Source organism: Onychomys torridus, chromosome 1 (assembly GCF_903995425.1).
Source record: "Onychomys torridus chromosome 1, mOncTor1.1, whole genome shotgun sequence".
NCBI lineage: Eukaryota > Metazoa > Chordata > Mammalia > Rodentia > Cricetidae > Onychomys > Onychomys torridus.
This window is the reverse complement of record NC_050443.1, coordinates 110026617-110169925: the sequence shown is the minus strand read 5'-3', so window position 1 is coordinate 110169925 and position 143309 is coordinate 110026617. Positions and strand designations below refer to the sequence as shown.

The following is a 143309-nucleotide window of genomic DNA, read 5'->3' as shown; positions in this document are numbered from 1 at the left end:
AAGTATGGACATGGAAGGGACAAGAGGTTGCCCCTGTGGCAGGGGCATCATTTGATAGATAGAAATGATGCTGGTGAAATACAATGTGGGTAAAGAGGATAGCAAACATAAGGGGAGCCCTCAGATAGTGAGGCAGTGATGGACAAAAAAATCCTAGGGGTTTCACAAAGGCACAGGGGAGCTGTAGTCGGGTCAGGTAAACCAGTGGGCTGAAAAGACTGGAGAGCATGTGAACTTGTGTTGGAGGTGGTTTCAGATTGGAGATGAGAGTTGGCTCCTGAGGTTAATTAAAGATTAAAGATCAGAGATAAGAAGGATAATGAATTACGTGCCAGGCCATCCATGTGGGTTGCCCACATGAATGTCGATTGTTTGAAGTGGTGTGGTATTTGCTCTGCTGAGGATATCATGGTAGATGACATCAAGATACAGAGGGTACAAGGATTACACTGAAAAAAAAAAAAACCAGGAAGTCAGGAAGTTTAGGGTTCCACAGTCCTTTCTAAGGAGTGCCTCATTACCCTAGGACCTCCCAGCAGCCTTTCCTCCCAAAGGCTTTCCCACAGCAATCCTGCACCTCCAGATTATAATAGGGTGGAGGTAGATGGTAGTAGATACAGCTGCCTTGAGTGACAGAGGGAATATGACCAACATGACAGGTGAGCAGAGCTCCTACTAAGATGGCCATGGGTGGGTCATGGGGTGGTGGTGGACAGGGCTGGTGACATCAATCTCAACTGTCCCTGAAGTACAAGAAAGAAACCAAGCTGTAGGCAATGCTGAGGAGCATGGTCTGAGAAAGACCAGAGCCTTCTCATTTCCCCAGCATTGGTCCTCTCCTGGTCCGCAGCATTGCCTGAAATTCTTCCACCAGACAGAGGTGGAAAATGCAGCCGTTCACACTCAGTCATCTAGCTGCTTTACAAAGGGGAGCAGGTATCAGACTGCTGACAGACAGGCTCCTTTCTTAGTCAGAAGATAAAATATTAAATAGCTGTCTATCCTCCCCCAAGTTAATGCATAGATTAAATACAATTCCAATCAAAAGATGTTTTAAAATCAATATGCTTTGAAGTCTCATGTGAAAAAAGGTCTTGGCAAGATTTTCAAAGAATGTTCTCAGAATGAAGAGCTACAGGGTGAGGAATGGGGAGAGAGGATGGTGGGGGATGAAATAAACCCCAAAGCATATTGTTAAAACAAAACTGTTGAAAGCTGAGCACTAGCTCCTCACAGGGAAGGGCAGAAAGGGATAGTCCAGAGCAGGCCTTCAATGCCAGCATATAATTGTGTCCACTTTCCAAATAGTATGAAGGAAGATGTGTTTAAACACTGTGTTGGATGATAGGATAACCATTCAAAATAAAAGATTAGGTTAGGAGGCTAGAGAGGTGCTTCAGTAGTTAAGAATGTCTACTGATCTTTTGGGGGACCTGGGTTTGGTTCCTGACTCCCACATCATGTGACTCATAACCCCTGTAACTCCAGTTCCAGGGTATCCAACACCATCTTCTGGCCTCTGTGAGCATCTGCACTCACATGGTGCGCACAAACTAACACAGACACACACATACACATAAGTAAAAATAAATAAACCTTTAGAAAAGATTAAGTTGTGTCTGCACAACACCACATGCCCAATAAACTCCAGATGGATTAAAGCACGAAATAGGAAAAAGTTAATTTTAGATAAACTAGTGGTGGAAACCAGAATAATCCATCAGATCTGTGTGGGAATTATTCAACTCACAAGTGATGGGAGCAGCAGCAGGAGTGGCTGGGTTGAGTGTGGGAAGTCTTCAGACTTCTAAATAATGACAGCAACACCAGGAGAATTTGATAGAGGGCGTACTGGGGGGATGTTCACACTGCAACAGAAGGTAACAGGATTTTTAAAGTACAATGGAAATAATGGGCAGTTATGATAGCTGAAGAGTTTCAATGTTCTTAAGCACTAAAGCTGCAATGATAGCCAGGTAAAGATATGGCAAAAGCCATCATGAGAGAACAAACTGTTAGTTGATAAAGCAATGAAGCCTGGGCTATCATTATTCTGTGCTGTCAAAGAGCCGATTACTTCCTCCCGTTGTCCCACTTGACCTTGAAGCCCTGAGGTTAGAGTAGGAAGGATGCACTCACCAAAGCCAGTGGCATCATCACCAGGGATGATGTGTGAAGCAAGAACCACAAAGACTCACCCAGTCTAACTGATTCCTTCCTTCTCCACCTGAAACTGTGTGCTCAGGAGACTCAGCAAATGGAGGCAAAATTCGCATCTGCAAAAATGTTCATTAACATTAGAATACTGTGTGTTTGATAATAGGATAGAATACAGAGAAAAAGACACGACCTAAAGGTTCAAAGAGAGAAGAAAATACGTCAATTATAGAGTAGCTCCTCTACACAGTGGACTATATTCAGTCTATAAACTACTCAGAGAAGATTAATGTTAGTTATTGTGTTAGGGCTAAGGTTTCAGTAACTTGGAGAGGGGAATCTGTGTATATGGGTTCTACATGTATACATATACATGTGTATGAGGGGTACTCACCCCTGTGTGCCTATGTGGAGGCCAGAGGTCAGTCTTGGGTGTTTTCTTCAATCATGCCCCTCCCCCACTTTTTTTTTTTTTTTTTTTTTTGAGACAGGGTTTCTCTGTGTAACAGCCCCGGCTATCCTGGAACTGATTTTGTAGACCAGGCTGGCCTCGAACTCACAGAGAACCACCTGCCTCTGCCTCTTGAACACTGGGATTAAAGGCATGCGCTACCACCACTTGGCTACCCCACCTTATTTTTGAGGCAGAGTCTCTCACTAAATTGGGAGCTTACCATTTCCATAGACTGACTGGCCAGTGAGCTGCAGGGATCCATATCTGCCTCTGCTCCCCATGCTGGGATACACACTGCCGTGCCAAACTTTTATGTAGGTGCTGGGGATCCGAACTCAGGTCCTCATACTTAGGCAGAAGCTGTTTTACCCACTGATCTCCCCAGCCTAGGAAAAATCTTTGTTTTTCCTGATTGTCGGTAAGCTCAGTCTCCCCATCCTCCACTTTCTCCCTCTCCCTCCTCCCCTCTCTCTCTTCTCCCTTTCTTTTTCAATCTCTCCCTCCTCATTCTGTCCTTCCATCCCAACAATACGACCCATACACAGAGCCTTTAGACTCAGGGGTCTCTGGATTTCCCACAATACCCCCCATTCAGCAAGACTAGAGGTGGGCAGGAGCTTGGGGGGACTGGAAGGAGTGGGGATCTCCTTTCATTTTCCAAACATACTCCTCCATTAGGTAGGAATCCAAAGAATGAAACATTAGACGTACAGCCTACTATTTAGGAAACTTGCACATACTAGCTGCAGCTACACTGCCAATGAACCCAAGCACTATTTTGGGTATATCTGGAAAAAAAAAATTCCCCTCCTGGTGAAAATGTATCACATTTTCAGCAAAACCACAAATCTCGACACTCTGGGCATCTGCATCCTGGTCTAACAGGAGAGCTTGTGTTCCCAGGATCTTTCTATCCATTCATCCCTTCTAGGGGCTGCCACAGAGGGGGTGGAGTTTCCATGTGTAACCACAGCCATGGGGTCCCTGCTCCCTGTGTTATGCTTCCCCCTTGTCGATGACCACTGCCAGGGGGTGTGTTCCCAGGCCACAGTCAGGCCCTTGGGAGAGCTGACTTCTGCTCAGCCCCGGTCTCTGGAGTCCAGCCTGGCTGCTGCAGGGCTCAAATCTTTATTTCATGCTTTTCTTGACTCTTTTCGGAGGATGGCGGTTTGGTGGGAGGAATAGTTTCCTGGGTAGTGGTGGGTTGTTGTCTCCTAGTCAAAAGGTGGTTCCTCTCGAGCATCCTCTTCTTCCAGTGTTTCAGAACTGTGGCTGGGGCTACTTGGGGGCAGCCAGGTGGGGGTTGGGGGGTTTGGGGGAGAGGCAGACTGTCTTTAAGTGGACCTTGTTCTATTCTGGTCTACCTGGGTCACCATGTCAACGTAGCTGTCAGTCAGTTTCTTTTGTTTTGATGCTTTTCCCTCCGGGGCTCTAAAGTCTTTCCTCCTTGTCAGACCCCCTCTAGGGGCCTTGCTCCTCAGAGTCCGTCACAGGGGCCCGCAGAAGTCTCAGTCTGCACTTGTTGACACCTTTCAGTTCTTGCTTTCTGAATTCTGGGCCCCCAAGTAGTTCAGTGGAGGTCACCCAGAGATTGCTTTGGTGTTCCAGAGTATTCTGTGAAAGATGAGGGTCTGCTCTTTTCAGGGAACACAGGGACACTAGGGCAAAGTGGCCTTTTGTCTCCTACCAGCCTGACTGGTATCCCATTGGTAAGCCAGTCGGGAAAACATATGTAGTTCTCACTGGGAAACCATGCAGCGACGGGGCGGACGATCTGAACAAATCAGAAATCATCCAGCTGGAAGCCAGCTCACTCCAGTCTTAGCAAAGACAGATTTCACAAAGCTTTTACAAGCTGGGTTTGTTTCCCACACACAGCACGATGAGTCAGGAGAGGAATGGTGTTTGACTGTGTGTTCAGGGGGTTGATGGTATGGCTATCACAGGCCTGGGGTTCGGGAGGGGGGGTAAGGGGGACCCGGTGGTGCAGTGTGTCATTCCTGCAGCTCCCTGCCCTGCAGCATGTGTTACTGTTGCATTTCTGACAGTGCAGACCAGGCTGATAAATTCATCTCAGATCCTGAGGATGCCCTAGCATGTCTCTTCCGGAGAAATGAACTTTAATTTATTTAAATTTAATGGAAAAGCATATGGAGGGGAACGGAAAGCTAATTTAAAATGGTGCTCAAAGCAATCAATATGTTAACGGATTCCTTCAACTTTCTATGCTTGGCTGCAGGAAAAAAGAAACCACACCAAAAAAAAAAAAAAAAAAAAAAAAAATCCTTTAAAATGTAAGCTGATTCCTCCACCCCCTTCCCTCTTCTTATGTTATGAAAATGCTGTTTCTGATGTTTGGAGCTGGCTCCCAGAGAGTTTAAATCAACCAGTCTTGTAAACATTAAAATATGTTCTGGAAACTATAGATCATCTTATGACATCAGAAACAGGACTGGAGGTGACTTTGGTCAAAAGGTCTGTTTTGGCATGCTATAGCAGGCAAAGCATCTCATGTTGGAGGAAAGTAGTGTGTCCCTTGTACACTGGAGTTTCCTCATCCCCAAAGTGGGTATCACTGCCCCCTTCATCCTCTTGTGAGAAGCCAAGGGGCATGGGGCAGAGCTTGCTGTACAAATTGTAAAGTTGTATAATCGCTCACCCAGAATGTAAGCTGGGGACGCCTGGCTTCCAAGTAACCACTGTTTCTTTGAGAGTCAAGGGCATAGTCTTCTTGCTGCATCCCTTGGAGGAGATATCCTGGCGAGCATGGTCCTCAAGGACTTATTGGATTCAGCTAAGCGGATCTGAAGAGACCAAGGTTGATACACCCTTGTCCCCAGCTGTCTGTGCATAAGCCGCAATGTTGGACATTCTGCCATTTCTCTGATCTCTTTTGACTGTGGTCTCCTCTTTCTCCATCTTGTGAGGCTGTGTGGTAGGCCTTGCAGTCAAGGACTTGACATCTCCTGGCAGGCTTCCTGGCTGCTGGAATTCCAGGTCACTCCTGTCCGGAGTCTTCTGCAATGTCTTCTCTGGGTGGCTGGAGGGAAGGAGTCAGGCAGAGTGAGGCCATGGGAGAGGAGCTACCATTACTCCTAAAGTCTAGGCCCAGAGCAACTGTGTCTTGAGTAAGCTCAAAACTCCAGCATTTGGGACTAAACTGGCCTTGGTTTCTAGGGCTGGGGACAGGCTGGGGACAGGCTGGGAGTTATTTAACTCCTTTGATCCTTTGTGGAAGTAGAAGCTGAATGGGGAGAAAAAAATCAGGCATGTTCACAAGTCTTTCTGTGTAAATTACCACTTGGTTCTCAAATTGGGGTGCCAAAAGTAGTCTTTTTGTTTGTATTGGTTTTGCTTTTTTTGAGACTGGTTTTTTAATCTAGCCCAGGTTGGCTTCAAACTCCCTATGTGGCTAAAGATGACCTTGAACTTCTGATTTTCCTGTCTTCATGAATGCTGGGATTACAGATGTGTGCTACCACATCCTAGTGTCTTACTGAGTGTTCTGTTGCTGTGAAGGGACACCATGACCAAGGCAACTCTTATAAGAGGAAGCATTTAATTGGGGTCTTGCTCACAGTTTCAAAGGTTTAGTCCACTATCATAGCAGAAAGGATGGCAGCATGCAGATAGGTGCTAGAGCAGTAGCTGAGAGATACATCCTGATCCATAGGCAGAGAGAGAGAGAGAGACTCTGGGCTTGGCTTAGGCTTTTGAAACCTCAAAGCCCACTCCCAGTGACACACCTCCTCCAACAAGGCCATGCTTCCTAATCCTTTCAAACAGTGCCACCCCTGGTGACTAAGCATTCAAATATATGGGCCTGTGGAGACCATTCTCATTCAAACTATCCCAGGTGCATTGAGGATAGTGCCCAGAACACTGTGCATGATAGACAAAGGTACATCTCTTGCCCACAAAGCAGCCTTTTAAAAAGGAAGTCTGCCAAGTAAACGAGCAAACGGCACCCTCTCCGCATCTGAAATTTGGAAAGCAGCTAGTTGACACCATTAGAATCCCAATCTTCAGTCTGTCTCAGTATTGACCTTCAAGGACTGGATTAAGATTCTGGGGAATCTCCCTGCTCTATGCCAGGTGCATGGGGACCTCATTTGCTTATATATTAAAAAGGGAGAGAGAGACTTCTGGAGCATTTTAGACTCTCATATGTAATCAAAATCTGCCTAATTGTATTTTCTCCTAAAAAAAAAAAAAGGAAAAAACAAAAAAGGAAGGACAAACATTCGTTGTCTATTGAGTTACTTCTCAGGCTTGTGTAATGGGGGGTTTCATTTCCATAATGTGTGCCTGACAGGGCTTTCTGGTCTGAGAGGGGAAAATTAGACACACTGTCAGTAGCATTGAAGTCCAGGATGGGTGTCTGAAAAGAATCTATAAGTCACCCTTGCTAATCTCAGTGTGGAGAGTGTCCAGTGGGATCAGAAATCCGGAAGGGGAAATGATAGTGGAGTCCCAAGAGATATGGAGAGGATCCTAGGAGGTGCTGCCTCTGGAGACCAATCTTCCCCAGGGTGCAGCCTCACACAGGTAGTCTACATCAAGGTACAGCTGGAGAGAAACCCCAGCCCTGGCTACCTGCAGATGCACAGAACTCTACCATTTCTGTAAAACCCCTGAAGCCAAGAAGGTCTGAGCAAGAGGGAGCAAGGAACACAGAAATGTGGAATGGGGCTGGATGCCCATGGCTGAGGCTCCCTGTGGATTGATGTGTGCTGGGATCGGGGAGAGAAGAAGGTATGGAGTTTCATGTCTTTCATGCTGGCGACCAGGTGGCTCTGGAGCCACTCAACCTTTGCCAGTTCCACTGCAAGTTTCACAGTGTACATGACTCATCTCTCCCTCTCCAGCCTCACCCCTCCTCACCCGCAGGACAGAGATGGCAATCATACCCCATTGGATTATTCTCAGCACCGCTGGATCTGTGTCTTGCCTCTGTTGCACACTGAGCAATGCTTGCTTTTTCTTCCTGCCTTTAGTGTTGTTTTAACTACATATTTTGCTGGCTCTGTGAGAAGATCTAGCTGAAGAGATTATCAGGAAGAGATTTCCAACCTTGTCCCTGTGGACTGCGCAGGTGGTTCTGTCTCATCAGAACCCAGACAGCCTGGGCTGCTGCAGTGCAGGGTATGTGCACAGCATTTTCTTCGATGCTTTCCCCTGCAGATGTGCCCTGGGGGCCAAGGGTGGCCTTCACAGAGGCTCCCCTTCTCTTGTGGGGAGGGCAACACCCAGGCAAGCCCTCCCTCATGGCTTGCATATAAAACAGCGCAGGGCACCACTGAGACATATAATGTGGGAGCTATAAATGGGAGCCCAGCTCTATTTTTAGAAACGGCATTCACAACTGCAATGTCGTGAAAGGTCTATAATTTTTCTTGGGCTGAGAAGAAAATGCAGCTCCATCAGTATTTGAGAATGTGTCTCAAGTGTTAGTTTGAGGTGACATGACTGCCTAGGCCCTCCCTTCTGTGGCCCAGGCCCCTGGGTGGGAGAATGGGACACTGTCTCTGGAGGGTTAGCCTGGGTGGTCTGTGTGTTGGCTTTGCATTAGCAATTCTGGGTCAGGAGTACTGGGTCTGTGGCTGTAGATGTGGCTGTGGCTAGGGAGTCAGGAGTAGGCCCCACCCCTTGGGCTGGTAGGGAAAGTTTAATGAACCCCAAGTACTAAGGGGAGTCTTGTCATCTGGGGTGGGGTGGGGGACTCAGTAAATTGCAGCCCTGAACACTGACAACAGGATCTGAACCAGTCATCACTCTGTCCCCAAATGTCCTGGTTGTCACTGCTCTTCATCTGGGCACCCATCTGCAACTGGCCCCGGACAGAGCATGCCTAGCCACACACAGGCAGCAGGAATGGACACTTCTGTCCATCAAGAATGGAGAACCAAGCTGGCCAAGGCAGGACACTGAGTTAACAGGTCAGCATTTGGGCCTGGAAGAGAACCTACCTGAGAGCCTATTGGTGAAATTATTAAGGCCACTGCACGTAGTTAAAAGGGAGGTTTATTTTGTGGGGTAGCTTACAAATGAAGGGGTAGGTTGCAGGGTCTGGCAAAGGTATAGTGCAGTCCGGCGGTGTTCTCTGGAGAACTCTGCTCCGTCTACCTCCAGCGTCCAGGGTCCCGGAACCAAGAGAGAGAGCCCTCCTCTCGATCCTCTGTCTTCCCGCTTCCTCCTCCGCCCCGCCTTGTGGGCGTGACCATTACCGAAGCCTCAATGGGGGTTGGAACTTCCAGGCCAATGCTGGAATGGCTATCCACTACAAGAGCCCAAGAGAAGAAGGGTGGGGCAGTCAGGCTGGCTTTTAACTGTATAGATCTAGCTGCTTCCTCCCATATACGTTTCCTTTGCCGTAAAATGGGTCACTCTCACTTCTGATGGAACAGGTGTGGGTGGCCTCCTGGGAGGAAGACCGGGTGTGTTTTTCACATTCTGTGACCATACAAGACAAGAAGCAATTGAAGAGAGGGAGTTTACTTTGGCTTACCATTCAAGATTGTTCCATCATTATGGGGACCATGTGACAGCGATCAAGGAAGGCATCACCAGGAGCAGGAGGTGGCTGGTCACGTTGCATCTGCAGTTGGGAAGCCCAGAGAGGCTAATGCTTAGGGTCACTTGGCTTCCTCCTCTTTATGCAGTTTAGGACCTAAGGCCATGGAGAGGTGCTGGCCTCCTTTAGGGTGGGTTTCCTCCCTCAATTAACCAATCAAGCATTAATCAATTAATTAACCTCACAAGCATGCCCAGAGGCTAACCTAATCTAAATAACCCTTCACAGGTATGCTCTGAGGCTGGCCTCCTAGGTAATTCCAGAGCCTATCAGACTGACAGTCAACACTAGCCATCAGGCAGGGTTAGAACATCATTCCGAATCCACCCATTGGGCATCTGTGATTGAGTTTCTCATAGCTCATATCCAGGGATGGCATTAAGTCCTAGCTTTGGCTTTCTTCTTCCCAAACAGAAATAAAACTGTCACCAAACATTTCCTGCTGTCAGGACTGTAGACTGCCTGGTTAGATATTTGAGGTTTAACCCATATTACAAAATACCACCAGAAATGAGGCCTGTTCCATTGGAGAAGGTTGTGAGAGAACTACCCCACTCAGATAGGCCCAAGTCTGAGAAGAGACCAGGACAGAGGTGACAGGGATGGAGTCCGAGGCCAGGCCTGGCACAGCATCTTAGCTTCTAGGGTTTGTGTCCACATAGGACAGTGCTGGAGACACTGGGAAGCTCAGGGGCTGTATACTGCAGGGTCCAGGTAGCTGTCCTTGCCCTCCCCACTGACCTGTCCCCACCTGACCCTGGAGGTGGGAGATAGTAACTGCTTCTTCGAACAGAAGAGTTAAAGGGAGATGGAGGAGGTAAAAACCAGACACTGGTTACATCCCACTGACTGGGGACCCAGACGGAGTGTATGCATTCCACATGCCCTTTGGGTCTGTGGCTCATCTGGATAGGACCTGGACTGGCTAGGGATGGCTTTGGGGACATTTCTGCCTACAGTAGTAGCCTCTGATTTGACAGAAGTCCCCTGCTGTCTCTCTGGGAGAAGGTGCCTGGCCTGTGTAGGGGTGTGTGATTTTGTGTATGTTAAGTGTGTGTATGTTTGTGCATGTGGATATGTATGTGGGTACATGTGAGCATGTACATGAGAATGACGTGTATGCCGGTACGTACACATGTGCAGTTGTGTAAGTGTGTGTGAACACTTCACACACACACTCTCCTCCTTTTTATCAGTTCCCAAAAGTGAGTCACCTGCTAAACTGATCTGCCTGAGTGGTTCCCTGCCCTTTCTGTCTTCCTATTTCTTGTAGTACGGTGGTTCTCAACCTTCCTAACACTGCGACCCTTTAATATAGTTCCTCATGCTGTGGTGACCCCCAACCATAGAATTATTTTTGTTGCTACTTCATAAGAGTAATTTTGCTACTGTTATGAATCATAATGTAAATATTTGATATGCAACCCCTAAGGGATTGCGACCCATAGTTGAGAATTACTATTGTAGTTGGACATCTCACCCCTGGTTGTTACATACTCAGGGCTGGCAAGCTGCTCTGCTCACACCCAGCCTCTCTTCTGTGTCGGAACACCCAGAGAGCCTGTGTGCAGCTGGTGAGTGTCTCCCAACTCTCTCAGAGCCTTCTCTGAAATGATCTTTCCTCTGTACCCACAATGCTTAGCACTCCCTGAGCAGGGACCTGCGTCCTCTGACTCACACTGGAGGGGAGTTGGCAATGAGAAGACACTTTGGCGTTGAGTCCTGATGCTGCCACCTCTCTGCTGGGTGACTGTGAACAGATTACTCTCTGTCCTTGATTGGCAATGGGGGTGACTGTGAGCAGATTGCTCTCCGTCCTTGGCTGGCAATGGGGGTGACTGTGAACAGGTTACTCTCCGTCCTTGGCTGGCAATAGGGAGAGCAATTCTGCTCTGATAGGCTGTTTAGAGAATCCCCATGGTACCAAAGCAGTAGAAGTTGGCCTTTGGGGCTGGAGAGATGGCTCAGCAGTTAAGAGCACTGGCTGCTCTTCCAGAGGCCCTGAGGTCAATTCCCAGCACCCACATGGTTGTTCACAGCCATCTACAGTGGGATCGGACGCCCTCTTCTGGCATAAAGTCATACATGCAGATAGAGTGTTCATATACATAAAATAAATAAATCTTTAAAAAGAAAAAAAAAAAAGGAAGTTGTCTCCCTGCTTCTTCTAGCCACAGGGCTGAGCTCATTTCTGTGAGCATGAACGCATGTGTAGATCTTAACCACTTTGAGCTAACTGAGGTCACAGTCAGGGGCTCTTCTGTGGTGGCTGCAGGTTTGGGAGAGTGGTTGGCATCAGGGATGAACTGGACTTAAATGTGGCTCCACTTTGGACCAAATGGTGACTTAAATGTTCCTCTCTGGGGGTAATGATGTTGACCTAAGGTGACCAGGCATGGGTGGTCCTCACTAGAGTTGAGCATAGAATAGGATCCTGACGTTCCATTTCTGCCCTCACCACCTGCCCTTCTGTTACACCCTCCCCACTTCCTATGGTTTGGCTGATAAGTCTGCAAGGGGTGGACCCTTGTACTCTCAGTGAAGAAGGGTGAGAATGGCAAGTGGGTAACAGTACCACAGTGTGGGGGTCACTGCGATGCTTCTAGGTGCCCTTTATGGCCTGTCAGCTTTCCTCAGCTATGTCAACAGAACCTCTAACTGATGTGAGTAGTTGAGGAGTATGCTGGGAAAACACAGTCCACATCACAAGGAAAACCTCAGTGGATGGGATAGTGGGAGCTAGACTCCCCAGCTCCATGAAGAAAACTTCCCAGTGAGCTGGCTTGGGCTACTTTACACCCCACTCTAACATGGAGGATTCTTTCCCCAAATGAAAGTCTATAGAGGAGAAAAAAAAAAGGCTTCTGGGCAGACAAATGTCACAGTGGCCCGGGACTCTCTTGACCAGTAGGTAAAAAGCTAGTTTAAGCCTGTTCCTCAAAGATGGCTACTGCTTCTCAAAATGGCTACCATGCCATCTCCTCCTCAGCCATTGGCCACAGGTGGAAAGCCCAGGACCTTTGTTCTTTCAGGAAACACAAGGCTGAAGGTTGGCATTCTTTACAGCAGCTTTTGATGCTCATAAGATTGACTATAAGAGGGTCGGAGGCAAGTTTCAGTCTTGAGTCCTCAAAGATAGGTGACACGTTTCAATATGGCTACCACATCATGCCCTCAGGCATTCGCTACCGGTGGAAGCTCCTGGGACACTGAGATGAGTGCAGGGGGAGCTCTGAAGAGCTGCCACCCTGAGAGGGTCTGCTGTGACTGGGAGGCCTCCTCAGGGGCATAGCTCAGGCTTCCAGGGCAGAACTAGGAAGCCCGCTCCCCCTCACTTCCTCACACCTCTTCCTGCTTTGGCCATCCTGTGGCACCCCACAGATGCTCAGGCAGGCTTGTTTATTGACATCTGTATTTATCTCAGATTGCCCAGCCCCAGTCATTGGTGCCAGTGGCCTATTAAGGGTGACAAGTCCATAGCCATTTTCCAACCCATCTGAGCCTCTGTCCCAACTGTGAGATTTGCCAATATTCACTTTGCAGATTTATGATGAGGGCTGAATGAGATGTGTGATCATGACTCCACTATCCCTGGCCTCCTTGCTTTGAGGTCTGTCTGCACATTGGCCTGTGGAACACCCAAGAACTCCAGTCAGACTCCATGGTGTTGAGGGGATGCTTGCAAGGTTTTTCAGGGGGGAAGCCAGGAGGGGGCCCCACTTCCCATTTGGGAGGCCAGGTAGAAGTCAGGGCTCATCACCCTTGAGTTAGAGATGTCTGTTCAAGTTCATTTAGCTCCCCAAGAAAAAGCCTCCACCCTCAGATCCCTCCTCCTCGATATCTGCTAGCTCCCTGAGTAGGCTGGTCTACTTGCCATCTCCCTTTCCCAGCTGCTGCTCATTGAGTGCACCCATCTTGCGTTCTCTTAGTCTCTCTCCCTGGCATTTCTGGTTGCCCCTCACCATCCACTGTAGTCATCCTCAGCTGTGGCTGGCTCCACGGGAGAGCAGGAGCCCCTCCCTGAGGCTCTCCCAGGCCTCCCTATCCCTCAGCGCACTTCTGGCTCCCGTGCTTTCCTCTCAGCGCATCGCAGGCCTGACCCTGTGTTTGGTGAGATCAGGGACAGTGTCCTCCTGGTGCCATTGTGTCCCCCAGTCCCTGCTGTGTGTTGTTTCTTCACGAAAGGCTCACACCAATGGAAGAAGGAACATGATTAGGGCAAATAAAGTTTGGCTTCCAATCCAAGAGGAGTCCCTACACATTCACCTTCTGGATACTGCTGCCTCTGGCTTTGAACACAACTTTAAAAATAATGAACACTGCTGGGCGGTGAGCTCGAGGCCAGCCTGGTCTCCAAAGCGAGTTCCAGGAAAGGCACAAAGCTACACAGAGAAACCCTGTCTCGAAAAACCAAAAAGACAAACAAACAAACAAACAAAACGAACACTGTAGTTTGGGTTCATGCTTCATCATAGAATGTGGTTTGTTGAGTTTCTGGAACCCCTGTTGGGTCTAGTTTTCATGAAAAGTGTAACTTCTCAATTAGGTTGAGACTGGAGATTTCCAGGTCAAAGTCTGGGCTCTGGTGGCACCAAAAGAGTAGGCTCAGCCACTCATATCCAAAATGCCACTTACAGAGAAAAAATAGAGTGAAAAGAAGAGAAAAGAGATTTGTTCAACATGGCCACATTGGGAACAACAACAACTACAGAGGTACAGAGCGCCCCCCACAAGTCCATCTTGAGTGCTGCTGGTTCTCAGCCTTCCTAATGCTTCAATCCTTTAACACAGTCCCTCACACTGTGATGACCCCCTCAACCATAACCTTATTTTGTTGCTACTTCATAACTGTAATTTTACTACTGTTATGAATCGTGATGTGAATATCTGATATGGAAGCTATCTGGACCCCTTCTGGGACCAATGATCTGAATGGCAAGAGGTTCCGTTGATGTAGAAGGCAAGAAGTCTGCATAGCCAAGCAGTTCTGGACCAGCTGTTCTCATCCATCACTGACCCATCATTGTCTCAAGAGCTCCAGCCTCTCCATCAAAGTGGTCCAAAGCATTGTCAGAACTGTTTGACATGTGTTTCTGGAAACCAAGTTTCTACTCTGGCTTTCCCCTAGGGCCCCAGATTCTGGGTAAATTTTAATTCTTTAAAAAAATTTTTTTTTAAAAAAATTATGTGTATGTATGTGTCTTTGGGTGTGTGTGCATGTGAGTACCAGAGGCATGTTAGATTCCTGAAGCTGGACTACAGGAAGTTGTGAGGTGCCTGAAGCAAATGCTGGAAGCTGAATTCTAGTCCTTTGAAAAGGAGCTCACATCATATTCCTATCCACTGAGCCATCTCTCCAGCCCCCACATTTGAATTCTGTGAGGTCTATGTCTGATAGCCAAAGGGAGGGCACAAGTGTCTCTCTTCCTATCTCCTCTCCTACCAGCATGGTTACAAGATCAATTATTTGTTCATGCAGAAACAAAAATCCATACTAGCAATTTGGTTAAATTAAGTCTCCACATGCTGTTCCCTTTCCTCGGCCCAGCCTCCAGCCTGAATCTCAAGCTTGAAGGTCCTGCAGAGTCTGCAGGCGCCTGGCCCGGGAACAGGTGGTAGCGAGGCCTGGCCTAGGACAATGTGTTGCCTTTTTCAGATGATTCCATGGCTCTGGGGAAAACTCTCTGAGCACATTCTCTCTCTCTGCCAGCCCTTCAGCAGGTTAGTGTAGCTTAGTAATTAGCAATCACAATATGAGCTGGGCTAATTATTCCCAAAAGTCAAAAGAAAAACACAGATGTTTTTTAAAGCCATACTATAGAGGTTTTGCTTTTTCGATTGTAATAATTTAGCATGCAAAATGAGTTAGATGCCGTCTTTCCCTGAGACTTAATTTTCAAGGTAGAGTGAGGAAAATCTGACTGATTTTGTGAAGAACAGTCTTGGATAGGGAGGGTGGGTAAACACACAGGGTAATTTTCGAAGCCCAGAAAAAAGTGAAGGAGGCTGGATTGAATAAGTCAATGTTCTCTGCTCCTGGGACTTGAGTCAAATCTTTCTCCTAATTGAAAACTTGTGGGAGGTTCCTTGGTGCTGAAATGCAAAATGACAGGTCTGCACTGATGCTTGCGAGGCTGCCATGTCTGCACGGAGATCCCAGATCCCAGCAGAACGGATCTGGGCAGTTGAGTGGATCCAGATGATACCTGTGACCACCTCGTCGATTCTTCACTCATATTCTGCTAGAATCACAGGAAGATATTTACCAGGAAGGTCCTGAGGGGATGTACCAGTCAGAGGTCTATAGAGGGATGGAACCGGTAGATTGAATATATATTCAATATATTGAATATGTTAATGTATAGATCGAATATACATTAAGAGGATTTATCAGATTGGCTTACCGAATATGGTCTGAGTGTCCAGCCATGGCTGTCTTCACACCAGAGATGCTGAAAATGGCAGTAGGGCTGCTTCAGCCGTCCCAGTCTTGTTCTGGAGGCCTGGAGGCCTCCTGAAGGACCGCTGGTCTTCAGTCTGTGTTGGGAGCCTGCAGAAGCTGGCTTCTGGTCCCAGAAAGAATGGCAATAGCAACAACAGCAGGGTGGATGACCTTGACAGAAGGACACAAACAAAGCAGATGAACTTGCCAGCACAACAGGAAGGCAATCAGGCAAGAAACAAAGCTGCTCTCCGACCTCCTTTTACCAGGCTGCCACTGGAAACTTCCTGTCCACATTTAGGGCTAGGTTTCCTGCTTCCCATAGTCTGATTGAGAAGAATCTCTCACAGGTGTGCCCAGCAGCTTGTCCCTGAGTTTGTTTCCAAATCCTGTTAAGATGACAGCCATCATAAGCAGTTGAGGGTAATTTCCCCTCTGCCCTCTGCTGGTGCATGGGAATAAACTGATAATTCCACTGTTCATAGAACAGACAATGGGCCATCGATGACACTCTATGGGACCAAAGCAGAAGATAATGGTGTGAGACCATCTGCCCAGGACGCTGTCTTCAGCTCCTCCCCCTGCTCCCCAAGTTTAGTCTCCTAAAGTGAAAGGCCTGAGGGCCCCTGTGATCCTCTCTCCTGGTGGACCCAGGCAGGCAACCAAGAGAATTTCACTTCAGTGTCTCAATGCACCAGACTGGAGGCAGAAAAAGTCAGAGCCACCTGGATCCTGAGAAAGTCTTAAGACCCCTCGATGGACAAGCACACCTTAGTCCTGGAAGTGAGGCATGGGGTTGGTCTGTGGAAAGTGGGAGGGGCTTAGCTGGGTAGAGCTTATGTTCACATTGGTTGATGGCCATTCTGCTCTGGTCCTCCCCACAGGTTCTACCCTTTCAGGGTCCTCAAGATCTCTGTCTCTCTTCCTCCCTCAAGCCAGAAGCCCATGTAGATAGAGTATGTAGACTGCCTTCCTCAATCATTCTCCACTTTATTTCTTGACACAGGTTCTCTCAATAAACCTGGATCTGATCAAATCATTAGCCTGGCTGGCTAGTGGGTTCCAGGGAGCCTCTTGTCTCCATCTCCTCACCAAAGGGATTACAAGCATGTGTTCTGACATCACTACTTCCGGCTTTTAACATGGCTGATGAAGATTTGAACTCGGGTCCTTATGCTCGCTTGGCAAAAATCTTTACCCACTAACCCATCACCCTGTCCCTCTGGAATGTTTTGTTTCTGTGAAGACTTGGGTGGAGGATGTGGGTTTGAACTGCAGGTCTTTATGGACTCATTTGTTTTTGTATGTGGCCTTTGTCCCCTTTCCTGGGGTTTCCTCAAGGGTAAAATGGACATGGCTTGGATCAGTCTTTCCTAAGCATGTTCTGCAGAATTCTTTCTAAAAGATCTGGTAGATGCTGTACAAACCCCAAAGCATCCTGAAAGATGATACTTCTCAGGGGCAGTGGGTCTCACCTGGGCTGACCTCCTCTGCTACCCTTTTACCCCCACAATGGGGACCTGATAATGCCTGGAGACAGTTTTTGGTTCTCACAGGGAGGAAAGGAGCTACTGTCATCAATTGGGTGGAGCCCAGCAATGCTGCCAGCATCCTACAGTGCCCACCACAGTCCCCTACCCCAAGCCCTATCTAACTGCAGTCACTAGCACCAAGGCTGAGGAACCAGCCCAAGATCCTAGGCAGATTAGCATAGTAAATGTTGTGAACCACCACGCCTGAGCAGAGGAGAGGGCTTCATAGGCAGGAAAGGGCTGGAAAAAGCAGAACTAGGTAACAATGGGTCAGTTGTTTTGAAGCTACTTTCTTGACAGGGTGACAGCAGAGGGGACTTTTAGCAGCTAAGAGTGGCCTGTCAGTGGGTTGCTAGCATCTCTCTCCTGCTTCCTCAGAGGTCCAATAGTCATCTTAGCTTTGGTGTAGTATGGAGATCTCAGCATGAGTGACTCCATTTTGGTCTGGTCTGAGAGTTCAGTGCAGGCATTGAGCAGAAACCAATGGCTTCTCACAATTTCCTTGAACAGAAATGAGTTTGAAGACTTTCTTCCAATCTTTGTGACCACTTATCTGTCTCTTATGGGTTGTCTTATGTACAACCTCTACCCATAATCCCCCACTTGTTCACTCAGAAGTTCTCATTGTGTATTAAGGGTAGTGACTGTGATAGGTTTCCTGCCCACCTATCACTGTGACAACACACCTGACATGAAGAAGCCACAGGAAGAGCTATCTATCTATCTATCTATCTATCTATCTATCTATCTATCTATCTATCTATAATCTATTCATCATCTATCTATCTATCAATCATCTATCTATCATCTATTTATCATCTATCTATCTATCTATCTATCTATCTATCTATCTATCTATCTCTCACAGGTTCATGGATTCAGAGCTTCCGGTCTGTGGTCCTTGGCTTCATTGACTTAGGCCCTGTGATGCGGCAGACCATCATGATGGAAGAAGTACATGGTACAAGCTGCTCACCTCATGGCAGACAGAAAGCAGAGAGATGAGAGAGAGTGAGAGAGAGAGAGAAAGACAGACAGACAGAGACAGAGAGATAGAGAGACAGAGAGAGACAGAGAGAGACAGAGAGAGACAGAGAGAGAGAGAGACAGAGAGAGACAGAGAGAGGGAGACAGAGACATCCTGGAGACACTTGCAGCCCTCCCTCTGGCTACTGAACTGTTGAGACACTGGCCTTCAAGAAATTAGAATTTCCCCAGAAATCTGACTCTGGGGAAAGAAAAAGGCAGAAGCTGATTACCAGCTTGAGGAGGAACTTGTTTCCAGGAAGAGATTTCACACAAGCAATGATGCATCAGTGATATGTGGGACCACATCTTGGCCAGCGCTGCTTACTTCTGTACCCCTTGTCTTCTGTTTAAACCTAAACCTCACATCAGGACCCAAAAGATAGGCTTGAGGGTCACTGGACCTCTTCATCTGTTCTTTTTCCTAATGTGGTCACAGTGACTCCTGCTGTTTGGTTTTGCTCTTTTGGGGTTCCACCACCCAGCTCCCAAATAAACCACACACTGAGGCTTATTCTTAATTATCATTGACCAGCCTCAGCTGAGCTGGTTTCTTTTCAGCTTTTCTTTTCTTTTTTTTTTTTTTAGCTGAGGATCGAACCCAGGACCTTGCACTTGCTAGGTAAGTGCTCTACCACTGAGCTAAATCTCCAACCCTGCTGAGCTAAATCTCCAACCCCTCTTTCCAGCTTTTCTTAACTTTAAATTATCCCATCTACCTTTTGCCTCTGGGCTTTTTCCATTTCTTACTTCTGTAATCTTACTTTCACTCTTATTTGGTGGCTGGCTGGGTGGCTTCGTGGCTTCGTGGCTGTGTGGCTTCGTGGCTGTGTGGCTGTGTGGCTGTGTGGCTGTGTGGCTGTGTGGCTGTGTGGCTGTGTGGCTGTGTGGTTGGCTGGCTGTGTGGCTGTGTGGTTGGCTGGCTGTGTGGCTGTGTGGCTGTGTGGCTGTGTGGCTGTGTGGCTGTGTGGCTGTGTGGTTGGCTGGCTGTGTGGCTGTGTGGCTGTGTGGCTGTGTGGCTGTGTGGCTGTGTGGCTGTGTGGTTGGCTGGCTGTGTGGCTGTGTGGTTGGCTGGCTGTGTGGCTGTGTGGCTGTGTGGCTGTGTGGTTGGCTGGCTGTGTGGCTGGGTGGCTTCGTGGCTGTGTGGCTGTGTGGCTGTGTGGCTGTGTGGCTGTGTGGTTGGCTGGCTGTGTGGCTGTGTGGCTGTGTGGCTGTGTGGTTGGCTGGCTGTGTGGCTGTGTGGCTGTGTGGCTGTGTGGCTGTGTGGTTGGCTGGCTGGCATCTTCCTCTCTTTCTCTCTCTTGCTCTTCTTTCTTCTTGCGCCTCTCAGGTTTCTCCTTCTATTTATCCTCTCTGCCTTCTAGCCCCGCCTGTCTTTTCTCCTGCCTCGATACTGGCTGTTCAGCTCTTTATTAGACCACTAGGTGTTTTAGACAGGCACAGTAACACAGCTTCACAGAGTTAAACAAATGTAACATAAACAAAAGTAACAGCTTAAAATAATATTCCACAACAGACTCCATCTCCTTTCTTTCTTTCTTTCTTTCTTTCTTTCTTTCTTTCTTTCTTTCTTTCTTTCTTTCTTTCTTTCTGAGACAGGGTTGCTCTGTGTAACCTGGCTGTCCTGGAACTCACGTTGTAGCCCTGGCTGGCCTGCAAACACACAGAGATCTCCCTGCCTATGACTCCCAAGTGCTGGGATTAAAGGCATGCGCCACCATGCCTGGCTCTGCTTCTCATTATTATTCCTCTTTAAATGAAGACAGGTGGACCAGCCTGGCTTGTGGGGCTATCAGAGCCCAGACTTGACTCTAAAATCTTTGGTAAAAATCTTCATAAAAAGCTGACTGAGAAGTTTACTTTTTGTAGAAACTAGACCCAATCAGGATCCCAGAAACCTGACAAACCACATTCTGTGATGAAGCAAGAACCCAAACCACAGCGTTTGTTATTTTCAAACTTGCGTTCAAAGCCAGAGGCAGCAGTAGGTGAATATGTAGTGTTTCCTCTTGGTCCAGATTTGAAATTTCTTTGCCAAAAGCACAGGACAAATCAAGAACATCCATTCTTTCGTTGGTGTGAGCCTTTTGTGAAGCAGCGGGGCTAGAGGGGCATCCCTGGCTCTCTCTGTTCCTCTTCCCAAGGCAGCCACTGTTCCTTGTTGCTTTAATGGCTTGTCAAGGAGGAATGGTTCAGCCTCGCTTGTTGGCACTGCCAGGACCCAGGCTGTGACTCTAACAACTCTTGGTAATAGGACCAAGGACTAGATATAACCTTCAGAGCCATGTCCCTTGGCGACTGACATCCTCTGACTAGGCCCCCAAACAGCTCCACTAGCTGGCTGAGTGATTGACACCTGAGCCTGGTGGGGCATTTGGATTCAAGCGACTACTACCCTTTGTGCTGCTGGAGACCCACCAACTTCTTCCAGTTTCCCGCCTTGGCATTGGCCCTGGGTTTTGAGATCTCCACCTCCCAAGTGGAGACAGTTTCCTAGGAAGCAAGCATTGGCCGACTGAGCCTTTGGTTTGAGGCCCTGTCTCCCATGATCTCCACCCTTGCTTGGTCCAACTGAAGCTCAGCTGTGTCTGACAGTCCAGTGGGGAAGGAGTTCAAGAGGTCAGGCATATCCTGTTCCTCATTTCACAAACCACAGTGCTAATTGCCCAATTTAGAGTGATTTGGCGGTGTCTCTTGGCAGCAGGCTGCAAACTATCTCACTGGTACGACTGGCAGCTGAAGATGTTTTCACTTGCTAAGTAGTATGCACAGGGAGTCTCGTGGTGGCCTCTTGGGTCTGAAAAGCTGGTTCTGGAGTCGGCAGACCAGGTTCCACCTCTGATGGACTGGGTCCTGTGTGGCCTTGACTTGTCATTTTGCCTCTGAGCCCTCTATGTGTGACAGATGTGTCCCCTGCTTGCCCTTGGGTATACTAGGGAACAGTGAAAAGACTCCCCACTGACCTGGCCCAAGTTACAAGATCTTTATTCCTTCACGTTAACTGTGGGCTGGGAAGACACAATTTCCTCTTCTTATCTATAAAATAGAATTATTTTCACAGTGCTGAATGGAATGTGTCCACCATGTCCCCTGGGCTGTTTGGGTTCTTTGAATAGAACTGTGGGTCATGCACTTCACAGGCATTCCTGCTGGCAAATTCCAGGAAAAGACCCTTCAGGACTCCAATCAACAACACCCTCCCTACAGGAAATGGAAATCTGACATGCATGAGGCTAAATAAGCCCAAATCACAGGTTAGCATGGGATGCAGTGATGGCTGCTGGTTGCCAAACGTGCTCTGGGCAACAGGGCCTGTGTGATATTCATAGATATTCATGTGTTGCCTGTTCCCCTTTCACACCTACTCATGCTATCTCACACACCCCCAAAGACACCAAAGACTCCTACACACACAAAATCCATACACAGACACATACCTGTTGAGAAGCACACGTTCCTACTTTTAAAGATTTATTTTTCTTCCATGTGTATGAGCATTTGTTTGCACGTATGCATGTGATCCATGTGGCTGCAGTGCCCATGGAAGCCAGAAGAGGGAGTTGTAACACCTCAGACTGGAGTTACAGATGGTTGCAAGCTACTCTGTAGGTTCTGGGAACTCAACCAGTGTCCACATATGTGTGTGTTCATGTGTGTGCATGCACATGTGTGGAGGCCAGAGGACACTCTTGGATATCGTCTCATAAACTGTCCACTTCCTTTGAAGTAGACCCTCTCATTGGCCTGGAGCTTACTGATTAGACTAGACAAGCAAGCCAGTAAGATCCACCTATCTCTGCCTCCCCAGTGCTGAGATTACAGGAGCACGTGGCCATACTTGATATTTCTCTGTGAGTTCAGCGGTCCGCACGCAGGCAGGCCTCACACTTGCAAGGAAGGCAAGTATTTTACAGATAGAATCATTCCACTAGTTTCATATAGTCTTATACAGTCTCAGACACAAAGGCATGTACATACAGACACAAGAGCCTATCTGTTGTCTCCTGAGCATGATTAGAACTGGGCTAGCTCCCGGCCATCACCCCCAAGGAAAAACAAACACAGAAGGAGACCCACTGGGAAGAGGGGTGAGGGTGAGATCCCTGTACCACTCAGGAAGCCATGAGGTTACTAAGTTTAGAGCTAGAAGAGAAAACTGGGGTGCTCTAAAACATGCTGCAAATGACCCATGTGCTTTCCTGTGGAGGCCCAGAGACCCTACAAATGAGGACTATGAGTGTGTGTGTGTGTGTGTGTGTGTGTGTGTCTTAGTCCGAAAAGAACAATCCATTTGTAAACACCCATGCTGGGTCAGGCTCTGGATGAAGCTTGAAGGGGAAAGCTGTCGTCACTTCATCCTGAAGCATGCCTTCTTCAGAGAGGGATGTTGGGAAGGATGTGTGAGCCAGGCTCTCAGAGATAGGTGGGCTTTGTGGAGACCAAGAACTGAGGAGGCTGTCTGAACCAGCAGGGCACTGAGCACTCCAGCAGCTGTGCACATGGGGCTGAGTTGGGGTGGACAGGAAGGGTTCCCTACAAGATCCTGCCCGACCAGAATGACATTGAGGCTCCACACCTGGAAGTTCCTTTGTTCTCCCTCCCCCTCCTCCTCCTCCTCTTCCTCCTCTTCAGTGGCTTCTTATAAGCCTTTCTCCAGTATAAAGAGATTAAAGAACCCTCTAGCACACCCCCCTTTACCATTGTTTCACCAAGATAAAAGGAGGGGTCATACTTCTGCAAAAGGTCCCTTCTAGTTGGGAGGGCAACTCTGCAGAGTATGAGGGAGAGGCACCAAAGAGCACTACAACTGTTTTTGCTGTGTTCCCTTAAGCGCGTTACTTGTCCCCTCTGGGCGACTTCTAGACTTGAGATGGTTAAAGTCACGGCTACTCCAGTCCTAAAGCCTCTGAGAAACCCTGTACTGACTGTGCCCACAAGGGGTGAGTGGGCAGGCACACCCTGCAACAGCTGCCAGGCCGAGATCAAAAGTCTAGGCAGGAATGTTTTTGCACTGATGCTATTTATTCCTTTCTGGGTTTCAGAACAAAACCCCAGAAGCAAAAAACCACTTACTTCACAACCCCCAGAGGTTTCTCTACAAGGATGGTATGTGCTAACCAAAGACAGCTGCATCTGAACTGAGATTTTTCTTTACACCCTGCTCGGTGTAAACCTCCACACTGGACACACCATTTGTCTGCTGCAAAACTCAGACTATCACTTTAAATAGATTGCCTCAGGGACTGAGACTTCAACAGAAGGCAGATCTCCCCACAGCCGAGAGCAAATGAAATGCAAAAGTCATCTGAAACTTAGATTTTACAAATCGCAAGGAGCAGGCGATGTTCAGTGAAACAATAGTGTTACTAATGGCTTTAATCCTCACAATCCTTGACAATCCAATGCCTGCCAATCAAGGATGGACATGGAATGCTTTCTCATTTCTTCCCAGACATAGTCCCAGCCCAGACACACAAGCCCAGCCAGCTTGATGGGTGGACAGAGGACTCTGGGTTCACAAGAGCCTGCTGTTTGGTTTAGTGTTCTATTGTCTTGAGAGTTTTCCTAATTATCAACCAAGGGACTTTGCTCCAACATGCACTTGCAGTTCAAAGTCAACAGAAGATCTCAGAACACTTAAGACAATATTATACTTTAGTTTTCTGTTGTGATAAGCACCATAACCAAAGGACTCAGGGAGCAAAGGATTTATTTCATCTTACACTTCTGGGTCACAGTTTATCATTAAAGAAAATCAAGATAGGAACTCCAGACAGGAACCTGGAGGCAGGAACTGAAGCAGAGGCCATAAAGAAGTCATGTGTACTGGCTTTCTCAGCTTGCTTTCTTGTATAAGTCAAGACCTCGTGCCCATGGGTGTCACCACCCACAGTGGGCTGAGTCTTCCTACATCAATTAGCAGTTAAGAAAATGCCCCTGTGCCAGGCATTGGTGGTGCACACCTTTAATCCCAGCACTCGGGAGGCAGAGCCAGGCAGATCTCTGTGAGTTCGAGGCCAGCCTGGTCTACAAAGCTAGTTCCAGGAAAGGTGCAAAGCTACACAGAGAAACCCTGTCTTAAAAAACCATATATATATATATATATGGGCAATTTAAAAAATTCTATTATTATTGTTGTTGTTCAGCTCTTTCAAGACAGGGTTTCTCTGTGTAGTCCTGGCTGTCCTGGACCTTGCTCTGTAGAGTGGGCTGGCCTCAATGCAGAGATCTGCTTGCCTCTGCCTTCCAAGTGCTGGGATTAAAGGCATATGTCACCACTGCCGGGCTGATATGGGCAATTCTTAACTGGAGGCTCCCTGTTCCCAGGTGATTCTAGGTTTGTGTTGGCAGCTGAAACTAAACAGGACAGAGAAAAACGTAAGAGAATTCCACATTCACAGACGCATTTCTGTCTATCAAGATATGGAAAAATTTTGGTCTATGAAAGAGTACATCAACAACCCCATAGTTAATCAATATTAATAAATTTTAAAAGAATGCATGGATGCTTCTAGAAATATATTATTTAGTGAATCTTGAATAAACTCGCAATGAACAGGAGAGGGCTAATATGGTACTAACTGTTCTTAGCACTGACACTTTAGAAATCATCAATAAAAGATAAGGGTATGTTTGTAAGATGCTATGGGATGAATGTCTGTGCTCTCCATTAGCAACTCTGCTGGCCAGGGTGTCTTAGTCACTGTTCTATTTCTGTGAAGAGACACCATGACTACAGCAACTCACATAAAGGAAAACATTGAATTGGGGCTGGCTTACAATTTTAGAGGTTTAGTCCATTATCTTCATGGTGCTGGAGAAGGAGCGGAGAGTATTACAGCTTGATCTGCAGGCAGCAGAAGCAACTGTGTCGCTGTGCATAGCTTGAACATAGGAAGGAGACCTCACATAGGAGACCCACCTCCACAGTGGCATCGAAGAGCAAGGCCACACCCACTCCAACAAGGCCACACCTTCTGGTAGTGCCACTCCCTAGGGGGCCATTTTCTTTCAAACCACTGCATTAAATCTGTGTATGTGTATGTGTGTGTGTATATATGACATTTTATTGAAGTTCTTACAGGCTGTAGTCCCACTAATCCAACAATGGCTACCTGTGAACGGAAAGTCCAAAAATCTAGTAGTTGCTCAGTCCCACAAGGCTGAGAGTCTCAGCTGGTCTTCTGTATATGCTGGAGTTCCGAAGTAGTAGGCTCCAAAGCCAGGGAAGGATTGGATGTGTTGACAAGGCGAAGGCAAGCAGGCTAAGAATGAACGCTTCTTTCTTTCATTGTCCTTATATAGGCTTCCAGCAGGAGGTGTGGCCCAGATTAAAGGCATGTGTCTTCTTGCCTCAAGATCTGAATCAAAAGCCTATGTTTTCCTGCCTCAAGATCCGGATCAAAGTCGTATTGTCTTCCTGCCTCAAGAGCTAGAACACAGGTGTGCCCTCCATTTCTGGATTATAGTTCATTCCAGATATAGTAAAGTTGACAACCAAAAATAGCCTTATGCAGGGTGACAGTATTAGTGGCTGGGGCCTCACAAACAGGATCACTGCCCTCATGAGAGGCCATCAAGAGCCTCTTCATACTCCTATGTGATGACACAGACAAGAAGCTATCACCTGAGTGGGAAAGCAGGCCCTTGGGAGACATTGAATTTGCTGGCACATGGATTTGGAACACTTTAGCCTTTGGAACTGTAAGAAATAAAGTCCTGGTATTCATAAGCTCCCTAGTTAATGAGAATTTTTTTTTTTTAAATATCCATCTGAATGGACAAAGACAGAAGTTTTTTTTTTTTTTTTCAAGATTTATTTATTATGTATATAGCATGTATCCCTGCAGGCCAGAAGAGGGCGCCAGATCTCATTACAGATGGTTGTGAGCCACCATGTAGGTGCTGGGAATTGAACTCAGGACCTCTGGAAGAGCAGTCAGTGCTCTTAACCTCTGAGCCATCTCTCCAGCCCCCAGAAGTTTTTAAAAAATGTCTTTAAGTAACGTATAAATTAGAGTAAATCACTATAAAAATTTTTTAAAAACCCAACAAAACTAAAAGTAGAGAATAGAGAAGAATGTAGGAAAGAAAAGCTCATGAGGTGCAGCAAAAACAATACTTAGAGGAAAATTCATAGTCTTAGTCATAAACTAAGGAGTCAGCTCAGGTACCTAGGAAAATGATAAGCATCATATTGAAATGATAAATAGAAAATAAAATAATCAATTGTTCCATTTGAGAAACATGTGAACAGGATTCTGGGTTTTAACATGTTTGTTTGGTTTAATTTGGAACAGGATCTCACTATGTAGTGGTGTCTGGCCTCAAACTCTTAGTAATCCTCCTGCTCTGGCTTCCCAAGTGCTTGGGTCATTGAGCATGAGGCAATGTGCATGGCTTAAATTTTTTATTTGAATAAATAATCTTTATTAAGTGCTGTCACTAGTATGCTCATCTATAGCCACTGTAGTCCCTTGAAGCCTACATCTTGTGTTCATTTCAAATGTTCCTACAGTCTGGTCCCTAGAGACAGTTACTAAATATTGTCAGGTTGAATGAGTGAGAGGATTTCTAGGGCCTTCTTCCTATGTGCCTTTGGTCTGCTAGTTAATCATCCACCTGGGCCCCACTTGGCTTGGTTGCCAAGTGTGTAGAGCGATGCCTTCGTCATGTGGCAGGTGACAGCCTCACATGCAGGTGTGGTTCCTAGGCCTCGGGTGGAAGACATGGCGTCCCAAATCAAGCTCAGACACTGCAATGAGACCTGACTCTCTCTGATCCTCAGCAGCTGCCTTTGCCTCACCTTCCCCCACCCTCTGAAAGGCAGCACAAGACACAACTCAAGGGAAAAGTAGGAAATCTGGGCAAAAGGGCAAGCCTGAGGAGATGAGCAGGTGACAGTGCCAGGAGCAAGCCTCGATGGTGAGATGGCTCTGAACTGTCTCCACCTCACCAACTCTATTACTGTGTTAAGCCTCTAGTTCTTTACATGGCTCCCTGTTTTTATATGGGTCTTGACCCATCACCTCCTGTTCTGGCTGTTTGCCGGTTGTCTTAAGATCTACCTTGCTCCCTCCCCAGCCATACCTCCTTCTGAATCCAAAGGTTTGCCTTTTGGAAATGCATTTTGTCCTTTGGTTTCTGGTTAACAGTGGGAGATGCTGGTGATGGGTTGGAGGACAGAAGAAGAGCCGAGTCAGGGTATTTCCTATGTCCCACCCCATGCTGCTTTGGGGACCTTTGCAGTCCCAGATTTTGCTGAACAATCCTGGCCCCATTTTGTTCCATTTGAGCTCTGGAGCCCATTGCTTCCCCCTGTCTCCCATCTGGAGCAGGGGTGGCCTGCTGCTATAGCTGATCTCTGGAGAGCCACAATTATACAAATGGTCCTTTCTGCTTTCTGTAATTAATTCCCTATATGAACAAATTTCTCTTGGTCTTGGGGTGTACCTCTGTCAGTAGAGTGCTTGCCTAGTATGCATAAAGTCTGGGTTCGATTTCTGACAGGGCATGTGGGCCAACACTTGTAACCCCAGCATTTGGAAGGTAGAAATAGCAGAATCAGAAGTTCAAGGTCATCCTTGGCTACATAAAGATTTCTTTCTTTCTTTCTTTCTTTCTTTCTTTCTTTCTTTCTTTTCTTTCTTTCTTTGTTTTTGTTTGTTTGTTTGTTTTGTTTGTTTTGTTTTTCGAGACAGGGTTTCTCTGTGTAGCTTTGTGCCTTTCCTGGAACTTGCTTTGGAGACCAGGCTGGCCTCGAACTCACAGAGATCTGCCTGGCTCTGCCTCCCGAGTGCTGGGATTACAGGCGTGTGCCACCACCGCCCTGCTACACAAAGATTTCAAGGGTAGTCTAGGATACAAGAGCTCTGTCTCCAGAATAAATGGCTAGCTAGCTAGCTAGCTGGAATCTTTCTCTTGATCGGCTGTCTTCAGTGGAGACCAACTGATGTTCTTCAGAGAAGTAGTTTCTTACCTTCCCAGGGGAAGTAGTTTGGGCTCTCTCCATCACACCCTGCCCATGGTCTTGGAAGGAGTAAACAGTGCTGAATGGTAGATTTCATGTAATTGCCTCTTCTCTAGTTCTCTTTTTCTCTCAATGGATGGTTAACTAACTTCTTGAGGACAGGAATGTCATCTGTTCACCACTGTGTCCCCAGCACCTAGGAGAGCAGGGGCACCCAGGAATTGCTCTGAATGTTTAGTACCTGCTGCTTGATGCCACTGTTTCTATCCCAAGATCTCACATTACCATCTGTCAAAAAGAATGGGGCTTGTCGTTAAGCAGCTACTGTTAAACGTCTGGGATTCTGTGACTTTGCAATGCCGATTATAATTCAGCCAATTTGGAAATAACTCAGAATGTCTAATTTCCTTGTCCAGAGTTGTCAGTGTGGCTAACTGAAGTCAGAAATCACTGACTCCTCCAAGGCTTTGTTTTGCTGGAAGACCATCTGCCCTGGGAGCCGCAGCTCTGGAGTAAGTACTCAACTGTGTGCACCCATTAGGAAGAATTGAGAAGCCATCATTCAGTGTCAGCAATAGCCTGACAACAAGGGCCGCTCGCAGGAGCCGCTGCAGATGTCAATAAATACGTAATTAAAGTACAACAGAGGCCGGCAGCTCCCAGCCACGCTCCCTGGAACCAGCCTCTAAGTCATCTTTGGCAATATGGGGAAGGCTGGAGCCTTTGGCTTTGAACCTGAACATGGCCACATGCTGAGCAGCCATTTCCACGTGGGCACCCCACGACATCAGAATTCTTTTGAAACATGGGTTGTAGGGCTCGGTTTAGACAGTTCCTTGCAGCCCATTGCTTCTGCTGCTCATCACTCCCTCACCAGCTCCTAAGTCCGCCCTCCGTTCCTTCCCACTCCATTCTTCCCCATCCCTCTCGTGGAGAGCCTCCTGTGTGTGCTTACCTTTGATTGACAGGTTTTCAAAAACTTAGCTAACTTGTTCATTTCCTTCTTTTATGGTTTTTTTTTTTTTTTTTGGTTTGTTTTTTGCTCCACCCCCATATAATTCGAGGTAGGGATCTAATTTGCTTTTTAAACAACGTGTAACCAGATTTCCCACACCCCTTTTCTGTCAATCCCTACCTGTTATAGTTAGTCAGTTTCTTCTGGTGGATGAAAGCAGTGAGCTGAGACCTCCTTGCTCATTCGTGATTTCAAAAAGATGGCTTTAATGCTTCTAACATCAGGTTGATGGGGCCAGGGAGGCAGCTAAGGGGCAGAGGGTCTGCCTAACATGTACAAGGCCCTGTGTTGTATCCCCAGCACTGCAAAAACCAAGACAACCAAATATCAAATTGGTGTTTGTGTAGATATTTTAAATTTATTATTTCCATCACGTTATGTAAATTGCCACCCTTTTGTCTGTACGATAGGATTCCTTCTTATTATGAGTGAGTTAAATTTTGCCTAATGTCTTTTCTGTCACTAAGGAGTTGCTTCTACTTTTTAAATTTCTCTCTCACTTTTGCTCTATGAACAGGGTCTGTGTCACTGTCATGCAGGCTGGCCGCAGGTGACCTTGAACTTTCCTGATCCTCTTGTTACCACCTCCAGCTGGGATTACAGGTATGGGCTGCCATCCTGGGACTCACATCCAGGGCACTCGTGTATGCTACACAAGTGCTCTACAATGGAGGGGCACATCCAGCCTTCTCTAATCTCACGATATAGTGAAATTATTGATAATTTGTTAACAGTAAGACATTTTCATATTTCTAGGATAACCCCATTTGGTGAGGAGGTGCTACGTATCAGTAGGTATGGATAGACTTAAGTTTTTAACATCTTGGTGTGTGTGTGTGTGTGTGTGTGTGTGTGTGTGTGTGTGTGTGTGTGTGTGTGTGTGTGTATGTGTGTGTATGCATGAGATTGCAATTTAAAGGAAGTCTGGTAGAACTCTTCCACTGAAGCTTCTAAGCCTACAGGTTTTGCTGGGTACTAAGTCAAATGTGTTTTGTCTTCATTTTTTCTTTCTTTTGTTTTTTTTCTTGAGTTAATTTTTGGTGCAGAAATTCATTAGAACTTACAGGAAGCTCAGGTATTATAGGAAGCCTTCTGTGACCACCCCTGTCAATATCCACTAAATCCCTTTCCCACTGCCTTCCATACAGGACAGTATTGCCATTCACTACAACAGTAGTTAGTGAATATCTGTCAGATGTGCCAGGGGAACTGCAGGGGATGAAACAGGCAAAAATCCCTGTTCTCACTACTGCACGCCCTGGTAGGTGGAAGCAGTAAGTAATATCTATGAGTGAGCTGCATGGTACACTAGAGGGAAACCAATGACACAAAACTGAAAATCCAAGGAATGCCACAGCAGGATGGACTGGCCCCTAAGACTCAATGCAATCTTCAAAGAGATCGATCTATACAGTTCTTCATGTAAGAAATGCTTATTGCATCCTGGCATGGTGACTCAGGCCTATAATCCTGAGACTCAGAAGGCTAAGGCAGGAGGATCACTGAAGTTCAAGACCAGCTTGGACTCAACAGTGAGTACCAGATCAGCCATGACTATACAATACAACGTTCTGTCCCCGACACCCCCAAAAAACCCAGGGGACTGGGTATGTAGCTCAGTTGGTAGAGTGCTTACCTAGCACGCACAAAGCCTTGTGTTTGATCCCAGCGCCATATAAAACCAAGTGAGGTGACAAATGCTTGTAAACCCATCACTTGGGAGGTAGAAGCGGGAAGATCAGAAGTTCAAATGCATCCTTAGCTAAATAGTGAGTTTGAGGCCATCCTGGGCTATGTGAGACCCTGTCTCAAACTAACAAACAGAAGAAAAGAAAGAAAGGAGGGAAAAAATGAATTGGGTACTTACAGGGTCTAGGTGCTAAGATTACAAAGGGAATGAACAGACAATGTTTTTGCTCTTGTAGAGTTTATATTCTGGCAGGGAGACAAGTGAAACACAGGTGAATGATGAAATCAATACAATATGAAAGAAATCAGTAGGCTCTTTGACAGAGACAGCAGGGATGCTTGTTTTAAACAGATGCCCAATGAAATCCCTTTGAAGAGACAGTCTGAAGCTAGATGTCAACATTGAATAGAAGCCCCTGGAGCAGGGCACCATATTGAACCGATACACACACTTCCGGTCTTTCCCAAGAGCTCTGAGCTCCCGGAGGAAAGATGCTATGACTCATTTGTGTCTCAGTGTAGCACCAGGCTGGTACATTATAGGTGCTCACCAAATATCTGTTTCACTCTTAGTCAGAAGAAATCAAGAGTCAGAACCGAATATTGCCATCGCTGGCAGGAAGAATCAGGGTTTGTGAAGCAGGCAGCAGAGAGCTAAGCAATAAAGACAAATGGCCCCTGGCATTGGATTATAGGTCGCAAAAGAGACCTTCTGCTCACTCTCCCTCTAGGCACTGAAGTCTAGAGGAGAGGCAGACTAGAGCTGTTTATTCAAGACAGAGTCCAGGACCCATGCAGTCCTAGCACTTAGGAATGGATGTGGACTAGCCGCTGCCCCACCCTCTCTGCCATGTTCTGTGGAAATGAGGGTGAGGTGGTTGTGCTGGCCCTGGTCCTCCCTATTTTAGGGATGAATATGAGTAGGGTCCAAACTCCATGGAAGGGTCAGTTACTGGCTGGGTCCAGGGCAAGACCCAAGTCATCCTAGTCAAAAGGATAAGAACAACAAATGTCTCTGGGCATCCAGACCTTCTTGTCCCGTGTCCTGGGAGATGTTCCCTGGTCATCAAGCTGTGCTTGATTTAAATCCCACCAACACTTGCTGCCTGTCTCGAGGACTTTGGTAGGATTAATGGACAAGATCTACCCCCAGCAGGGAGAAGGTGTCTTCTGAGATGTGTCCTCAAGATGGTGACAGCATCTAAATTAACTGGGCAGGTCCATGTCTCCTCATCTCCCAACAGTGTGCAAATGACATTTGCTGCTCTCTTGCTCCATGAAGCCTTCCCATATGGTCCGAAGCGTGTTTACTTTATGTGCTTGGGCATTTGTGTGGCACTGCTAATGCTTTATGGGGGAGACTGGCATGTTTACTTTATGTGCTTGGGCATTTGTGTGGCACTGCTAATACTTTATGGGGGAGATTGGCATGTGACAAGGTCAGAAAAATAAGCTTTCCCACTTACTGAGGTTCAACTTTAGGCCTCCTGCTTGCTAAGCAGGTGCTTAACCACTGAGCCACATCCTCAGCCCCAAACAAGATTTTAAATTACGTTAAATGACAACAAGACCTTGTTTTGATATTTGCCCACCATTTGGTATGTGCGAGTTTTGAAGACCTCAGAACCTGGACAGAATGTTCAGTCATGGCTTGCTTCACCACAAGATGGTCAGAGGATGAGTCATGGGAGTGTGAACATCACAGAGTGAGTTAAACAGCGATGATATCACTGAGCTATCTAGTCTCACGAGGCCACTGTTGCGTTCTGTGGTCCCTGACGGAAACATCATTCTGCAGCTCAGAGCCGTACCAAAGGCAACAGGTTCTTTCATACACAAAAGTTAAGAATGAACCTCAGCTGCTTTATGTTGCCTGCTGTAGGGTCTCTAGACCTCCCGATGATGCCACCCCTGTGCTCTGGCAGAGGAATCCAATCCTCCTACGGGTCATCATCCTCGGTTTCTGACCAGACTGCCTCTGTGCATACATTTCACACTGGGACAATGTGTTTGCTTGATTGGAGGATTAAATGACCTGAGATTTGGGCAGTGTACAGATGTCAAAGGAAAGAGGAAGCCTTACAGTGAAGCAGGAGCCTGGAAATGTCTGTGCAGTGAATGGATAGAATTACTAAATGTCTTTATAACTGTGGTGCAGGGTAACAAATCAACAGGTAGCTGTTGTTTTAAATTCTTTAAAAATTCTCTAAATTTTATAGATGCTCACAGGCCAATATGTTAAAGCAGATCATTACTCTATTGTTGTTTTTAAATTATTTATTTATTTTTATTTTGTGTGTGGGTGGTTTTGCCTGCATCTATGTCTGTGCACCACATGCATGCAATGCCTGATAAGACCAGAAGAGAGCGTTGGATCCTCTGGAATGAGAGTTACAGTCATGAGCCATCGTGTGGGTGTTGGAAACTGAACCCAGTCCTCTATAAGAACAGCCAATGCTCCTCACTGTTGAGCCATCTCTCCGGCTTAACTGTTTATTATTATTATTATTATTATTATTATTATTATCATCATCATTATTATTACATTTGTATTAGTTATTTGAGAGTTTCAAGTTCCATACATGTTTTGATCATAGTCAACCTCCATAGCTCTTTCCAGATTCACCCCTCTTCCTCGTTCATGAAACTTCGTGCAACCTAAAAAAAAAAAAAAAAAAATCTTGATTGTAAAACACCGTATGTGCCATGTTAATTTTTAATACCTAGGAACTTTTGAGTTTCAGCCAGAGGCAAACTAGAAATATCAGGGACTCTGGAGAGATTGGCACAGTGACAAAGGAAAAGGAGGGGACTGGCTTTGGAAGGAAATCCCCACATGCTCAGCAGAATGCCCCCCATGACGTTATTGCCGAAGCTTTCTCTCTCAGCTCAGTTTTTGAGTTGTTTCTCTCTTTGTCTTATTCTGTCGCTCATGGCTCCCAAGATCCCAGCACCTCTTGTTATTCTCCTGTTTTTCTGAGTTCATTTAAGTCCTCTTGGGACTGAACACAGCATATTCCTGGATTGGACCAGAAACACACGGAACAAGATAGAGATACATGAGGAGAAACAGTGAGTGAGGAAGAGGAAGGGGGTGAGACCCTGCCTAGACCATGGTGTCGCCTCACAGCACGAGCCCAGCCTAGCGTGAGGACCACTTGGAGGCCTGCTTCTGGCTTGGCATTTCCTGTGCTGGCTATGAACTGAGCCCAGGTACCTGTGAGCAGCCATATAGCATTTCTACACAGTATTGGGATGCCCTACATTTCTGGGTGGCTGCCTCAGTTTCCCTGATAAGCAAATGAAGCTTACCCAGGTCCTGAGCTTTTGCATCTGGTGGATCCCAGTGCAGCTGACTCTGTCCTACCCCCAGCCCCTTTAATCATTTCTTGAGCTGCAGCAGGCCAGTTGAAGATTCACTTTAACTGTGCCTATCAAATCAAAGTGGCCGTGTGCACCTGAGTCCCTTCCCTCCACCTTGCATGCCAGGAAAGCAGCAGGGCCTTCCAGCTTCCTCCAGCAAGCTAACGGGGCTGTGGCGTCTCCACTCTTTGGAAGGGCCGGAAGAGGAGGAAGGCACTTAGCCAGGGATGCATTTGTTCACAGTGGTCCAGCAGCTTTCGGAGCACTTTGCCTCGGGTCCTGGTCCTGTTATTTCTGCATCCCTATAGGAGACCGCTTATGCTTAGCACCTCTCTGAGGCTCAGGTTCACACCCGTGAAACCACAGCTGCTGCCCACCTGCTTCTCTGGCCTGCTGGGAGGTCCTGGGTGGGAGCTCCCTGCCCCTGCTGCCCCAGCTCCACCGCAACGTCCTTCTGGAGACTAGTGATATGTTATGAAAGAGTAGGGTCTAAGAAACACGGCTCAGCTCTCTCAGTCTGTAGCCCGGGGTGGGAAGGGTTAATGACCTAAAGCCTCAGGTGGACTGAGAAGCTGTGGACAGGGTGACTTGACTGACAGCACCTGTGGAGAGATCCCCATCTGATTAAAGAACAATTCTACTTCTGGAGAATCTTTTAGTTCCATGTCACTCCATCAGTCTTGATCTGACAGGTTGTACGGGCTCCATGATAGGGCTCTCTCTCTCTCTCGACAAATTTGGAGCAGATGCAAGAAAGGGGGAAGGTGAAGGTGCTAAAGGCCTGGGTGCTTCCGAAAGCCTCTCAGGAGGATTTGTAGGGAATGGACGTTGCAACAAGCAGCAAGATTAGAAAGCCCTTCATTACGTTAATTACCCCTCTTGCAGTGGCTTCCCAGGAAGCTTTTAACATCCTGCATTATGGTTGTACCAGCTCAGGCTCTGCATAGGGAGAAAGAAGGTTCGTCAATTATACATGGCCCTGGTGGGTGGAGTCAGTGCCCCAGGAGAGGCTCTGTATTGACAAGCCACAGGCTTGGACCCATGATCCCTTGGGAGAGCCGAGGAATGTGGCTCCTTTCCCAGGCTGCTCCACCTGGCTCCATCCCCACAGGCTAGACCTCTCTCCCAGTAACTTGGAAATGAAGAATCATCTGGTCATGAAATATGAAAGGAGAAGACATCGCCGCTGAAGATCTGTGCAGAGCCCGTGGTTAGCTGGGTGAACACAACACCTGAAGAGCTCACTTCTGTGGGTTTCCGGGGCTGTGCTAGACCCTGGAGAGGGGGTGGGGTGCTTATTAAGAAGGCCTTGTGGTGTGTCTAATTCAGTCTCAATTTACAGATGAGGGCACGTGCCCCAAGGGAAATGTGACCCACCTCAAGTCTCACAGCAGGGTCCTCAGGGGGCTGAGGTCCTATTACTGGGATCTTGGGAGTAGGGGTGGGGAGTGAGGCCTGATTGAGTTTACAGTCCCCTTGAAGCTTGTTTTGTGATGTTTCCTTAGAAGAGGAAAACAAGGTTTGAAGGTAAGTATATTCCATCACTCGGAGGGCATTGGGTGGCAGCGCAGAGCTGGTTCTCAAGCTCTGGGCCTCCATCCTAACTCTTTCCCCATGCCTGACCCATAGGAGACCCCAGGTTGAGCCCTGACCCTCTGGAAATCTGGTGACCCTGTCAACCCGAAACATGGCTCTCACCTCCAAGGGAGGAAGAGGTAGTTTCTTCTGGAGCCACATTTGAGTGATCATGGCCCAGAAATAGATTAGTTAGCTCCAAATTCCAATGTGGAAGTGGTTTCATGTAGTTTTTATAAGTAACAGAAAAAAGAAAATCATAAAACAAAACATAATAATCACGCTACACAGTCTCCACTCCCAGGAGAGACAGTGGCCCTCCTGCTGTTCTGATTAAGGAACAATTCTGCTTCTGCAGATGTCTGTCTGCATTGATGGGAACACCAGAGAGGTAGGTTCCAGCCAGGTGGAGACATCTCAGGTCCAGGTCTCAGACGCTCTCTGATAGCAAGCATTTCTAGCCTTTTTGGTTCATAGAGGATAAAGTTTTGTTAAACTAATACATTCCAATGATTTTTATCTTTTTATCAATATGTTAGGTCTGACACAGAGATGGGCAAGGAGCAGCTCATTATGAGAGAGCAAAAGATAAATTGTAATTAGACTCTGGACCTGCCACATTGCAAATTCTCCACAGTCATTAGGGTTTGAATCAGTGAGTCAGGTTTGTAAACATAGTTTCTTTCCAGGAATTTTTGTTCATAATGCAGCCTTTCGTCTCTTATTACCACCAAGGCCTTCAGTGCCACCAGCTGCCCCTGGGACCAATGCCTCAGTAGTAGTGTTCCTGAGCACTGGGGGTGGAGGTGGAGGATGACTGGCCTCTGGCCTGCCCCTGAGGGCTATGGGGAATGAAGAAGGCCTGTGAGTGGAGCTGTGTTTCTGGCTAGAAGACGTCTTAGGAAGAATGTGGTCACCAGGTTACCTGAACAAGCCTCTGTCCTGCCTGAAACCCTCAAGGCCTTTCATTTCCTCTCCTCCTTGGGACCAGGGGCTGTGTCCTCAGTGGGTCTCTGTCTTTGCCCACACCCTTGGCCTCATCAGACCATCAAGGATCGGTTTCATGGCCACCTCTACCTTCCTGGCCTCATGCATGGCCTCTTGTGGGCTGTGCCCTGTGCCAGGCCTCTGCTGACTCCTCCCTTCCATCCAGTTGACTGTTTGCCCCTTGTCGGTGCTGGAGCTCCAAGGTCTCCTGGCTGCTCCATCTCCACTGTAATTCAGAGGCTCTTCTTGGGGTTTCCTTTCAGTCAAGTTTCAAACCCAGGACAAACAGTGGAGGTGTCTAGTGGACCTGTTGCTAAGTTCTCCTGACACTCCTCAGTCCCTACCTATTACAAGGTATGGCTGGCATACTCTGCCCCCTTACCCTGATCTCTCCAGCCCAGGGGCTGAGATGCCCTTCCCTATATAATCCAGACATTTTGGTAACTCGCCCTTTTTCAGTATCTTTGGCCTCCTGGTTGCTGCACCTGATTCCCCTCTCTCTTCCACTCCCCCTCCTCCCCAATGGCCCAGCTCAGTCTGGTCATGTCCATTCTGAACTCTCCCAGATGCCCCTTCCTGTGAGTATGTTCTCCCACATATTTATAATAAACTTTCTCTTCCACCGTACCTAGGAGCAGTCATGTCCTTTCCTTTCCATTTTTTTTTTTTCATTCACTTTCAGCCCTGGGTGATGGACACTCCAAGCTGGTCCAAACTACAGCTGGGACCCTACCTAGGCAGCAGAGCCCTTTTCATACAGTCAGGAGGCCCTGACTGGGCCAGTTAAAGAATAAAAGGCAGGGGACATCTTGAGCATGACAGCAGGGCGATCTCACACTACAGAGTCACCAGTTGAAGAAAGGCACTTACTGGGAGTGAAGAAACACATGCATGCAGCAGACACACGGAGAAAAAAATCTCTGCAAAACAGAGGGGTGACTCAGGAAGGAAAAAAATCCAGCCTCTTATTGAGGGCTGGGGTCTCTGGAGAGTTTTCCTTTCCTAATTTGGAATTGGTTGGTTTGAAGAAAGATAGCGTGGTTGATTGGCCGGCTTGTCCTAATCAGGTCTTGAACTTGTTGAGACAGTCCATTAGCAGGGGCCTGTTGAATGGAGAAAAAGCCTGCAGGGTCCCCAGGTTTTTGCCTAAGTTGGCAGGGTGAGGAAGAAGCTGCCATCTTGGAAATGCACTACCTTTATTACCTAGCCATGGCCCCTCCCCATGTCTGTCTGCCTACCAGGGAAATGGACTCACAGTCTCTCCCCTCCAGGTGGAGGGGCTGGAATGGTGGTTGCAGCCTTGTGTTCAGAGCTCCCTTCTATAGCCAAGCAGGGAAAGAGACAGTGAGTGTTTTGAGGAGGAGGGAGGGTCTGGGAGTTGATATGGTGTGTGTCCATTTGATATAGACAGAGGGTTGTGCCAGAAATAAGTGCGGGGTGGCAAAGGAAGAGACACCACTCCTGCTGAAGTGTCTGGTCAAACTTTACTCTTGGTCAGGAGGACGCCCATGGGAACAGGGGACACACAGAGATGGGACGAAGTGCATATTGTTTGTTTGTGTTTTTGTTTTTATTCTAAGGAGGTGGTCATGGTGTCTTTTCCCTGTTGGCTGTGACCTCACTGTCTTATTCAGTTGGCTCTTCTGAAAAGAATGGGTGCACAGGAAATGGAAGGGGTAAAGGAAGAGGTCGCTGTTCCAAGGAGGAAAGGGTTGAGCAGTGGGCCTTGGAGTGAACAAAGGTTTGCTTGATGGAGAGATTAAAACACTATTACAGGCTTTGTAAAGTGGGGAGACAAAAAGATTTTTTTCTTGTTGTTTGACAAGACTGGGTCTCACTATATAGCCCTGGGTGTCCTGGAACTCACTCTGTAGACCAGATTGGCTTCAAACTTAGAGATCCACCCGCCTCTGCCTCCTGAGTGCTGGGATTAAAAAGTGTTGTCCTGGCCAGGCAGTGCTGGCACATGCCTTTAAAAAGCCAAACCAAACCAAACCAAACCAAACCAAACCAAAGAGTATTGTCCTAACCACAAGGTCTGCAATATTTGATAGAAAAGACTCAAATTTGGTATTTCATATTCATATTTGATATTGGGTGAGCAATTCAAAGGTTGAATGCTTATTTCTGCAGGCAGCCACACCCTCTCTGGCCCCCACTCAGCTTCTGGATGGCCCTCTAGGAGAGGAACAGGCAGATAAGGTAGCACATGGTAATGTAAGGACTGCCACTGGGAGAGGTATGATAGCCTGCCCGTGTCAAAGGACACTGGTGTTCTTTAGGGCCAGGGTACTTAGAGCTTCTCAGCTGCAGAGGGTAGAGGGGGGATGAGAAATTGCTGGCAAAGAGACCCAGCCCCAGTAAGATAGGAAGAAATGGCTGGTAGGGTATGGGGGAGGGTGTCATGGACAGTAATGTAGGGAGGTTTCTCTGGCTTAACTTAATTCACTTCTTTGTCCCTGATTTATGTAAAAGAAAGCGGAGCCTTAAAGAGGCTTTCTGCTGAGGTAGGGGTAAGGGTCATGGCCAGGTCCATTCCTATACTCCTGGAGACAAAGTCCATCCTCTCTATCAATGCCAAGACCATCCATCAGGAAGGCATCTCAGCACTCACCCAGTCCACCTGTGAGGGAGCACATCAAATCCCACATCCCTGTCCCCAGGGCTTGGTTTAGGGAAGAAGTCACCTTCCCAGAAGCTTCAGTGTATTCTGCATTTGGAAGTCCAGGTTGTGAGTTCACCATAGCATTGTCTCACGTTCCAGAGGCCAGTGCTCACAGGTCAGGACAGAAGGTCCTCTGGGAAGGAAGACCCAGGCCCTAGAGCACAGGACGGCGGCTCCATTGGCCTGTGTGGCTCGTGAATCCAGCAGGTGACATCTGGAGGCCAAAGGAGCAGCGAGGATTCTGATAAAGAAATCTCAGTTCTGCAGTGTCAATTCTGATCATTAAAGGAAAGGGGGAGCCTTCATCTGCTCTCTGCTGTATAGGGTGACAGCACGAATGTGCTTGTCTCCGCAGCATCTGGGTCTCTACCTCGCCTGCCCCTTTGCTGATCACAGTGTATATGACATCTTGCAGGAGCAGGGAGAGAATAGGATCAGCTTCCAGGGTGGATTCTTCTTCAGTGGGTACCAGCTCCTAGTGCTCAAGGGCCAGATGAGATCAAAGGCTTAAAATCCTTCCAATAGGGGCAGAAAATTTCTGAAAACAAGACCCACAGAAACAGCCATTTACATGTTTTAAGTTTGCCCAGACGTGAGGCAAGGGGGAGAGAAGAGGGTCTTCTGGCAGGCCAGGTAGCATTGGCCTCCCTCCCACGAATGCTAAACTACAGCAGAGTGGCACCTGCTCTGCCACCTGTCAAGGACTGCATGTTTGTGACTCCCTCGAGTGCCTATGTTGGAGGCCTAACACCCTTTTAATGGTGTTTAAAGACGGAGTCCTTGGAAGGGATTGGGTTTAAAGGGACGGTCAGGAGGCTGGGGTCCTATGGTGGCATTGTGTTCTCATATGAAGAGATATCAGGGGCCAGTTTGTTTCTCTGTCTCTCTCCACATGAGGACACAACAAGAAGGTTCTATTTACCCCTGACAAGCCCTCACCAGAATCCAGTCCTGTTTCCATCTTAACCCTGGATTTCTAGCCCCCAGAAAGTGAGAAAGAAATGTTTGCTCCATCTGTGGTACTCTGTTATCATAGCCTGAGCGGATGAATTGATAGCTGGCTACCTGGCCTTCATCATCTCTGAATCATCCTGAATTTTTTAACACTTATTTATTTGTGGTGCGTGCATGTGTGCGTTTGTGCGTGTGCGTGTGCGCGTGCGCGTGCGCGTGCGCGTGCGTGTGTGTGTGTGTGTGTGTGTGTGTGTGTGTGTGTGTGTGTGTGTGAATGCATGTGGAAGTCAGAAGACCACTTGTGAAGTCAGTTCTCTCCTGCTACTATGTGGGTCCCAGAGATTGAACTCATACCAAAGGCTTGGAGGCAAGCACCTTTGCCTGCTAAGCCATCTTGCCAGCCCCACTCTGAATCTTCCATGATGGGTTTTAGAGAGTAAAATGCATGTGCTTCTCCCTTTGGTTCTGTTTAGTTAGCTCCAGTGGGTCTCTGAGCTCTGGTTCCATGAGTGCATTCAGTTTAGTGACCAAAGGAAGATGGTAGTTCTGTAGCTCAGAGGTGGTATGGCTCAACTCAAAATGAGAACAAATTTGGTGTCTGGCCAGAATACTATATTAAGGGGTAATTTCTTTCTCATTATAAATCCATTAGGAAATTACAAATCTCAGCTATGACATTAAAATATGGAATGGAATTTTCTTCAGAGTCCCTTAGGTAAATTTTGTTTTCCTGTGGTAAATGCAGAAATGGGATGAATTTAAGCCCTCTTGGTGAGGATTATGCTCCCAGAGGTGGCTGCTGTGCCTAGCGATGCATTGGCTTGCAGCTAAGATCATATTTTCAGGAAGTTGACATAAGATCAGACAGCACTGTCTCCAGACTGGAACTATGAGCTCACAGGTACTAAGAAGTACCTACTGTGTGCTGCGACCCACTGGGGGCTGAGCTGTGTAGTGGAGGATAGGTGAAGGAAGAGAGGCAGAGGAACTCATAGATGGCCTGGATACACCCAGAGCTCCCACAGCTGGGGTTTCAGGACAGGCCTCAGGAGATTAATGTAGATATGGTTTGAGAAGTGTGGTGTTCATCAGATCAAACTAGGGGCCCACCAGGACAAAGGAGAATGCAGCAGTCACTATAAACAGGACTATTCTATAACCAGAAGAGCTATGCACACTCAGGGAAGTTAGCATACATTTCAAGCAGATGTGTGCACAAACAAGGTTAGTGTATATCTAACTAGGCCAGGTCTGACTGTTAAAATGTGTCACAGATTGGAAATCAGACTTCCAGCAGACCTGGGTACAGAACAAACCGGGGACTTGGGCCTGCTAAGGCAGAGATGAGCAGAGAAAGGCTCTAAGAAGGCAGCTACCTTCCTGGAGGCAAACACACCCTGGGTTCTCCCCAACAGCAAGCAACGCTTCCACTGAAGCAGGGGAGTCACCTCTAGCTGGGCCATCAGACTGCAAGCAGAGGAGACCTTCAGTGAGGCCAGTGGCCTGGGGGTGGGGCGGGTCAAGGTCAGCTCCTAGCACCAGAAACTGCAGTTTGGTGGTGGAGAATAGAACCTGGGTTGACCTCAAAGGTAGAAGAGAGAAATGAATATGCAAATGAGCACTCTATTTGATCCCCAACGTCAGATAATAATGTTCTATGAGAATATTGTGTACACTTTGGTTGTATCTAAGGAGTATGCTCACCAGAGCTTACATCAGCATCTTCCTGGCTGGTTTTTCAAGGTGTGCATACTCTGATCATATACTAAATTTACTGAGTCAGAATGTCTGGGCCAAGCTCAAGGGATCTTTATGTTTAATAAGCTCCATATGTGATTTTAGCATGATCCAAAGTTGAGAAGTGGTTGTATTAAGAAATGCTAGCTTCTTAAAACATAGCATCCCAAATCTCACCAGGTCAATATGATCAACATTGGTTCTCATTTTGTGTGTGTGTGTGTGTGTGTGTGTGTGTGTGTGTGTGTGTGTGTGTTTTGGTTGCTTCCTCCGATGAGAACAAAGTCATCTGGCTACCCATACCTCCTTCAAAGCCTGCTGGGAGAGGTAGTTCATTGGCAGATGAGAACGGGTTCAGTGATAGCTGGCTGTCTACTACAGCAATAGTTAACAAATACTGTCTAAGACAAGTTTTTGGCAGCAACTTTCCTGAATGTTCATCTGTATTTTAGCTAAAGCCCTCAGCTAGAACATCTGTGTGAAACTGTTTTCTTCCACATCCCATTTAAGCATATCTCTGCATCATATCTCCCCCCAGATGGTGTCTCAACAAGCAAAGGTTATGTCCTGCTCACCAGTCTTCTCTGAAAAGCACCCACCACACTGTTTTGCACACATTATGGACTCAGATGTTACCTGGATGAATGATTTAAATGTATCATTGGCATAACAGTCCAGGGAAGAGGGGCAGGAGGCTGGTGTTGCCTGCCGGGTTTCTGTCCTAGCCCTGTCCCCTACTGGGAAGCCCTCCTTCAGCTGTGGTCTCAGTGAAATTGGGTAACAACAGAACTGAGTCATTAGGATGCCGGAAGGTTGAGCAAGGTTATGGTGACATCAGGGCTATTGGAGATATCATGCCAGTACGGCTTCTAGGCACATGGCTTCTGCTGTTGTGACAAAGCTCAGGATGAGGGCAGACCAGATCATTTTATATTCGCAAATGGTCCAGACAGAATGTTTACCATCATGGAAAACAACATGCAGGACATTTGATACTTTATCCAGTGTTACAGCCAAGTCTTGAGAGGTCACACCAGGAGGAAGGACAGTATAATGCCTTACATTTCGGTAGGATTTGGGGACTTTGGTGAGTCTTTCAGCAAACTTAGTCAATACCTTTGGCTTTGCAGGATGCAGAGTGACTGTCACAGCTCTGTCTGTCAATGCGCTGGCCCATCAAGGAGTAGATATGGCTACATTCTGAGGAATCAGTGGCAGGCCACACTTCAGATTTTGCTTGCTTACAGCTCCACTGAAGGTCTGGACTCATGTGATGTGACTCTTCCTTCTGCGACTGGTTGGACCAGAGTGTGGAATCCAGGCTAGCAGTCCCTTGGCTCAGCACATTTCAGGCCCTTTCTTTAGAGAACTAGAAATTCAGAGTAAGCCCATGCAGTCCCCTTGCCTTCCAGTGCCAGGCTCACAGTGGCATCTCATAGATGTTAGTTGAAGGAAGGACTGGAGCAAATGACCCAGAGACAAGGCGATATGCAGCATTGGACGCTTCAGGATCACAGGTGCTGTGGTGGATAGAGAGAGCTAAAGAGCAGATGTGATTCAGAGAAGAGATGGAGATGCAGGCAGAAACATAGACTCTGAGAGAAATGGCATCTCAGAGATGACCTACTCCACCTGAGTTCTGATGATCTTCGTATACACGTACCCCTGGTCTTCTGCAGTGCTCCTGACCTTCGGCAAATGCTTGGGTCCTGCCTCCAGGACTGTCAGATTGGTCTGTTCTGCTGGGTGTCATTTCCTGACTTCACCAGCTCTTCCTCTGACAGTGACCATTTCCCAAAGCCTATGCTTCTCTGTAGCAGAAATGAACACCAGCTTCCCTAAGAGTATTCTTCAGCTCGGCACTCTGCGCTTTCCACAGTGTTCACAACCCCGTTGTCCTGCTCCAGGGCCACTTCTGCCTGAAGAACTTCTAAGGTCAAGTCTCACCACTGACAGGCAATATTTATCTTACCTGTCCACCACATACACAGCCACACAACAGCACATAAATACTGCACACCACATACATACCCACACACCATAGTTACGTACCATTCACACACAAATCATACATGTGCATCATATACATATCACACCATATAACATAAATATCACCCACTCACGTGCCCACAGATACATGCATGGCACACATCACAGAGAGCTCCAGAGAGCACTGTTTCCTGCTGTCTTTCCCTGTCAAACTAACCCTCTCCCTGCTTCACACCACCAGCATCCTGAACACAGGCTGCTGAGCTATTCAGCAGTATTCAGGCTGAGTTCCCAGTTCCCTCTCATTTCCTCCTATTGTTCCAGAGAAATGTGTTTGAAGCTGGGTGTTTGTAAGGAGGAAATGACCACAGGATGGCCAGCATTCATCAAGGACAGGAGGGCAGCTTTTTGTGCTGATTCTGTGATGGTTCCAGGAGGGAGCAAGCCTAGACCTTCTCTTCCAGGCTCTTTGCCATGGCTTCAGCACCTATTTGCTGAATATTCACTGTACCTATGAAGAAACAGAGGAGAATTAGACACACTTGAGTCTCGGTGGGGAGAGAGTATTCCTTGTCTCTGTTGGTGCTGGCTGTGGGCATGGGGACATGTGTAGTTGGCCCTTCCCTCCGTACAACCTCAGAGCTGGGCTCCATTCTACCCAGATGTTGCAGACGGAGGAAAGAGGGTCTGAGAAGAGGTTATGCCAGCACTAGGAGGAAAAGCTAAGGTTTGAACTCTCTTCTGTTGTGGCTGGGTCACCAGGCCAATTGACTTTGGGAATAAGACAAAACAAAATGGAAAACATAACTCACCGTACCTGGAGGCACAGAAAAACAACAGAACATTAGTTCCCCCCTGAACTATTGGGAACAGGGAGCAGCCGGGGGCCAAGACAAGTCTCCTGGGGGTGGGGCTTCTTAGGAAGGTAGAAGAGCACCTGCTCTGGGCTCTAGAGGTGAGAATGCCTGGCCCAACCAGGTGGCTTTCCGCAAGTAATCCCTGCCCAGGGTCAGCAGGCTAAGCCAGACGGCAAAAATCAGCTCAACCTGGGGACTTTCCTTCCAGGCCTGGAGGGACGCTTGTCAGCACTATACTCTCTTCTCCCTTTCGTTCCCTTCATCAAGCAGAGCTGGTCCTGCTGGCTCTCACGGTCTTACAAATTCTTCTTCTCCTTCCCCTTCTCCTCCTCCTCCTCCTCCTCCTCCTCCTCCTCCTCCTCCTCCTCCTCCTCCTCCGTTTTTGTTTTTACAATGTGACAAGGGAGAGTTATTATTCTCCAATCTACCATCTTACTAATATAGTTCAGGTGCTCTGGGCCGTCTATCAGAGTGCCTGCTTGCAAGCCTCTGTGGACCGGTGGCTGATGGAAAACTAAATGGATACAGATAGATGGGATCCCAGCTTGGGTCACAGCTGGGCTACTGAGAAGCGGTAGGAGGTGGTCCCTGCAAGGGCCAGCTCACACAGGCTCTCCACCTAGATCTACCAGCTCTGCATGAAAGTGGATCTGAAAGGAACTTTAGAGTGCTGGCTTGAAGATGGACTCTTTCTTCAAGATGAGACCTAGACAGAGTTCTCCCTCGACTCTCCGTTTCCCACTAATTCATCTAAGCAGTGGGATGAAATAGCAACTTCAAATACATGGCTTTGGCCCCTGAGGCTTTGGCTTCATTTTTCTGGGGGTGGTGGTGAGGATAGTTTTTAGTGCCTTTAAAAATGTCCCCAGCAGATCTAGGTGCACAGCCAGAATGGAGATGTGTGTGACAAGGTGACCACGCCCACTCTCCTCCAGGTAGAATCTTCGACTGGAGAGTACTGATGGGAATATATTCCAAACTTTTCAGTTTTTTAGATGGAGAAACTGAGGTCCAAAGAGGCCAGTGACTTCCCCACAGACTCAAGGCTGGGTGAGGATGATAATACCAGAATCCTCTACCTTGGTTTCCTGAGCCACACTCCGTCTGCCTCCCAGCTCCAATGTGTCCTGACTCTAGGTCTGCTCAACTGTGCCAGACACTGAGACCAGAGAAAAAGCAGGAAGGTGGGAGGATCTTACTGGGGCTGCAGAGCAGGGAAGGGCTGGGATTCTGCAGGGGGTGCATGGGGAGCAGGGAGGGGTGGGATCCTACAGGGAATGCATAGGGGGCCAGGGAAAGGCCTACAGGAGGATTTGTGAAGTAGGGAGAAGGAACAGGTCAGATGACTGGCTGGATCTGAACTAGGCAGACCAGGGCAGAGTGAGGGTGGCCACATAACCAGTGCTGCCAAGAGCCCAGCTGAGATCAGGAGTGTGGGGACTAGGCACAGGTGGCAGCTTGTGCATGGTGATTTGGGCCTTGTTTGCTCTTCCCACAGGCAGGTCAGTTTCTGGTGGCATTCCTGTCCTTCTAGAACCTTCTGTATCAGGTATGTCCCAAAGGGCTCTGACAACTATGCCTGGGTCCCCATTCAGCAGGGGACACTGAGAACCCTGAGACCCCATGCACTCCCAGAAGGCCTGGCTTCCTCTCAGTTTCAGTCTCTGCTAGCCAAGGGCTGAGGTGGGAAGGAGCCTTGGCTTCCTGGGTTGGTGTCTTGGGGCTGTTTGTGAAAGAGACTGGAAGGGACACTGGAGGAAAATAGATCTCCCTTCTCCATCCTTTTGAAGGTCTTTACTAAAGGGCTGATTTTATCAAGCCTGGATCAGGGCCAAGTCTGTTATCTGAAGTGGGGCCTGCCTGGCCTGCTCAGGAGCCCAGGCCACCTGGGAAACAGCCCCTCTGTGCGCTTCTCCTGTTGCAGGGCTGGCCCAGTCTGCTCCCACCCCCTCTCAGCCTTGTCTTCAGAGCTGAAATGAAATCTCAAATGGAATGTGTTTTTAGGGTAACAGTGAATAATTTTGATAAAAGTGCAATTTCATTTTCTTTTCTTTTTCAAATTCTCAGTGGAACATATGAGTATTAGCATTTTAAAAAAAGTATTCAGGGGGCTGATCTGGGGGCAATTAGAGCAGTCACTTTAAAATCCCCAAAGTGCTCTGGAAGTGGCGTGCTAATGGTGATCAAGTTATAAATGCAAGCTGGGTTCCCACTGGAAAGAGGAGGGAAAAGGCTTGCCTGAGGGATGCTCCATTTTGCAAGGTAGGAACTCAAGGATAATAGGGTCTGATTCCAGCTTCACGTGGGGGACATTACAGGCACAAGGAAGAAGTGAGCATCCTTAGCTGAGGGTAGGAAGGAGGTCATGATGCACTCCTACCCCCTACCCAGAAGCAAGTCAGCTCCATTCTTAAGAAAAATCTCCAGATCACGCAGACTGAGGGTCAGATTGCTGGACCCTGTTAGATTGTCAGTTTCATTTGAAAGCTGGTGAGGATGAGAGTTGGTGAGAAAGGATAAAACAAGAGTGGGCTGGAGAGAAGGCTCAGGAGTTAAAAGCATGTACTTTCTGCTCCTGTGGAGAATCTGAGTCAGTTCCCAGCACCTACACCAGGTGGTTCACAGCCATCTGTATTAACAAAGTAAAATAGAGTGGGAACTTGGGCTGGTGACTTGGAACTACAGGAGCTGTCCCTTCAGCATGCTATAGACATGTCCACTGGGAAGCCCCCTTCCTTGTTTAATCTCATTTATCCTGTCTGTGAAACGGGTTTGTTGGGTAGACCTCATGGGTACCTTGTAAAGCAGGTGGGGATTTTTTTTTTTAATGTTTCTCTTGAATGGGTTTATGACTTGGAAATGGGATAAGGAAGGAAGTAGCTTAGGCGCTTAGGCTCCCTTAGCCCTTGTGTATATATATATATATATATATATATATATATATATATATATATATATATTTATTTATTTATTTATTTATTTATTTATTTTTCAAGACAGGGTTTCTCTGTGTAGCTTTGTGCCTTTCCTGGATCTTGCTTGGTAGACCAAGCTGGCCTTGAACTCACAGAGATCCACCTACCTCTGCCTCCCGAGTGCTGGGATTAAAGCCGTGTGCCACCACCTGGTCTACAGATCGAGATCCGTGATAGATAATTACATGTAATCTACGCGCATGCGTGGAGTACACACAGGAGTCCCTGTACGCATGCGCGGCCCAACCTTTAAATAGCCGGCGCCACCTTGCATGACTCTCTCAGGCTCTCAGTCTCTCTCCTCCTCCTCCTCCCCCCCTTCCCCCCCCTTCTCTCCCCACCCACGTGTGTTTCATCCAGGCCTGTCACCTCTATCTTCTTTACTAAAACTCTCCCGTGGTCTTGTCGTGTTCGGGACGTGTTTCTAGCACCAAATAACTAACAATCCGGGACAGGCACAAAGCTACACAGAGAAACCCTGTCTCAAAAAACGGAAAAAAAAAACCAAAAAAACAAAACAAAAACAAACAAACAAAAAAACTACCATAGCATCTCAAGTTGCAGTAAGACTAAGCACCTCCATGTGCATTAAGGCTGGGCAAAGTGACCCAGGATGAGCCCCTGTTCCTGCTGTTAGGAGTCCTGCAAGGTGCTTGAGTGAAGATTTACCTAGATTGAAGCTGCAGCTGGTATCTGAACTCCATCTCCCATTGGTTTCTTACATTCAGTAATCCATTGACCCCATGAGGAGGGCCTTTCCCTGAGCTCTGCCCTCTTCTCTCTGTTGCCTGTCCTATCCCTCTTCCACCGTGAACTCCCCAGGCTGTCTTGGCAGTCTCTGCCTGCTATCTACCCCAACACTCTGCCTGTGATGCTTTCTTACAAATCACCATGCTTCTGAAAGTCTGGCTTTCTGCCCGTCCCACAGCAATCTGCACCCTGGAAGCCAATGTGGCTACAAGAAAACATAGCTATGCTGTATAACTCCTCCTTGAGCTCTGGACTGTGGTCCCATGCATCTGGCTACACTCCCACCCTCTGGTCTTTACAAACTCTCAATACCCCCATCTCGTGCTCTTGTATCCACTTTGGTGAAAACATAAAGCCACCTAAGAGTCCCCGACTCCCTCCTGATTGCCCCCCCCCCAATCTCTCCTCTCTTGTGGACAGAGGTCTCTGCATCCAGATGAGACCTAATCTATGATGTCAGATCCCACTTTCTCCCACCTGCTTCTAGACATTCTTCTAGCAGTGTCTGACTTCCTCCGAACCTAGGTTTTCTTCCTGTGTGGATTAACAACACCCACAGCTATTCAAGCATGCTGTACATTTCCCTCATAAAACAAAACTCATCTTGTGATTCCATTTCTGCCCTGTCCACACCCAGCTCAGCTGCTTCCTGTCACAGCTACACTTCTTGAGGACACTGTCTATACTCTCTTGTCAATTTTCATGGTTGCATTGTTTTATTTCATTATTCTCTGATTAATTGTCCCCCTCGTTGACTTGGTCTTAGCATGATATACATTTCACAATTGTCCCTTGACATCCACTCGGAATTGGCCCCAAGACTCTATTCATATACCCAAATTCGTATGTGCTCAGGCCCATTACATAAAATGTTGTAATTCTAGCATACAACCTACACATATCCTTCCCTACATTTGAGATTATTCGAATCATTACTTACAGTGCCCAGTATAATGTACATGTTATATAAATCCTTGTTAGGCTGTATTGTGTAGAGAACAAAGACAAAAAGAATTGTCTGCACATGTTCAATACAATGCAGTGTTTTTCAGACAGTTTCAGTCCGTGCTTGGTTGAGTCTTGTACAGAACCAGAGGATGTAGAGAGCTGACTGCATTTATACACCTTGCTCGGCACCTACTTCCAGCTCTCTGAGGTCAGGGATTCAGACAGATTTCTTTGTGGCTGTCACCTTAACACCTAGATCAGTGCTGGTATTGGGAGGAACTCTATATGTATATATTGGCTTTTCTCTGTGTAGCAGCTCTGGCTGTCCTGGAACTCGATTTGTAGACCAGGCTGACCTTGAGCTTACAGAGATCCACCTGCCTTTGCCTCCCAAGTACTGGGATTCAAGGTGTGAACCACCCCCACCCAGCTAAATAAATATTTTAAAACAATAAGCAGAATTTATACCTTCACATACTTGAATGAATTATGAGTTATGCAAAAGCAGGGCTCACTCTTTTGCATACGTCAGTATAGGACATAGGGCACAGGATAATGCTTAACGTCTTCAGAGTCTCAGGTACCAAGTCTGGTATCTGAAGTCATGCCCAACTCTGTTTTGTGTCTCACTCTTCCTCCCACAGTCTTCTCCAGCAAAGGTCTCTCCTTGCTTCTGTTTTTCTGGACCCTTGATGAGAGGGGACTTCTGTCTAGTCACTTTAGGAACGGGCCCGTGAGTGAGAACAGAACCGAGACTCAAGTAGGAGATGACCTGCATTAACGCTATGGCTCAGTGTTTTAGTGCTCCCCTCCCTCATCCAGTAGTGCTCCCCTCCCTCATCCAGTGGTGACCTTCCATGGCTTCTTGAACCACTAGCATATGGCAGGACATTGATTGCATGATGTGTTGGTTAAGATATTACATTTGGGGGTATAATTAATTCAGAGGCAATTAGGCATTCAATATTCCTGATTCTATCCTCCAGTAAGAATTAATAGAAAAACCTTTCAATCAGCAATAACTACAAAACAGTTTCTATCCCCAAAGATAATCAATATGACCCAGAAGAATGTTCTTTTGCCTTTGTTGGGCCATGTATTCCTGGTTCGTTTGGAACAAGAGCGGAACATTCGACTCCCATCTTCATCAAATGACTCTGCCTTCGTTCTTCATGCACACTCTTTAAAATGGCACAGAACTCAGTGTGGCTTTTCCAGTCCAGCTGCTTGCCATGGTCCAGGTGCTAGAGAAAGCCATACACAGTGGGAAGGTGGTGTCCGTCACATCATGGGGGGCATTAGCTACTACCTTCCAGGAGCCTTTCTACCTGAGTTGCCAGGGCTCCATGGAGGGAATGGAAGCATATGAGACCCTTTGTCTTGCTCCAAGGCAGCTTGTTCAGAAGTCTCTCTGAGCCAATAGATCGTACATGTTTTGAGGAGCACCTCTGAGCCATTGTTGGCATCTTCTCTCCCTTCTGCTCTACATGCCTAGTCCTAGGTTGGCGTTTGCCTCAGTTTCTCTGCTGCCTTGAGAAGGGGGTTGCCTCCTTGATAAAGACTGTGTTGTCCTGTCCAGCTCTTGCCAGATTTCTCTTCTAGGTGAGATACTTGGAACAAAGGTTTTGTTCGACCTTGCCCTCTCTGTTCCCTCTCTCCAGTCTCCATTCTCTTTTCCTGTTTTCACATTGTGCATTTGCTCTCTGGCCTCTGGGAAGTTTAGTGGGGTTCAGGTGGGGGCTGTGGTCAGCAATGGATAAGCATGGTTTTCATATGCTCATAAGGACAGCTTCCCTCAGAGACATTTATATACTACAGGATAAAGGAGACTATAGGATACTCAGATTATAAGGAAGATAGGAAGAATGTTCTAGAACAAAGGCATCTTTTACACTAGCTTCTTGAATATAAAGCCCCAGGGGAACTAATTATATTTCTGTAATTTTAGGCCTAACTATCTGTTTTGGGGTACTCCACAGCATGAGCAACTACGTTGGGTTTATTATATGCTAGCCCAACAGGCTGATGCCCTGAAGACACTGTGGGGATCCTGAAAGAGGATGGAAAAGCTACTACCTGAGCATCTTTCTGAGGAAGCTCCTCTCTGAGAGGCCACCTCTAAGGACACACCTTCCTGCTTCCCTCCAACCCCAAGACAAAAGAAGAGGGATATGGGAGCCCCAGGGATTTTGAAGTAGGACATACACAGTGAAGACTGTGACCAAGCTGGCCAACAGAGTGCAGGTGACATCAGAGGAAGCCTGTGAACCTGTTAGAGCACAGACCTTTTGGGGGTGCGATGGCGGATTCAATAGCGTGCCAGTCAGTCTGGGCTAATACAACTGAGGAAAATCTGAGTCAGTCTCATTTCCAGAAGACAGAGGAACACTCTCCTTAAACAGAACCCACCAGTGTAAAATTTAGCCTAGGAAAGAATATGTTTTAGGAGACTGGCTTCATCATGCATAAGTATTCATGCCCAGGGGCAAGCCAGTGTCTCCAGCCCCTCCAACCATCTCCTACCCCCACGTTCCCTCTGCCCTATCCTAATTCTTTGCCTTCTGTTCTCCACAAAGCCAAGTTTCAACCCCATGTTCGGCAGCAAACCAACCTGCGCAAAAGCCAGTCCCCCTCTTTATGTGACTCTTGAGGGAACTGAAGTTCTAAGTCCTAAAGGGACTGCTTGGAGTCATAAGCCAGGAAACAAAGGGAGCTGAGTTATTATACTAACCCAAGTCTGTGATTCCATGTGATGTCCACAATGGGGCTCCCAAGAGATTTTGGATTAACTTCACACAAATGTCCCTTAAGTGCTCCAAGCATCCAGTTGTCCATTTACCAAACATCTAATGGGTGTTTAGGATGCATTAGGCGGCTGCCTCAGGCTGTGTGGCTTATCCAAGCAGCTCAGGAGGGACCACACGCTCTCATTTCTGTGATCTGTTTTTTCCCAAGTCCCCACACTCACATTTCCTGAGCTTAGGGACTGAGACTTCCTGCACTGTTTATTGGTGAATGGAACAAGGAGGTGATGCCTGCACTTATGTGTGCTTTGTAAGGACTTGGTGTGGCTACAAGGAGACCAGGCGCTGGTCTTCATGGGTGGAAAGGCAGTGGGTGCTGTGTCTCTGGGGAGTTCTTACATCAGCCCAACAGCATGGCTAGGAGACTATTGTATGGGTGTCTGGTGTTTTCCTAGGTTGAGACAGTCTCAGAGTCTGGGTGGGCTGTTCCAAGGGTGGCTTCCTGCTCCTGGTGAAGTCTCTTTGCAAGGGTCTGGGTGGTATGGACTAGTGGACCTTCAGCTTTTCCCTGCTTCCAATCCTTCCTGATCTTGGCTCACAAAATTCCCTTCTGATAAGCCCATCATCTTTACAGTAACTTTGTGTTTTTGACCAGACAATGTTCGTCCATCTGTCCATCCATCCATCCACCCATCCATCCATCCATCCATCCATCCATCCATCCACCAATATTCATGATCTATTGTCCACAGCCTCTAGAATAAACCTCAAGTTTCTGATTTATCAATTTAGGATGGTTTTACTCTATGTAACAGAGAGCCTCAATTCAAACTAATTAAACTACAAAGACATTTGTCGTCTCTGTCCAGAAACATAGGTAGAATAGACCGTACTTCCAAGAAGAATGACAAGACTCTGACTCTACCTCTCCTGGATCCCATTGGCTCTGCCCAAACTTGCTTGTTGATTTCTCCCTCCGACTGTCTCCAGGAAGGAGGAGGACAGTCTCTTCCTTTGTCTTCTTTTTGTAGATGGCAGGGCAGCCCAGATCAGATGGAAGACAGGCATTTTCTAATCCTAAGAGTAGCCAGGAGCTGATCTTCAAGCATTGACGATTGGCTGTCTCTGGGTCATAATTCAGGCCAGGCCCAGTGGAAAAAGATAAACAAACAACTACCTTCATTGGATTCTTGGAGCCCAGCGCTAGTGGGAGGGATACAGTCATCTCTGCCCTAGGACTGCACTGGAAGTCCCTTTCCCCCAGAGCTTGACATTAGTAGCCAGTTGGTAAAGAACAAAACACAAGCTGTGTGCTCACCTCCCAGGCGTCTCCCTGCTGTCACACCCGCTCTGTCACACCCGCTCTGTGAGCTGACCTCCGTTGGCCTCCGAACAGCCTTCCTGCTTGTTACCTGGGGGTCGTTTTTTTTTCTCCCCTAGTACTGAAGACAGTGGGCATAATGGATCCCTTGTGTTGCATGTGATACCAGAGGTAAGCCTGCCAAGGCTGCCTGCAGCTCCCTTCTCTTGCCTTGCTCTGTTTTCAGTGCTTGCAACTGAGGTGCCTCAGGCCCACAGACCTCTTCCACCTTTGTAAATAGAAGACAGAAGGGGGGCACAGTCAAGTGGGCTCTGGGCCCAGAGAACCCTTGGTCCAACAGAAGCCATTGAATTGAGTGCCCTGGTAGACCAGGGATGGAGACTGTGGCCATCCGTGTGTGTGTGTGTGTGTGTGTGTGTGTGTGTGTGTGTGTGTGTGTGTGTGAACTCAGAGATTCTCCTGGATAGTTTTTTTCAGAGGCTGTCCTGGCTAATTTTTTTGTCAACTTGACACAAGCTAGAATCATTTAGAAGGAGGGATTCTCAAGTGAGAACATGCCTCCATAACATTGGCCTTCAGGTAAGTCTGTAGAGAATTGTCTTAACCAGTGATTGATGCTCAGCTCACTGGGGGTAGTGCTACCCCTGAACAGATGGTCCTGGATGATATAGACAAGCCATGGGGAGGAAGCCAGTAGGCAGCACTCCTCCATGGCATCTGCTTCAGTTCCTGCTCTGACTTCCCTGGATGATGGACTTGTAACTATAAGCTGAAACAAATCCTTTCCTCTTCTGCTTGTTTTTGGGCATGGTGTTTTATCACAGCCATAGAAACACTAACTAAGATAGAGGTCAACCTTGGATGTTGCTCCTCTGTCACTGTCCACATTATCTTTTGAGATAGCTTCTCTTACTAGGACCTGGGACTTTCAATTCAGCTGAGGTGACCAGTCACTGAGCCCCAGAGATCTCCCTGCCTCCTACTCCACAGTGCTGAAGCTACAGGCACATACCATTACACATTACACATACCATTGCACACACCTTCTCATGTGGGTGCTAGGGGTTGAACTTAGGTTCTCACAGTATTGTAGCAAGGTATTTACAGACTAAGCTATCTTCCCAGCCCCCATCCACCTTTATTTATATAATTCTTTGTTGAATCTGGCTGGTCTGGTAGAAGAGCTTTGAAGGGTACTTATTGGACATACTCCTCATTTGTGGAAATCACAGGAAGCCAGAGAACAGTGTTTAGTGTGGTCTGCTAGAGAGTGACTTAAACGTACTAGTCTGGGTGGGCAGGCTAGCCTCTGCTATTGTCTGCTACCCAAGACTCCAGTGGTTAGTCCCATTTAATCTACTTGTGTGTGCCATGCACAGGCTATATCCAGTGGCTCAGCATCCAGGGTCCTTACAGAGGCTTGGTGATTGATATGGCTTTGGCTTCAGTGGTCCAGCATCTCAGCAACAATAGGAGGCTAAATAACAACATCCACCTGCTCTTCCCTGATTCAACCAGAAATGATGCTTGCCAGTCTGTTCCTGGTCCCTTGGCAAGAACTCATCACAGGCATCAATTCTATGGGAAGGCAGCTGTGAGATACAGGAGGACTCATTGCTACTTGGTGGGCAATATTGTATGCACCTAGGGTGGGTTAGGGTGCCTTTCAGGCTGAGGGGAAGGAAAAGAAAGAGACCCTGCTTGGGAATCCCTGAGCAGCTTACCTCAGTGGTGAGAGAAGGAATGAGGACTGGATGAGGGCTAGATAATCTCTGGGATAAGACAGTGGACCAGTTGGACTCATGAGCTCTGGCCCCAGTGAAGGTGATGGAGTGAAGGCTGGGGTAAAGAGACACCATGGGAATCTCTTCTAGGGATCTGGGGAAGGGCACAGGAGGCTATGGCAGTGGGTTAGGAGAGGAGGGCCCAGGTCCTTGATTAATCTATAGTATCACCAGGTAGGAGATAATGGCAGTTCTCCAGCTCTTCATCCAGTGACTGTTATTCCTCAAGTGTGAGTCAGAGAAGCAGGATCAGCTTTGAAGGACAACCAGGAGTTCAGTGGTGGGTGTGCCTAGCAACTGCAGGGCACAAGCTTTGAAGGCTTGGGATGGAGGTCTGTCCACAGAGCTATCTGCTAGGCCTCCCTGCATCAGCCTGCTTAGAGGAGCTGAGAAACCAGACTAGCTGTTCTCCACAGACCAGAGACAGATACATTCAGACTGAAAAGTTCGTGCATTACCATGGAGCCAAAGTCCTGATTCTGGTAGTGGATAAGATTCTTAATGTGAACAAACTCAACCTGGGGATGGCAGCTAGGCTGAGACACAGACCTTATGCCAAGTCGTGTGTGCTTGCAATACAGAGGACTTGGACACACAAACCTGTGTGTTATTGAATACTGGGGTAGATTGTGTTCCAGGACCTTAACTTTTCATTCCTCTTTTTTTGGAGACAGAGTCTCACTATATGGCCCTGGCTGTCGTAGAACTTGCTTTGTAGACCAGGCTAGCTTTGAACTCACAGAGATCTATCTGCCTCTGCCACCACCACTTGGCTTGAAGGATCACTTTTAAATCACTTCAAACTCACTGCTCAGCCTCCAGGAACAAGACCCCACTGCCTTTAGCAGGAGCCCTTATCTTACTTCTGGGATGAATTAGGTTCTGGGGACTGTGATGGCTACTCATGGTTGTCAACTTGACTATATCCAGAAATTAACTAAAGCCCAAGTGGCTAGGAACACCTGTGAGGGATTTTCCTTGATTGGATCATTTGAGGGGAGAAGACTCACCCTGCATCTGGGACATACCTTCTGCCTGAAGGACATGGAAGAAGGAAGCTTGCTCGCTGCCTGCTTGTATTCATCCCCACAAGCAAGTCCATTCCTTCACTGGCATTAGAGCATACTTCTTCAGGATTCTGGTGTATAGTGAAGATCAGCTGAGACATCCAGCCTTATGAACCGCACAGCTATTAGATTCTTGCTCTTTCTGGTGGGAGACTGCCATTGTTACAATAGTCAGACCACAGCTTGTGAGCAGTTCTGGGTCTCTAGAGAACCCTGACTAATACAGGGAGCCACTAGAAGAACATTCTTTGCAAATGCATCAAGTGCTGAATTTCACTGTAGCCATTTCACAGATAGTGAGCCAGACGGTTATGTTATTGAGAAAAAAACAAAACAAAACAAAACAAACAAACAAAAAACAACATAAGCAAAAAACAGAAAAGTGAGGGTAGGAAAGGGAGCCAGAAGCTGGTAGATATGAATCCCGGCTGCCTCCTGCTCACTGCAGAGAACAACACAAGTCTTCTAGGGCCATGGAGGACAGCTCTATGCCTAAGGAACCCCATAGGGAAGTGATGAGCTGGAGGAATGTAGCTGCGCCTGCAGAGCCCTCAGCCCTGGTCTCTTCTATAGATAGAAGACCAGTCTGCAAAAAAATATTCCTCACACAGGCCAAAGAAGTTACCATGGTTGGCTCCTTCCCAGCAGGGCTGAGTCAGCAGGAAATCTGCCAAGGTGCAGCAAACCTCATGCCCTGTGGGTTCCTTGTGTTGATATTTTTAAAGCCCAGGCTGAGAGCTTGAAGACTGCCAAATATATAGTAGGCATGCCATCCTCATGGGTCCTAGGTCCTGTGGAGTGATGAGGAGATGCATGGATGGTCTAGCAGCCTTGGGAAGGGGTCAAAGCAAATTTCATATTTATGAAATGAGCCAATGAATATTAACTCCTCAGAGCTACAAGGACCTAGAGATTTCCTAAGGGTGGAGGGTTCAGAAGGACCAACATTAGATTTGATTTTACCTGTTTATTTATTCATTTGCCATGCAGGACATTGACCCTGGCCTTGAACATGCTAGGAAAGTGTCCTACCACTGAGTCACACCCTCAGTCCTGCGTGGTATAGTGATGAGCTATTTACTATGGTTTTCTGAGTGTGAGGTCTCTCTTTTCTCACCCTGCCGCTAACTTTACCAAACAGTGCACCAGTATTTCCTCTATGAACCTTTGGATTTATGAACTGGCTCAAAGGACCAGACTGAGAAGGAAGTGTTTGTAAACTGTAAAGCTCTAGAAAAAGTCAAGGCATAGTTGTTTTTGGTAGGGAGCAGGTCCTGAGCCACTGAGGAAACTTGTTTCTTTACTGTGTACCGTTTTAGCTTCTCTATCAGGACTTCATAGAAAGGTCCTATGTCCATGGGATGGGTCTTGTTCATTATTAATACTTCAAAGAAGAACTGCCCAAGAGTTAGGAATATAGCTCAGGTGGTGGAGTGTTTGTGTAGTATGTGTGAATTAGATGTATTGGGGATGGTACTTGTTTGTAATCCTAGCTCTTGGGAAGTAGAGGCAGGAGGATCATCCTAGACTATATAGTGAGTCTGAGGCCAGCCTAGTCTATACAAGACCCTATCTTTAAAAGCTATCTGTTTGTCTGTCTATCTATCTATCTATCTATCTATCTATCTATCTATCTATCTATCCATCCATCCATCCATCCATCCATCCATCCATCCATCCATCTACATCTCAGTGGTCTCTGTGAGTATATTCCTCAACTCTTCCATCATTTGTTCAGTTCTCTGACTGAACTGGAAAAAGAAATAACTGTTTTCATAGCTGTCTGCTAGCTAGGTAGGTAGGAGCACTATCCCAGCCTCAGGAGGGAAAATTTAGGCTACTTGAGGACAAGAAGTATATAATCCTAGCTCTTGGAGGCCAGAAGCCAGCCTGTTCTACTTATCAGGTTGAAGGCCAGCCAGTGGTACATAGTGAGACCCTGTAGAGGAAGAGGATGAAGAAGAGAAAGAAGTAGCAATGTAGGCATGTGTCAGTCAGCTTCGGTGGGTCTAATACAAGTTACAGTCATCTGGTAAAAGGGAACCTCGACCAAGAAAATGCCCCCGTAAGACTGGATTGTAGGCAAGCCTGTGGGGCATTTTCTCCATTGATGATTGATGTGGAATGGCCCAGCCCATTGTGGGCAGCGCCACCTCTGGGCAGGTAGCCCTGGGGTGTATAAGAAAGTGAACTGAGCAGGCCAGGAGGAGCAAGCAGCTCCACCCCCACGTTGCTTTGGGTCAGTATTTTATCACAGCAATAGACACCCTAACTAAGAGAGGAGGAGTTAGGACCGCCGGGAGTGAGTCCAACCCTTTCTTTCTGAAATGCGGACTCCCGGTTGCTTTGGGCTTCCTCTCCATTCTTCAGCTCCTCTCCAGTCTAAAGCCGCTCCCTGTCCTTGTGCTACGCAGTTACCAGCTAAGACACCACAGGGCTGGGGGGGCAGGCGGGCTCTATTCCTGGGTTTTAGGTGGTGTATGGATGGGCTGTTAAAGATAAAAGAAGCATATATTGAAGATTTATTTTTTTTCCATCAAATTCTTTAAAATCTGATTTGGATTTTGTTTGGTGAGACAGGATCTCATTAGACAGCACAGACTAGTCTTGAACTTACAGCAATCCTTCTGTCTCAGTCTTCCAAGTGCTGAGATTACAAGCATGTATAGACTTCTGGCAAGTCTTAGAAAGTTTTCCCTGTGAGAAAACATTGTGCTCTGGTCCTTGGCCACCAGCCCTTGCTCACAGCTCTGTTCTAATATAAGTTCTTTGTTTACTTTTCAGTCTGTTTACTTTGTGATAATTTTTTTTATAGTAAATGATAGCAGTCTTTTCTATTTTGATGAAAACAAATCATCCTTAATGGATGCTGATGTTGAAAGCCCTTTTCATAGTGGATTATTTCCCAATGTAAGTGACACTACAGGTGCCTTGAAAGTATCTACCCTCCAGCTTAACCCTCTGGTCTGTGGCCAGCCTTGCTTCCTGACACCCCAACTCTTCCCATACCCCATCACAGAGACCACTTCCAGCAGCTGCACAGATCTGTCTGCTGACATTTCAGGATATGAATGTTTCCCTGTGAGTATGTTGATGGAATGTGGGGTTGGAAGTGTAAATCATGACACTGGGAAGTCCTGGCTACAAAAAATCCCTAAAGGATTTGGAGTAGCTGAAGTTGGGGACTTCTGCTCAGGCTAGGTCCTTGATGGACCCTAAGATCTCAGTAGCCAAAGAGGAAACAGCAACCAGATCTAGCCCTTGTTTATGCATGCCTTTGAAGACTAAGGGCTTCTAAGGGTAGAGTGGGTCCCTGGGGCTTCTGGGTGTGCTTGGGAGGAAGTATGTGAGCAGGCAGGTTTTTTTCCTGATGCAGAAGAGGAAGTGGGCCAGAAGTTGGATGACCCCTGTGATGACCAATCTTAGGTGACACTTGGCTGAGCCTTGGGATGCTTAGATACTCAGCCAGTGATAGCTGGGTGTATCTGTGAGGGTTCTTTTGGAAGAGGTGGACATTGGAATCAGTGGACTGAGTATGGATAATTGTTCTCCTCAGTGTGGATGGGCCTTATCCAATCAGTTGAGAGCTTGTATAGAAGAGAAGCCTGAGTGAGAAAGGGTCCAATCTTCTCTTGACTTCTTCGAGCTATTGCATGGTATTGCTCCTTACCACTAAGGCTGGGGTGACATGTTACATAGCAATAGGAGACTGAGTCGAACTAGTGAGCTAGTCCCATATGTCCATTCCTTTGGATGGGTAACAAGAGACTCTGATGTCAGCTTGGAGAGGGAACATCCCCAAGAAATCATCCAGTCCAACCATTCATATCCCAAGGAAGGATGTGAGACACAGATGTCGAGGCAAATGAGGTACAAACCAGAGCCTGGAGGCTTGCAGCTGTTCTCTGACACACCAGACACATCTAGGAAAGCCCTGGTAGGGTGGAGGAGAGCGGCTTGATCCGGGTGCTTCTCCTCCCAGATGCCCACCCACAGCCAAAGCCATACAGGCATTGGGTGTTAATTTCATCATCATGATTTCTAAGGGGCTGATTTTCCTCCAGTTGATAGCCATGTAAGAGCAGATAGCTCCTAGACATGGACACCAGTGTGTTCATAATGCCGTTGACACAGAAGTCCTGTCTGAATCAACTTGAGAAGCTGATATGAGATGGAACCAGAAAACAGGCAGTCCCACAGTTGTGGGGGCCTTGGCCCCAACCTGGCTGTAGAGACCTCAATGGTCTTGTTGGTGCCATGGAGGCTTGAGACATAAGTGTCAAAGATTTTAACCAGAGGGTTGACAGGATCAGATAATGTTTGGGGAAGATCCTGGTGTATATGAAGGAAGAACCAGTCAGTAGTGGGTCAAGGGAGGAAAAGGACAGTTAGCAGGAGAAGGCTAAAGTGACAGCCCCAAGGGAGAATGGACATGAGTCTGAGAGAGCCTATGGCACGGAACCTATAAGGACGCAGGGCTCTGTATTTTAAAACTCCCAGGGACTTCATGATGAGTCAGGCTTGGGACCAGGCTGGTGGCTAACTGGCCTGGGATAACACAGTGTCAAGACCTATGGTGGCACTCCTGAAGGCACCCAGGCAGGTGCATGTGACAGCATCACAGAGCTGGGGTGATGGGGGTTGGATCCACAGGAGATGCAGGGGAAAACACATCACAGTCAGCTCCCAGCCCCTGTCTGTGGGTGTCATTTCCATTATCTTCCCAAGTGCCACTTTGTAACATTTAACTGCATTAAACCCTCCAACAGGAAAATGAAATTTGTTTAGAAGGTATAGGTATTTCACATTCAGGGCAGGTGATGATGCTCACCCTTCACCATGTCAGACAGCTCATTTTTGTTGTTGGGTGGGTTGTAGATCTTATGATAGAAGCAAGTAAGTGTGACGCTCCAGGCTGTAAACTTGATCTTATTGGCAAAATGTCTATTATGCAGCTAAAACATCGAGCTAATAGGCACTGCCCTTCAACAATCAGTAGCTGCTGAGTCCTGTGTGTTGATAACAGTGACATTATGTCTCTTTTATCACCCCTGGGTTCTTTATGCTGCCAATTACAGGGTACGTGTTCTGCTCTGGCTTCCTAGACCATGTTCCCATCCTCATGTGGTTTTTCTTCAGAGGGTTCTGGTTGTGATTCCAGCAGTCCTAAGTTTCACTGGTGGGGAGAGAAGACCTGATTTTTAGGAAACAGGGACAATCACAGAAGGCGAAGGGTGACAGACAAGTCACTATTCAAGCAGGTGACTCCAATAGGGTTATTTGCCAAGCACCTTTTAGGGTGTGTCTGTGGCACCAGACTGAGCTATGGGCTGGGAATGCAGTAACATGCAAGATGCCATCGCTCCAGAAGAGTTCTGAAATCTTAATGATCTGGCGGTTTTTAAAAAAAAATAACTGCCCCTCCCTCCCCTTTAGCATAGACAGTTTTTATGTTTGTTTAAAATTGGCTCGGGCCTTCCTTCCCTGAATGTTCAATGCCGAGTCAAGCCTGCTGCTTTAAGGAACCTCTAACTATCCTAAATCCTGTAGAGGGTTTGGATCGGGTGTAGGAAATTTTCACAAGGGCCCAAATTTCACGTCGATTTGTGATGGATTAGCATACCAAAATTGGTTTAAAGTGCACTTAATGGATGCATTACTGCAGGAGGGATCCGCCTAACCAGAGGATTTCTAAATTTATAAAAATTGAAATGCACTTTGGGTTACTGAGGAGTCTAAATTTGTCAAAGTCACAGGGTGGGAAGCAGGTCGTTGCAGAAATCTGAAGCCAGGGCTGCCGAAATTAATCTGAGAGCTTCTGCAATGACCTCTAGAGCCCTTAGGCCCCTGGGAAAAGCCCTTTTCATGGTAGAAACAGAATCTGTGCCTTGTGGGCCTCGTGCTTACTAAGCCCTGGCATGACTGAGGGACAGAAAGTGTCAAGAACCCAGTTCTCATGGGTTTGCCCATCATTAACTCAATGTCAGTGGTGCCAGTAGACAGTAGATAGATATAGCGGTGACTTCAGGTCTGCTTCCACATGCTTGATTTCTGAGCCTCAGTTTTCCAGCCTGAAGGATGGGCATAAGTAGCACTGATTGTTGGGAAGGCTTAAGGATACAGAATGGGAAGGTACTGCTTGTCTTATGGGTGTCTTTGGAGGTTCCTTTAGGAAGAGAAGGGACCTTAGTTATCTTTGTGGCTCCCTTATTCATCCTAGTGTATATGGCACACAGTAGGTGTTCAGAGAATATTTACAGAATAAATGAATGAATGTGACTATAAGGGATGTACAGGGTCCTTTCTTACAGTCCTCTGATGTCCTTGTACTGTCCCTTACAAAATCTTTATTCAAGTTATGATTGTTATTCATTTAATTCATTGTTAAAACAATTATGTGGCAACTATGTGCAAAACTTTCAATAATGATGCTCACTAATAATAGCTACTTTGTTTCTTATAGCCCGCTAAATGTGCTTACCACTCTTCTGTTTTTAAATATTTATTTTTAAAATTATGTATATGGGTAAATGTTTGCCTGTGTGTATGTCTGTATACCATGTGCATGCAGTGCCTATGGAGGCCAGAAGAGGGCATTAGATGTCCTGGAACTGAAGCTACAGATAGCAGTGAGCCACTATGTGGGTGCTGGGAACTGAACCCAGGTTCTCTGGAAGAGCAGCCAGTCAGCCAGTGCTCTTAACTGCTGAGACCTCTCTCCCACTTCTGTGCTTTGCCATGAACCCACTGCTGTAATGGATCAGTCAGCTACTGCCACAGTAATGCTGTGTAACCAAACAGCTTACACTAAATTAGCATTTTTTTCTAGCCTGTTTATGTGTGTGTGTAGGTCAGCTGGAGTGCCTTTGGGTCCAGCTGAAGCTGGGATAACTTGGCTCCAGGGTGCAAGCCAAACTCAGGTCTGCTTCAGGGTGTTCATTCTGGACCCTTGCTGGAAGACAAAGCTCCTATTTATTTAAGACATGCTCTTTATATATGGGCCACTAGAACACGACAAAGAAAGTCTGGCCTCGAAAGAGCATTTCCAGCCTCTGACCCAGCTGTTTCCCAATATCTCACTGTCAAAAAAAAAAAAAAAAAAAGTCAAAAGTCAAGTCACGGAGAGGTGCAGCCTGTTTACTATGAGGTGGTGACAGGGAGATGTATGTCACTTGGAGGTGGGGCCTCTTGGAAGGTGATCAGAATCAAGTAAGGTCACCAGAGTGGGAAGTCTTGTGATTCAATGCTTGTGGCTTTATAAGAAAAGGGTGACAGACCAGAACACACACAACACATGGCTCCCTGCTGTGTGATGGTCTGAACCATCTTGAGAGTCTGCCAGATACTGGCTCTTCAACTTCCAGGAGCATGGGGTAAATAAACTCCTTTTCTTTATAGTGTTAACCAGCTTCAGGTATTTTGTTATAATGACACAAAATGTACTGGTGTGGCCACTGTGGAAGATTGAAGAGCTGGGCTTAATAACTCAGCATACCACTAGTGGCTCAGAAGAAGTGATTTATGCAGAATTACTCAGTAGGTGTTGGAAGTAGGATTCGAAACCAGGCAACCTCCCCCCCCCTTCCCCCAATCACGACGGATTGGATGCCGGAGGGAGGGCATGCTTATTGTCTTAAACTTTCTGTGATTGCTTCTTACTCACAAATCGCCAAAGAACAACCAGTATCAGTCTCTCCTGTTCCTATCCATCCCTCCCTTCCTCTCCTCACCCACACAGGGCATTTGGGTGTTGTCAGAGCTTTCTGGAATAACAAGCAATACTTGGATAATTTTCTGAAGTTAATGTTGAGCGAGGAAAAGAAAAATCCTTGTCCAGGTAATCTCAGGCACATGTATAATACCGGTGGGAAGTCCCGGTGGAACTGGTATCAAAGCAGCACAGGGATTTTACTTAAAAACAATTTGCTCCCATGTCAGCTGTGATTTCTGACACTTGAATTTGAAAGTCATCTGGGTGGGCTCAGCGCCATCTCCATAATGGGTCATATATTGGAAAGTCCCCATACGTGTGGCCCAGGGATCATGTTCCACACACTCTTACAGGAGGGGATTTCCTCCTTGCTTTTTCCAAAGAACCTTCCCTGTGTTTGCTTAAACCGGCTGCATACCCTGTTCTGACAGCTGCCTGGCCCAGGACTTTGCTTACAGGCGCCTGCACAACCCACCCTCTTTAACAGCAACCTGCACTGTGTCCCAGTGCAATTACTCGAATATATAAACCTTACTGAAAGGCAGTCTTTTCTCCGGAGCTAATAAATAAGCCCCAAAGCCACAACGTGTGTAAGACCATGAAAAATGGAATCATTATCTATTGGGAATTGTGAACTCTGCAAAAACCAGCTCATTGTATTTTTAGAAAAAAGGTTTTTGTTTAAAAAAAATAATAAAGACCTCCACATCACTAAGCAGAGTCTACATGGGGGCAAAAAGCAATACAGTCTGCTGCCAAGGGGGTGGGGGGCAACCTCATTGCTTCATTAATCTTTCTTTGCAGATTTTTATGTAAGAGGCAGTATTTGTTGGAAAATAAGACAGGGGTTTTGAAGAACTCCCCTGTCATCCACGGTTCACATCCTCTGATTGTGACCTCTGAATCAGTTGCCATGGATCCTGAGCCAGAAGTGTGCGACTTCAGGGTGGTAGTAGCTTCTAAGGGGTGAGATGGAACCTCCAGCAAGAGAGAAGGGGGGGACTCAATTGTCTGGATCACCTTTCTCAAACATGCCAGCATTCTACAGTTTAAGGAGCATTTTCCTGGTTGCTTCTAGAAACAAGGTGCTGGACTCTGGCCATGGGAACATGGGCAGGCCAAAGACTGTGGCTTCTATCCTGTTCCCAGAGTCTGGGTTTGGTGCTCCAGAGGCTGTCCCGAACAAGTCTTAAGAGTTAAAGGTGTCTTTACATTTACCGATTGCATCTTCAGCTCATACCTTGGGGGTCGACCACTGGAGCCCTTCCTTGGAGCAGCCCTCGTGGGCCACTGCGGCAGACAGTGGCGCTCAGGGTCCTGCAGAGCCTTACCTCCCAGAAGAAGCAAACCTACAGGGCCGAAGGGCTAGGCAGCCTTTGTAGGATGCAAAAATACAACAGAGGGCGCCGAAACCACCAGCGTCAATGGCCTTGAATATCAATGTATGGGCTGCCTCCAGACCGCCAAGTTCCTTAAAACTGTCTCTGGTAGCCCGGGTCTCACTGCCATACACACCAGGTTTCGGTTTTGCCTTTTCAGAGTTACCGCAATACACAAACTGTATTTACTTGCAAGACGAGGGGGCGGGGACCAAACCCACCGCTCAGTGAGGCGCGCACGCCTTGATCTCGCATTCCAGACTCGAGCTGATGTGTGTCAGCGCGACATGGGGCGGGGGGGGGGGGGGGGGGGGGGTTCTGTTCAGAGGTTTCATTCGCCATCTGCAAGTCACTCCCAAACTTTTCCTCCTAGCGCTCGGGGAGTCAGGTTGACGCGCCCTGGATGCGGGGTGCTAGGCGCGGGGCTGGGTGCGCGCTCCCGCGGAGTCGGGGCTGCAGAGGCTTTCAAGCTAGTCTTGGGCTTTTCAGGTACAAGTTGGGTGCCGGGTGACGGGCTAGGGGCGGCGAGAAGCGGCGGGCGGAGGTTTGGCTCGGGGTTTCGGTGCCCTTTTGCGGGTTCCGCTCCGGCTGGCTGGGACTGGGCTCTGGGAGTCCGGGTGGCGGGGGCTGCGCGCAGCCTCACTCCCCACGGTGCTCCCGGCGCGGAGGCGGCGGCGGCCCAGGCAGACAATGAACTTGGAGCGCGCCGAGCTCTGGCAGGTTTGGGCCCGCACCGCTTGGTCAGGCCTCCTCGCTCCAGGCGCAGTCCCCAGCAGGAGGCGTCCCTTTCACTGAGCGGTCCTGGCTGTGCTCTGGGTGCCCAGGGCGCTTGGGGACCCTGCGGGAACGACTGCGGGTGGCGGCGCCGGGGCTCACACGCCCCCTCCCTAGCCAGAGCGAATGTGGCCGGAGCTCCGAGACAGAGAGAGGACCGGGTGGTGGCGTGGTGGCGCTGTGGACAGCTGGAGGCCGGCGGAGGACGCACGCCGCGGGGCACGCACCAGCTGGCTGTCCCGCAGAAACGCCCCAAGGATTCAGAATCCGCGCGACCCTGGGCCACTTATCCCTGGAAGCTGAGGGTGGAGGACGGATGGATATAGGACCAATGGACAGACAGGTCGGCGGTTTTCTGGAGCGAGCTCGCCGCGGGCAGAACTGGGGACCGGGGTTCTCCTAGCTGTGCCCAATGCCCCTCCCCCGCACACTTTGGGGGAAGTTTCCAGGCGCAGCCTGGGGCAGGTATGTGGGTATCTGCCACTATCTCTGATACCGATGGGAGCCACCTCGGGACTCGGGCTCTAGCTGCAACACGGCTCCCAGCGGGAAGACACGTGTGGGTTTGGGGGAACAGTTTCATGCGTCGGTGCCTGTAGGACCAGGGTTCCTGAAGAGGGCCTGGGAAGAACCGAGGGAGCACCCTGAACTTTTTTCACTCCCCGCCTTTTCCTTCGTCCCTGTCCCCCAGTCCCCGGAGCGGCCTGGCTAGGGTGTCTCGGCCAGCTGGGGAGCAGCGAGTAGAACGAGGCTTGTCTGAGCCGAGCCACCGGGCGGCGGCGGCTGCCGGGAGCGGGGAAGGCAGCGGCCCGGACGTGAGGGCGACGCGGGGGATGGAGATGGCGTGCTAGTGGTGGGGCTGTGTGCGCCAGTGGAAAGGAAACGAGCGTTTTGGTGGTTGGTGGCAGGTCTTGGCGCACTTGGCCGGGTGGAGCCCCTTGGGATTCCGGATGGCGCCGGGGCGAGGGGAATCAGTCTTTGCAGGGAATGAATGGAGACCTGGGGAAGCGCCTTATTTCTTCTTCGGGCGAACTGATTGGCTGGCTTGCGCTCATCAGTGTCCACGTTTAAGATTCCAAGGTCCCGCGCACCCTTGTTTGACTGCTCTGTCACGATCTAAGTGTCCACGTTGCCTGCCTGTCTTGAGCCTCGGGGCAACAACGCTGCTGGAGTGGCTGGAGCGGCCCAATGCTGGGGCTGAGTTGCTGCTGGTGGCTGGACATTGGCGCCTCCAGTAAGCGAGCTTACTTGGAGGCGGCGAGTCTTGGGGTTGGAACTAGCTGCTGGGGGTGCTCCTTGTCCTGCATCTCCTAGTAGAGATGCTGGACTCCTTTACTACATCCTTGTTGAGTAAATTAATGACACAGTTTTCAGGAGTGAAGTTCAGGAAAGCCTTGTGTGGGCTTGTGGCCAGTGACTCGATGAGGTTGGTTTTATCAACTACTGTTTCTGACCAGTGGGGTGCCTCTGTTAGTGAAGTCTAGCTTTTCAGTGCATCCATCTGCAATTCCTGACTGAATGGTGTGGATCACCTTCCTGGATTAGGGAGATCATATCAAAAGGCCCTCTGAGAACTTCTATATCCAACTCCATTCTGTATGCCCTGAAGGGAACTGAGGCCTAGAGGTTTTTCCAAAGTTTCTCTTGGAACCCCTCTGTTCTCCATCTGATTTTTCCAGTCAGCTGCCTCCTCAAAAAATCAAGACCTCTTCTTCAGAATATGGCATTTGCTGATTTTACAAAGTGTTTGTTGAACTAGAATCTGTTGACCAATATTTGAACACACACACACACACACACACACACACACACACACACACACATCATATGGTTTTGTTCAAAGCAGCCTGGGCACAAAATGCTTTATGATCGGGTTGGTTTTGACCAACAAGTTTGCTTCCCCCCAAACTAAAGAAAAACTGAGGATGATTTTTTTTCTTGTCACCTCAAGAGATGGAGTTGGAGGGAAGTGGCTTGCTATTGTTTCTCTACTAGGGCATAGGTGAACAGGAAGTGAAGCTTTAGGTCCAACCTTCTTCCCGAGGTCTGGCTCCCTCAGAGCTATCTCAGGGTCTCCTGAAGGAAGCATAATGCTGGAGGGAGGCTGGTTTGTCATGGTTTTCTTTGATACATGCAAAACCTGGACCACCGTCCTAACCAGGGATCAAGTGCTGTTAACAGCGGCTGCTGTGAGGGCCACTATTCCTTCTTCCTGTCTTCCCTTGTGTGTGAAGAGGGGCCTCACTTTTCCACATTCCCAAGAGATTAATCCTTGGACCAGGAAGGAGCTAGATGAAGAGGGAAAGGTCCAGGTCAGTGGCAAGTGGACTCTACTTATTCAGTGCCTGGAGAAGGAGCTGAGAAATAATCTCAAATTAATCAGTTGGGTCCCTGGAGAAAGTAAGCTGGCGATTAGCATGGTTGTGGTGGTGGTGGTGGTGGTGGTGGTGTGTGCTGGACAGAGGAGGGAGATGCCTTGAGCAGGTAGGTGAGTGACACAGTGGGAAGCCACCACTCAGCTCCAGCTAGTTGGGAAAAAGCAGAGTCCACAGGTCTTGTAATTTCAAGACAGTTGTCATGTGTCCCATAGTCTATGCACCCCCGCATCGAGACTTTGCATACAACTTTTTGTATACTGATTTATTGAATAAACACCACAGTTGAGCCTAGGGATGCTGTTGGGGGTAAGACAAAGTCCCTGCTCTCTCTTACGAGGGGCAGACAGACATGCCAATGTCAGACAGACAAATGATCCCAAAGTTGCAGGCCTTGGAGTGAGGATAGGGCAAAGCAAGTCCAAGAGAGGGGTTGGCTGTGGGGACAGGAGAGAAGCCTGGGGTGGTGCAGCTATCCATGGTTCCTGGGCTGGCTTGGGTCTCTTACAAACTCCCAGATGAAGACACTCTTTGGAGTTGGCAGCCGTCACCTCTGGAGCCTGTCCCCTTCCTGGAGCCTCAGCCGGCTTCTGCCTGTAGAGATACCATTTGAAGACCATTTGTCTGAGAGAAGAGATGTTTTCAATTCTAAAAGTAGAAACTGTTTTTCAAAAGTTGTAGCCAGCTCGGGAGTGTCACACATCTGAGCAGTCACTCACTCAGAAGATGTGAATTCAGTAGTGTATGATTTAGAAGTGACTGTTGAGTCACTGGGACTAAGAATGCACCCATGTCTCTTTCTGGCTTCTAAGTTGGAGGCTCAGGTACCATAGATATTAAGTTACTTCAAAGGGCAGTTTGGTCCTCCAGCTGGGAATAAAGAGATCTTGTTTTGTTCGTAGCTGGCGGAGTATTCAGAGACAAGGCATTTCAGCTTACACAGTGGCTTTCTTTATTGTCCCCAAGTATTGGGGTCTGGTGTGTTCCCTGAGACTGCTTCTCCTCTGAAACACTACGACTAAATGACACACGTGAAGACCTGGCTCTCCACATCCTGAGGTGACCATAAAGGTGGTAGTCACATACTCAGTTTGCCCATCCTAATATCCAGGAAGCAAAGGGGTTGTGTAGATGTGGGCCAATGAGGATTGTTTTTCTAAAACATGAGAATCGAGGAGCAAGGCAGTTTTTGTTTTGTTTTGTTTTGTTTTTTAAACACTTGTGTCATTAGCTATGTCCCTATGCAGTCACGGCTGGCCCTGTGCTAAGCGGGTTCCACAGATGTATGTATCCCTTTGTTTCTCTTAGAAATCCAGGGAAGGGCAATGGAGAATCTCCCCAAGATTTTGGTTATTCATTTGCACAGGGAAGATGGGAAAGTGGGATGGGGACAGTCCTCACTCCAGGAGAAGGCTGTGTGAATCCATGAGTGGTTAAGTGTGTGTGGGGGAGGGGTGCACGGGGGTGTGGGGAGTTGGCAAGTGGGAAGCGATTTCTGTCCTTTACAGAATTTGCAGGGATGCAGAGGGAAGGGGAGCCTCCCCTCTGTGGTTGGAAGCAGCTCTGTTCAGTATTTATGCATTCCCTTTAGGTGTGGCCCTGGGCCAGGTGCATGGGGGCAGAGAGTCAGCTCTCAGCACGCAGTTCCTGCACAGCGTTGAGATTAGTGGGTGAGGCAGAGCTTGTGCAAGTCAGAGTTACATAACGCTGCTGACAGGCGTCTTCAAGGGGCCTTGGGAAAGTGCAGTGGGGGCCTGGCAAGTGGCTTGGAGATTGGAGTGTTCAGGAATGATTTCACCCAGGTGTCCTACAAAAGAGTTAAGCCCCTGCCAGGTGCTGGGAACAATGCCTGGTAAATAGCACTCAGTGAGCACTGGCATTTGTAATTATTTTTTGGTTTCTAGAACTCGTAACCAAAGATAGAGAGATATCTCTGAGGCCTAAAATTGCATAGCACTTCTACCCCACATTTGTACATTTCCTTAGAGCAGTGGTTTTCAACTTGTGGGTTGTGGCCCCGTTAGGCGTCAGGTCAAATGGCTTTCACATAGGTCACCTAAGACCATAGGAAAGCAGATATTTACATTATAGTTCATGGCACTAGCAAAATTACAGTTATGAAATAGCAATGAAATAATTTTATGGTTGGGGCTCACCACAACACAAGGAACTGTACTAAGGGGTCTCAGCACAGGAAGGTTGAGAACCACTGCCTTAGAACATCATGTCCTCTATCTAATATAGTCTACCTTGAGGCCATGGCTGGGAACGTAGTTCAATGGTGGAGGGCTTGCCTAGCATGTGCAAAGAAAAACATAGAAAAGCATTTAAAAAATAGAGAGAGCTAGGGGAAGCCCCTGATTGCCTTGTCCCAGCTAGGTTTCCTGAGGCTGTGGCTTTAACTCTCTGGCCATCTTCCCATCTGTGCAGGGAGGGGATGGGGTACCTACTGCTCTCTGTGCCCCTTTAGTTGGCCTGTAGGCAGGCTGTAGGTGCCTATTTGATCTTGTCACATTAAGCAAAGTGGAGACCAGGCCACTCTGCAGAAAAAAAAAAAAGTGCTGGTGTAGCTGGCCTTTGAATGTCACATCTTGAGCCCTTCTCTGAGTCTGAAAGAGGCCGAAGAGGGAATGGATGGGGGAAGGGGACTCCTGGCTAGGGCAGGTGCTCCTGACACCTAGTTTACATTTCTAGAATGCATCTTGGTTCAGGCATTTTAGATTTCTGAGGAAAATAAAGCTGGCAGCTCCTCAAAAGCAGAGGGTATTGTTAAAAAACAAAAAACAAAACAAAACAAAAAACCAACAAAAACCAAAAAACCAAAACCAAAACTAAAACCAACCAACCAAACAAACAAACAAAAAAACAAACCGGAAATGTGGATCCTGTCCAGAATTGTATTTGTGGTAGAAACACTGAAACAGGCAGCCTAGTCACCCAGGTGTCTGAAAAACACCCCAACAAGGGCAGATAATTAGATACAGTTATGTTTTCCTTACAGTGTTCTGGGGCTGATGGTTTCATATTTTCTCTGGAAATGGAATATGTGCCTGCTGGGCTGTTTGGTTCCCCGTGGTCAAAAAGATAGTGGTACAGCCACCTAGGAGGAAGATGGGCCAGGATGGAATTCTGTCGTGCTTTTCTGTGCCTTCGTGGCTAGCTTCCCTGGGGGGGTATTGGGCCCATGGCACCTTTATCACATGGTCCAACCCTGCATTTTAGAGTGGAAGGGGTTGGAGGAGGGAAGCCATGCACTGTTAGTCTCCATCCTTGTTGAACGGGGCTTGGAGCATGTCTACTTTCTATGCTTGTGAGTGAGCTCAGCAGCTGATTGGAAGAACAGCCAGCCCCTGCTGGTCAGCATGTTTAGGGACATTGTGCATTCTCTTAGCTCAGGGGTTGGAGCCCCAGCCACTCAGAGAAGCCACCTAGGTCCCAGGCAGAGTCACTCTGGCAGCTTCATTGCAATTCTGATTCAAGTCCCTGCTCTGCTTTTTCATCTCATTCCCATGACCCCGGACAAAGCTTAATGTACCAGTTTCCTCATGTAACAACTTCTGCCTGTTGAGTGGTTTATGAACAGTACATGTTGGGGTTCAGGGATTCTCCTCAGATCCAGCCACTTCTCTGATGGAGATCAAATGTGACTTTTGTCCCTACCTGAAGCTGAGGTTGGCATGTATGCTGAGCCAGCATGGGGGGCAAGATATACTGTGAAACATGGTTTGACTGACTTAGCAGTCTGCACACATGGGAAGCTTCCATCCCTCTGGACAGCCACTTCCCTTCTTGGGGCATGCAGCAGTAAAAGTGTGTATGTACTACAAGGCAGGCAATGAAGGTTGATGTCTTACTTCTATATTCCTGGGACTGTGCTGAAACTTCCCAGTGTAGACACTGGAGAGGTCCCACATGCTGCGCTCTCTCTCTGGCAGGAAGCAAAGTGCTGGGCCTAGTGTCTGGTCCATGGTGAAGGGTTGGTGTTGTTTTATCATTGGATTGGTGGCTGCACCTAAATCTACTGCTGTTTCAGCTACTGTCTGCAGCTCCACAATCACTCACTGCCCCACTGCTCAGGCTGGGGCCTGCCGGGACTTCTGCTTCCTGCCAGAACCACCTCTGCAGCCAAATGCAATTTTTAACTAAGTCTCTATCTTCTATTTTACCTATAAAAATTCAGGAGTCAGCTACTGGGAGGCCAAGAAGCAACCAGTTAATCTTCCTTCTTAGCCAGCTACCCAGCGAGAGAGCTTCCCTATGGCCATTCTAAAAAGGCCACCCAACTCAAAAGTCCCTCCTCACTACTTCCTGTGCATGTCTCTCTCCATTTTCCAGACTCTCTCTAACTCTCTATGACTACTTGCTGTTAACTAGTTGTTGGCTCTGCCTCTTGATCCAAGGTTGATTTTATTTAATTAATTATTTAATTAATTAACTTGGCGTTCACAGTGTGATCAATTATCCGGCAACAGATTGGTCTGTGTCATCTCTTGGGCATGTGGAGGGCAGGGTGGCTGCAGTGTGTGTGTGTGATGTATCAATTCTGTGTTATTATCTGCTTTGGGAGGTTATCGGGTTTTAAGTTCAAGAAGCATATCTTTTTCTCCCTTCTTTTCATTCTGGGCTTTTTCATTCTGGACTTCAAGGCTGCATTCTAACCTGAATGCAGTTCACTCGGATGGAGGTAATGGCTGACTGCTAGCCAGAGATCTTTTCTTTCCTTCTCTCTTGGTCCCTCAACTGGCAGTGGACCCCCTCCCCGACCCTTTTCTCCTTTTTTGTCTTGCTATGTAGCTGAGGTTGGTCTCAAACTGATGGACTTAGGTGCTGTGCTGTGTCAGTCTTCCAAGTGCTGGGACTGTTGGCATACAGTGCGCCTGCCGCTGGCTTGCACTTTACGGCCAGGTGGAGTTCTGTCTTTGTGCCAAGTTCCCTGACCAGCCAGCCGAGACTTGGCTGCACTCGAGTCCCCTAGTCACTGAGAAGGGGAGTCCCTGCACCTGCTCATTCTTCCTTGTGTCCCAACCCTGACCTTGGCATCATTGCTATTAGGAAGCCCAGACAGTCACCGTCATATGCCTCCTTATCCCATCCACATGCAGTGTTCTTCCTTCTACAGTTCCATTCTGTTATCTTTCTCAGGTTTGAGCCCTTTCCATGTGTACTGTATGCTGGCTTTCTGGTCATGTCTGCTTGCCTGGCCTAGAGGACCCCTTAGCAGCGAGGAGGTTGTCTGGAGTCCTTGTCACTTTCTCATTGTCAGGCCTCCTCCTAGTTGAGAGTAGTTGTCATGGATTGTATTCATGCATCAATTTACAGAGATCCGTCTGAGAGCTGGTCTCCCGAGAATACTCTGTGTATGCCCAGAAGATAGAGATTCTGAATTTGGCGTCATGACCCAGGAGCTGACACTTGTTGACTTTCTGGAAGAGCCTGGTGTAATGACCCTGGACTCCTGGCATCATATTGGAGGGGTTATTTTAAGAATGATCACTGCTTTTTTGTGTCTTGAGAGTTGTAGGGAGAATGTTATGGGAATTTGGTTGCTGCTCCAAGAATATAAACAGGAGTCATCAACTCAGGCAAGAGCCAGGGGCTGGTAGTGTTTTGTGCGCCTGGAGCATATAGCTTGTCTGAAGATTCCAGGCTCCTTTGTTTGGAATGTAAATATTTACATTAAAAATTTAAAGTATGTCCTAGTGTATATTTTTAGTGACCGTAATTTCTAAACCCCAAATCAGACTATTGGTCTACAGAGGATTTTTTTTCCCTCCAATTTGTGAACCTGTTTATATAAAGAGTCTTCCAAATGTACACATACCAGACCATGTTTACTTTGTGTGCATGAGGGATCTCCAGGCCTCCAGGAAAGTGGTGGCCCTGATGAATCTGGGCTGCTGATGGTGAGTCTCAGTACACACTGCTGATCATTCTGTATTTGAGTTGTAGAGCTATAGGGAACAGTAGCAGACTTTGGGCCCAGGCCCCAAGGGATCATCTAACTCTGATTTCTGGTTCAGTTTCCTGTTCATCTAGGTAGGGCTGGCCCGGTGGTCCTGGTTGATGTCCATGTCTTTTCAGCATACACTTCATTTCAGAGCTGTTTATCACTCTAGGAAGACATCCAGGAGAGTCATATTGGTACCCATTGCTGGGTTGGTGTTGACCTGTGTGGGATTGTGTGACAACTTCCTCCATCATTGTCTTTGGGGGCAATTTGGCTTTTCACTTGTCCTCTGGAGACTAGCCCAGATCTATCAAATGAATGCTTGCCTCTCTGGCCTGCCTTGTTTTCTGGGTTCAAGGCTAGTGGCTGGACTAGATCATCTGCCCTGCGTGGGGGAAGGTCACTTCTGGAACTTCCTCCGAATCAGTCCCGGATGGAAAGCATAACAGGGTGAAAAATGTCTTCCCATCACATCTAGACTCTTGGCTGGGTTACAGATTAAACTGGCCTAAGACAGATGGACAGAAGGAGGAACATTGTTTATATACACATCACAGTCTCACAAACTAGAACATGGGAAGGAGGGGAGGGATGACTGAAGGTCTTCCTGGGCTAAAGAGAAGAGTAGGGCTTGAGGCTCCTGGGGAGGGGGGAGGGGATGGCCACACAAATTACAAGAGGGTAAGGGCATTGTCACTGTCAACAAAGACTGTGTTGTGCAGCTAAAGTCTCAGGTAACTAACACAATCACCAGAAGAGGTGCGTCTGCTTGAGTGGGTGTCTTTCTACACTAATGGGAACCTGGAGGGGACTAGAGGACCCTCGCCTGGCTGATAAAGGGTTCAGAGAAAGCCTCTGTCTCTGTCATCTTTCTCAAGTGGCCTCAGTTTGAAGGAGCCAGCATATCAAGAATATTTTGGAGATACTTCAGTCTGAGCGTGAAATGTGCCCCCAGACTCATGTGTCTGAACACTTGAGTTCCAAGCTAGTGGTGCTGGTAGGGAGGCTGTGGAACCTTCAGGAAGGAAGTGCCCAGCTGGTGGATGTAAGGAGGTAGGTAGGGCTGGAGGTTCTAGGCTGTCTCTGATTCTGGCCCGAGTGTTGTGCTTGCTGATTAGCAGCCAAGATGTGACAAGCCCTGACAGCTGCAGAGAAAGCCTTTCCTGCTGTGATGGGTGGTAGCCCCTGAACCGTGGGCCCAAACAAGTTCTTCCTTAAGTTGCTTGTCAGGCATTTAGTCATAACAATGAGAGAACTCTACTAGAAAACCAGTGTTGAGAATGGGTTTGTTGTTGTGATAAACCTGACCATGTGGTTTGTAGGTCTTTGGAACTGATTTACAGGGAAATGTAGAAGAGTTTGGGGCTGTAAGCCAGAAAATCCCTAGAATAGTTAAGCAGAACTCATTAGGTCATTCTGGTGGGAGTCTGGAAGATCAGAGTACTGATTAAAAAAAAATGTGGACAATAAAGGTCAGGCTCATGAGGTTTCAGAGGGGGAAAAAAGATTCTGTTGGGAACTGGGCAAGAGATTGTTTATGTTGCATCCTGGCAAGGAATTTGGCCGTGTTCTGTCCTTGTTCTGAATTAAATAGAAACGGACTAACTCGTTGGTGGAGAAAATGTGAAGACAGTATAACAGCCAGGCTGAGACGTGGTTAGTGCTCACTGCTTTTAGCAAAGTGGAGAAAAAAAGATGAGAAAAATGTACGGTTTGGCAAGGAAAGGATTGCCAGTATGTTTAAGGCTGTGGACAAGGCAGGTCCAGACAAAGCAGACTCTAATATTAAAGAGATTAGTGCCAGTAAAGATGCCAGATATTGCTGCAGGACAAAGGAAATGGTACTTTGAAGATAAGATCTCACCTATGGAAGACTCCAGGGTGTAGCAATGTAAACCAACAAGTGAAAATAAATCACTTAAGATGATAAAGCCTCCAGGGTATCCTCTTCCAACAGGATTGCCTAGGGAGGTATTTTCCCAGGTTCAGCCATCCAGGCCCTTGGGGCCACTGCAGCCAAAGGTCCAAGGGAGGCAGGCTTCATTTTGAGCTTCTGGCAGAATTTAGCTGTGTCCAAATTGTGCTGGCTTGGCAAATATGCAGAATTCAAGAGCCCTGGGGTCATGGAGGCTTGCACCAGTGTTCCAGAAAACAGTTGTGAAGGACAGGCAAAGACGGCCTCTGAGTGTGGAGCTCCTGAATGAAATGTGTGTGCAGCTGTGAAGATGAAGAAGCAACAGATCGGGGGATGTTTACATACCAGAAAGGGAAGCAACAGGCCCTGAGTGAGACCTAAGTGATACCAAAGAGGCTACATGTGTCACGGGTGACAGGGCTTCTAAGGGTGAGATTACCCAAGCCTGTCAAGAGTCCAGATGACTCCATTACAAGTCTTGGGTGATAGATGTGAAGCTACAGCATTTGTTGTTTGTCCCGCTGGGTTTTGGTCTTGCCTTGGACTGATCTTTCCTTGCAGTATTCCTGTTCTTCCCTGTTGGAATGGACATGTTTATTACACGCCATTGTAGATTTAAGACATGTTACCTGGTTTGGCTATTACAGGAACTCATGGTTAAGAGAGTGCATGAGTTGTAGAAGATACTTTGGACTTTTGAATAGTATTGGAAGTTTGAGTGGATGCGTTTTACACTATGAGATGGCCAGGGGCTTATGTAGAGGAAGGTAGGCTGCTGTGTTTTGGGTGTGAAATGTTTTGTTTGACTACTTGGTCCCCAGCTGGTAGCACTGTTTTGGGAGGTTGTAGAACTTTTGGAGATGGGGTCCGAGTGGCAGCTGTGTAACCATAGGGACAGAGTTAGATAATCATAGCCTGGCTGTCATTCTGTCCCTAATTCTCGGCTTGCTGGTTGGCTCCTAAGAGGTGAATAGGGTGTGCTGTCAGCTCTAGATGCTGGATAGAGTTGCCCGTCTCTATAGCCTTCCCTACCATGATGGACCTGGAGCCCAGATAATCCCTCCCTTGAGTTGCTTCTATCAGACATTCCACCACAGTGATGAGGAAAGCTGATGAATCCCATGACATTTCCTTAGTCCTTGAAAACAAGTTTCAACCTCTTAGGAGGATGAGGTGGGTGGATTTCTTGAACCCAGGAGCTCAAGATCAGACTAGTCAATGTGGTGAGGCACCATTGCAAACAGTAGCAACACACAACCACACACAAGTATCAGTCTTGTGGCCTGGAGGATAATATGCCCACCCCTGTCTCTGATTCCCATCTCTGGCTCCTTTTGGAGCTGGAACAGAGGGCCTCCATTGTCCTTGCTTCCCAGCCGGCTCATACACCTCGTGTTGGGTGACGCTGCCTTCTCCTCCATTCACTGAACACCAGTTGAGGGTAAGGACTCTCTGAGGCATCACGATCCATCTTTCCTAATTCATCTCGGTCTCTTAAAGGGCATGGTGTTCTGGGACTAGGAACGTCTGCTGTTCTGCTTGGGAGCAATTCCTTCATAACAATCCTGGGGCGTTGAACCCCACATGGAAGAGGAAGTGGATGGAGAAGTGGCCTAAGGGCAGAAGAATAGAGTTGTAAGTTCCACTACCAAGCATGGAACTTCCCATTTCCCTTTGACCCGCCTTAGGCGACCTACCTCACCCTAAGGGCATGTTATCCAGGCTTAGGAGTGAGGGCCCTAGGGACATCTTTCGTGTTCTAGGTATTGAATTAAGGAAAACTGTTCTTATGTGTTTGTACTTGGCTTGATTCACAATGGTGTGGCACTCATTGTCTGTCACAGCTTTTAATACAGATAATATATTCCAGGCAGTTCCACCTCCGTCCAGTAATGGAAGCACGTTATGTTGAAAGTGAGGTGGTAGCAGCTTCTAGGATGTGCTGAACTTGCCTAAGAAAGTTATCAGGGAGACAGGATGAGGGATGAAAGGGTGCCCATTAATGAGAGCTGTATCAGCCTGGCCTTTGCATCGTGCTAACTCTGAGAAGCTATTTTATTCCCACTTGCCAGCAGTTTTAGTGAGGTGCTGGGGGTTGGGGGTGGGGTGGCATGGAATACGTGAAGCCAGAGAAGGAAGCTAGTGCTTTGGATCCCCTCTTCAGAACATTTGCTCCCTAGCTGACAATGGGGAGTCCACCAATCCTTTGCCTTGTGTATGATCTGGCTCAGAATAAAAACGAGGTATTAAAAAGCAGGTTGAAGCCTCCTTGCTGTTTGAGAGGTGGAAGATAAATTTGCTTTCAGCTGTTGCAAACAAATCAATGGAAAAACCGCAGGGCTGCTCACTCTCCAGTCAGCAGGTTTGGGGTTTACAAGAGGAAGCCCTGTCTATTCACAGGGCTTCCCCTTCAGATGGCCTAGGAACTGGCTGGCTCCCATGTTCATATATGCAGAGCATAGCTCATAGGATGATTTTGAAAACCATACAACAAGCCTTAAAAAAAGAAACCCCATTCAACATTTTCTTTTAAAAGCAGCTTTTTTCTTTTTCTTTTTCTCTTTCTTTCTTTCTTTCTTTCTTTCTTTCTTTCTTTCTTTCTTTCTTTCTTTCTTTCTTTCTCTCTTTTTTTTTGTGCCATATTACACACCATGTTAGTCACTTTTTTCGTTGTTGTGGCAAGATATCAGAGAAAAGTAATGTAAGAAGGAAGGGTCTATTTTGGCCATGGGTGGAGGGTACAACTCACCATAGTGGGAAAGGCATGGTAACGGGAACACCGGGCAGCTGGGCACCTCGGATCCGCTGCCAGAGACGAATGCTGGTGCTCAGCTTGCTTCTCCTTTTTATTCAGTCAGGGACCTGAGCCTGCGGGGACGGTTCCACCCACATTCAGGGTGGGTCTTCCTGCTCTAGTTAAATCTTTCAGGAAACACTCGTAGTCACACCACAGGTGTGCTTCCATGGTGATTCTAAGTGTGGGCAAGTTGACAAGTCACACAAACTATATAGATGATCTGTTGGAAGTATATAATTTAATGTTTTCTGTATATCGGTAGGTATGTGCATGACATCACCAAAGCCAGTGAGTGTTATGGTGTTGTCCACTGAGCAAGAAAGCCTGTACCCTTTTGCTTACCCCTCCCCCCTCCAAGTCCTGAACAGCCACAACTCAATTTTTGGTCTCTGTCAATCTGTTCTCAGTTCTGGGCTTCTGTATGGACAGAGTCATGAAGAATGTGGTATTCTGTGGATGGCTTCTTTCACTCTGTGTTATTCACGTTGTAACAGATGAAATCCATTCTTCTCAGGGCCAGATAATATTCTGTGGGGTGGACTGACCACAGTTCTGTTTACTCAAGTGTCCCTTGGTAGCCATTCCCATTGTCTCCACGTTTTGGCTCTCAGGAGCATCATTACTGTAAACTTTTCTGTCTAGGCTTTTTCATGTGAATGTATTTCCATTTCTAGGATTATATTTTGTTTGTTTTAAGATATTTTTACTTTCTCCTAACAACAGGATTTATTTGTTTTTCTTTCCCTGGACCTAGAGAAGTCTTGGTTTATAGATGAGGTCTTGACCTTGCTCGTTGTAATGCTGGATGAAGTACTGAAGAGTCTGAATTGTTGAGTTGAAAGGACCTGTGCTGAACATAGTTCAGATCTTCTTTATAGATGGAAACTGAGGCCCAAGAGGGGTCACACCTGGAGCCCAGATTGCATCTAGGTTTGTGAGTTACAATTCAGTTGCTCTATATGCTCTTCCAAATCCTTTGTCAAACCCTAGGCTGCCTTCTTGGTCAGCCTGGGGAGTAGGTGAGGGTGGGTGGATGGATGGTGACTGCCTTGCCTTGGCCCACTCTACCCCAACAAAGGCCTGGGAGAGTCTCATCTTCACCAGGAGCGACCAGAGCAGCAAATGGTGGCGCCAGTGGCTTTCTCATCCTCTTTCCCTGCAGCAGTGTGAGGCTGCTGCTGATCTGGGGGAGTAATTACATTAGGAACCAATTCAGAGAATGAAATTTTATCTGATCTGGCCAAGTCTATAAACAAGGGGCTGTGATTGTGTCTCCAGGAGACATTAAGAAGTTGTGTTTTAAAGAATTGTGCTGGGCTAGAGCATGTGAAAAAACTCCACTGGGGCCAAGTTGGAGGCCTCCCTGGCTGGGGTTGGCAATGGACAAGAGTGTGCAGTCCTGGGGGTCTGGCTGTGTCCCCAGGCCAGTCTTTCAGATGCTCTGTTTCCAAGTCTCTCTTGAGCTCCACTGTGGTGGATGTATGTGTTTTGTGGCTGGGATGGTCTTCTCTGTTTAGGAGAGTCCTTCTGCCTAGTTCCCACGAAGTGGCTCTGGAGGATACTGGGGAGCTGCGAACTGGCCCTTTGCCACCCAGACCAGCAAACAAGTCAGCCATGTGGCCAAAGTTGACTTCAGAAAGTCAGATGCCTGCTCTGCCCACGTAAACATGGAGATACGCAGAGAGCAGAGAGGCCAGAGGGGCCCCTCAGTTTTGCAGAACTTTCCAGTGTTCTGAGAGAATGGATAGAGAGAAGGAGAATGATTTAAATGATGTGGCTATGCTGATAGAATCCACTATGGTGGGGAAATGGAGGATTATGGGTCAGGAAGACAAGAAGGACCCCACTGCCCAATAGAGAGCCATCTGGATTCTTCCTATTCTGAACTTAGTTCAGAACCTCACACCTTGACATCTCTGCTGGAGTTGTAGTTGAGAGATGCTGGAGGAGAGGCTGCCTGGGGTGCGACATGACACAAGCTGCCATCAGTCCCTAAGGTGGGGGAGCTGAAGGGTGCTGCTTTCTCTCTAAAGGAAAGCTTGGTGGAACTGGGAGGATGAGGAAGGTACTGTTCATACCGTGGTGGACTAGGAGGTAGAGAGAATAGACTAGACTGGGGGCCCTGCCTTGGGGGTCCAGCATAGGTCACTTGGGAAAAGGTATATGAGGAAGATGGAGGTGAAAGAAAAGATGAGTTGGAACACTGTTCATTCCCCTCTCCAAGATTAACCAGCCTAGTGCTAGCATGTTGTTGTCCCTAGCAGCCCAACTAAAGGGCCTTTACAACTGTATGAAGAGGTGAAATTTGGAGGAAAGTTAGGGACTCTAAATCAGGGGCACTGCACTAGAACACCCCATAGAGTTTTGAAAGACACAGACTTCCTGTGGTTTCCTATTAGCTTGATTGCATTAGATTGTTGGAGGCATCTGTGTGTGCATGGGTGCACATGTGCACACACATATGTACGTAAAGCCATGTGTGTCCAGCTCTTCAGCTAGGAAGCACTCTTTGGAACTTGGCAGTGATTACAATCATCCTCTGAGGGGCATTTCTAGTTCTTTCCCATTGAAGATGGGTGATAGGTAAACAGAATAGTGATTGTGGCAATGACTCATTTGTTCCTCAGTGTCTGTGACTGTCTTTATGTCTCATGTCCAGATTTCCTAGATGCAGCTCACTTTCCCTTGCTCAGCAATGTGGTGTGTGTGTGTGTGTGTGTGTGTGTGTGTAAGTTTAGATTCATTTTCCTTCTCTTTGTGAGCGGTCCCCCATTCTGTCCCCATAGCAGCCAGGCTTGAGTGTCATCTGTGACAGTGGCTGACAGGCACACACTTGACTGTGTTTTGTCTCTGCCACTCAGGCCCTTTGAAACAGGAAATGATTCTTCCTCCTATTGGAAGGAGAAGGTTGGACAGCCGGGTGGATGGATAGACAGGCTGATGGGTGGAAAGAAGGCAGGCAAGAGTGGGTGGGAGTGTCTTGGGGGAATTGAGAGCCTTGACCCACAGTGCTAGGCTGGCTGCAGCCTTTTCCACCTGTTCTGTCTTCACCCTGCTCGCAGTCTGTATAGCTGGGAGACCTGCTGAGACGAGTGACCTGGCTGGTCCCCTTATCCCCCTTCATAAGAACTTTTAGTCTGACTCCAAATTGTCACTTGCAAGTTTCCTCCACTGGGGGATGAACACCCACCTGAGCCTTGCTGGCCAGCAGCTACTTCGAGGTTCAGAAATCAGAGAGAGAAAGAGATGAAAAATATACCAGCAGCCCAGTCTCTCTTGCAGTGGTTGGCTTGTGAACAGAGCTAGAGAGGAAAGCCAGGGTGGACATCTGGAACCAGACTCCTAAAAACAATACCAAAATAAGCGTGGAGTCCAAAGGTGAGCATGGCTGCTAACTTGAGTCCAGTGGTAATTGGGACAGGAACTAGGCACCCGAAATGTGCACACTAGCCCAATTACCCCAGTGACCAACACTTTCTTGCCCTGTGCTCTTCCACAGAACTTGACTAGTCCTTGCTCTTTGCCATTGCTGCTTCCAGATGTTTCTCTTGAGGTTCCTGCCATGGGTTTTCTTTTTGCTACTGCTGTTTCTCTGCCTCCTAGGTAGTAGACCCCTAGGCTGCTCCTCGTTTCATGCCCTGATATCACCCATGGGGGATTGTGTCACTATGGGACAATACTGTATTTCCCTGGGTCCTCTGTCAGGACATGCTGGACCTTGACCACAGCTGGGCTGCTGCCGACACCATGTAGTTGATCTGTACTGATGACACGCTAACCCCAGCCTTTCTGCCCTGCAAGCAAACCGTCAGGTCCTCAGTAGATTATTCTGTCTCTTTCTGTGTGTTACCTCTCCCCCAGTCCTCCTTGGAAGTCCTTACGGCTATCACACTACAGTTTTGCCAATAAATATTTATCATATGGCAATATACAGATCTGCTTCCTATTGCTTATGATTAATTTTTTAAAGTTGTATATAAACAGCTTATAAATGAAAATAGAAACTTCTTTGTATTTTAGTAAATGGTGAGAAAAGAAAAACTATTTTCTTTTCTTTCTTTCTTTCTTTTTTTCCAGAGTACTTGATTTAGAATTATTCCAGATGTTTGCCCACCATCCTCTTTCCTGAGGCCGAACCCAACTGTCTGGAAGCTGTCTTGACAGGCTGAAAACCTGCCAAGGGCCCCCTTAGTCTTTCCCCACTTCTAACACTGCCTCATAATTTTAACTTTTTATTTTGAAGTCCGTTTAGACATGCAGGAAGTTGCAGTGTTCCTATGGTACCCTTCGCCCAGCTTCCTACCATGATAGCATCATCTGTGACCCTGGGACCCCATAAAAGCCAGGAAATTGAGGCTGGCCCAATCTCATTAACTAAGCTGCAGGCCACATTCTGTGCCTTCTGATGTTATTAAACTCAGGGATCCACAGCACGTTGGAAGCATTTTAGGATTTAGTGAATTTCAGCCCTGTCGTTTATCGTTGAGATGATTGTTGGATCTTTTCCAATTGGCAGTCAATGACATTAGTTTCCGTCAGGTCAATAAATCCTAGAAGAGCCACTTTAATGTATCTCCCCAATTCTGGAGCCCACATGGTACTCTATGAATTCCTATTCCTGAAGAGTGTACTGAGAGAACCTTCTTATGTGGGTTTGAGAAATTCTTGGAGACAAGGCATGGTTCAGCTCAGGTAGGTATAATGGAACATAGGACAGAGATCTGGAGATATTGAGATATGATCACAATAACCAGCATGCATAGGGGACTAATATGAGCTGCTTTCATGTAATAATCTTGGCAGCCTTTGAGGAGATAGGCTTAACAGCCCAGTGTCCCCATTCACAGTTCAAATTCCTGCAATTCAGTGGTGGAGTTGGGACTTGAACCCAGGTAGTCTGAATCAGAGACTGCTTTGCAGCCTGTTAGGGCTTAGTCCTTGAATCAGACCTACATACTTGACCTGACTGCTCTGAGCATCTGTGGCCTCCCGGCTCTGAGATGGGCTAGTCTGAGATCTGTCATGTCTCTTAAGTGCAGTTGGTTTTCCTGGTGAAATGGCTACAGTGGTAGAGCCAGGGACCCTCAAAGAAGCAAGAAAATCCCCGCCCTGCTCCTTGGAGGCACTTTAATGTAGAGAGATTTCTCTAGTCCTATTCAGTGTATAAAAGCCTTAGTTCCCCTTGAATTATATATTGACGTGTTTTAGTTAGGTTACCTACAAACTGATTTCAAGATCCTGAGTGGCAGGCCAGCCCAGTACTCCCATGTATGCTCAGGACTCAAGATCCAAATGATGCGTGTATATCCCTCTCTCTCCCTGTCATGGGTACCATTAATGGTGACATGTCACTAGAATGGAATGTGGGAACTTTATCTGCATATGCCTAATTGGATTTTGCATTCTCTACCAAGGAAGGATAAAATGAAGCCTGTTTATAAATGGTGTTTAAGCTGCCTAGGCTTGGGGACAAGCTGTAAAAACCAACAGTGCAGAGCACTGGGTGAAGGGCTTAATTTTCTCTTCTGGTTGGGGACTAAACACATCACTCCACGAAAGTAAAGATTTTCCCATTTATAGAGGCTGTGAGGGATAAGCCTTGGCTCATAAATTTCCTCCATGGCCTCTCTTCAGTGCCTGTGAGATGGCCTGACTCTGGAGAGCAGCATCTAACCACATTAGTGCAATAAATTAAAGGACCTAGTGTTGGCTAAATTGTCAGGCAGAGCTGCATGGGATCTGGTCCTGAGATTGGAGCTGTGATAAACAGGCTTTTGCTAGCTCCTCCCAGGAGAGGGACCATTCTGGTCCGAGTTCCCAAGCACTTCTAGAAAGGTCCCAGTGATGATCCCAAATCTGAGAGGCAGGATGTAATTTTCTGAATGATTGTAATCATTGTCTCTAATGCATAGGAATGGATTCCTGGGCATGTTTTCTCTCTCCTCATTATTGTTTGAATTTTTTTTTTTTTTGAGACAGTGTCTCATATATTCTGGGTAGCCAAGGATGACCTTGAATTTCTGATCATCCTGTCTTTACCTATGAGTGCTGGGATTGTAGATATGTGCCACCACACTTGATTTATGTGATGCTGAGAATTGAGTCCAAGGCTTTGTGTACTCTAGGCAAGCATTCTTAACAACTGTCTTGGTAACTTTACTATTGGGATGAAATACATGACCAAAGCAACTTACAATGTAAAGCATTTAATTTGGGGCTTACAGTTTCAGAGGGTTAGAGTCCGTGATGGTGGAGCAAGGGCATAATGGCAGGAGTAGCTGAGAGCTCATATCTTGATTTGTAGGAGGAGGTGGAGAAAGCAACACACTGGGAATATCACTAGTCTTTTGAAACCTCAAAGCCTGGCACCAGTGACACACCTCCTCCACAAGGCCACATCTTCCATCCCTTCTCAAATAGTTCCACCAACTGGGAACCAAGTATTTAAACACATGAGTGTAGGGGGGCCGTTCTCGTTCCAAATTGAGTTACATCCCCAGCTTTCATTATTAAACTCTATGAATCTCTAGACTGGCAATGTAATTTATAGGCTCCAACTCAACATGGTCATATGAACCCTGTATTAAAAAATTAAGAACTTCAAAATGGGGCCAGCAGAACATTAAATCAAGTATGCAGAGGGTTTGAGCATGGGTTAACTTTATAAATGTGACCATGTGACTGCTGAGTCCTTGTCTAAGCAGCTGGCCCTGGAATCCTGCAAGATACCCAACCTGGTGCTGGATGTAGGGCTTATTGGGAGAGCAAATGACTGTAAATGTCCAGACAGCAGAGATGTGCCACCTTTCCAGTACTCTGAGGAGTCTGGCTGGGTGCCTTGCTGGGGACACAGGGTACCTGTCTGGGCATGCTTGAGGAACTGAAGTGACATATCTTGATTTTTCTAATCAGAGCTGGGTTTCATGTGGCTGTCAGATTCCATGCATCAAGACTCTGAGCAGGGACAGGGACCTAGATATTTAATGGAGCTCACTGTCTTCACAGCTCTGCCTTGGGAAGACAAAATACGAATATGTATTTCTCCTAGAGCGTGTGCATGTGCTTGTGCGTGCGTGCGTGCGTGCGTGCGTGCGTGCGTGTGTGTGTGTGTGTGTGTGTGTGTGTATGTGTGTGAGTCCTTGTGCCCTACATGATGAAAACAGGCTGACAAGCTATGTGTGTTTATCCAATGCTGTGAATGACTAGCATGAACTTCTCTTCCTGGCTTTTTGCCTCCATGTCTCAGTCCCAAGAGCCCATCTTCTCTTTCTTCTTGGCTCTTCTTTGATATTTTCTGCTTGGGCTCTGCCCTTTGTAGTTGAGTGGAATGTCCTTGGAGAGAGCCTAGGGTTTCAAAGGCCACCATAGGTCACCCTAGTCACTGTAAATGCCAATCTGCAAAGTCAGGGGGCTCCCAAGGAGGACGGTGCATTTTGGAGAGGAAAGGAGCTGTGAAGGGTCTCTCTCCTCTGGAGCAAGTGACTGCAGGGCTTGGCAGGAACCGATCCACTTTTTGTCAAGGCTTTGTTCTCTTTCAGCACGAGGGTCCTAGACTGGTCCAGGTGTGGTAGGTATCCTATTTTTGATTGAGAACAGTGTCATGGGCTGTCTGCCAGAGAGGAACACTCCCAGCCCAGGGCAGCTCAGACTTTAAAGGGTTTTCAGTTGGAAACAGGAAATCTTGACCAGGATTAAAATTACCTAAATGTTGGCTGGGGGAGCTGAGGGTCTCAGATTTACACAGGGAGAGCTACTCATACCATGCTCCCTCAGAGCTGGGTCATGGGATAGTGATGCATATGGCCTCTGTGGTCACCACCTTTTGTCCTCAGTTTGCACCAAGGCCACTGGACTTGTGAATCCCCAGCCAGCCAGGACTATGCTCTCACTCTGCATGGTCACAGGCTGGTGAATCTGAATGGGGCTATGACACTTGGAAGAAACTGGCTGCCTTTTATGCCTCCTGGCTATGGGGAGAGAGTGTGGCGGGCAGCCAGGTGTGCTGGGGTGCAGCACAGGGAAGTTGGCTATACCTGCTTGTCTGGAATTCGATTCTCATAGACCATGGAGCACTGAAGCAGTGTTTAACATAGTCACTGAATGGCAAACACAGAGCTTATGTGTTCAAGCGAAAGCTGGTTTTGTTTATTTTTCCTGTTAAGACAGCCACAATCACTGTTTTTACTTTATAAAGGAGAATAATAGGATTAAAAATCTATGATACTCTTTTTTTAATTTTTTTTTAATTTTTTTTTGGTTTTTCTAGACAGAGTTTCTCTGTGTAGCTTTGTGCCATTCCTGGAACTCACTTTGTAGCCTAGGCTGGCCTCGAACTCACAGAGATCCACCTACCTCTGCCTCCCGAGTGCTGGGATTAAAGGCATGTGCCATTACCACCCGGCAACTATGATACTCTTATTACCCAACATGAGAGCCTACTATCCTTGAATAAGTCTCGTTTAAAGATATTGGAGAGAAACTATCTTAATTGGCCAATTAAAAATAAATAAATTTTTTAAAAAAGGAGAAAGAGCCAATGAGGGAAACAGGAAAGATGAATGTGCCCAAGCCAATTCTGTCCTCTGTGAAGCATCAGCAGCTTTTGAATGGGGCAGCAACCCATCTGTTGTGTTTGCCCACTGTGCCCAGAGCCTGGTGCAGTGGCACTCAGGAGAATCAGTCAATGAATGAAAGAGCTAGGTAGTAGATCTCTGTTAGTGCCTTGGACTCAGCATCCTGGGCAATGTCCTCAGATGGAAGCGAGCTGTGGAGATAAAAGAACAACCAAGCTGTGGTGTTTGAACATTGTGGCCTGTGTTTTTCATAGCTCTACATAAGTCAGTTTCTCTAGCCCTTAGAGGCAGGTGGCAGGATACCTGATTATAGAGATGTGCACCTGGGTCCTACCCTCACAAGGACTTTGAGCCTGGGAGTGAACCAAGCGACCTTCTGGTTTCAATAGCAGTGAGGGCCATGGTGGGAAACTGCTAAGTGGTGTGTTAAGTGAGTCCAGTGAGCCCACTCTGGGAAGGGTGGTGGGTATCGTCCTGACCTCCACACTGCAGTGGAGAAAAACTGGAGGGGGAGCCTAGGGCTCTGAACCCTTGAGCCCAGAGGCAAGGGGAGGGAAGGACCTGGAAGATCCTCAAAGGGAAGGCCTGCAGGTATTCTGTGAGCATGGTGTTGGTATCAGGTACTCATCAGGGAAGAAGTATCAAAATGTCAGCATGGCTGATGGATCTGTGGCTGTTCTAAACTTTAGAATATGCTAGAAACCTGTTTCCTGGACTGGATTGATTACCCCCCCTCCAAAAAAAAAAATGGGCCACTTTACTTATAGTTTTAAAAATGATTATTTCCTGTGTGTTGATGTTTTGCTGGCATGTAGGTCAGTGTGAAGGTGTCGGATCGCCTGGAACTGGAGTTACAGACCATTGTGAGCTGCCATGTGGGGGACTTGAACCCAGGTCTTCTGGAAGAGCAGCCAGTTCTCTAAATGGCCGGGCCATTTCTCCAGCCCCGTTTTCCTTGTCTCACACTCTTCCCTGACTGCCTTAGCGGTCTGCCTCCTTCAGTACGGTGGCCCACTCACCAGTTCACGGTCTCTGGTGGAGCTGGGCTTCCTTGGCCAGCACTTAGGGTCCCAGAGATTTACTTTGACTGTCATTTTCAAATGTCTTGGAGACATTTCCTGGAAGCATCTTGTAAAATAGAAACTTTATGGCAGCCCGGAGACCAGAAGACTTTCCTGCACGGAGCTACTGGCTCTGTGTAGTGACCTGAGGATTCTGCGGTAAAACAGCAAATCCTTTTCTGGGGATGCAGCAGGACCAGTCTTGGCTTCTGCCCCAGAAAGCTTTGTAAGGAAAGATGCTGAAAGGGTAACGTGGGTGGCATTCCTTTCAGTGTCCACCTAAGATTTCTCTCCTGTGTGCCCCTGTCGGCCAGTGGCCACTGAGTGGAGCAAGGCTTGTAACCCCCTGGCTATCTTCCCCAGAGAGGATCCATTTAAGACCTTGGCACTTGGAGGTCATTAGCCATCTGACTGCATGCTGGATCATAAAATAAGCCCCAAGTGCTTATGAATGCTGCTAGCCACTTAAAAATGTATGGAGAGTGGAAGTTTGGTTTGGCACCTCTGAAAGGAAATGGCATTGGTCTGATGGAAGAACACTGACTTTCGTGATGAAGGTGTGCAAGGGCTAGGCTGTTAGGGAATGGCCCATGGGATCTTCTCCACCCCATTCATAGACACTTAACTCTACCCGTTAAACTAATGTTACGAACTAGTTTTACTTTTTTTTCTCTCCTTCTTTATTTTCTTTTATTTTTAATTTTTTGAGACAGGTCCTCATGTAGCCCAGGCTGGCCTTGAACTCCTAATCATGCAGTTCCTTCCTGAGTTCTGACATGATAGCCATGAGCTTATGGACTGTTTCTAAGTTGGAGTACAACATCCATCAAAAATATCTGCCATAACTGTAGAGCCTGAAGGACGTTAACAAATAGCTTCCCCCAGGGACAACCAGGAGGAATATGAATAGCAACATAGACCTCCCTAACCCTGCCATATAGGTCACTAACCACCTCCCCACACTGCCCATGGGAAACCTCTTTCCTCACTTCCACAGCCTTGATCTTTTTTGCTTGGATCTTGGACTTCATGGCAGTGGGATCATGCGGTATATTTTCCTTTATGTTTGGTCTCTTTTGTTCGACACTACATTGATGAGATTTTCCCTGATGGTGCTTGCTCGTTTTTGTAGTTGGGTTGCATTTGCCCACTCCATGGTGGGTTGACACTGTGAGATTTACAGTTTGGAGCATTACAAACAGAACTCGGGCTGGTTCAGCTTGTGTCTTTTGGTAAACTTGGAAGGTGTCTCTGATGGGCATGTGTAATGGGGTAGATAGATGGCTCAGCTCGGGGTGAGCTTGAGGGAGATTCTGCCAGCCCTTCCTGGGATCAAGACAGGCCCACCTGCAGTGTGTTATTCTCCTAAAAAATGAGATAAGAGGCTGCATGAGGCAGGCGGATCTCTGTGAGTTCGAGGCCAGCCTGGGCTACCAAGTGAGTTCCAGGAAAGGCGCAAAGCTGCACAGGGAAACCCTGTCTCGAAAAACAAAACAAAAAAAAAACAAAAACAAAAACAAAACAAAACAAAAAAACCCAAGAGGCTACATAAAGGTACATGAGAGAGAGGAGTCCCTCTGTGTCCTGCCCGAACTTCCAAAAAAATAAGTTTCCGAGGAATGATTACTGGATTGGTGGCCTAGGGAGAGAGATCTTATGGTGGGTGACCTGAAAGATTCCCCTGTCCCAATGGGGCTCTGCTTCCCACACTCACACTTCATGGGAAAGTAGTCTGTGTTTAAGTCTGGGCTATGGGGACTGGTCACTCAGGGCTCAGAACCAGCATTTTGGTCTTGTTGTTCTGGGGTATGTGCCTACATTGGAGGAAAGTCTCAGGGCTAATCTTCGAGATGGAAGTGTTTGATTTAGAAGCTAGCCTGTAGTTCTCCCTCCTGAGAGAAGAGCCTGGGACTGCTATATTTACCCAGTGGTTCCATTATACAAGGTCTTCAGCAGATGGGAGAGGAGAGGGGTTGGAGCTGTCATACCTAGGCTGTTACCTACCTGCATGATGCCAGCCACAAAGGTTCATCTACCAGGACATGAGTGGCACAGAGTCTTATGGCAGCTCTGGGAAGTGACCTTCCAATGCCTTCTGGTTGGCAGGCTTGCAAGGGAGGAGTGAGATGTGAGACTCTGACCTCGCCTTCCAGGGATCACAGCTCCAGCAGCCCTAACATTTCTGTGATGCTGGACATGCTGTCTGCCCACCACCTACACCAGCTACCTGCATGATCCACTCTGGCCAGCAGGCACTTGTGATGTGACCAGTAAAGCCCAAGAAATGGGATTTTTTTACGTTTCTTTTAACTTCTCCTAATTTCACTTAATTTAAATTTAAAAGTAGATTTTTCAATGCCAGTGCTGAAAGATTCTTTTAAAAGAATATTTGGAGCAGCTTGGGCACATAACTCCTATGAAATTGTATTATAAAATCAGTACAGATCAGTTTTTTACTCTCAGGTCAGATGAGAATTTAACACCCCAAAATGGGACATGCTAAAAATGAGAACTTTTCATTAACAACTTCCATATGAAGATGTATGGAAATGGTGACATCTTGAAGATGTTGGATTGAATAGTACATGAGAGTGAACTGTTCCTGGGGCTCACACTCAGGTTCTGTTGGACAGAACTGCTGTGAGGAGTGTCCTGTATTACTGGAATTTCAGCAGGGAGTTCCAAGTGGGGAGGGAACCATCTGTCGGCCATTGTCTCTATCACCTGGGAGGGGTGTTTGGAGATGACTACCCCTGAGAACCCCTCTTGGGCTCTGGTTGGTTGTGACAGTCTTGCCCATTGTGTTCATTGTCCAAAAAAGGGGGGGGGACTTTTGCCAAGTTGAAGCCTTGTCCTTCCTGCCACTTCTCTCCAGGTATCTCCCCACCTCCGCTGAGGATATCTATCCTCAAGCTGGGTGTTTACTTTTTAGTTTTTAATGTAAAAAATGTCATTGTATGTGGTCCTGTGGGACTTAGGTACTGTGTGTTGAGCATGTTCCCCTAGCCCCCTACTCCCTTGTCTCACCTCTTCCCAGTTAGTCCCTTTTGTTGGCCTAGACAGGTCTGAGTCTACTTTCATGTAATATATGGCGTATTTTACTTAATCTATATACAAATCTAGGTATCACATGAGAGAAAAATACAGTATTTGTCCTTCTGAGATTAGCTTTGTTCAGTTAATTGGCTTTTTATTTTTTTTTCTTTACAAAGTTTCTTCCAACCATTCTAGTTACTTTGTCCTGGAGTACAGGGACCATGTCACCATTTCATGCGCCTTGGGGAAGCAGGCACGGCCACTTGTCTGTCCAAAGTCTTAAAGTGAGCAATGGTTGGACTTCAAATTCAGGGGAATACTCATTTTGGGTGACTTTGTCACCCTGGTGTATTCCACATTTAATGAACATTCATTTCTAAATCCTGATGGCTCCGTCCTTTGGGCAAGAAATGCTAACATCAGGTTTCAGGTTGTATGATAGAAAATTGTGTTCCTCCTCAAGGAGATTGGAGTCTGCTCTGGCGAGGTCAAGCTGGCCATCTGGGCATGCGCTGGTTTCAGGCTGGCCTGTGTGCATGTATGAAGGGGGTTTGTGAAGGAGTGTTGTTCCGTTTGTGCGTCTGTGCCTACCTCTCTGTTTAAAGCCAGTGGTGTCTATTTCTGCTGCCTGAAACTGTCAGCTTGGGTCCCTAGTCCACTTCAGCCTTCTCCAGGCCATCTGCTCTTCTTGGTCACATTTCTCCTACTGTGTCACCCTTTTATGCTCAGTGGCCTTGCTGTGCTGTCACCGTGAAGGCCAGGGCTTACCCTTCTAAAACCCCTAGGGCCAGTCCTGATGGATTCTTCTGTGTGACCCTGCCATGGTGTCTCTGCTTATAGTCCACTGTACCCTGCTGCTGGTGGGGAGGGAGCCCTGAAAGCTTCTGGGATGAACTTGAACTTTGCAAGACCAGTGCTTCCTGGTTATGAGGCACCGGTTTATAAGAGGGCCACACCTGCGGGATTCGGCTGAGCCTGAACTGTCTGTGGGCACCCAATGGGATGTTGGAGCATGGGTATTGCAACTTGGTTAGTGAATGCAAAGCACAGACTAAGGGTCCCCTGGAGATGGCCTGAAGGTGGGCTTGGAGATTTATACGGAGCCCAGGAGTGTCTGTGCTTCTTCATGGCAAAGAGGCTGGGGTTGGATCTGCCTAGTCCTGTCCCACTGTGCCTGTGGCAGCGTGTCTAGGAATACATGCCCAGGCAGGCGTGCTCTGACACTCTCTGGCATGGATCATCCTGCTACACTTTCTTTGTGTACTCAGGGTCCAAAAGACAGAACATTTTAAAATTCAAAAGAAATTAAAAAGACCTTGTTTTTATTATTTGAATTTGTGTGGTTTTTTTTTTTTAAAATTAAAATCAAACATTTTAGAGCCATTCACAAGAAAAGGTCTCCTTTTAAAAGTAACATTTTCCTCTGAATTTTTTTTTCCTATATGAGAACAGGGATATTAAGGTGGGTCTGAAAAGCTTTGTTGTTGTTTTTTAAATAAGAGCGTAAAGGTACTTTTCACAGCTGTTGGAGAGAAGACTTTAAAATGACTTCATTTTTTCCTGATTTGGAGCTGGCGGGATAGTAGCTCATATCTGATGCACTTCATGGAGCCTGATTTCCAGACGAGACAAGCAAGAAGCTTGCCTCTGGAACCTACATGTTATGGACCAGACCAGAGAAGACAATGGACACAGCCCCCATGTCACTAAACACGAACTGCAGAACCGGTGACAGCAGATGATAGTCACAGTAGTCTGGTGATTGCAGGGCACTGGGCTTCTCATCAGTGCTTTCCGTGGACTGTACAGATTTGTATCAGCCTTGAAAACCAGGCCAAGGCTTGTTTTCAAGCCTGATAAGCAGACCAGTTAGAGAATTTTGTCAGGCAGTTAACTTATCACTCAAAGCTTAAGGCATCAAGTATTTTGGGAAAGCAAGTTAGAAGCTGAAGTTTGTATCTCCCCCCTCCCCCAAATAGAGTTGGGTTTTCAAAGGCCTGAAAGGCTGAGTCTAAGCACAGGAAGTGAAGAGAGGCAATAAGGCAATTACTCAGATACTTAATGTCAAAACTCCTGGCACCTTTGCCTCAATTAGTGAGGTAACTGAAGCAAAAAATGAACATATGGGCGATTCCACAGGCAATTCCGGAATATCTGGCTCAAGTTCTCACCTTCTGAGGAAAATATAGGGATGGCAGAGCACTGGCTCCATGTGGAGTGGTTTCTGTGTTGAGCCGTGGGGAGCAGAGGGGTGGTTACAAGGACACAGGTCCTCATCACTAGGCCCATGTCAGTTCCTCATCTTAAAATGGAGATGAAGGGGCTGGAGAGATGGCTTAGTGAATAAGACCCCTCGCCGTAAAAGCACATAAAAGCCAAACACATTTGCCCTGTAACCCCAGCATTGAAGGGTGGGCCCAGAGGCTAACTGGCCAGCCAGGCCATCAACAATGATGAGTTTTGTGTTTAGTGAGAAGCCTCGTCTCAAACAATAAAGCAGTGTTCAATAGAGGAAGACACTCAATGCCCACCCTCCTTGGGCCTCTGCATGCACATACTCACAGTATACACACACACACACACACACACACACACACACACACACACACTCACACACACACTCACACTCAAAAGTATATAGTCCAGACTTAGTCTTACGCAGGTTGTTACCCTGCCCCTCAGCTGGGAGTTGTGAGTGTTACTCAAGACTATGGTCCTCTAGTCCTCTGCCCAGTGGCCATGATGCCCACTTGGATTGCACATCTTTGGGCCCGGGACAGAGGCCTGCCCTTCTTTGCTTCCTTCCTTGGTGCTGATAACTGAGCTGATTGGGCCGAAGAAGTCTGAAGTCTGCCCATGATTTCAATAAATGATGTGAATGAAAATGACAGGCTGGAACCATTCATAGAGAGGCAAGTGCCTCACGCTACATCTGAAACCGATTCCTCGTCTTTTGTGATCTCCAGAGATGGTTCTAAGGAGGCTTGGAATATGGCAGTCCTGACATCTCGTTGGTGTTCTTTGACATGTGCTTTTGTGGATCACAGAGTCTGGGAGTGCCTTGTTACCTGGGACTGGGGGCTGTGCTCACCGATGCTCTGAGAGGCCCAGCCAGTTACTTTGGGATCCGCAGGTAGCCCTCTCCTATGTCAGGTGCAAACCCCCTTCAGGTGGGCCAGAGCTAAAAGGGCCAAAGTAACTAGAATGGTTGGAAGAAACTTTGTAAAGAAAAAAAAAAAAGCCAATTAACTGAACAAAGCTAATCTCAGAAGGACAAATACTGTATTTTTCTCTCATGTGATACCTAGATTTGTATATAGATTAAGTAAAATACACCATATATTACATGAAAGTAGACTCAGACTTTGTCCTGGAGTACAGGGACCATGTCACCATTTCATGCGCCTTGGGGAAGCAGGCACGGCCACTTGTCTGTCCAAAGTCTTAAAGTGAGCAATGGTTGGACTTCAAATTCAGGGGAATACTCATTTTGGGTGACTTTGTCACCCTGGTGTATTCCACATTTAATGAACACTCATTTCTAAATCCTGATGGCTCCGTCCTTTGGGCAAGTCTCCATAGTTGAAGCTGAGGAGGATTGATTGTGTTACAGGGATGGTAGTGAATGGGAAAGAAAGGAGCCTGAGCCTATGGCAGACACTGCACAGGCCTGCTGACACCAAAAGCCTGTTGTCTCAGAAAGCTGTGGTAGAGTTGGGCTTTGGTTGATAAGGGAACAGGGTGGGGCCCTTGGCCTGGAACTACTCCTCCACTATGGGGATGCTTGGCCTAGCTTGGGATTCGTGAAAGGAAATAGTTCCAGCTCTTTTATAAATTGTGAATGAATGCTGTTGGGCCAGTTGGGGGAGGCAATATTTGAGTTCTATTCATGATCTCCTACCAAGTGTTGTAAATTTTCTGTGAAAATCTCAGAAAAACAGTCAATCAAACTATCTGGTGAGGTTATCAGTTGATTATGTTGATGTGGGAGAGTGAAAAAAAATCCTAGTTTGAGGACATTGAGAAGGTCACTAGGACTGCTCTGTGACAGTTTCATAAGAGGGGAAATTGGGGTGGTGAGGAGGCTGGAGAAATCATGTCCTGGTGGTAAGGTAGAGGCGGCCATGGATTCGAGTCTCCAAAGGCTAAAAGACACCAGGCCCTGTTTCTCTCATCTGTTCCTCCAACTCTTCCCACGCTGGAGGAGAGTCCTGGCTGCAGCACTGTCTAGCACACGGGTGTCTATGGCACACCAGGGCTAGCCCTGATAAACCCAGCCGATCCATTATGTAACGTGTCTTTTCTGAAGCGTAGAGTGGAGAAGAGCAGCGGAGGGGGCCATAGCAAGGGAGAGAGACAGAAGAAGGTAATTAGGGGTTTGAGTTCTCTCTTTTGAAACACTCCCAAATTTCCTTTATGGGAAAGGAATGAAATGTCCACAGGGAAGAGGGACCCCTTCCCCCTCCCATGCACACTTCTTTTGTCCTGAGCTCACTACCTAAGATTTTATGGTGTGTAGTGAGAAATGGTGTGGTCTGAATACATTTGGAAAATTTGCCTGACAGTGGTGTTAGAGCCTAAAATGGGGCAAAACGAAGGAAAAATGGAGAAAACAGAACTTCTGCACACTGATCAGAATCATATAATTTACCAAGACGTATCATTTTGTTGTTTTCTGAAGTGTGAAAGCTAATTTAGAAAGGGCAGAGAGGCACACTGGGGTTGGCAGGAATGACAGGTCCTGGGCCTATGAAGGCCCCTTGTTTCTGCTCCTGCAGAATAGCGTGTAGGCATCAGAAACACTCAGGCCAGTGGAGCCAGGGCCAGCCTCCCACACATCCCCATGTTAGTGACAACATCTACCAGCAAGATACCAAGAAACACATTTTCAATGACAGACACTAATCCCAGAGGGCAGAATTTGAAATTCTACTTTAGATATAAAAATCGAAACATCAGGAATTTTTACTTAAGGCTGTATGGGGTTTTGAGGCATGCTGATGTTTCCCATGTCCTTTTCTGGTTCCCTTACTTTGGGACACTTTTGTAAAAGTGAACAGAGCCTCTTCCTCCTGTGCTGAGCTCACAGTGATCGAGGCAGGTGCTGTCAGACACCCACAGAGATGCCCAGTGGAAGGGGCTTGAGGGCCAAGAGCAGGGTATGATAGGCTAGAAATTCAGGGAGAAGCTTGGGCTCAGACCTAGAGCATGGACAGCAGTGATGGACCAGTGGGACCAGTGGTGTTTGGAAGTTGTACTGGCCAGAGGCTGAGGAAGGTAGAGACTGATACACAGAGGCAGACAGGACAAAAAAAATGGCCAAGATGGACAAGTGGACTTTTGTTTCTCCTTTAATTCTTCCCACGATACTGTAAGCAGTAAGTGGCTCTGGGCACCAGCCTGTGATGGAGGAAGGGCTGGAGACAGCTATTTCTCCAGGGCCACACAGTTGGTGCGGTTGCTGCCTCACTTTGAGTGTCCACGGATCTGTAAGTGCCTCAAAGCCCAGACGCTCCTGCTCTGCTCATCCTGAATCACCCAGGACTCCAAGTCCAGTGCTCCTGTCAGCTGCACAGCCTGTGCCGTGCTTTTGCAAGCGTGGGGTTGGATCACGTAGGCACTTGACAGGCATCGCTACCACTGCTGAAGTGACGTAAGGGCTGGGAACTGTTGGGTCAAATGTTTGTTTTTCAGACCGACACCAGAGCAGTGCTTGATGGGAAGTTAGTTGCAAGGTTCCTTTCCTTTGGACTCTTGCTTAATTGTCAGCCTAGGAGGAAGTCTGACCTCTGAGAATAAGCCCTGACTTCCCAGGGCGGTGGAGGGTACACCCAGGTCTCTGTGTGACTTTGTGCTCCTCTGCAGTTAATTCTGAGGTTACAGATTTCTCATATCACACATCATTTGCTTTGTGGGAGTCTGTGCTTGAGCCAAGATGCACTGATTATTTTTTGAACAAGTACTTTTTATTATTATTATTATTATTATTATTATTATTAACTTATTTACATACAGCTAAGGGCACCACAGCAGCTTCTGGGGCCAGCTGGCTGGTTTCGTCTCCCCTGTTACAGCCTCCCCATCTTTTCACCTGGCCTCAGTTAGCTGTGAGTGGCAGCTTTGCTCTCACTAGCGGTGTCCTTGACACACTGGTCACAGACAACCATGATTCCAGTGTGTCAGAGCAGCAGCTGGCAGACACTGGGATTCTTAGAGAACATACCCTTGTCAAAACATTCATCCATGCTCACCTCCTCAGCTTCAACTATGGAGACTTGGGGGATGATTTAAGGAAAACCAAAACCAAAACCAAAACCTGTGGTCTACCAGGCTGTTTAAAATTGTCTGACTAATAGAGAACCATGGGGTAGGGTTCCCTTCCGATATATACAGCATATCTGTGTCTGGTGTCTTGGGTGATACGTCTATAAATAAATGCTTGTTTGACCTACTACTTTACAGAGGTTGGGAATCTAGATTCCAGGTTTGAGTCAAGGTTCCAGAAACTGGGTCTGTTGGACCCAGTGTTCTGGGGTTCCTATTTGGACTTCGATGCACTTCGGGGTGAGCCCCCCCCCCCCTATGAGTTTGTTCGAACCCTGCTAGTCTGCGGCCTTAAGAACCCTGGCATCTTTCCGGGATGGCTGGGGCTTCAGACACCAGATCAGAGTTCCTCTTGCTGGCTGAGATCTTTGCAGACCTCGGGGAAGGAGAAAGCGATGGCAGGGTGGGGGAGGTGGTTACAGGAGGGTTTTCTGGCTCTGGTGGCATCCAGGAAGCATTTTGCATGGATGATCCCATTAATCCTCCAGCATTTCCTGTTGCAGTTTTCTCTACACAGAAGGGAAGCAAACAAGCCCAGAACTGGAAAGCAGAAGCCCAGAACTGGAAAGCAGTTGGCCTGGGGACACACAGCCAGGAAGAGGTGGATTTGGCCCGGATGTGGGCCTGTGTTAGTACTTCTTGGTGTTGGATTCTCTTCTTCTTCTTCTTTTTTTCTTTAATTACTTTCCTCCAAATTTCTCTTTCCACCAGAGTGTACGTACCTATCTGTCCATCTCATGGCCCGTGTGGTCACATGGAGCCACATCCAAGGTCATCTCTGTTCTCGGCTCTTTAGATACAAAACTGTGTCTTCCAGAGCCATACTGTCCCATTTGCTCTTGGACCTCTGCTTTTGGCTTGTGTATTTATAAAGATCTACACCTACCCTGGGGAATTCTGTGGTCTGCTCTTGGGTTCCATCATTGTGACAGAGAAGGCAAGAGACAGTGTTCTTCCTGGGGTGGCCGCAGATTCATCGTTCTCAGTCAAGTGGGAATTCAGCTGCTGCTGCTGAGGAGGACAATGACGACTACAAGGATGATGATGATGATAACAAGAAGGACAACAGTTGAGCACCACGCTGTGGCTAGTGGGGAATGTTAATGATTCTCCATCCGTTTACCTGGTCTGATGAGGACAGCCAGGAGTGCTTGCATTGGAGTGCAAGGAGGGAAATTGAAAGCAAGGGTGTGTGCCAGCCTGCTTCTCTTTGCCCCTCCTCTGCTGCTTAGTGTTCATTATTTCCTTACTGCTGTTGTAGTTGGCAAGAGGAATGCTTGATCTGTCTAAGTGAACTTCGAAACCAGATGGAGCTGTGCAAGGGTGAGGCAAAGTGCCCCGAGCTCCGCCCACAGTCACTCCTGGAAACTGATTGATGTGGGCTGTGCATGTCTCCATGCTCAATGGAAAGAGGGCCAGCTGGGGCTTCTGCTGTGTCTAGATCTGCCTCCTGCTGTGCTGTGATTTTTTTTTTTTTTGAGTAGGCTCTGCCCAAGACCCCTATTTCTCTTCTTTCTGCACTACCGAGTGGCTGCACTTCATCTGTAGTATTGTAAATGGTCAGGAGCAGATGAGGATTTCTGTGGGTTCTTGGCATAGGACCTGGCAGTGCCTACCAGGCTTCCCTCCATGTTACCCTAATGGCGAAAGGTAGCATGACCTCTCATTTTGCCGTATACTTGGCTACAACTTAATTTTAAAATAATGCTAACATTTAAATCTTCTAAACATGGAATCTTGCATTTGTCAGGCAGTACCTGTTGGAGCCCACTAGGTTTCCTAGTGGCTGTACCCAGCAGGACTGCATAAGAGGTTGATTGATTGGACCACGGGCCTGGGTACCAGATGACTGTAACAAGCAAGGGGAGGTCTTTTGCTCCACCCCTTGGCATTGTTATAAATAGACCGTTGGAATAAAGCCCTGGGCCCGTTTGGATAGGGATCCAGGTCCAGTTGAGTTTATCTTGTGTTTTCTCTCTGCTTCTTAACTCTCTAAGTCTCTTATCCCTCATTCCTCAAGAGTTCCTGGGGTAAATAAGTGTGGGGGCTGGTCTGCCACAGGTACCCCCGGTACAGCTTCTCACATTTTAGAGGTCTCCAATGGCCACACTTGCTTACCTCTTGGCACACCTGGAAAGAGGTGGTCTTCTGGGGACAGGTCATGCTTGCTATGTCCAGCTTCATGTGGTAAAACCGTCTGGAGGATACTCTCAGATGGGCTGCATGCTCTTTCCTCCAGAAAGAAAGAAATCCCACCTAAGTATTTCACGAGGTTCTCCCCATTCAAGGGTTAACCAGGCTCTTATTTTGCTTATCTTTGAAAATAAAACAATATTTAAAAGTATTCAGATCAGGGAGGCCATCTGGTGGGGAGCTCACAGCTGCTCCTTTTCAATTGTGCCGTCTCTAATTTATTCATTCCAGGGCTCTGCTGTACATTTGCGAGATCATTATTCGCATTCTGTTCTCAATGTGTGAGTTCTGTTCTATGAGAGACCTGTGAAGGACATCTGGGCTGGCCACTTCCTGCTACTCAGGCCCTTCGCTCCTCTGCCCCGAGTCTGTCACCATGGACAGGAAGGGACTAGGGACCCACAGGTGGACAGAGTCACCCTGTTCCTTTGGGGGTCTCTTTCTCTCTCCCCCTCTCCCTCCCTGGGTACATCTTCTTTGGTTCATTTCCCCCATTGTGTTAGGGGAAAATTGTTGGAGGATGAGTACAGTACCACTGCTTAACGGCTTTGTACTCCAGCCACACGAGAGCCCAAACCACCCTTGCCTGAAGGTGAGTCACTTTCCCCAGTGGTTAAGGTTTGGTGCTGAACATGCTGGAACCCAAACAGACAGGCAAGAGGAAGAAGAACTGATCTCAAACACCTGGATTCTTGAGACTATTGGGCCCACTGGGCAACATGAAGCCTTGGAGAAGTATAGAATGAGGGCCTGAGTGATGGAGAAGTTTGTTTGAGGTCACATGATTATTTAAAAGTTGTGGCTGGTGTCTGGTGCAGCTTCTTGGGTCTTTAGACTCCCCATCCCCAGGCCCCTGTTCTCTCCTGTCTCTGTAAGTCACCAAGCAGGAAGTATATGACATTACTTTCACAGTTGAGCTACCTGGACAGTGGGAACATGGTTCTGTCTCTAATATTATCAGAGCACTGAAACCCAGGCATCCACTTTAACCCTAGGCTGGTGTATTGACACAGGTCAGTGTTCACTGGTATTGCTCTTGTTACCAAGCCACAAAAGCCCTGTTCTGGAGCATTCCTAGGAGCTCAGTGGAGCATACTGGAGTTTTCTTCTGTCATAAAGGCAGAAGTATTTACTGGGCACCCACCCAATGTGAGGCTCTCAGGGCTGAGCATTGCTGGCCCCGTTCTTGGGTGCAGCCCATGCTCTTCAGAGGTAAGCGTCGCTGGTCCTGTGCTTCTGTACAGCTCACAGTCTAGCCTGGTTGCCTTGTCTGAGCAGTCTCAAATCCAGGCTGGCCAATCATGTTGGTGGCAGCATCACTGAGTGGTAAAGGTCAAAGGTTTTCAGCCAAACAGATCCATGGTTTTCGAATTACTGTCTGTCATTTCCACTCAGGAGCAACCTATAGAAACCAAGCTTCATGCTTTCTGTCAGAGCCTGCCCTCCAGAAAGCTCTAGGGAACATAGCTACTGGCTAGCTGTGTGGCTCTGGGTGTGTGTTAATCCTTCTGTGTCTCAATGTTCCACATATACTTTGAGGATCCACATGCTAACTTTGGAGAGTAAAGAATGGTTGTATGTGGCCTTCCACACACGGTTGACACTGTACCAGTATCCATTTCTTTCTTTCACTGTTTCTGGGGTCATTGAAAACCCGGAGTCTACATGTTCCCCTGGAAGATATATCCAAAGGCCACAGTCACTATGTTCCCCAGAGCGATTTTGGTGGCCAGGCTTCAAAGCAAAGCATGAATCGTGGATTCTATAGTTTGCATCTGAGTGGGATGACACAGACAGTTTAGTAGACAGGCTTGAGTGGACAATAGAGTGCCCCGATGATTTGAATTACCACTGGAAATAATAAAATGAGTGCTCTAAAATAGTCCCCCTCCAGACACCCTGGGATCAGAAAAGAAACTTGTCTGTGATGTCACACAGACCTTTAGAGCCCTTTGTGCATATGGAAATCATTGGGTGATATCTGCAGTGTGAGCATGTCTGAAGTCTGGTGCCCACTACGCCTGTGTGGAGCAAACCTGAGTATGTCACGACTGTTTGTGAGATGGGGCATCTGGCTGGGTTTGGCCTGGTCAGAGCTAAAGCAGATGGACAGACCCACCCATCCACCTGTCCTTTCTGTCAGGGACTGCAGTTCTAGGCATCCGCACGGTTGTTAGGGTGTCTCCAGCCCCTAAGCCAAGGTGTGTCTTTTGCAGATTGCCTGGCACCAGGTGGGGTTGGGGACTGTTCCTGTAATGGGGCCGAACAGTTCTAGTTTCTGGAGTCTTGACTCTGGCATTAGCTGGATTCTCCTGAGCTCTGGGCTGTGTGGTCCTCATATTCATATCCCCAGCAAATGCAAGCTTTGAGCACAGTGCAAATGGCTGATACCTTGCGTTGGACAGATGGGGGTGGGGTAGGAAGGGTGGACGGCTGTCGGGAGGAAACCCTTGGTGAATCTTTAAGAGTGGCTTCTCTGGAAGCTGATAAAGCAAGGCCTGTACTGGCTTTTAACACTTGCTGAAGACTCGTGACCGAGCAGCTGCAAAAGGCAGAAGTGGTGATGGCAAGTTTTTGTTAAAGAGAATGAATTTCAGATCCTATGTCTCCAAGTGTTAAAGCAGAAAGCGGTAGTCCTCAGTTCATGGCTTCCATATGGGAAAGCGAAAGGCCAGAGAGCGGCCACAGCATATAAGGATGACTCACCAGTGTTTGAGTCTTGTTTGAGAGGTGGAGGGAGTTCTGCTCAGGACACTCCCTAACCAGCAGCTCCCTGCCATGCTGGGAGGATATGGTACTTATTTTAGACTTTTAAGTTTCAAAACACAGCCCTTCAAGAATGGTCCTACTTGGTGCTCAGCCTCAAGAGCATTCCTATATCATGGCCAGTCTCACAGAACCTGGCCTATCACCTGCAGGAGTGAGAGGGAACTTGTACAGGTGGGCTCTTGGACCTGCCTGCTTTGAAAGGCCATTTCTGTGTCTCTGTGGCCTCAGATGTGCTGGTGCGCCTTTTCCTCCTCCTTCAGCCAGCACCTACCGGCTTCTTGGCTTCCTGTGGCTCCTGTGCAGGACACATGGCACTAGACCAGCCTGTGTCCCCTGGTCCCCTCCCCCACCCCCTGGGTGTGAACCTGTAGCCCACCTGCTTCAAATGCAAGTGGTAACTGGGATATTGCCTTGGGCTAACAGGGCATTCAGAGAAGGCTTGAGAGTGTCCCACTTCATCTCCTTCTCTGTGGGTTGTACCTTCCGCCCCTCCCTACACAGAACCCCCATGAGACAGAAGCTGATCTTTAGGCAGACTCTTGAAGGGGCTGGGAAAGAAAGAAGTGATGGGTCTGGGTGAGCTGCTGGACCACTTGGGCTAAGCTAGATGATGAGCTGAAGTCAGGGTGGCCCTCTGTGGAGGTACAAACTGTGAAGGTGGGGTGGCAGACCCTTGATTTTCTTACTGTATCTGTCTCTTGAGCTACATGTTCTTGGGAAGCAAAGAACCATGCCTCACCTGTTTCCTCTAGAGAAGACAGGACGGGATGAGCAGGTGCCTAGAGGCTTGTATTGCCTGGTTGATAACTCTGGAGTGCATGGGATTACCTGGGCTCTGACTATGCCCACTATTATCTTCAAGATATGCTAGGGGTTTCCCACTGCAAATGGCTCTTTAGGGGGTCCCCTGTGGGTTTCTGTCTGTTGCAACAATCTTCCTAGTTTCCTCCAAATGCTTACAGAAAAGCATGATTCTAGAAATTGGGCTGCCACCCACCTCTTCCTGGAATCTGTGACCTCACATTGGATGCAGATGGTGAAGTTGGACATCTAGGATAGGATTATAAGGGGGTTGAAAGCAGACGGTACTGGAGTGGGAGCTTGAGGCCCTGGCCAAGGTTGCAAAGACTGTGTTTTACTTATGGAAGTTTGCTGTGTGCCAGTTGTAGGTTAGGCAAAAACTCCTGCGGTATGTATGATACACACTTGGGGCCAGTCAGGAAGAGCCTGCTGATCATGGTCAGGGAATACTTGCAGCCAAAGCACCGATAAGAGGCTCCAGGCACCAGGAAATATGAAATTTGGCAAGGAACCTATCGGGGTCAGATTACGGCAAGGGCTTGCGAGAGGAGGAGAACACAGGGATAAATGATAATAACCCCAAAGAGGCTAGATGGAAAGGCTGTACATCCTGTGGGGGAGGGGGTCAGTTGTCCAGATAACTGAAACAAAATAGCCGTGTCTATCATAAACACAAACTTGCCAGAAGCTAGTGTGGTGTGTCGGGGCAGTTATGGCCTAACACGGGAAGAGCTTCCTTCTGGCTTCCAGCTTTGTTATAGTATTACCTCCTTCTGGTGCTGGGAAAAGAGGCTTTCAGAACAAGGGGGTCGACTCTAGGATTAGCTGCATCCCTGGTGAGCTTCTTCGTGTTGCCCCCTCGGAAGCTTTACTCAGACATTTGCTCTGTGCAGCTCATGACACACAGTTGTTGCAGCTGATCTCTGTAGCCCCGACGGCTCACAGCCTGTAACAGAGGTGTTGATTAGCTTTCACTGCATAAGGAGAGATTTAGAGCAGGGTTTCTGGAGGCTCGGTTGGGTTCCAGCTCTTCTGTGTTGGCCTGGGCTCTGCTTCCTGCCTCTGCCATCCTTCTAATGACTCAGCCGTGTTCTTCTCATGATGACAGTGAAGATGCCGGTGGGGGTGAATAGGCACACTCCGTGCCTTTTTACCCGGGCTTAAGACTGGCATGTGGTCTCTTCTGCTTCATTCTATTGGCCAAAGCAGGTCACCTGACTCAAGGTGAAGGGTTAGGAAATAGTCTACTCCTTTATGGTAAAGTGTAAAGTCATTTACATGACAGGTGTGACTGTAGGGGGGAATAATGAATGCTCAGTAGTGCACTCTGTCCTAAATAGTATTTATGAACAATAATTAGAATTAATGCTACTTCGGGACAGCATTATGAGGTATTCACTAACATTTATTGTTTATGATGGGTCACCCTCATAAGTATGTTATATGTGTTAGCTCATGATGCTCATGGCAGTGGTAGGCTATAGGTCCTTTGATTATTCTCACTTATTCAAGAAAACAGAGAGGAGAGAGGTTTGATGACCCATCAAGGTCAAACTCAAGCAAGTTGGCCACAATGTTCAGGCTCTTAACTCTAAAGTTGTGGGTGATCTGTGCCTGCCTGTATGCCATTTGGGAACACAGAGGCCCAGATAAGTCACTTGAATGAGGTCCCTTGGTAGACAAGAGTTTGGAATCTTTACTCACTACGTGCTTTCTATAATGCTAGAGGGTGCTGGATGTCAAGGTAAGGAGCAACTCTGGTTGTTAATTGACTGTAAAGCTTTAGGTATAAGATTGACACTGGAACCTGAGAGGTGGTTTAATTGGTCAAGCACTTACTGTACAAGCATAAGGCCCTGTGCTTATGCCCAGAGCATCCACGGGCCTTGTAGGCCAGCCAGTCTAGCTGAACTTGTGGGCTCCAGGATGAGGCAGAGACGCCATCTCAAGAAATAACGAGGAGAGCAATTGGTGATGACATCTGTTGCCAACTTCTTGCTTCTGCGCACAAGCGCATGCATGTACACAGACACAGATGCCCACACACACACACACACACACACACACACACACACTATTTATTGCTTGTACAGAACTCTGTTGTCTGTTAGCTTTCTTTTTAGTCTCGGCCGTGTCTTTATCTTTGAAAATTCCTTCCTCCACTTACTAATATTCCTTGACAAAAAGAGTATTTTCATATTCATAGCCCAAAGAGAGATGTCAGCATTTAGACATACTAACAGGAAGAAGGCTTTGTGTTTTAGTAAAGGTTAATTAAGACCCACCGAAAAATTTCCCCTTAAAACATAAAAGTAAAATTGTGTCATTAGCTGTTTCTCCCCTCCTCCCCCCAAAGGGCAGACATGAATGTTTCAGCTAAATGAAGCTATTTATTCAAGTCCATCCAGATTTCCTTTGAAGTTTCATACATCTTTCTTCTGCTCTCTCAGCTTCTAGCTACAATAATTTAATAAGTTTTTCCTAGGGTGAAATTGGATGCCCTTTATCGATCTTCCACTGAGGGGCATTCAATTACTTAATCTAAAGTGGTATTTCTGGGTCTCTCAATTACAATTCTGTTATAAATGGTTTGCTAATGATGCCTGGGGTACATAGGTTAATAGGGGGCACCCAAGCAAAGGCTGGGTAATTGAATGCTTTCTATTTGGGGGCCAGTTATCTGATCTCTTACGGTGGCACCGGGTTCCCACAGTTTTGGTTTACATCCACGGGGCACAGTGTGGAGCTCTGGCTGGGAGGCAACAGAACTGTAATGTATCCCTGAGTACCTTGGTTTACTACATGAATGAGAGCACCAAGGGTCCTGTCTAACCTGAGCCGGCTGGCACCGAGCGTCGGCATTCCAGGCAGGCAAAGTGCAGGTGGAATGCATTACCTGTTTCTAAAGGAAGAACACCTGAGTGTTAAGTTTCTGCGTGGCTGTCCCTGGGATCACCTGTGGTGGATGGGAAAAGCCAGTTAAGGGGAATGATAGCAATCCATTCTTCTAGTACAGTCACATGCATTGGATTTTTCCCCCCACTGAGCTGTGTTATTTAATAACTACACAGCTCATGGAGAGCCTTGGGAAAGAATATGTAGTGTGCCTCTCTTTATGCACTTGGGCCAATATCACCCCTGATTTTAGTCTACTAATCTCTACCTTCCCCCACCATGTGGTTGATACCTTCTCCAAGCTAGCACAAGCCCCCAAGGATCTACCCTCAGGTAGTTCTCAGGGGCTTTGATTTCCCCCAGAGCTTCCCCTCCCTTGCGTCTTCCACTTCCATGGACCTGGCTTCCTTCTGTCCTTCCAGCTTCACTGAGTCCATTACTCTCTGCTCAGTGTCCATTGAATTCCTCGCTCTAAGACAGGCTTCACCTGAGGGAGACTGTGCCCCTAAGGGGACCTCTGCCATGTCTAGACCTGGTTCTACTTGTCCTGTCTCAGTACCTGGTAATGGAGACTAGGGATGCTGCTGACACCTTGCACATCCTACAGTGGAGGGACAGCCTGGGCTGTGAGGAATTATCCAGCCCGGCCCCAGCAGTGTGGCACTGAGAAGTGGCTTCTAATTGTTTCACTGTTTTGGGACATTTGTGGCTCTTGGCGCCTGAGGTTGTCTGGTGCACTGTGACCTCTTTACGGCTTGGTGCCCCTGCAGCACCCCTGGCCAGGTGGAGTAAGAGCCAGCTCAGGTGGAGAGAGACCTCTGTCATGGTCCCTTCTGCACCTTGTCCATCCAGGAAATGGCTAGTCCAGAGGCAATGAAGTCCACATCCTGCACTTAAGGCACCAGTGATCTCATTACCTGGTCACAGGATGGGTCTCCATCAACTTTTTTGAGATGTAGTTCGTATATGATAGAGTGTCTGTATGGTTTTGGTGAAGCAACGAAACCACCACCACCAACAAAAACGTGAAAAAAAAAATCCTTGTAAAAATAAGACCATTTCTTATCTTTTTTTCTTGAAGAAGACTCTCACTGCCTCCTTCCTTAAAAGTGTTACCAATACCAACCACTTCTTCAATCTTGTGACACTGTCCTGGAATCTTGCCATTTAAGGTCCACACCAAATGCCTGGAGGCTGAGGCCTCATTCCCAAGAGATGCTCACTCTACATCCCAGTCATGAGTGTGGGGTTCCTGACACCCACACTTGAATCTGAATTAACCACAGAGGCGAAGGTTCCCAGGCTTCCTGAGTTGTTTCAGTAAGTCCCTGGAGGAATGCGTTGCTCTCCAGGAAGGGCCCTAAGCAGGAGTTGATCAGGAGAATGTGATTCAGCACTGCCCAGCAGGAACAGAGCCAGTCAGGCACAGAGAAGAATACTCAGGGTTCTCTTCTCTTCGTCTACTTCTGTGTGTTCATCAATCCTGAAGCCCTCAGATCCCCATGGTTTTGAGTTTGGGCAGAAGTCTCAGGACATTAGGGAGAGTTATTACATCACTATCACCAGCAATTTGGTCTCCAGCTCTTTTTCATCTTACCTGAGAGTTTAAGCTTCTAACCAAAGCTTTGGGTCTTTTGAAGACCAGCCCCCACCTGAAGCTCCTAGTGGCTCTTAGTGCCACTAATAGTCACTTGTTAAGGTGTGATTAAAGGAGCTTTCCTAGCATTCCAGAAAGATTCCAAGTTGTGTGCTGGGGGGCTGAGGCTGAATACCAACCATACATGTCTGTGCATGTGTACCTACTGCTACATCTTATATTGACTTCTAGTCTTCACCCTAGGATGTGCCCAGCACACAGTCGGCCTTTAGAAAGTGTGTACTGAACTAATAAATGAATGAATGAATGAATGAAATAAGAACACATTGTATTTGAAGTGTTTTGGGAGTAGTCTCCTTTTGTTTTTTTAATGGTTTTTCAAGACAAGTTTTCTCTGTGTAGCTTTGGAGCCTATCCTGGAACTCTGTAGACCAGACTGGCCTGGTACTCACAGAGATCCACCTGCCTCTGTCTCCCGAGTGCTGGGATTAAAGGCGAGCACCACCATGCCTGGCCCAGTCTCTTTGATTCTTTAATGAGTTAAAGAAACAGTCTTGGAGTGGTTTGCCTGGCTAGAGGTACAGCTGCTAGGTAGAGGAACACTGCGTGTGTTGGAGCCTGTCCTCTGTTCCATCAACCCCCATTAAGATTATCTACTTCCCCATTCCCAAGGTTTATTTACTTTGCTTGAAACAAGATAGCTTGGTCTTGGTTAGAAATGTTCTGCTCATTCTGTTGGATTCTGATGATGTCTGTTCTTGTTCTGTGGCTTCAAAGTCCATGTTTTTTTTTTTTTTTTTTTTTTCTTTCTTTAAAAAAAAAAAAAAAAAAAAAAAAAAAAAAAAACTAACAGTAAGACAGAAGGGTGTGAACACCCTCCCACTCAGTCACTGTTTGGAGCCTCATTTTTAACCTTGCCTTGGCCTTGTCTTTGACAAGTGAAAAAAAAATGTTTTCTTGGCTTCAGGGCTGGAGTTTCTAAGGAGGGATCCTGCCCTTTTGTTTCTATATTTGGAAGAGTTGTTTGTACCCGGCAATGGGTCAGGGGTGACAGAGCTCGCTGCAAGCACAGGCTCCTGCTCTTCCAGCTACCCTAGGGAGGAGAGGAACCCCGCTTGGGCCCAGGGCGTCCCCTCCCTCGCCTCTCAGTCTGTCCGTCCAGCTGTCCCACGCCCCGGAGACCAGAGCTCCTCAGTGCGGCCTCCTGGTGAGAGTGATCATTCTTTGGCCAATAAGAGGGGAGAGAGAGAGAGAGAGAGAGAGAGAGAGAGAGAGAGAGAGAGATGGGGGGAACATGTGTGTGGTTTGTGTGTGTGTGGAGTATACTCTCGTGTGTTCGTGTGTGTGTGTGTGTGTGTGTGTGTGTGTGTGTGTGTGTGTGTGTGAATTTGGGGCACATGCTATGGCACGCATGTGGTCAGATGACCTCACATGTCAGTCCTTGTTTTCCACCTCGCTTGAGGCAGACTTTCTCTGTTCACTGCTGCATACACCAGGCTACCTGGCCTCCTAACTTGGCAATTCTCCTGCCTCTGCCTCCCCTCTCCCACAAAACAAAGTGCAGGATGAGATGTCTGGCTTTTATGTGGGTTCTGGAGAACTGAACTCAGGTTGTCATGCTTGCATAGAAAGAGTCTTATCCACTTAGCCACCCCCAGTCCTGTACAGTGCAACTTTTGTCTATTATATTCCTGGCTGTGGATTCACAAAGGCCCGTTTTCATATGGAAGATCTACAAAGTGCTGCTGCGGTGGACTGTATAGAATTTGTCCAGCTCTCCTCTCCTCTAAATATTTAAGCACAAATGTTGGCAGCATGCAGGACACTTTGTGGGTGGAAGAAACACTACTTTGTGCCAACGTATTTCAAGAACACACGGGCTTTGGATCCAAGTGACATGAAGGTTTCTACTGGAGGGTTGTGACTGTTCAGATCTCCAGCCAATGTGTAGAGTCTATAATGAAGGTTTGGTTAATGCCACTTTTCTGGGGACTGAGAATTGTTTGAGGTGTATGCAAGCACGGTGAGACGTGAGTTCACCACCCTTGGGTAATTAAGGAAAAAGAATGTGGCTTAGGTCACCCATCTGGGAATGCTTTTAGAACTCACTGGCAATTAAAGACAGTACTGTGACCAATGATGCTGCTGTTATCCATGTTGTGTACATTTCTTGGGTCACTAAACACATGCCAGGCCTATACAAACTCTTTACACACATTGATTAATTTCACGTCTTAAAATAAGTTACAAGGAAATACTGTTGTTCTAATTTTACTGGCAAGGAAGAGAGAACCCAGCGAGGTTGAACAGCTTAAGGTCACGTAGCTAGTGTGGGGGAGCGTTTACGGCAGCTAGAAATCCTGTCAGCTGCTTTCGTTAGTTCATCTGTTGCTCTTTTAATGACATCTCCAAAGAAGTGTCATTTGGGAAAGAAATACACTTCAGAACCACGGCATTATGTTAATGGATTTTTAAGAATCGTGTCTTCCCCGGAGATGAAAGTGAAAAATGACTCCAGGGTCTAAAGTGTTACGTGGCTCTGGGGAATTCTGTATGTTGGATTTAATTGCTTAATAACTTAAAGTCAGATTTTTTTTTAATATGATACACTTGACTGAAGAAGAGGATCATTTCATTGTTGCTAAATTTTCATTAACTTTGCTTCTTAAGCTGTAGCAGAGAGACTTGGGAAGCTGTGAGGAGCTTCTCTCTGCTTCCCCTCATCATTCCCGTTCCCCTCCTTACTGTGCCCCACATTTTCATTGAGGTAAAAATGGTATTTTGGTATTTTGATGCTCTCTCTCTCTCTCTCTCTCTCTCTCTCTCTCTCTCTCAACCTGACAAAAGCTACTGATATGTGGGAAGAGAAACCTCAGTTGAGAAAAACTCCTCCATCAGATTGGCCTATAGGCATGTCCTTACAACGTTTCATGCTTAGTCACTCTGGGTGATGCCATCCCTGGGCTGGTGGTCCTGGGTGGTGTAAGAAAGCAGGCTGAGTAAACCATGGGGAGCAAGTCAGTAAGCAGCACTCTCCTCCATGGCCTCTGCTTCAGTGCTTGCCTCCAGGCTGGTGCCTTGAGTTCCTGCCCTGACTTCTTTCCGTGATGGACGGTGATGTGGAAGATTAGGATGGAATAATCTTCTCTACCCCAAGCTGCTTTTGGTCATGGGGTTTCACCATAGCAGCAGAAACCTAACTAAGAATCTAACCGTGCATAATTAGTCGTTACACAATCTTGAGGTACTGGAATGTCATCGCTCAGATATGTGAAGGCAGCGGTCCTGGAGGATACATCGGTCATGCAAAGTGCAGTGTTTTGGGTCACATTTGGTGACAAAATGAACCCCAAATCTAAGCACAAAGACCCCAAACATCTCCATTGTTCTTGTTTGAGCTGTGTCTTGCTTATGGACAAGTAAGTGTGGCTGAAATGGAGATGTGGGCGAGGGAGCTGTACATCTTCTCTTCTCTGGGAAGCAACTCCTGTATTATCATAGTTACCACATAATGCCACAAAACTTATCTGTCTTTATGTTTAGGTCACCTGCCATTCATGAGAATCTGCTCCCCATGAAGAGAAAACATTCTGCAGGAATGCCAGTCTACCCATCAGTGAGGACCCCATGATGTCTTCTAATCTCCAGTGTGACTCCATGCTCTCCGCTGATGCCACCCCAACTTTCTTTGGTGCCATGGGAAAAACCTGAAGCACGAGCAGACTTGCTTCCAAACCTGAGGCTGCTTCAGTGTTGCATGGCTGGTGCAGAACAGACTACTGGAATTTTCTTTGTGTGTGTGTGTGTTATCCTTCGTATTTGAACCAAAGAATGTGCCTCATTCTCTAGCGCGTTGGTGTCTGCTCTCTTTTGCATTTGTTTCTGTTGCTTGTGCCTTCTCACCATCTTCTGTCATCACAGGACACCCTTAAAGTTTCCCAGCAAACTCCCTGAGGGCTGGTCCATGGCTCCCTAAGCCGGCTGTCCAAGGGCTCTACCATGAGGCACTGCATTAACTGTTGCATACAGTTGTTTCCTGAGGATACACACAAACAGCAGACTGCCTGCCGAGGAGGCCCCCATCCCTGTCATCAGGTGTGCCCCACTTGCAAAGGAGAGAACAAAATTCTGTTTCGTGTGGACAGTAGGCAGATGAACTTGCTTGCTGTTCTCGAAGTGAGGGCCGAAGGCAATGAGAACTGGGGTGGTTTTCTGCGCTTCAAGAAGGGGAAGCGATGCAGCCTGGTCTTTGGACTGATAATCATGACCTTGGTGATGGCTTCTTATCTTCTTTCTGGGGCTCACCAGGAGCCTCTGATTCCATCTCCTTTCCATTACGGGGGTTTCCCCAGCAACCCCAGCTTGGTGGACAGTGACAACCCAAGTGACATGAAAGAGCATCACTACCAACCTTCTATAAATAACATCTCCTACGTGAAGGACTATCCGAGCATTAAACTAATTATCGACAACATCGCTGCCAGGATCGAGTTCACGACCAGGCAGCTCCCAGACTTACAAGATCTCAAGAGGCAAGAGTTGCACGTGAGTAGCCGCATGTCATTCCTGATGACTGGCTTTTAAAGAATGGATGCCTCCTTCCCTACCGTCATCTTTGGGGGCGCAGGCAGAATGTGACAGACATTTCCTAGATGTCTTACAGCAAAGATAATTTGATGATCTGACAGCCTCTGGGACTAGATAGCACCGTGTGACTGTACTATGGAATGCCAAGGAGAGAATTGGCTGTCCTGAGTGGCCCTACTAGAGATACTTAAGGACTATCTCTTGTCATCCTTGCCTTTGGGGACTTCTTGACTGGAATGGGGTCATGGTGGCTAAAGTTGCTTTGTAGCTCATCATCATTTAGTATTTTAAAAAAATGATTTTTTTTTTGTCATGTGCTTGTGTGTATGCCTGTGTAGGTATATGTGCACGTGAGGGCAGGTGCCCTTGGAAGCCAGAGTGGGAGTTGAAGACCCTGGAGCTGGAGTTACAGGTGTTTGTGAGCTGCCTGATGTGGGGCTGGGAGCTGAGCTCTGATGGTCGTCTACACCAACTGTTTGAGCCTCTTCTCCAGCTCCATCATTTAGATTTGTTTCCTTTTGTTTTGTGTTCGAGACAGGGTCTCTCTGTGTAGCCCTGGCTGTCCTGGAACTTGTTGCTCTATAGATCAGGCTGGCCTCGAACTCACAGAGATCCCCCTGCCTCTGCCTCCTGAATGCTAGGGCTACAGGTGTAGGTCACCACTCCTGCTGGGTTAGAATGTGTTTTTGCTAATTGTTTTCCTTCATTGTGTCTGTCTCCTTCTTTCTTTGATTGCAGATGTTTTCTGTAATCCCCAATAAATTCCTTCCGAACAGCAAGAGTCCCTGTTGGTATGAGGAATTCTCTGGGAGGAACACCACTGACCCCTACCTGACCAACTCCTACGTGCTCTATTCCAAGCGGTTCCGCTCCACCTTTGACGCCCTACGAAAAGTCTTCTGGGGCCACCTGTCACATGTGCATGGTAAGCACTTTCGCTTGCGCTGCCTGCCACACTTCTATATCATTGGGCAACCCAAGTGTGGAACTACGGACCTTTATGACCGCCTTCGGCTGCATCCAGAAGTGAAATTCTCGGCTATCAAGGAGCCCCACTGGTGGACCCGTAAGCGCTTTGGTGAGTGTTGGGTCTCATTTTCTTTTAGTCATTCCATGGATGCATGTTATGGCTGGTGAGGGGTGAGTGTAAAATTCTGGTGGGGAAGGCAGGATGAGATTGGAGAGAAGATGTATTGAGATTCAGAGGCACGGCCCTTGTCATTAGACAGTTTCATTAATCTGTTCTGTGGTGTAATAACAAAACACCAGTGTTTGGATAACTTAAGGGAAAGGAATGTATTTGGTTCGTGGTTCTAGGGGCTAAAGGTTCCAAAAAGCATGTGTCAATATCCTGTTGAGAGGCCGCTGGCTACATATCAAGATGGTAGAGAAAGAAAAAGGTGACTGACTGGCCATATGCAGCAGAGGCCAAGTTCATGGTGAGGCCTGGCTTTATAATAAACCACTTTGTCGGGAACAAAGTCACTCCAAGAGAACAGCATTAAACTTTCCAGGCAGAGCTCCCATAAGCTAGTCACCTTCCGCCATGCTCTCCTTTTTAAAGAGTTCCATGACCCTCAGCATCCCACTCTGGGTACCAGCCTTACCAACTTTCCAGCACATGAGCCTCTGCGGGACACACTCAAACCATAGCATCATTTCCCAGCCAAACAAACACCCAGCTAGTGAGCACTGGTTGAGTGCTAGCTGTGTGCAGGGCAAGGGGGCAGGTGCAGAATGGGAACTTGTTGCTGGTGGTGGTGGTGGTGGTGGTGGTGGTGGTGGTGGTGGTGGTGGTGTGTGTGTGTGTATTACTGAGGGTTACATCCCTAGCTCTTTTAGTTGTCCTGAAGAAGTTTAACATGTAGACAGAGCAGGGATCAATTCATGTCAGGAACTGGGGTGTCTGGCACCCAGCTCTGGGCTGCTTTCCTGAAGCCACCACACCTGGAGGAGACACAGCTTCTGGCCTCAGCTGTGTGACCTACCCTGTCTACCTCATGTGTTTGAAATGCAGTGGGGATACATCTCACCCCTGGTCAACAAGGTTGACTGTGCACTCCGCCTGTTCTGCCCTGCCTTGTAGGCTGGTTCTGCTCCACCCAGCCCCAGGCACCCTGTGGCCCTTGGTCACTGTTTCCTGTCCATAACCTTTTCCTTCTGCCAGGAGACATTTGGTCACTGAAGCTAATGGGTGATACATGGCCTGTTGTCTGCCAAAGCCTGGGCGGGCCTTGAGGGTAGTTTCCATCTAAAGGACCCAGGTCACTAGAAGAAAATCTTAGACATTTTCCTTAGACTAACTTTTGCTGACAAATGTTTGGTTTCCTCCTTTTGTTGTTCATTAGGGAGTGGTTTAGCAGTAGCTACTGAGGAGCTAAACTCTCTCTTCCTAATGCATTTGATGCACATGTATGAATGCATCCTCTCCTCTTCCACCACAGCCCGTGTTCCCCCTGCAGAGAACCAGCTTCTCCCTGGCAGGAAGGAGGGAAGCACAGGGCACGCCTCAGCTGCTGATGTTCAGTATCACCTTGAATCTCTTGTTACTTTGGCCAGAACTGTTTTCTTCCTGCTTTGCAGTAACTCTGATAGCTGTGGTGGTGCTGGGCCGTGTATGTTTTTCAATGTTTGCATGCTATTTGAAGGCAGGGAACAAATTTAAGATGTGTGTGGCAGATGCCAGCGTCTGTGTCCATCCAGGGAACAATCAGTTCACCCTGCTGTTTGGACAAGATGCATCCATATTAGAGCAGCTGTTGGGTTCCATGGAGCACTGGGGAAAGAGGCACCATGAAGGTGACAGGATACTGCTTCCTTGCTGTCCACCCTGTGTCCTTCTTCGTGTTTGGCACGCCACTCAAGTCCTAGGTGCCAGCGCTGCCTGTCTGCTTTAATCCCTCTTGGTGAAGATGTTAATCAGTTCTCAGCTCTAGCCCTCCACAAAGCCCTTTCCTACCTCTTGGGAAGGCGTGGCCTCTCTTAAGTGGCCACTGCCCAACGGTGGCGGTGTCTCTCACCTTGTGAGGCATGTGTGTACCCAAGCAGGCAGGCAGTTGACAGAGCTCTCCGTCCCACACCATGTGCCTCCTCCAGAAGCTTACCTGTATCAAGTCTTTTGCTGCTAAAGTTAGGTTTCCTCCCTCTCTGGTCATGCTTCAGGAGGCCATCACCCTATCAGTGGCAATGTTTGTCTTCAGTAACTCAACTTTCTTTTTTTAATTGTTTTTAAAGATTTGTTTATTAATTATGAATACAGTGCTCTGTCTGCATGTATCCCTGCAGGCCTGAAGAGGGCGCCAGATCTCATGATAGATGGTTGTGAGCCACCATGTGGTTGCTGGGAATTGAACTCAGGACCTTTGAAAGAGCAGCCAGTGCTCTTAACCTCTGAGCCATCTCTCCAGCCGGTTTTGTTTTGTTTTGAGACAGGGAATCTCTGTGTAGCCCTAGCTATCCTGGAACTCTCTTTGTATACCAGGCTGGCCTCAGACTCATAGAGACCTGCTTTTGCCTTCCAAGTCCTGGGATTAAAGGTGTGTGCCACCACCACCCGGCCAGTAACTCACTTCTTGGCTCCTGTAGGAATTGTCCGCCTGAGGGATGGACTACGGGACCGCTACCCTGTGGAAGATTACCTGGACCTCTTTGACTTGGCTGCACACCAGATCCATCAAGGACTGCAGTCTGCCTCTACGGAGCAGCAGAGCAAACTGAACAGAATCCTTATTGGTAGGTATAGCTTCTGGGGAGCTTCAGGGGAGCTGGCAGAAGGAGCCTCTTTGGGGCCCTGGTCCCATGCTCTGGGTCCAGCTCTGCCTCACCTGAAGAGCATTTGCAAGCTGAGTCCCTTCCCCACATGGCTGTCACTCTTACCCGAGGTAAAACAATCACACCATTTGTACCATTACTATACAGCAGGAACATTTAGTCAGCTTGCTCATTCTGCGCAGACTCAAGGAGGTCTGAAATGGCTTTTTAAGAAAGTCGCCATTTCATTGTTCTTCCTTAAGTGGAGCAGGAGTGCTTTACTTCTCTCCACAGTGATGATCTGGGTTAGCCTTCCAATGAGTCACTGACTGAACTCAAGGACTATGGGAGGGAGGCGGCATCTTCTCTCAGTCTTAGCAGGCTTTGCACACCCTCTGGGATGAGTTGCTGTGTGACCCAGGAGCCCTTGAGCATTCAAAATGAAGCTGTTTGTATGGTGTGTGCTCAGGATGTGGAGGCGGGAGAATCTTGAGTGTGAGGCTTGCCTGGGCTCTTTAGCAAGACCCTGTCTCAACAAAGCAACACCAAACAAAGCAACACCAAAGCGACGCCAAACAAATAAAGCGGTGGAAGGTGTAACAAACCGAGACAGCTTGATTAAAAATAATTGTAAGAATTTTATTGAGAAGCAAAAAATTTTGTTTGTATTTAAATGTACACATTTGATACATATACGCATAATGAAATGATTATCGCAGCTAATGGCTTCCTCCCTTTATCCCTTGCACTCATTCAAATGGCGAGAGTACCCGAAGCTGTGTCCCCCACCCCTCCACCCCCCCCCCCCACCCTCTCACTCCCCCACCCCCCACCCCCACACCCCCACCCCCCTCCACCCCGCCTCTGGCAAATGATGGCACACAGTGGAGTGTTGCCATCTCCAGCCCCGACTCTGTGCCTTGGATGCTAGACTCACGTTGTCCGCCAGAACTCTCTTCATCAGATTTAGCTTGGGATGAGGCGTTTATCTCCGACGCCTTCTGAAAAGGAGAAATTGAATCATACATTTCACTTAAATTGGTTCCCCGAGGCAATGATCTATTTTGTGCTCCTGGATCCATTACATTTTGATTCTCTAAATCACATGAATTTCTGGGTGAGCAGGATGGATAGGGACTAGTCACTTGCATGAGGACTGTGTCCCTGACTCTGTGAGGAGATTCTGGCATCTGCCAAAGCCTGGACTGAGAGATGGGTTGATTTTTTTTTTTTTTAAGTCATAAGTAAAATCTCTGTATCCACTGGGAATGAACTCTACCCACCCTTGTGCCTACAGTATGAATTGGCTGTTAGATTTTTTTTTTTAATTTCAAACCCAAGGGTGCAAACACCCCATTTAATAAGTCTAATTAATATTTTGCTGAGACTCCCATACCATATGCCTCTGGGGAAATCTCAGGTTCTATGAAAGAGCTAAAAATATTCCTCCCAAAGCCAAGAAACAGACTTAGAAAATGAATGAGAAAGGAAAGCCTTCGTTTGGGTTCCTAATTATAGTTACTGCTATATTTCAAAAAGAACAAGAAATAAAAATACTACACTGATATTTACTCCAAGCCAGGTTTGCTGTGTCTTCTGATAGCCTCTTGGTGTGATAGGCAGTGTGGAGAAGCAGATGACAAGCTGGCATCTGGCTCTGCCTATGTCACCAGGTAGCTCTATGCCAAGTCAAGTCTTTATTTCCATCCCAGTCTATGGGTCTATCAGATGGGATTGTGGGACCACATCAAGAACCTGCTCTCCCACCCCTGGAATGTGACTCATCACCTTTTCAGCTCTTCATCCCAATGAAGGCCATGGCAGAGGTCAAAGGGTCACATCTGCTTGGGTAAGGGGCCATGGGTCAGTGGAGGAGGCCCTTCCCCTCAGCAGCTTCTGTCAGGAGAGACACTCAGGAACTCAGGACTGAGGCAGTCAGGTTCTGTGAGGCTGGGGATGCTGAAAGCACTGCTCTGCCTATAGGGTGCCTTGCCCCTGTCTACTCAGTACCTGATGGCTTCTTGAACTTTCAGTCTCCTTTCAGAGGAGACAGTCTATGCCTTTTTTGTTTCCCTCATTGGTCCCCAGTGCCAAGACATTGTGGGGCATGGATTAGATGTCAAATGAATGTGTTCTGGGTGGATGAAGGCTGGGTGGACAGACAGATGGGAAGATGGACCAATGCCTGCATGGTTCTAGAACCAGCTCCCTTTGAGATCTGGCAGAATTTGTGCCAGTTTCAGGTTAAACACTCCATTCTCATTTCATATTCCCTCCTTTGTGGTGAGTAGATTTGCCAAGTCTTTTCTCTCTTTGTTATGTTTTTAAAATAAACTAAGAAAGGAAAGATGGCTAGGATAGAGGTGTTCACACAACATGGTCATAGACTGAGCAGAAGAATAGGACCTACCTACTTCACATAATGTGCTTATAGGACCCACTGTCTTCACACATGACCATAATGTGCTCACAGAGCCTACTGTCTTCACACATGACCATAATGTGCTTATAGAGCCTACTAAATGATTATCATGTGCTCATCACTGACCAGGTTGACCCCTTCACTCAGGCTGTCCCTGAATGAATAACATTGAGATGTGCCACTTGGTCCATGTCCAGAAATTAAGTGTAGAGCTTAATGGCTTGATTATCCTGAAGATGTAGGTGGGGGGTTGGGAGTGGCTATGGAAGGGTGGGTGCCAGTTGACCCTGGAGTCCCTTTCCTTCTACATTTCTGTAGACAGTCACAAAATGGAACAAGATAAATGCAGCTGGGAAGATGGCTTATTTGCAAAGCCCTTGTTGTACAAGCATGAGGATCTGAATTTGGATTTCTGGCATCCCCGGAGAAAGCTGGGCATGGCTATAGGCTCTGGTAATCCCAGTGCTGGGGAGGTAGAGGCAGGAACATTCCTAGGGCTTGCTGACCAGCCTGTCTAGGCATCTGGCAAGCTCCAGGTTCAGGGAGAGACCCAAATTTAAAAAGATAGGGGGAGACTTTCCTTGTTGAATTCTGATTTTTATAAGCAGGTACATGCTGGGGATATCTTTGTGTATGCTGTGAATGTGTTGTTCTGATTGATTGATAAATAAAATGCTGATTGGCCAGTAGCCAGGCAGGAAGTATAGTATAGGCGAGACAAGCAGAGAAGAGAATTCTGGGAACAGGAAGGCTGAGTGAGGAGATGCTGCCAGGTGCTGCTACCATGAGAAGCAAAATGTAAAGTACCAGTAAGCCACAAGTCACGTGACAACTTACAGATTAATAGAAATGGGTTAATTTAAGATATAAGAACTAGATAACAAGAAGCCTGCAGTGGTGGTGCACACCTTTAATCCTAGCACTTGGGAAGCAGAGGCAGGTAGATCTCTATGAGTCTGAGGCCAGCCTGGTCTACAAAGTGAGTTCCAGGATGGCCAGAGCTGATACACAAAGAAACCCTGTCTCAAAAAACCAAAACCACCACCACCACCACCACCACCACCACCACCACCACCACCATCACCACCAACACCACCAACACCAACAAAACCAAACAAACACATACACACTCATGCACAATAACACGACAATAATTAGTTCAGTTATACAAGAGTCTCTGCTGTTTAAGTGCCTGTGTCTTGGCCTCACGTCTCTCCTCAGAGCTGTGCTGAACATTTTCATCTTTCTGTTAGGGACTCTGATTAAACAGTGTCAGGCCCTGTTTATCCAGCCACTACAGACTACTGGCTATGTATAAAGCAGGAGGTGAGGTATGGGCAGCAGTCAGCTGGCCATGTGGGAAAGTTGGGGCTGAGGCTGAGACCCCCTGGGCTTCTGGCGAAGTCTTCCTCTCATTTGGTCCTAGATTGTGCCCTGTAACTGACTGTTATGGTTCCAAGGAAAGATAGATGTGAACTGCATCCAACTTTCCAGTGAGGGTCAGCTTCCCTAAATGACTCTTTTTCTCTTCCTGACACATTTTGAAGGAAACCATCCAGCAGATTCTCAGTGGGCCCTTAAAAATGCCACAGAGCTATGAGCTGCCAGCAAAGCCAAATATTGTGAGATTCAAGTCCTAGGTGTTAGTAAAGGTTATATTTTTGTTCATCCCGAAGGAAGAAATTGGGGGTGGGGATGGTGGCAGCAGAGGTGGTTGCCCATTGTCCTCTCCCCAGATCCCCAGATCTGCCTGGATTCCCGGAGTCCCATCTGCCAACAATGGTGGATAAGCTTGCCTGGTCATGGTTATTTAAGAGGAAGGCACAAGAGCCAGGCTTGGCCTCTGGCTCACAGTGGGAGCCCAGACTCTATGGCCCAGCATCTGCTCCCTGTCTGTTTGCAGGAGAGGCCAGTGCCTCTACAATGTGGGATAACAATGCCTGGACCTTCTTCTATGACAACAGCACAGATGGCGAGCCACCATTCCTGACCCAAGACTTCATTCACGCCTTTCAGCCCGAAGCCAAGCTCATCGTCATGCTCAGGGACCCCGTGGAGAGGTGAGTGTGTGTGGCGTGGGGGAGAGTGCCATGCTTTGCATTTTTGGTGAAAAGAAAGGTTGTTTTTTTTAGCACAGCATTTCCATCTCATCACAGAGATTTGCCTGTTTAAGAAAAATAATAAACAAGCTTAACTTGCAACGTTATTGCTATTTCTTACATAAATGTTATTCTTAGGGCAAGCCTCCCTGCATTTAAACAAAACGTGGTCTATTTTCTTGGCAGTTTTGACTGTGGTCTGTGGGTGCTAGCCTCTGGTGGGTCTGACAGAGAGACAGAGGATACAAGTGCTGTTAGGGCTGGGGTGCCCTTGGTGTCAGGTGTGTTGGGGTCTCTGTGTGCTCTGACTCCCAGAATTCCTTATGGCTTTGGTTGGTGGGTCCTTTCCCCTATGCAGCACTGAACATGCACCACCCCCCTTCCTCCCTTAGCTTCTCTGGAAACTGAAGAAGTGGGGAATGACTGACAGGTTGCTCTGCCTCTGATGAGGTCAGGGCTTGCCCAGGTCTGGACGGAGCAGAGCTGGTAGGTTGATCAGACAGTACCTGGATGGCAATACTGTGTACGGTAGACTGTCAGGACCTTTATATCACTTAGCCTGCTGTGCCTCCCAAATACCATCTTATCTGGAACAAGGGCTTGCCACTCAAGATGGCCAGGCTAGGTCAGAACAGCTCAGCTTCCTGTCTGGAGATCAATGGTCTTTTGTCCACATCTTGTTCTCGTTTATTCTCCTGTAAGCCATACAGTCCAATCTAATCATTTTAAACTATGATAGCTACCTGGTATTTAAAGATAGGGTCTGTAGCCTTTTGTTTCTTATTTTCTGTGTTTTCCTGTGGGCTGAATTATAACCCCGCCCCAAATAAGATATTCTGAAATCCTACATCCTGTAGCTTTGTCTGGAAATTGGACCTTTGCAGATGGATTAGGGAATTTACTGTGTGAAGAGATTGAAGGATGTGGCCACAAGCCAAGGGATGTACTCCCTAAAAGCTGTGAGAGAGGAACCTCAGAAGAAACTAGCCTTCTTGACACCTACATTTGACAAATCTAACTTCTTGAATGATAGATGTCGTGTGTGGCACTTTGTTACCGCAGCCCTAGGAAATGCCTATCTGATTTCTTCCTGGGATGGCATGGTTTCCAGGCCCCGACCATAACAGTAGCTGTGTTTATTGTAGAGGTGTTAAGGGAATGCATCAGAAACTATAAAGGAAATGGACCATGCACGATCTCCTGTGTAGGTAACTGTTAGTTATGTTTTTCCGTGTATTCTTCCATACTTCATTCCTGTGAGATGCACACATGTGCCATGTGCATAGATCTGTGAGTGCAGTTTTGTGAATGTGCAGTCTAGCACCTAGCATGGCTGCCTGAGAGCATATGCTTGCCTCTCCCACTTGCTGAGCTGGGTTTCCAAATTCTCATGAGGCTCTAGAAGTCCCCAGCTCTTCTTTACATTACTGGACAGAGGACCATCGGTCTGGGGCAGCCTGGGACACAGCAGTCTCCTGGGTCCACACCACAGGGCAGCCACTTCATGTGGTCCCCAAGGCATACATGTCTACCTTCTCTTCTAGGCAGGAAGTGGACCCTTCACCACATGCCTCCCCACCCCCGTGGAGTGGGCTGGGTTTTCCTGGCACAGAAGAGCAGGATTATACACCTGCAAAAGATAGGCTTGAGGAAACTGAGCCTCGCCACTGCTGAGGTATTTTGACAGCTGCTTCTCCTCTGTCCCCCATGCCACCTCAGCCCAATTTCCCTGGTAGAACTTTCTTTCTGATCACCACACACGTATCTTCTGTTCTTCCTACAGCTTAATTCTGAGGAAGGTCATCAGATAGTGCCCAGTTTCAGGGCCTAAGAACTGAGGCTTTGGCAAGCATTCTGGGCTGATGAGGACTGAGCTATCTGAGTTGCTTCTATGTGTATCAGCCCCAAGGAGACTCAAACCACCAGGTTAGCTGGAGAGACAGGCATGTTGCCAGTATTTGTTTTGGTCCTACTGATGACAGCTGGAAGGGAAAGGAGCAAGCTTCCCAGTGCAGAGGACCCCTCCATTGGAGGAGCTGCTCCTGGGCTGGGTTTTAAAGGATGAGTAGGAGTCTGCCATACAGACAAGGATGGAAAGTAATCTAAGGAGAAAACTGCCCTGAGTAGAGATGTCTTAGTCAGGGTTCTATTGCTGGGAAGACACCACAACCACAGCAACTCTTATAAAGGAAAACATTTAATTTAATTAATTGGGGTGTCTCGCTTATAGTTTCAGAGGTTCAGTCCATTAACATCATGACTAGGAGCATGGTGGTGTGTAGGCAGACATAAGTGCTGGAGTAGTAGCTGAGAGTCCTACATCTTGAAGGCAAACAGGAAGTTGACTAAGACACTGGGTGGTATCCTGAGCATAAAAAACCTCAAAACCCACCACCACAGTGACACACTTCTTCTAACCAGGACACACCCACTCCAACAAGGCCACACCCACTCCAACAAGGCCACACCTCCTAATAGTGTCACTCCCTATGAGATTATGGGGGCCAATTAGATTCAAACTACCACAAGAGAGGACATAGCATGTAGAGACCTCACGTCTTCTTGATGGAGGGTGGAGGCATCTTCCCCCAGAGGATCCTTTCCTAGAATTGTGCGTCCACTTCTGAGGGCAGGAGCACCAGGAAATTGAGCCCTGGAGAAGCAGGACAGCCATGTGACTAGCCTTGCTCACTTACCTCAGCATCCAAGGGAGCACACTAGGGAAGGAGCTGCCTCCAGTGGAAGGGAGCTGGCTCAGAGAAGCCTCAGAGTGGCTGCAGGTCTTTGGCCTGAGGTGGGGATCACTTGCTGCTAAAACCCTCCTCCCAGCTGGGCCTCTCCAGGCCTGGGAGCATTGGCTTCAGACCATTGAGCAGGGCGGAGTCTCCTGCAGCAGCCACACCACAGGACGGTGGGTGTCTTTGTCAGAGTGCTGTGTGAAGACTACCTGGGGTGGCCAGATGAGGGACTATAACTTGTGATTGTAATAAGGACCCTCAGACTTGAGTCCTTCAGCTTGCAAACTATTTCTCTTGAGGGTACATTCACTAGGCCGTTGGCTGTCCTGTGCATTCCCACAGGGCAATTCAGTAGGGACAGTGGAGGAGGAACCCGGGGCAAGAAGATGTTATTTCTCTACTTGCTGAGTTGAGAAGGGTGTCTTAATGGGTTGGGATCTGGGAGTGGACTCTAGGTAGTATGGAGGATAGCCCAAACTTGTTATGCATAAGGATTCTGGAGCTATGTTGTAGGAATGGTCAGTGCATGTCACCCATTAGCAGCCACACTTTCACAATGAGGGTCCCATGCCCCAGACCTAGGCTGGCTTGGAGCTTCCTGATTTTCTCACTTGTTCAGGATCTCTGTCTGCCATCAGGATTGCAAGTGAGTGGTGAGAGGTGATGTGTAAGTCTTGTATAACATTAAAAGGACTAGCCTTAATATTATACTTCCCAGGGGCTCAGGAGAGAAACTATAAACGGCAAGAATTATTTTCAGAAAATGAATCTAAGTACACCAAGCTCTTTGTCTGAATACTTTATTCCTCTGGGATAACATCCTATCCACACAGCTTCAGTTCTGTTCTCGTGCCTAGCTCCTTTCTTGCCTGATTTCTCTCTACCTTTATCTACTGTTCCCTCTAAATTCTATCTTCATTCTCTCGTCTTAATTGTGCCTCATCTAGGTCCTTTTCATTTTGTCCTTACCCAACTAGTACTTCCCCATCTGACTCTTCCTCATCTTCCATCTCATCCACACGTTCTCTCTGGTCAGAATCCTCCTTCTCCCTCTCCGTTCTCCGTCCTCAAGTTCTCCACCCCTCTCTTCCTCTCCATCTCCTTAGGCCTCTAGGTCCTCTCAAATCTCAGAGGTGTTCAGTTATAAACCCCAAGCCATAGCAACCCCCCCCCCCCCCAGCCAGGCCACCAGGCTTGAACTCCTACAGGGTCATAAAGGCAGGTGAGACTTTTCCTCAGGCAGTGACTTTCAGGCTTTCTTTTACATCCCAAAAGCTAATGGTTAAAGGAGGAGGTCAACTGAGCGCTAACATCAGAGTGTATCAAGAGGGGGACCCGTGTGCCCAGTTTACATTCCTAGAAGTAGTCAGGTAAGAAATTAGGAGTCTGTTAATAAAGCTGTAAGGAAATTGGGCATCACACTAAATTGCACAAGAAATAAAGCTATCCTCCTGACCTAGGAGACAGGTGTTTTCTGTTAGGCCTTGGATGCTTGATAGGTATTTTAGATAAATACATTGTTAGGAGTTCTTGGAAGCATGCATAGCATTACAAGAAAACCACTGTAGGAACCAGCTAATATATATAAGAAAAGCTAAAATATCATTAAGACTTCTTAAGCCATGACTTGACCTTTGGAGAAGTCCTTGACTTTTCCAACTAGTAGTTTTTGTGATAGTAGCTATCTGTATCCCATTATGTCTTCCTAAGGCTTGTAGCATGTAAGCTCTATGTCTCAGGGATGTAAAGAGTGCTTGTAATGTCACCAGAGGATTTGTCCCTATTCAGTGAACACTGGTGTGATGGACACACTGGAAGAGGCAGAGATAGACACAGAACTCACCTGTGCTCAAGGAACCTCAGGTGCCATAGGGAGAGGAGACCCCTGTTCAGTGTCCCAGCCAACAAGGAGTCTCGTTTCACTTAGATGTGTTACATCTCTGACCTAGATGTTCTTACTTAGATAACATGTGCCTCCTCTGTGTCACCTGTCTGGCCTAAAGTGACCTGAGACATTTCTCCAAGTAACCTGGCCTGGCCAGTCCTGCCTCATCATAGTTCATGATGAAGCATTCACGGTTTGTAATTCAGGAAGACAGAGAACTTTCTTAAAGCTACATGAAATGGCCTTTTTTTTTTCATGTAGGAAAAATATCTATGATGATTATTGATGTATCATATCAGAGTTTGGGAAGCTATTGATCTGTGATTTGAATGTGGATGCTGGCAGAGGGAGAATGTTGAGGCCAGCTGCTCTGGCCACCATCTCTGGTCCATTTATTATGACCCTCACATGGCTGCAACACCGGGAGGTGGGGCTGGAAAGTCACTTGGAAGATACGAGTGTGTCTACCTTTCAGGGGCTCTTGGGTGAGGAAATGCAGCCACTGACATGAGACGCTGTGGGGGGGGGGCGGTCATGGAGGTCAGGGAGAGGACAGTGTTTTGAGGAGAGCCAGTTCAGGAGGGATCAGTACACCTAGTGGCTACTATACTAGTGTTGGCCTTGAACTCTTCCTCAGAATGATCTCTGAGAAGTTCTGGAGCACTGAGCAGTCACTGGGAGGAGCATTCCCAGGTGATGCCACCAACAGTTGCACTTTTGCAGCTGAGCCTGACCCGGAAGGCTATGATTTGGTGTAGGCCTCTGAGCTGGATCGTGTAACTTCTGACATGGCCTGGCCTGTTGCAATCAGTTGTTGCTTGCTGGGTAAGGAGCACGCTTAGTACAAGATCATGGTGATGGCTGTACAACTCTGTACATAGTCCAAACTGACTCGTCCACTGAATTCTATGGTCCATGCTCATATCTGGCTATAAAAGGGCTCCAAGGGAAAAAAAAATTACTATGAAAGGAGAAACCCTCTGTAGAGAGGGGTTTCACCAAACTAGTGACCTGGAGCCTGAATTTGCAGAGTCCCCATGTGGAGGGGAGGGTAATGAAGAGACCCGTTGTCCTTCATAACAAACATTGCTGACAGCTAGTGAGCGATGCAATCCCCATTAGCTTGTCCGAGTGATAAGTGACCAGAGAGTGTGCTGGTGTGTGCTGGGCTCCAGAACACCCATTTATTGCTGTTGTCATTTTTGTAGATGAGCATGGTGATGCACCATAACACACTGGCTTTTGGGGATGATGGGCAGTGTCATATCTTGTGTCATCCCATGTTTGTTTGCTGCTCTTTTGCCCATTGTAATTTGTTTTTAACCAGCCTCCTGTGACTTATTAAGCAGTTCCAGAACACAATTGACTCTTGCTTCCAAAACGCCGGGTGCCCAAAGTGATAGAGACGTCAAGTCATATCCTCAGACCATTGACTCAAATGGCTGGCATCCATGTTGGTGAGCCACTGGCTTGTCTCCTACCCTAAATTGGGAGGGACTTTGGGGCCAGGCAGACCTTGGTTTGTTTCCAGGCTGTGTGGCCTGGAGTGAGCCTCCGAACCTGTCTTAACTCCAGTCCTCTCTGTGATAGGGGTGTGGATCTCATGGGGTAGTTCTGGGGACAGAATAAGAACATGCATGCTATAGCTAGCATGGAGCCTCTGCAAGTCCCTCATCAACAGCCACAGGCTGGAAATGGAGGGGATGTTAGAGGCTAACCTGACTTGGCCTTTGCAAAGCCCAGGATCCAACAGATGCTTTATTCCCTTCCCCCCCTTTCCCCCAACTGTGGAGGGGTAAAACAGAGAGTCTCATACATGGAAGCCAATCAAGTACTCAGTCACTGAGCCACAACCCAGCCCCAGATCCCATTTGAACCACTGTCACTATGTGGGCCTCCGATTTGTGCCGACTCGGAGCAGAGCTCCCTAACTGAGCATCAGTGGCCTTGAGGTACCCACCCAGGTATTATGTGATGGGGCATTGTCTGTCTCTGTGGGGATATGTGGTAATATTAAGAGGAGCCCTCTTTTGCCCACAAACACACCCTTCTATCACCTCTCCTGGGGTTCCAGGACCCTCCTCTGTACTCCACAGAGCTGACAAGGTATGTCTGGCCTTCACGCAGGCCCACAGTTACAGATCTGCACCAGCAGGCTTCTAAAATAACCACAGCACAGAAGGCCTGGAATGTTCTTGGGCTTATATTTGGAATTGCTGTTGGAAACAGTCTTGGCCAAATGTAACACCCATCTGTTCAGAGTGGTTTGGGACTGAGACGATGGGGTAGATCACAGGAGGGGGCTGGGCAGCCCTGACACAGAGTGTAGGGGACTTTTGGGGGGCCCCCGCCCCTCATGCTACTTCACCCCCTCCAGGCTAGGCTGCTGGAGTCACTGCCCTCACTGGGGAAAATTTCCCTTTTGTGAAGCTGAACTTTCCACCCCCTGGCCTATCCTTCAGGGGTTCAGAAGAGCAATCGTCCTACCAAGTCTTTGTTTCCCTGCAGATGCCATGCCTTCCCCAATACCATCTGGCACCCAGAACCAAAGATGGGTGTCCCTTTCAGTCTAGGATTGTCTGCCACCTTCCTGTACCCTCCCCCAGACTTTTGTTGCTATCTTCGTCACTGAAGCCTCAGGTGGCATTGGTGTCCCTATATAGGGTCCTGTGATGATTCATACTGCTCACACCGTGTTGCTTCTCTCCTACGTCATCACAGTGCTATTGGGGTTAAAGCCTAAACTGTGAGTGTTTAGGTCTGTGTCTTTCCATTTTATGTTGCTACACACTCTTGCCTGCACTGGCTCTTTCAGGTCCTCTAGATAGATATTCTTGATCTGCTGGCTGTCATTTTCAACATTTTTTGAGGGGCTTTAATCATCTAAGTGGCTTGTCAGTCATCCAAGGTCATTAGCCTTGTGAATGCTTTGTCCTCATTCCTCAGAGGACTCAGCTCCTGCCTTGCCATGGCCCATCTTCTGGTTTCCTTCAGGAGATGTGGCCTCATGGCCAGTTCTTTCTGTACATTTGAGGCCAATGCTCAGGGTCTCTGGTGGAGAATGGCATTGAATAAAATAACCCCTCCATCTTCTTTGGGTTAAGGACTGCACCATTTTTCTAGGCTGTTCCAGTAAATCATCCCACACTCAGTGGCTCTAACCAACAGATATTTTTCTGTTCTAGTGTGGAGGTGGAAGTCAGAAATCAGGATGTCACACAGGGTAGGTACCCTCCACAGGGTCTGAATCTGTCCTATGCCTACCGCTGGCTTGCAGCTTCTGGTGGCTTTCAGTGATCTTCAGTGTTCTGTAATTGGCTACTGGAGTCTGTCTCTGCCCCAGAAGTCTCTCACCTTGCCATGAAAGTAACTTCCACTAATTTAAAAGGTTGAGAGGTAGTACATAAGTTTGCCTATGGGTACCCCGAACATGCAAATCTATAGCCTCACCTGGGTGGGGTGGAGGTTCCTGGATGGACCATTGAACACATTCCAGTGTTCTCCCAGGAATTACTTCCCTGTCTCTGAAGAACTTCATGGGATCAGCAGGCATTTTTACTTGGTACCAAGAATTGAGTCTGTTTTTAATTACTTGTTTTATTTATGAATCAAATGCCTCTAAGAATTGTTATTACTGTAGGGGGAAAATGCCAGAAAGGAACTTTGGGTTGTTTATAGCACTGGGCATGGCTTGGGCATATTTGAGACCTCAAAGCCCACCCCCACCTTGACATACTTCCTCCAACAAGGCCACACCCACTCCAACAAAGCCACATCTTCTAATCATGCCACTCCCTATGAGCTTATGAGGGCCAACTACATTCAAACTACCGCAATAAATGAACCCTGGGGATCATTCTGCTCATGCCTCATGAAAGCATGGGACGTCTTGAAGCAAGCCATTTTGAAAGTAGTGTTGTTGTTTTAATTTAGATTGTGTTGTGGTGTGTGTGTGTGTGTGTGTGTGTGTGTGTGTGTGCACATGCCAAGGCATGCATGTGAAGGTCATAGGATAACTCTCAAGAGTTAGTTCTCTCCTTCTACTATGTGGGTCCTCTGGTGGTCCTTGCAATCTCTACAGTCAGCCGTGGAACAATCCAGGGGAGGCAGAAATGAAACTTGTTTCATTTTGGCTTTAGTTAGCCATCACGGATTCAGACTTCTGGAGTCTGACACCAGGCAGTGTATTTTAGCCATATTTAAGCACTGCACCATTTTGGAAAAAAGTTTCCTGATGCCAATTAACTCAGTTCCCTGTGTACAACAAAACTTAAGGTACATTTATATTGAAACTGTTTACAGAGTACATAGGGCTTCTTCCATAAAGATGAGTTCTGTTGACTTAGAAACAATGTTCAAAATGAGGCTCTAGGGAGAATGACTGAGGTTAACATTTTCCCTGTGGCAGGCAGGATTGGCCTGGACCTAAGAGAATGTAGAAGTCACTTGGACTGTTGTAAAATACAAGTTGACACCTCTCACAAGGGTGGAATTTATGAACTGAGAAGCAAAGCTCAAGATTTGGTGGGAAAAGGTCTGGACTAAACAAATATAATATTCTGGGGATTTGGGTGAAGCCTGGTCTTATAGATAACAAAGGATCACCGGGTTGTAAACTCCATCCTTTCCCAGCGTTCTGGGTGGAAGACAGGTAAACATCTTTCTTTGAAGAGACAAGCCTGTGTGTTTAACTCTCCTGGCCTCTTTGGCGCTTATCTGTGTGCACAAGGACCTCTTACATACTTCTTGGGTCCCAGGGGTTGAACTCAGATTGACAGGCTAGGCATTGGGCACCTTTACCTACTGAGCCACCTTGCTGGCCCCAAGGCAAGTTCTTTTGAAATGTTTGGCTGGCCAAGCTGAAATCAACCAAGCAGTCCATTCTGATCTGTGCACCGATTTTAGCCCAATGCTGAACAACCCCAGACATCTCAAGACGTCCTCTGTGGACCTCGGCTGAGAAAGAATACTCTGGGAGACTTCAAAGACGTTGTGCCAGGTGGGGGGTTGAGGTCAATAAGATGCCTGTGAAGTGGCACATGGGGTGTTACAGTGCTGTCAGATGTAAGAATGGTGAAAGCGTCCAGCAGTAGGCCTGGAAGGAGGCTGTAGATGCATGGAGCTCAGTGTAGGTGGAAACACAGGGGTGAGGTTCAGTGCAGATATCTCACCCCTGGATGCATAAGGATGAGGAGACTCACTGGAAAGAGAGATAACCGGCTGGAGATGTGGGGGACCAGAGAGTACAGAACTGGGAGGAGAGGGCAGCATGCCACAGAGCCCCAGTCACTTGGCACCAACCCAGCATCGCCCTTAGTAGGGGGTGCAGTTAGGGTTTTCGTGTTCATGAAGGGTGTCTTACAGAGCTGTGGGAGCATGGGCAGGTGTTTGCAGGAGGAGCAGAGAGAGAAACATCTGGAATAACAAAGCCAAAAAGAGGGGAATTCTTGCTTCCTCTGTAAGCAGAAACGGAGGCGAAATAGAGTTAGGAGACACATCCCAGGAGTTCTCAAAGTGAAGAAATTATCCCAACATCTGCTGAAACATTCAAACAGACCTCATTTCCGGCTGTTGCTGGAGGTGTGGGGCTGCTGTGGCGGGGCTCTTCTGTGGAGGAGAGAGAGATTGAGCTCAGCTCGGAATACAGCAAGAAGCAGGGGCTGGGAGTGGAAAATCACTAGGGGAGCCTGGAGGGGAAACCACTGCACCAGGAGTCTCCCTCAGCAAGCCAGGGGACTAAATATCCGCTGCACAGGAGGATCCCTGTCAGGTCAGATGGTGGTCATGGTTTGAGAGTTGGGGTGGGTTGCAGACAAACCCGCTAAACCACGTCTACAACCGAAATGTCAACAGACTTCTTTAGCTATTTCTAATAGCCTCCCATGAATTTTCCGTCCCTCCCCTCCTGTTCCCTTTCTTCCCCCCCTCCCCTCCCCTCCCTCTCCCAGGGGTCTAGATTTGTAGTCAAAGCTAGCCTTGAACTCAATGTATAGTTCAGGTTGTCCTGGAACTCAAGACCTTTGTTCCTCAGCCTCCTGAGTGCTGGGATTACAAGCCTGCACCTTAGCACCCACCTTCATACCTTCATAATTTCATTCTCTCTCTCTCTCTCTCTCTCTCTCTCTCTCTCTCTCTCTCTCTCTCTCTCTCTCTCTCTCATTTATTTGTTTTTCAAGACAGGGTTTCTCTGTGTAGCCCTGGCTGGCTGTCCTGGAACTTGCTCTGTTAGACCAGGCTGGACTCTAACTCAGAGATCTGCCTGCCTCTGACTCTCGAGTGCTGGGATTAAAGGCATGTGCCATCCTTTTAACAGCAAGATTCTCGCCAAAATGGGACAATGCACACTTAAAAATGGGCCACTGACAAGTGAGGTTAAGGGAGGCTGGCAGCTCCTGTGGAAAGTGTGGTTACATGCAAATGCACATGTGTGGTGTCTGCACAAACACGTCGGTCTGCAGGTGTTTCCATGCATATTTGTGGGTGCTTTTATTCTGCTTTGAGACAGGGTTTTTACAAAGTCGCCAAAATTGGCCTACTAACTTTTATCTATCCCCCACGGGCCTTGAAATCAGGGGTTCACCTGCCTGAACCTTCTAAGTGTTTCCATCACAGGTATGAACTACCATTCCTAATTTTTAATATATTTTTAGACATTCAGAATATCTATGGGGAAAATCAGGAATTTCACAGGGGATGTAATACTGCATGGATGGCATGTACCCTTGGTTTAGTTCCCTTCGAGAGAAGGGAGTGGGACAGAACAGAACATTTTCATGCCTTCTCTTGACTGTTGAATGGGTTTTGAAACTGGTTGTGGAAACAGCCTCTGTCTGAGGTACCTAGAAGGAATTTTGAACAGCAACATGGAGTAATGAGATGGCTCAGTGGGTAAAGGCACCTTCTGCCAAGGCTGAGGACCGAGTTCAATCCCTTGACACCCATGGTGGAAGGAGAGAGCCACTACTGCATGTGGTCCTCTGACCTCTACATGCATGCTGTGGCATGACACTACCCCCACTCCCAATAAAGAAATGCATTTTCTTTCAAAAGCCAATGTAGGTGAGACAATCTAGCAACACACCTGGTGGACCTGAGTTTCCTTTCTGGAACCTGTATAAAGGTGGAAGGAGAGAACTGGGTGCACAAGGGTGTCCTTTAATCTCCACACTGATGCTGTGGTGTGTGCATGACCTCCCACACCCCAATAATAAACAAAATAAATTTGACAAAACCAACCAACCAAATCAAACAACCACAAACTAATAACAAAAGCCACACTGGGTGGTGTTTGGAGACAGTGTAGACATGTCTGAGTGGAAAGGGTAGGTGGTGTGTTGTGGGTAGGAGCAAGAAGGGAAAGGAGGGAGGGAGGGGGCTTATCTGAAGGAAAGGGAAGAGAAATGGTTGTATTTTAATAAATCAAACTTGCTAATGTAATGGCAAGATGATTTTCATTGTCACCCACATGGTGTGGTGCACATTCTCGGATGGTAAGATTATCCATTTATTTTATTCACAGGTTGTACTCAGACTATCTCTACTTTGCAAGTTCAAATAAATCTGCAGATGACTTTCACGAGAAGGTGACGGAGGCTCTGCAGCTGTTTGAAAATTGCATGCTGGATTATTCACTGCGCGCCTGTGTCTACAACAACACCCTGAACAACGCCATGCCTGTGCGTATGCACCAAGCCAGCCCATACAGAGCGGGGCCACTCCGATGCTATTATGTGCAGGGGCCATGGTGAATGGGGGTTTTTAGCGCAGAGATGAGGACAGAGCAGTTGAATGTGCAAATGACTCTTGAGCAGTGGCTAATGTGGAAGCAAATACTCCTGGCTGGGAGAGCCATGAAAACATCTGGATCTTTCCAGCCTGCTACTGTGTCCTTCCTTGCCTGTCACCCAGACACTTGGCATCATGCATCTCCTCCCTCTACTAGAGAATCAGGGTGCACTTAGGACTGCCACTTAGTAAGGCTCCAAAAGCACGCTCTGTAATTAGAGATGTCAGACAGAAAACACCAGTCCTCAGGGTGTCTCAGAGCACAACTGAAGCATGGGCTGTTCTGTTGGTTTCAAAATTACCCACTTGTGAGTCCGAATGCTCCCTCCAACAAGGTCTTCACTGAAGAATGTTCTCTTGGCTCCTTATTATTTGGTCTCCTCTTAAGTAATACACCTAAAGTTCTAGCCTTATGCAAGCAAAACAAGACAAGACAAGACAAAACAAAACACTTGCTGGCTGTGAATCCAGTAACTACACTGCTCATCTCTACTCTAGGCTCCCAGGTCTAAGTGCTCCCACAGTGAGGCTCTTGTGTTAGGTAGCTACTTGTTCCATGTATGGCCATGTCATACATCAGTTATACACTGATCTCTGTAGATGAGACCCCCTACCCCAGGGCAGTAAGGCTCAGGAGAAAGATTCCAGTCTCTCTGTCTGGCTTCTCAGACCATCTTTTCTTACTCTGGACTATCTTCCTGCAGGCATTGCTGTTTGGCAAGGAAGACTCAGCATAGGTGACCACATTTTCAGATAGGCAAGCTTTGGAGGCAGACCATGGCATGGGTTCACCACGGCTTTTCCTGGCTGTGTGTCTCACACAACTGTCTTAGCCTCTCTGAAACTCAGTTGCTTCATTATTAAACTGCCAAACTGTTATGGGAATTCAGGATTGAGAGATGTTTCACGTGTGTGTGTCCGCATCCGCAAACGTATGGTGCTACACTCTGGTTCAACTGGAACCCACCAAGGAGGAAGTTCTCCAACCTGGTTGGAAAGTCTTAGATTCCACCAGTGTTGGCTGCCCACCAGCCTGGGGCTGTTCCTCTAGGCAGGCCATCCTATTGCTGGGCCTTGCTTTAACAGAATAGGGACGCCGAGGCTGTATCTTGTTGCCTTCTGTAGCCGGCTACTCAGGGATGGGGAATCTGAGGCCCAAGTCTAGGCTTTGAAACCCAGCTTTCTTTAGGGCTCCAACGTGTGTCATGCAGCGGGCTCCAGAGGGTAGGAGAAGGCAGGTGGTCTGTTGGGAAATTCAGATATTCCTGGATGCAGCCTGCCTCGGGGTTGCTTCCACCCTGGGCCTTCTGCAATTTCCTGTTTGTGGTGATGGTGCAAAACCCTCAACACAAGCCTGCAAAGTGGGTGGGAAGACAGGGGCTGAGAGAGGTAGGAACAGGCCAGATGAACAGTGTGGGGTGAGGTGTTTGGCGAGTGTGGCTCCCCAAAGAGGCAGGGACATTCTTACTCAAGCAGTTGCCACCTCTGTCTGGGAGCCCTAAGAAAGGCTTCACAGAGGGAGGGACAGTGTGGGCACATGTTAGCCTTGGCTGGCTTCGTGTCATGGGTAGAGAGAGGCAGGGATTTGGGAGTCCTGACACAGGCATAGTTGGGTTTAATAGCTGGGAAGTGAGCTTCTTCCACCCTGTGAAGGGGTCAGCATCTGATAGAAGCAGATCTGGATGTGGTGACATTTCATTCTACCCTGAGGTTTGTCCTAGGAAAGGCAAGGCCTGTACCATCCAAGCTAGATGCACTCTGGCTGTCTCTAAATAGACAGGATATCGCAGCCATTTCCTCCCACAGAGAAGAAGGTGTGTGTGCCTGGTGTGTTTCCTTGCTTCTTCCCATCTACAGGCCGACTGACCATGGGAACACCATTGGAACTGGGTGGGAAGTTCATCCCCACCTCTGGGTGTGCTAGAAACATCCTGACTAAATGTTTGTCAAGTCCATTGGTGAGAGACCAGAAGTATCTTTGATTCATTGCTCACTGGGTACTATCTTCAACTTTACATCCTCACTGACCCCTGAAGTTGCTCCCATTTTACAGACGGGGACACTGACACTCACTGAAGGTGTACCCCACCTGCGACTAACAACAGGCTGCCAGTTCTGATAGCCCTTGAAGCCTGTCTTCCTTTCTGTGCTCTTAAAAGTGGTTCTGAGGCAGCAGGAGGCGTGTGCTCTTCAATTTCATCTATGACGTGTCAACGATGACAACGCCATAGCCTGGTACCTCTTGTCTAAGGGAGAGAGCTCCAGGGGCACAGCAGTGACCCCCTTGAGGTGCTTCATGGAACCCATAGGGTGCTCACTCTTTACCAGAGCTCCTCTGTGGTGGAAGGGGCATCATGGTCATGAGGGATTGGACCTCATGACTGGACTTTGTCGGGAGTTAGGTGTCGAGTCCAGGCAGACACCCCTGCCCTCCTGGTCTCTGGTTCTTTGTCAGTGAGTCACGAGGCATCCAAAGGCTCAAAGGCTTCCTTCAGCTTTGGTGTCTTCTAATTTTAAATGTATTGGGCCCTTGCCCTAAATATTTCCTCTCTGTTGGTTCTATTTTTGTTCCCATCCTATGCTGGACAGACATGAGTTCAATGGGACTTTGGTGCTGTCTTGGGGGTGTCTTCATGGTTTCCAGTTGCAGTGGTGTTGTTCATGTGTAGACAATGTCCCTGAGGGGTTCAGAGCTCTCTCTGGCTGAGGAAGGGGGTTCTGAAACCAGTAGGTGGAAAGGTCTCCCTTTGGGAGCCAACACATTTTTAGGCGTCCCACGTCCTCCCTCCCTGGACCACCAGCCCTCCCTCCCTGGACCACAGTCCTCCCTCCCTGGACCACCAGTCCTCTCTCCCTGGACCATCAGTCCTCCCTCCCTGGACCACAGTCCTCCCTCCCTGGACTACAGTCCTCCCTCCTTGGACCACAGTCCTCCCTCCCTGGACCACCAGTCCTCCCTCCCTGGAGCAGCCTTCCCTCTGAGAAAGGCCCTGTGTAGTCCAGGATGGTTTCAGAGGTTGTTCCGTGCCCAGGGCAGATGCAGGGACAGGATACAGCTACTCTAAAACACCAGTGTCCTGTCACTGACAGCCACCCCCTTTCCTTCTGGGAAGTTGTCAAGTTACAAAAGTCGTTTCTCCGGAAGAGATCAACCTCATGAGGTCAGGCTGGCTATAAGATGGTTGGTCAGAGACAGAGGAAAGCCCCTGGAGACCTGACCTAGCACGGTGTTCTCATCCCTATTCCGTGTTGGAGGCTACATGTGTTTTTGTTACTAAGACTGGCACACGCTCATCTCCTTCAGCCTGGTTTGAAGTCTCTGTGAGCCGGTGTGTAAGGCGGTACCAAAGCCAGGCTCAGGAACACCTAGTGAATTTTGGAGACAACTTAGCTATGTGCCATAACTGTTTTCCTTCCTCCCCATCTTCCTACATCATTAGACAAATGAGGAAATGGAAAAAGAACAGTGAGAGATGAAGACGGTTAGCATCTGCCTGCACTTTGTCAAATGCATCCTTACTGTGTCGTTAGCACTGTGTCCAGGAGCTCCCCCAGGAGCTAACGTGAATGCTGACACAAAGCTTTGTGCGAGGTGACTTGATGGCCCTGCCCCCAGGAATCTCAAAGTCACGTTGGTCAGGGAGAATGATAAAGAGTGTTTACCTCAAAAATAAAATAATAATAATAAAATAAATAAATAGATAGATTTTGGGGAATGAATGCCCCAAGGCGGAGCCTAGGACTGGGAGGAGCCATGGAGGAAGAATGGATTGGAAGTTGGAGGCAGCTCAGGGCTTTCCAAATGGAGAGTCCCAGGGCCAGTCAGGGCCGGCTCACTGCTTTACAAAGCACATGCCTATGATAGGTAGAAGGACAGAGTGTAGAGATGAGAGATCCAGCCAGGAGCCCTGTGGGTGTCTAGTGGGTGTTAATAGGAGTGGACGAAGAGGGTCTGAGTAGGTAAGGGGGGGTGATGCGTCACTCCCACGTCTGACGCCAGCTCAGCTGTGAGTTCTGGGGGAAAGTCACCAACCATCTTCAAGTTAGGTATTGCAGAAGAGTTCACAGGACACACCAAGGGCTACTGTGACCATGACCACAACTTATGGCATGGAAAGGATTCAGAGTCCCATCCCAGCAGTGATGGATGCATGACCACATGGCCACAGTGAGGAATCTTACCACCTCAAGTTGTAATGTCCAGGGGTTCTTACTGGGACTCCATCACATTACTGACCCTCTGGTTATTCCGGAGACTGGAATCACCAGAAATCACTGACAGCTTGACTGGTGCTCACATTCTAGGGAAATGAAATTGCTCCTGCTGGGCAATGCAATCCAGAGGCCTTAGCGGTCCCCACCTAGGCAGAGGGAAAAAGCCGGACCTGTCTTTGAGTGGGTCAGTTCTTTATTACAAGTTGGTAGTTTGGCATGAGAGAAGGAACAGGGTAAGGACTCAGGAAGTGAGTAGGAGGGGAGGAAGAAGGCTTTGCCTGTGCATTGGTTTTATCCCCCTATGGTTACATTTCAAGGACATCACATACATTCATGGTCATGGTCGTCCTTATATCTTACAGTGTCTGGGGTGTCTTTGAGGTGTCTGTTTTTGACTTTTCATGGCCTGTTGTGATTGACAGCAGGGAGACAGCCACCTACATGTGATGCAGAGAACTTGTATGCCCTTGGCTTCTTTCCTGTGTTTCTTCTCTCACTTGTGAGTAGAGGTTGGAACCACCCATGGGCTGTTGTGAAGATTAAATACAACCCTAAGTGTAGGGATTCTTTGCACATGTGGCAAGGATGCCTTGTGTTAAAAGTTGACTTTGGAAGGTAATGGTTTGCTAAGACAGTCTGTGTTGGTTTACAGAGAGATGTCCATCGTTCTTTGGAAAAGCACCAGGGCTGGGGAAGTGTTTTCTGCAGTAACATCTTCCTCTTCCTTTCTAGGTGAGGCTCCAGGTCGGGCTATATGCTGTGTACCTTCTGGATTGGCTCACTGTCTTCAATAAGGAACAATTCCTCATTCTGCGTCTGGAAGACCACGCATCCAATGTCAAGTATACCATGCATAGGGTCTTCCAGTTTCTAAACCTGGGTATGTGTCATACTTCAGACAGAGGCTCAGCATAAATCCCAGGGATATGGGCTTTCTCATTTGTGTGTGTATTTACAGTGTGTGTGTGTGTGTGTGTGTGTGTGTGTGTGTGTAAGTGTATGTGTGTATCTGCACCTATGTGTGTTGGGGTATATGTGTGTGTGTATCTGTACGTGTGTGTGAGTATATCTGCACCTATGTGTATTGGTATGTGTGTGTGTTGAGGTGTGTGTGCACACTCACAGGTAAGCCAACATCTAGTGTCTTCCTCACTTTTCTCTTTTTTTTTTTTTTATTTTATTTTTTTAAGAAAGGGGTCTCACTGAACTCAGCTTGTTGTTTTGCTTAGACTGGCTAGCCAGGGAGTCTCAGGGTCTGTCTTTTTCCCCCTTTCCAGTGCTGGGGTGATGCTGCTAGGCACAAGCTGCCATATCCAGCCTTTAAAGGGGATGTTGAGGATTTAAACTCAGGTCCTCATGTTGCAGAACAGGCAATTACAACTCCTTTACCTTTTGAGGCAACTCCCCTTACCCATGGCATGTGAGCTTTTTAGGATTGTGTTAGCTTAAGTGTAAAATAGGAAGAGATGGGCTGTGTGAGGCCCAGGGACCCCTGAAGAGATGCCAGCTCAATTTCTATTTACCTAGTATCTGTTGCATGGGACATTGTGCATGCGGTGGTGGGCAAGCTCTGGAGAGGAGGTAACTCCTCTGAGATATTTCAACCTAGAAGAAGGAGAAGGAAGCCCAGCCTAATTCACAAAATGACTGTTAGTATCCCTGAGGTACTGTCTTAGTGGGCCTAGTGATGCTGGGGGAGCCTCAGTTGCTGCAGGACCATAGAGGTGTTAATGAAAGGTAAGCAGATATGGATTGGATTCTGAAGTGGTTCAAGGTCACAGTGGGTGGCTAGGACAGTTCTACAGTGACATGGAGTTTAGAAGTCTGGCTGTTACATCATCTTAGGTGTTGGCTGGTGGGGAATCCCTGGGTTAGAGATGGCTCATAGTCGGCCTTGCGCCTGCCTTCAGCCTGAGGATGCTAGCTGAAGGGCATTCTGCTAACTGGCTATGCCACTGGCTGGCAGAGGCACATACAGAGGGAAAGCGTGCTGCCTGGGTATAGATGAGTCACTCAAGGACAACTGCTGAGACTGTAAATGTCAGGTCACACCACTTTTCCATGGGACGTTTCCCATAGCCCTATCTAATGACCTGACCTGGGAATTCTGTTAACTGAATATTTCTTGAAATATATCTGACTACCACTGGGATCCAGGACTCTTCTCTTCCCTTCTTCTTTATTATTATTTTTTCTTTTTTGAGAACTGGCATGGGCTGGAATACAGACTAAGACTTAGAACCATTTTTCTTTGATTGGACCACCTATAAATCTCTTGCATTATATGGTTGCCTTTTATTCCTAAGAGGGACAGGGCTGTAAGGTCAATTTTCTGCCTTGCATACCCTGAGACACGGAGCTATTGCAAGGGTTTTGGTAGGGTCCTACAAGCTTGGAGTCCAGAAGCTGGGGAGCTAGTTGTTTAGTGATGGGTTGAGCCAGTGAGCAGGTGATGACCCAGAAGCTTGGGGTGGGGAGGAATAGCCTCATGTGTAACCCCTGCTGGCCTGCCTTGGGGTATTTCCCCCGCTAAAGCAATTGCGACATGTACAGGGACCACCAGTCTTCCCACCCTGTGGTCACTACCCAAGAAAGAGGAAATAGAATTCCTCGGGCTTAGGCCCTTTGCGTCACTCAAGAACCCAAAGTGGAAATGGTGGTGGCAGAATTCCAGGCAACCAAAGTCCCCACACGTGTGTCTGGTGCCCTTGGAGGTCAGAAGAGGGCGTCAGATCCCCTGGAACTGGCATTACAGAAGAGCGGGTCCTGGGAATCAAAACCAGGTCCCCTGCAAGAACAAGCACAGTTAACCACTGAGCCCCTTTCCAGTCCAACCATCTATCTTGTTACGAGAAAGTCTTGTTCTTGCATGAAGTACAGCTGGGATTCTTGTGACGTCCCCTTCACCTCCAGCCACACCTCCAGCCTTACAGGATCATTTCCTTCTCCTTATAGGGCCTCTAAGTGAGAAGCAAGAAGCTTTGATGACTAAGAACCCTGCATCCAACACGCGGCGTCCTGAGGATCGGAGCCTGGGGCCCATGTGGCCAATCACTCAGAAGATTCTGCAGGACTTCTATGGGCCTTTCAACACGAGGCTGGCACAGGTCCTTGATGATGAAGCATTTGCCTGGAAGACAACGTGAGAGCTGAGTGCCTTCTGCAGGAGCTAGGCCTACTGACTTTATCATTGCCATGACTTCAAAAGTCTCCTGGTGGAGAACTGTCACCCACAGTGTGGAGAAAACCACTGGCACCCCATCTTCTCCTCCCAAGGCAATAGTTAATTGGTACTATTTTGACATTTTTCTTGCCATGTTCAGTAGCTCTGCACTTGGTCACTGGGCTCTTCCACCTGAAGCCTTGGAAAGTACACCAGGGCTAGGTTTCTGTCTGTTCCCAGAGTGCCTTGGAGCTTAGGAGGGCAGGCTGGCACCCAGTGGGTAGGAAGAGGAGGCTTTGGGAGGCCACAGACCAGCCCTGACCTCCTACCTCCAGGAGAGCTTGTCTGGGCATAGGGTTGGACAGCCCTGGGATCCGATTAAGCCCAAGCTCACTAGAGGCCATGCTTTGGGGCTCACTGGAACCACCCTTCATGTGTTATTTCCCAGCGCACCTTGCATAAATGGCTAACCCCATCCAGCAGAGACCGGAGCTGCTTGGAGAATGGAGGCTCTTTTCATTTTTGTTCATAATCCCTCAGCAGCCCTTCCGCGACATCAGAAATGAGCCTCTTCCCCTTTGCTAGCCCACAAGAAAACAAAACATCGGCTGTCGGCAATGCGCTCATCTCTCTGACCTCCTGTTATGCCCTGGTAGACTTTATTTATGCCCAGCATAGAGAAGGAGCACTCTTGAACAAACTGCGTCTTGAGTTTGACAGGCCCTGCCTCTCTTTTCTGCTCCTTTGGATGTTTTCTTGAGGAATTCAGTTTATATTTGGAAAGGGAAGTCTTGTGTTAATGCCAGATTAGAGCAACCTCAAGGCATTGAACAGTTGGCGGGAAAGGAAGTGAAGACCTCGTCATGTGTGGAGGGGTCACCAGAGAGCACGAGACGTTTTGGTTTTTGGTTCTGGCTGCCTACAGGCTCCCTCCCTCCATCTTCCTGTTGGAAGAATCTTTTATCCACATTCTCTGTCATTTTGGCCACAGTTTCATACTCACTAAGGATCTCAAGACACCCGTGTCCTCAGAAACACATCTCACAGACTAAGCTTGGGCTATATGCGCTGTGTGGTGACTAGGAGGTAGCTTTGTTCCTTATAGAACTTTCCAGGCCTTTTAGGAACTTGGTATGCAATGAATAAGCTGAAGGTCTTGTCATCCAGGGAATACCAGAGAGAACAGCTTAAGCCCATTTGGCCCGCAGGGCCAGGTGGGAATGTCAAAAGCTTCTCCCTGGAGCATTGCCAAGGGATGCTTCCTGTGAAGCTATGTCCTCAGGTCAGGATCCCTCCACCAGCGTCAGACTGTGTACACACTACATACCCGACTGTCACTTGAATGTGTGAGAATAGCTGGGTGCTGGCGGCAGAGATCGTACAGTCGTTGACTTCTGCTGTCCACCTTTGTTGGAGTTGGGATTCTTAGTCCATTGGAAGGATCAGAGAGCTCTGGGCAGCAGCATGGACCGGGCCAGTTCTACTACTGAAGGGGCTATGTGTCTGCATCCCAGAACAATTCCCCCTTTTCTCCCAGCCAGCATTTGGCTCAGCAGCCAGTGGGGAAGTCTGGCTTGAGTACAAGGATGCTTTGGGATGAAATGACGAGAGAGAGAGAGAGAGAGAGAGAGAGAGAGAGAGAGAGAGAGAGAGAGAATATTTATTTGGAATACAGAGTGTGTGTGTGCGTGTGTGTGTGTGCGTGCATGGGTGCTTACACTGAGTGGGTTCCCCTCAGCTATCTTGCTGATGAGGCTTCTCCCTCCATTAGAGACACGAGGCCTTTATGGATTAATTTCTCCACCAGTCAGCCTGTCATTTCCAGGACATATCTTACCGCCCCACACCAACCACGATTATGAGAGATTTTTCTTGCGCGCTCCTATGCATGTGAATAACATGTAGCGTAATTCTGCTTCTTACAGAAGTATTGCCAAAGGTAT

The 143309-nt window shown here is 47.6% G+C and overlaps 1 protein-coding gene across 3 annotated transcripts; it reads left to right on the top strand.

The window, feature by feature from the left end:
- The first annotated feature begins 66033 nt into the window (after nt 1-66033).
- Nucleotides 66034-143016, top strand: Chst15 (carbohydrate sulfotransferase 15). Of its 3 annotated transcripts, none has more exons than XM_036209490.1 (8): nt 66034-66154; nt 112266-113267; nt 114048-114387; nt 116895-117041; nt 121385-121541; nt 133723-133879; nt 138936-139083; nt 141159-143016. In XM_036209490.1, exons 2-8 carry the CDS (start codon nt 112722-112724, stop codon nt 141347-141349), a joined length of 1686 nt encoding a protein of 561 aa, XP_036065383.1. In that variant the 5' UTR covers nt 66034-66154; nt 112266-112721; the 3' UTR covers nt 141350-143016. The 3 variants fall into 3 exon arrangements, with proteins under 3 accessions (XP_036065383.1, XP_036065392.1, XP_036065373.1); XM_036209499.1 differs by lacking the exon at nt 66034-66154 and adding an exon at nt 66257-66782; XM_036209480.1 differs by lacking the exon at nt 66034-66154 and adding an exon at nt 66257-66904.
- Nucleotides 143017-143309: the final 293 nt, after the last annotated feature.

Bases quoted from the DNA above. Each gene is read 5' to 3' on its own strand.
- Chst15 (XM_036209490.1), top strand. From the start codon at position 112,722: ATGAGGCACTGCATTAACTGTTGCATACAGTTGTTTCCTGAGGATACA. The intron at 114,388-116,894 runs GTGAGTGTTGGG...TGGCTCCTGTAG, and splicing joins GTGGACCCGTAAGCGCTTTG to GAATTGTCCGCCTGAGGGAT. The intron at 117,042-121,384 runs GTAGGTATAGCT...GTCTGTTTGCAG, and splicing joins ACTGAACAGAATCCTTATTG to GAGAGGCCAGTGCCTCTACA.